This window comes from Prosopis cineraria, unplaced genomic scaffold, assembly GCF_029017545.1.
Source record: "Prosopis cineraria cultivar Desert tree isolate PC_DT_omini unplaced genomic scaffold, ASM2901754v1 PC6, whole genome shotgun sequence".
Lineage (NCBI taxonomy): Eukaryota > Viridiplantae > Streptophyta > Magnoliopsida > Fabales > Fabaceae > Prosopis > Prosopis cineraria.
Window position 1 is genome coordinate 9,535,972 of NW_026555337.1, and position 144,179 is coordinate 9,680,150.

General features: G+C 31.5%; 12 protein-coding genes and 1 pseudogene across 27 annotated transcripts; 4 read left to right on the plus strand and 9 right to left on the minus strand.

Annotated features, from left to right (window-relative positions):
* Nucleotides 1-2,658: 2,658 nt before the first annotated feature.
* LOC129313827 (putative pectinesterase 52) lies at nucleotides 2,659-4,123 on the minus strand. Its single transcript, XM_054957239.1, has 5 exons — nucleotides 3,972-4,123; nucleotides 3,732-3,891; nucleotides 3,364-3,585; nucleotides 3,010-3,260; nucleotides 2,659-2,875 (listed from the first exon to the last, which is right to left on the minus strand). Exons 1-5 carry the CDS (start codon nucleotides 4,121-4,123, stop codon nucleotides 2,854-2,856), a joined length of 807 nt encoding a protein of 268 aa, XP_054813214.1. The 3' UTR covers nucleotides 2,659-2,853.
* Nucleotides 4,124-6,009: 1,886 nt separating this feature from the next.
* On the plus strand, nucleotides 6,010-12,545 carry LOC129314368 (protein trichome birefringence-like 31). 3 transcript variants are annotated; one of them, XM_054957797.1, is made up of 6 exons: nucleotides 6,010-6,495; nucleotides 7,325-7,496; nucleotides 7,579-7,778; nucleotides 7,866-8,012; nucleotides 8,802-9,159; nucleotides 12,018-12,545. In XM_054957797.1, exons 1-5 carry the CDS (start codon nucleotides 6,119-6,121, stop codon nucleotides 9,157-9,159), a joined length of 1,254 nt encoding a protein of 417 aa, XP_054813772.1. In that variant the 5' UTR covers nucleotides 6,010-6,118; the 3' UTR covers nucleotides 12,018-12,545. The 3 variants fall into 3 exon arrangements, with proteins under 3 accessions (XP_054813772.1, XP_054813771.1, XP_054813770.1); XM_054957796.1 differs by having other exon boundaries at nucleotides 12,073-12,543; XM_054957795.1 differs by lacking the exon at nucleotides 12,018-12,545 and having other exon boundaries at nucleotides 8,802-9,242.
* A 14,464-nt stretch (nucleotides 12,546-27,009) lies between these two features.
* Nucleotides 27,010-30,489, minus strand: LOC129312516 (UBP1-associated protein 2C). 3 transcript variants are annotated; one of them, XM_054955161.1, is made up of 2 exons: nucleotides 29,072-30,489; nucleotides 27,010-27,227 (listed from the first exon to the last, which is right to left on the minus strand). In XM_054955161.1, the coding sequence occupies exon 1, from the start codon at nucleotides 30,393-30,395 to the stop codon at nucleotides 29,073-29,075; it is 1,323 nt and encodes a 440-aa protein (XP_054811136.1). In that variant the 5' UTR covers nucleotides 30,396-30,489; the 3' UTR covers nucleotides 27,010-27,227; nucleotide 29,072. The 3 variants fall into 3 exon arrangements, with proteins under 3 accessions (XP_054811136.1, XP_054811135.1, XP_054811134.1); XM_054955160.1 differs by having other exon boundaries at nucleotides 27,010-27,468; XM_054955159.1 differs by having other exon boundaries at nucleotides 27,010-27,492.
* Nucleotides 30,490-39,833: 9,344 nt separating this feature from the next.
* Nucleotides 39,834-44,682, plus strand: LOC129314355 (uncharacterized). 7 transcript variants are annotated; one of them, XM_054957777.1, is made up of 7 exons: nucleotides 39,834-39,939; nucleotides 40,024-40,067; nucleotides 40,520-40,949; nucleotides 41,034-41,086; nucleotides 41,371-41,408; nucleotides 42,279-42,888; nucleotides 43,634-43,963. In XM_054957777.1, the coding sequence occupies exons 5-7, from the start codon at nucleotides 41,383-41,385 to the stop codon at nucleotides 43,811-43,813; spliced, it is 816 nt and encodes a 271-aa protein (XP_054813752.1). In that variant the 5' UTR covers nucleotides 39,834-39,939; nucleotides 40,024-40,067; nucleotides 40,520-40,949; nucleotides 41,034-41,086; nucleotides 41,371-41,382; the 3' UTR covers nucleotides 43,814-43,963. The 7 variants fall into 7 exon arrangements, with proteins under 7 accessions (XP_054813752.1, XP_054813751.1, XP_054813750.1 ...); XM_054957776.1 differs by adding an exon at nucleotides 44,661-44,682 and having other exon boundaries at nucleotides 39,839-40,067; nucleotides 43,634-43,847; XM_054957775.1 differs by having other exon boundaries at nucleotides 39,839-40,067; nucleotides 43,634-43,847; nucleotides 43,943-44,059.
* LOC129314354 (protein DJ-1 homolog B-like) lies at nucleotides 43,783-48,299 on the minus strand. 2 transcript variants are annotated; one of them, XM_054957772.1, is made up of 8 exons: nucleotides 48,232-48,299; nucleotides 47,933-48,133; nucleotides 47,624-47,773; nucleotides 45,798-45,980; nucleotides 45,370-45,450; nucleotides 45,006-45,206; nucleotides 44,780-44,920; nucleotides 43,783-44,239 (listed from the first exon to the last, which is right to left on the minus strand). In XM_054957772.1, the coding sequence occupies exons 1-8, from the start codon at nucleotides 48,250-48,252 to the stop codon at nucleotides 44,033-44,035; spliced, it is 1,185 nt and encodes a 394-aa protein (XP_054813747.1). In that variant the 5' UTR covers nucleotides 48,253-48,299; the 3' UTR covers nucleotides 43,783-44,032. The 2 variants fall into 2 exon arrangements, with proteins under 2 accessions (XP_054813747.1, XP_054813748.1); XM_054957773.1 differs by lacking the exon at nucleotides 47,933-48,133 and having other exon boundaries at nucleotides 48,232-48,282.
* A 10,299-nt stretch (nucleotides 48,300-58,598) lies between these two features.
* LOC129314692 (probable beta-1,3-galactosyltransferase 14) lies at nucleotides 58,599-63,357 on the plus strand (annotated as a pseudogene).
* An 18,622-nt stretch (nucleotides 63,358-81,979) lies between these two features.
* On the plus strand, nucleotides 81,980-86,347 carry LOC129314434 (TPR repeat-containing thioredoxin TTL1-like). Of its 2 annotated transcripts, XM_054957876.1 has the most exons (8): nucleotides 81,980-82,149; nucleotides 82,370-83,370; nucleotides 84,014-84,209; nucleotides 84,307-84,491; nucleotides 84,582-84,915; nucleotides 85,011-85,215; nucleotides 85,298-85,404; nucleotides 85,521-86,347. In XM_054957876.1, the coding sequence occupies exons 2-8, from the start codon at nucleotides 82,472-82,474 to the stop codon at nucleotides 85,671-85,673; spliced, it is 2,079 nt and encodes a 692-aa protein (XP_054813851.1). In that variant the 5' UTR covers nucleotides 81,980-82,149; nucleotides 82,370-82,471; the 3' UTR covers nucleotides 85,674-86,347. The 2 variants fall into 2 exon arrangements, with proteins under 2 accessions (XP_054813851.1, XP_054813850.1); XM_054957875.1 differs by having other exon boundaries at nucleotides 81,980-83,370.
* A 3,814-nt stretch (nucleotides 86,348-90,161) lies between these two features.
* Nucleotides 90,162-94,675, minus strand: LOC129313787 (ubiquitin-conjugating enzyme E2 36). Its single transcript, XM_054957175.1, has 8 exons — nucleotides 94,518-94,675; nucleotides 94,105-94,132; nucleotides 93,727-93,813; nucleotides 92,022-92,080; nucleotides 91,232-91,273; nucleotides 91,078-91,151; nucleotides 90,529-90,626; nucleotides 90,162-90,426 (listed from the first exon to the last, which is right to left on the minus strand). The coding sequence occupies exons 1-8, from the start codon at nucleotides 94,551-94,553 to the stop codon at nucleotides 90,389-90,391; spliced, it is 462 nt and encodes a 153-aa protein (XP_054813150.1). The 5' UTR covers nucleotides 94,554-94,675; the 3' UTR covers nucleotides 90,162-90,388.
* Nucleotides 94,676-104,834: 10,159 nt separating this feature from the next.
* On the minus strand, nucleotides 104,835-106,273 carry LOC129312738 (olee1-like protein). Its single transcript, XM_054955425.1, has 2 exons — nucleotides 106,040-106,273; nucleotides 104,835-105,279 (listed from the first exon to the last, which is right to left on the minus strand). Exons 1-2 carry the CDS (start codon nucleotides 106,203-106,205, stop codon nucleotides 104,945-104,947), a joined length of 501 nt encoding a protein of 166 aa, XP_054811400.1. The 5' UTR covers nucleotides 106,206-106,273; the 3' UTR covers nucleotides 104,835-104,944.
* Nucleotides 106,274-107,041: 768 nt separating this feature from the next.
* LOC129313323 (14-3-3-like protein D) lies at nucleotides 107,042-114,657 on the minus strand. 4 transcript variants are annotated; one of them, XM_054956282.1, is made up of 7 exons: nucleotides 114,478-114,657; nucleotides 110,387-110,693; nucleotides 110,212-110,299; nucleotides 108,219-108,328; nucleotides 107,989-108,137; nucleotides 107,345-107,389; nucleotides 107,042-107,252 (listed from the first exon to the last, which is right to left on the minus strand). In XM_054956282.1, exons 1-6 carry the CDS (start codon nucleotides 114,551-114,553, stop codon nucleotides 107,367-107,369), a joined length of 753 nt encoding a protein of 250 aa, XP_054812257.1. In that variant the 5' UTR covers nucleotides 114,554-114,657; the 3' UTR covers nucleotides 107,042-107,252; nucleotides 107,345-107,366. The 4 variants fall into 4 exon arrangements, with proteins under 4 accessions (XP_054812257.1, XP_054812258.1, XP_054812260.1 ...); XM_054956283.1 differs by having other exon boundaries at nucleotides 107,341-107,389; XM_054956285.1 differs by having other exon boundaries at nucleotides 107,341-107,389; nucleotides 107,995-108,137; nucleotides 114,478-114,655.
* On the minus strand, nucleotides 110,941-114,471 carry LOC129313322 (pentatricopeptide repeat-containing protein At3g49710). The gene has a single exon (XM_054956281.1). It carries the CDS (start codon nucleotides 113,605-113,607, stop codon nucleotides 111,442-111,444), a length of 2,166 nt encoding a protein of 721 aa, XP_054812256.1. The 5' UTR covers nucleotides 113,608-114,471; the 3' UTR covers nucleotides 110,941-111,441.
* A 5,134-nt stretch (nucleotides 114,658-119,791) lies between the features above and the next one.
* Nucleotides 119,792-125,426, minus strand: LOC129312478 (dol-P-Man:Man(6)GlcNAc(2)-PP-Dol alpha-1,2-mannosyltransferase). The gene is made up of 10 exons (XM_054955116.1): nucleotides 124,879-125,426; nucleotides 124,420-124,507; nucleotides 124,143-124,302; nucleotides 123,671-123,888; nucleotides 123,266-123,561; nucleotides 121,987-122,101; nucleotides 121,764-121,902; nucleotides 120,927-121,123; nucleotides 120,756-120,845; nucleotides 119,792-120,142 (listed from the first exon to the last, which is right to left on the minus strand). Exons 1-10 carry the CDS (start codon nucleotides 125,340-125,342, stop codon nucleotides 120,014-120,016), a joined length of 1,896 nt encoding a protein of 631 aa, XP_054811091.1. The 5' UTR covers nucleotides 125,343-125,426; the 3' UTR covers nucleotides 119,792-120,013.
* A 511-nt stretch (nucleotides 125,427-125,937) lies between these two features.
* LOC129313078 (phosphoenolpyruvate carboxylase-like) lies at nucleotides 125,938-142,829 on the minus strand. Its single transcript, XM_054955925.1, is given in 10 exon segments — nucleotides 125,938-126,802; nucleotides 127,711-128,097; nucleotides 129,204-130,202; nucleotides 130,298-130,452; nucleotides 130,619-130,712; nucleotides 131,125-131,228; nucleotides 131,672-131,894; nucleotides 132,410-132,491; nucleotides 140,055-140,446; nucleotides 142,662-142,829. Coding segments are annotated over 10 exon segments (2,904 nt in total). The 3' UTR covers nucleotides 125,938-126,502.
* Nucleotides 142,830-144,179: the final 1,350 nt, after the last annotated feature.

A 144,179-nucleotide genomic window follows, 5' to 3' on the forward strand; every position in this document is an offset into this window, starting at 1 on the left:
AGAGAAAACAGTGAGATTCTGCACTGAAGAAATGGTGGCCATGTCATGCTTCATACCTGCTATTACATAATAATCATAATGCATCACCCTTAAACCTAACCCCCTTTTCCTTCACCCCCCACATAAAAAAACCTCAAGAACCCAAGGGAAAATAGATGGCCAAAGAGATAGATAAATAATAAATTTTTCATGATTCACCTATTAGCAAAATAAAATAGAGCCTTAAGCACATACAATCCCTTTCATTGATGAACCTCCCCTATTTATACTCACATAAGTAATAAACCTATTTTCTAGAGGCAAATCCACATAATCTTAGAACTGTTAGAAAGCATAATTCAACACTGATTTTAATTTAAACAAAACAAATAAAGGCAAAATAATTTTTTAATTTCACAACAATGCCGAATTAAGTTTAATGAAAATAAAAATCAAATCCACAACAAGGACATGAATCACGAGTAAACAACAAATGTATCTTTCTTCCTTGTATACCTCCTCCATGCGAAAGTTCACCTCTGCTCAATTTTCTTAAACAAATAAGAAAAAAAAAGAGTATATATCTTGTAACTTGTACTAAATTGAAAAAACTTACAACCTTCTCTGAATAACAACAAATCTCCTTGAGTTTTATTGAAAAATTGTTAGATAGATTGCAATAAAAGAACACCACAAAACAGAAAAGGTTTGGCAACGCCGTATATAAAACATAACATATCGACGTTGTTAGATAGATGATATACTCTTACCATATCCTACAGGAGTCATTATATCTGATCTGATTCTATCCACCTTTCCTTTTCCATTCTAAAGATTGTGTATAAAGCATAACATAAACTAAAAGAAGAAGAAGAAGAAGAAGAAGAAGGATTTGCAGCAATAATCCTATACAAGAAAAATTGTTAGATAGATTGCTTCTGGTAGTAAGCAACGCCGGATTTGGAAATACGCATGTCGACACCGGCGAAACGGCTCTTTCCCAGTGGGAGTATGGGTTCGAAGGCTTTGAAGCGGAGAATCTCTGGCTGCACGAGTTCACTCGGATAGCGATTGGTCATGATGAGTCCACAGTCGCGCTCACGGCGACGGCGATCTTCGTACTGCCGAAACATTGAATTTGTTCAATTGCCGGCGCCCGAGCCATTTTGTGCTTTTTCGTCGTCTCCCCTAAAACCCTAGCAATTGCCACGCGACGAGGAGAGGAAGCAATGCCTGTTGTCGATGCCCCTGAACTGAATCAATTCCAAGTTACCGTTACCAGGATCGAATCAGCTTTCTCTCGAGCAGGATATTTTGAGGTTGCGTAAAGGGGTAGGCTTAAGGGGTCGCGTGAAAATAACAATAACAAGAAGATTTATTTCCATACGATTTTACGGGAATATTTTAATTTAATATTTGAGAGAAAAAATAAAATAAAAATATAAAGATTTAAAAATATTTTATTTATTTTTATAACATACTTTACTTTAATATACTCATAATTATAATTTATTTTTATAATAAAAAATTTAAGTAAGTTAAATTTACCGAGAACATAATTTATTATCCTATATAAATTAAAATTGAAATAATAATTTATTTTATTTAAAATTTATTTTTTATGTATATTAAATATATAAATAATAATTTATTTGTAATTAGAAAGTGTTGTTCTAGACAGTAGGAACGGCCACTTGCCAACGTCTTCTTGACCGAAGCTTACTGCCGCTACACTTGAGTTCTCTTCTTTTTTTTTTTTTTAAATAAACATGAAGAGAAATTTTAAAATCATGTGAGAAATAAACTTTTGATTCCCCACAATAAATATTTTTAGATCCATCACTTTCCACCTCATATAAATTAAAATTTAAATATCAACTTTTATTTTACAATGTGTTATCCTTAGACAAATACTATTATTTTTAAATTTATTACCTCTTGAAATTTAAAATATAATTATCTTATTCTCTTTTGATATTTTTTTTTATATGTGTACAACAATAAACCATGTACTATTTTATAATTTGTTATTAGCTTTGCATTCTATTCTATACTTTATTATCTTATATATATACACACACATACAAAATACAAATAATAAAATACACACGGCTATTTCAAGGCAACAAATCATAGGCCTCATACTGTGCTTATCATTTTTCTATGGATTTCATATTTACCCCCTTTTTTTTACATGAATCTCATACTTTTTTTTCCATAAATTATAATGTGGCTCACGTGTTTAGTGATATATGATGTAACATTGGGTAGGATAAAATTATTTTCCTCTCAAAAAAAATATTATTCATGAAAATATAATATTTATAATCATAATTAAGTCTCATCGGGTCAATGGAAATTTCTAAAAGAAGTAATTTTTCAATTATAAATACGAAATAGGAATTTTCCATTTGTAACCTAAATCGAATAGATTTTTGCGGTTTATTTTACATTGAAAAATTAAATAAAAATGTTTAATATTGATAAATTAATTTATCAATATTTGTAATTCTTTATTACAAAAACAGCGGACTTAACAAAAAAATACAAGGGGGAAAAAAAGAAAAGCCACCCGTAACAGTATATAGTATAAATCAATTTTATTTTTGGATATCATGTTTTGACTCTTTTGACATTTACTTCCAAATGATGCATACGATTAGAAGGCAGAGAGGCTGCGCAGCATAGGAAAAGCCAATGTCCTGATTGGTGTAGCACAAAGGGCTATTACAAAAGAACATAAATTACAATGCCGAAAAAACTAGCTAGGTAGGGCATGGTAAATTCGCAAGCCACTGATCTTGGTTCACGAATGATGACAACGAAAACTGCTTTAGCTGCGAAGTAGATAGTTTCGTCTCCCACTGCACGCGCCTATTTAAACTCGCCCCTGGTCCTGTACAACCAACTTCAGCGTACATCAAATTTTTCCTGCATTATTTTGTTCTCTAACTAATTAATACTCAACATAGATTTTATGAAAAAAGTTAATAATTATTGAAATGCGTGAAAGAAGTTAATTAAACTGACTCTTGTCCTGCATGACTCCAAGCATCCCATCCTAGAGGATCAACCACTGAATCCAAATATGTTTCATGAAATATGACTCTGGAGTATGGACCATAGGCTCTTCCCAACATAACTGGACCACTTCCAACAACCCTACCTCCCTTGAATACAAATCCACTTGTCTCCTCTTTTGATTCTCTCCCTTGCGCTGTTATATAACCCAAAGCCACTTGAGCCTTTGACGTGCTTAATGACGCATTCACATAACAATTCTACACCAAATACGAAGTCTATCGTTAACTCAAAGCAGAACATACATATGGATTATAAAAAAAAATGAATTTGTTGAGTCATTAATCTGTTATTTCTGTGCACCTCGTAATAGGACTGGCCGTTGCCGAAAATGAAGTCCACTGCACCCTCGATATAACAATTCTTAAAGTAATGACGACCCTGTACATCCCAGAGTGTATCTTGAAAACCCAAGAAGCCACAATCGATAAAAGCAGATTTGTCTCCATATATTCTTGCTGCTAGTGCTGGTTGTATGATTCGGCTTCCTCTAATGTATGATGCTGTTGATAGATCCCACGAGTTCTACACCAACAAATAGATATAATGTTTGTTTTGACCATCTTATTTATCATACATGCTTGACATTTCTTCGAAGACAACGGTAAAAATCATAAGGAATTAAAGTTTGAGTCATAGAATTACTATATTGTTTTTTGCAGTGACCTGACCTCGAAGTTGATGCCGGCGACAACAACACTGTTGGGAACAGAGGAGAACGTGGCGCTGGAATCTGTTTGCTGGTGGCCATTGTACGTAATTGTTGTAACGGCTCTGCCTTCCCCTTCTAAGAAGATACATGGTTTTTCATAAGGAACCTCGACCTTCTCTCTGCACGTAAGAAGAATGAATAATCACTCATTCCTTTTAACATGAAATTAAATTTGCCTGGGTATAATAACATAACATACATGTATTTGCCTGGGTATATGTGGATTTTAACCCAGCGATCATTGTTGGTGTTTATGGAATCAATTGCTGCTTGAACTGTTTTGAATTGACCATTTGACTGACCAACGGTAATGGTATAGGCAATCTCCTTCCCACTGCAGTCACTTGCCATGCTGTTACCAACCAAAAATGATGGACGGATTATGAATCCAAATAAAGGGAAGACGATTAGTTGAGGAAGTAGTTTCATTGGATCAGTTTAAGATCACAAACAAAGGTGGAAGATGAATTGATCATTTTTTGAGATTTTATACCTGAATAGCCCCGTTGCAAAATTACTATGTATAATTTCAATGATTTTAATGCATTAATTGTATTACAACAATATTCCACATGTCAACGTTACCTCATCTTTATGCTAACTAATTACGCTTTCATCTTATTAAGACCGAATCTCAATGGGAGAGAATGTAGGGAAGAGCTATATTTAGGAGGATGGAACACTTTAATTACGCTCAGTTTTAGAGCATATAATTTTTTAATCGTTTTGACTAGGAAAAAATAATTTAAAAAGAGTTTTGACTTCTGGAGCAGATTTTTTTTATTGATAGATTTACCGTTTATGCTAGTTATTCTCATATTTTGAATCAAAAGAATTATTTATGCATTTTCTTCCTTGTAATCATTTAGCCACTCTTTATTAAGCTTATTCATTTATTAATAAGTTACATCAAGAATCAGTCTAGTCTCTTCAATTTTTGATACGTGGTAATTTTTTTATGCATCATTGATCTTTTCGTGGTGTTTCTTTCTTTTGATCATATTATGAACTTCCACACCACCGATTAACATCTTCCCATTTTTCATTTGCAAGACTAGTTTATGCAAATTTATAGAACTCTCCTCCATCATATTTTTAAGACAATTAATTAAAGTGTCAAAGTGGCCATATAATTCTTTCTGTTGATAACAATTGTTCCTATCATATATTTTTATTTTCTTTTATTTTTATTTTTTTAACTTGATAAAAAATTCTAAATGTTAAACATGTTACCAGTTAATTAAACATATTTTGAAATTAATAACTAAAGTTTATATTTAAATATCCAATTTTTTTGTTTACATGTTTTTAAAATTTTTCGTAAATCTTGAAAAGTTATATATAAATGATAAAATAAAGAAAGATAAAACTTAATTTTGAATCTCGTTAAACTGTTAATAAATGTAATTGATTACTAAATTTAATTATAATAAATAAGATTTCATATTGAGGAATACTAAATTAGTAAACAAGTAATATCAAAATTTATATATACAAATCACATTTTATTATATCTATAAAACAATAACCTTATTCAGTTGTTACAAGTGGCATTATAATTTTATGACAAGTACTATTTTTAATTGTTAGCAAAATATTTGACATCATATTTTTTACTTAATTTTATATATAATATAAAATTTTAATTTTCAATTTTTTACTAATTAATTAAATTACAATTTAGAATTAATAATTGAATTTCCTATTTATGTAAATAAACTTTTCATTTAGGTATTTCTAAGTTTTTGTATAAATCTTAAATAATTATATTGGATTAATGAAATAAAAATTATATAATTTAATCCAACATTTTTTATATTTTATTTAATCATGTAAATTTTTAAAAATTATAATGCAAAAATAGCTAAAAATACAAATTATAAAAATATGTATTTAATCTTTATCATTAATTTAGAGAAATTTTTAATTGAAAAATCAAAATGGGTTTGATGGTCTTGATTTGTTACTAAAAAAAAAAAGTACATAATAAAATTAAAATATCTCAATAATATAAATTAAAGAATTATAAAAAAAAAATTGAAGGCAAATAGTTCAAAGTGAATATGAGTTCTTGGATTTAATTTTTCCAATCTGAATGAATAGTCCCAACGTTACTTAATCCATAATTTTTCTGCTCCTCGCAATTAACCAAACCACATCCTACCAACTGTTTGTTGAAAATTCTGAAAGTACTTCAAACCCAAGCAATCTTCCACTTCAAACACCACCAGAAACAAAACAAACAAACAAACAAAACAAGAACATTTCTCCAACAACAAAACAATTCACAATTACACAAATCTACGATCCCTGCATTTGTCCTTCAATAACCATCCTCTCATTTCAATGCATTCTTTCAAGTCTCTTTCTGATAGAAAGATCCAGACCCTCTTTCCAATAGTTCTGTCTTCTATCATAGTTCTAGCAAGTGTGAGATTAGTCCTGGACATCTTCAAGAGCAATCAGAGCAATATTTTGAGGATCTATGGGAAGCTTAAGGGGGAGAACAATAGAGTACACATCGTAGTTTCGCCCGAGGATCGCCTCTTGGAGGGATGTAATGTGTTTGAAGGGAAATGGGTGTGGGAAAATGAGTCATACCCTCTTTATCAAGAACACAGCTGCCCTTACTTGGTGAAGCAGACTACTTGCCTCAAGAATGGGAGGCCTGATTCTTTCTATCAGAATTGGAGATGGCAGCCCCATGGATGCAATCTCCCAAGGTAACTAACTCCAAAAGATGAACACGAGTAATACATACAGACACTGTGACATGACAGAACTTGAAATGATGGGTTTGTGTGTAACTTGATGGGTTAGTATTGTGGTCAGGTTGTATGTAGCTAAATTAGTTTACCTATCTAGCTATGTTGAGAGTGGTTGTGTTTTGTAGAATTTGGATGCTTTGAAGTTTAGAATGCTTGAAGTTGGTGAAGTTATATGCAAAGTATTAGTGCTCTCCGTTTATCTTTCTCTACATATACCCAATATATATATATATATAATGCAAAGTACTAGCTTCACCTACTTCAAATGCTCAACTTTTAGATGGATATACTCTTACCATATAAGGGTACAGGAGTCACTATATTTGATCTGATTCAATCCACCTTTCCTTTTCCATTCTAAAGATTGTGCATAAAAACATAATATAAACTACAAAAGAAGGACTTGCAGCAGTAACCTTTATAAGAAATTGGCATAGCTTGATGGCTATTTTTGGCATTAATGGTAACGGTATGCTCAAAGTGCTCTATGAAAGAATCGAAAGTTAATATTAAGGCATCCTATCTCCTCTTATCAATGAGCTAACAGGACCCTTTTCTGAAGGGTCTAAGCTTTGTAGCATTATAAACGATCTTTTAAGAACTTAGCCAAGAAAGCTCAAGCACATTGATTTTTCAGTTGTGCAAAGACAAAGCTCTTGAATCAAAACCAGGGTGATGAAATTTTTATGAAGCAAACAGTGTGATTTCATTGTGTGAACTATCTATGACAAATTTGAAACAGAACATGCAGAGTCAGAGTGTAAACTCTGTTTTTTGACCTCAGATTTGACCCATTGAAGCTGTTGGACATGTTGAGGGGAAAGAGAATGATGTTCATAGGAGACTCACTACAAAGAGGCCAGTTTGAATCAATGGTGTGTTTGGTACAATCTGTGATTCCCGAAGGCAAGAAATCCCTCCACAGAATTCCACCCATGAAGATCTTCAAGGCTGAGGTATGTACCAATCTCGCTAGTCCCTCTGCTCTTTATCACTATGCCTTTAGAATATTCTTAAAACTTGTGTGCATCCTGACAGGAGTACAATGCATCAATAGAATACTACTGGGCTCCCTTCATAGTAGAGTCAATTTCAGATCATGCAACAAATCACACTGTTCATAAGCGCATGGTTAGACTGGACTACATAGCCAAACACGGCAAGCATTGGCAAGGTGTTGACATTCTGGTTTTTGAGAGTTATGTTTGGTGGATGCACAAGCCTTTGATCAATGCCACGTTAGTGATAGCTTCATTCAAATCATCTTCTTTTTCTGTTTCGTTTTGATTTGTATAAAGTTTGAAGAATGTATTGGGTTGGATCAGATACGGGTCTCCGGACCACGTGAAAGAGTACAATGTGACCACAGCATACAGATTGGCTTTGAAGACTTGGGCAGACTGGCTTGAGTCAAACATCAAACCCCTCACTCAGAAGGTCTTCTTTATGACAATGTCTCCTACTCATCTCTGGTGAGTTACCCCTTTACCTTTTCAAATATAGAAAATCGCATTGAAGGATCACTGGAGCAAGGTAATTGTAAAATAGGACTAAAGTACTATAAATTTATTCTAAAATCCCTGATATCACATCTGAAAATAAGCTTCGATAAGAAAAGACGAAAATAACTGTACTTATCATTTTTTCACTGCAGTGCTTATTATTTCCCACACATGCTTGTTAAATTATTGTTGTTACTTGTCATTTTTTACATACATGCTTATAAAAACAATACAATTGACATTTTCTACGACCATACTTGTGTCAACATTACACTTCTTATTTCCCACACTCGTGCCGATTAAAAACATTACAGTTACCTGTCATCTTTCATATGCATACTTATCAAAACTATATACTCATTATTGTTTTACTACTATGCTAATTAGAACATTACACTTGGTATTTCTCACATTCTTATAATCACTTGTTATTTTACATATGAATGCTTGTCAAAACGATATTTCTACCTGCTAAAGTTCGAAGAGTTATTTTTGTCTTTTCTCCTTCAGTCTTATTGTCAGATCTGAGGTCAGGGACTTCAGAGTAAATTCTGTTTTGGTCACTTTTTGTAATCAACGTGCTCCAGTGGTCATTCAATGCTATTTGCCTTTTCAAATTTCGCAAGAAGTGTGTGTGTGTGAAGGAGAGGGGGGAAAACAGAGAGATAGACTAGTGTAATTTTTCTTATTTTTTCTAGATTTAATGATTTGCACTGTCACGTTCCAAGTCTCAAATTAACCTTTGATTTTCATGTTCAGGAGTTGGGAATGGAAGCCAGGAAGTGATGAGAATTGCTTCAACGAATCATACCCAATACAAGATCCTTCATATTGGGGCACTGGATCAAACCTGGAGATCATGATGATACTGCATGAAGCGATAAAGGAGCTGAAAATAGATGTGACCTTGTTGAACATCACTCAGTTATCAGAGTACAGAAAAGATGCCCACACCACTGTTTATGGGGAACGAAAGGGCAAGCTCCTCACCAAAGAACAGAGAGCTAACCCTAAATCTTTTGCTGATTGCATCCATTGGTGCCTTCCTGGTGTCCCTGATACATGGAATCAAATCCTTTATGCCTATCTCTTGAAGAGATTTCAGAACTTTACCTAAGTACGAGCTACTTTGCTTATTTCGATTTATCCAACCCATATTATTTCAATTAATGGAAAAATTTTGGAGCTCTTTTCTTTTCATTTTATTTCTAACAACAAAAAATTTAGATGAGTTAGATCTAGATACTCATTAAAGTCAAAGGAGACATCATGGTTCAAAAGTGCTTAGATATATTTAAAGTTACCTAACAACAAGATCCGTATATTAATAACTATATGCAACTGAAATTGGTATTTAAACTTTAGTTGGCAAAAATTAAGGGAAATCAAATAATTTAAAAAAGAGTACTATTCAACTTGAGAATAGAAACATTACCATCAAATCATCTTCATATGCAAAATCATATTAACAAGCTTGATCTTTGGAACTATTAAATGACAAAGTAATTGATTCCTAATTACATAAAAGCTATCTGATTGCAATTAGAATAGATCCCACCATTTATGCTTGGCATCCTTACGCAGGGGCCATGCTAAATCAGAAGATGTTTTGAATCAATTCAGTGGAGAAGTTTCTGATGCTACTTGATTGTCCTCCTTGTTAGTATCTTTGAACCATGTTCCTAACTCTTCATACCCCTTGCTAGCATCTTCTTTGTACCAAAAGAATTTAGGATTCTTTTCTGATGAAGGAAAATAATTAGTCAACAAAGGCATGCATATATAGCAGTTCTTCGACCTTCCTAAAACACATACGTGATTTCTTGAATTACCTTACATTAAAAATATGGGCAACTATGATACAATATAGTGTAGTCATAGAATGAACTTTATTATTCAATTTAAGTTTAATTTTATATAATTCAAAATTAAACCACACAGTCTCTCTAATAATTAAACACAAACAATTGAATTGCTTAGTCCTAAAAGCACAGTTCACAAGCTAAATCATATTTAGTGGCTTCCTAGAGGATATACAAACTTACTGTAAATTGCATTTGTAAAGCCACCCCCTTCAGCTCAAAACTTGTAAGAAGCATGGTTTCCAACAATCATCATCATCAATCTTCAATCAATCTTATATCTAAAAGTTGGATACTGATAAATAGTACAGAAGCAATGATATTCCCATTTTATAATTTGCTTTTTCTGTCAATATAACTTTGTGTTTTCTTCTGTTAGTGGGTCCCGTTGTCATCATTTTTTCCTAAGCAAATAAGATGATTATTGCATATTTCAATTATAATACTTTTCAACACATCAGTGGGTTTCATGGCATTTTTTTAATACTATTTTTCCAAAATTTTTCCTTCCATGCTTTTGTATTTCACTATCATTTTTGGTTCCACGTAACTTTCATTATGATAGTTTTTTTAAGATAGCACAACTTGAAGCACAATCTTATAAGTTGAAATTGGATACCAAAGAAATAGAAATGTAGTAAAATATTGTCTTAAATTCCTGATGCATTGCACGGAGGGTTAACTCTAGCTGCAAGAAAAATTTGGATTCATCACAAAAGGGACCAAGATCTTAATGATACGGCACACAAGTTAAACATGGGATACACATAAATGAAGAGAATGAATAAGCACCTTGATTGATCCTCCTTGGAGTTCATGAGGAAGAGAATTGACTTCTTCATCATCTATAAATACCCAGGTTTCTTCAAGCTCCTCATCATCTGTCAAATGAATCTCTTCCATCTTGGACTCCATTAAAGTGGTCAGGTCTGCATCTGGACAAGAAAAAGCTAGATAAGATTGGGGACAATGAAATATATGTTGATATCATCAATCAAGATTCACTTCTAATATGCTTCATTTCTGCAGATAACTGCAGAGAACCCATGAAATCAAGACGAAAACCTTGACTGAAAATGCAGAACTCATTGTGGTCGGGAAAAGAAACACAAGTGACTAACTACTTTGAGAATGCAAACTATTTCAAATATTTTACCTATCTACAGGAAAATACTTGCAGCATAATAAAGTGCATTTCTGTTTAATATTTTGCAAAAATCACCTATGTAGTGATGGAGTTAAGTTTCTCTCCAAGTCTTTTAGTCTTATCGTATCCAAGTACACGCAATATTACTTTGCGCACAGAATACTAATATTTTGCATAGAATTTGTGAAAACAACCTTGAAGTTTGAGCCTCTAAAGCTTGTAAATGATTCTATGCATTTGTGTATACTATGAGAACATAACACCAAAGCGTACCTAAAGAGAAGCTGAACTTGTAGGAACACTAACTTACTAGTAAAATTGACTCGAGACTTTTCCAATCCTATGTTTACAATAAAATGACAATCGATCCAGGATTTTAAGCAACTGACAAGGTAAGAACCACTTGACCTGAAAACTTATACAATATTAACGGGGAATATCCAAATCAGGTTCATATAAGACCAGATAGGTACTAAAATGTTTATTGCAATACTAGACAGGCAAAAAAAAATTGACATCGTCACATAAAACCTATGGTTCTCATGTTTCTCCATAGCTAAAGTGAGATTATAAATTTGATATGGCATGCATTGGCTTTGACTGTGGCTGACAAGGGAGCTCACTTGATGGGGGATGGCATGATAATATAAATTGACATTTCTTTCATTTTTGTAAACTTACCTGTACCTGGTGAGAAACATATCATAGCATTATTCCAAGCAGAATTCATCTCTCCACGTTTGATTTCAGAAAAGTTATTCAAAGGCACCAAATATTCAGGCTCCAAAGTCTCTCCTTCTGAACAATTTATTAAACCAGCCATTGTAAGAAATGAAATATTATGTACATATCAGAATTATGATAAAAGTAGAAGATACCAACCATTTGATTCCACTGATTGTCTGCTACCACATGAAACAAGTCCAGCTAAATTGATCCCATCTGATTCTGTTGTTGATTTTGCAGATGGGTTTTCATAAACTAAGGAGATTTTAGAACATAATGGTGCTTTCTGTGGCAGATTGTCTGAAGATTCTGCAGAACTAGAAAGACATTCACCACCGGTTGTGATGTTATCATCAATAATTTGCCCTTCTACTGAGGAGGACTGAGAGTTCACATCTACAATTGGAGTTTCGTCTGAAATATCATCCATACTAGCATAAGAATCACAGCTATAAAACATCTCACTGGTCACTGTGGAGGCATCCAGTTGTTCTATATCACTAGAAGACAAATCATCAAACACTTGAGGGGCTGTATCATTTTCTCGGACAAATGCACATGAGTCTTGTTCTAGTTCTACGCCATATGAGTATTCCACTTTTCCAGCCAAAGCTTTGCATTCAGATAATGTCAAATTCAGTTGCTCAATGTTGAATTTCAGACCATTTTGTTCATTGCTCACATGCAAGTTATCTTCAAACAAACTAGAAGTTTCTCTTGAGTTGTCCCCATTGCCTTCTTCCTCCTTGTCATCATCACTAACATTTGCATGAACTTGTTGATTTTTGGCGTGATAATTAATGGTGGAGCTTTCCTCAGTTGTTAATTCTTGTTTGATAGAGTCTATCATCAAATGAAGTAGCTCCTGAATATTAGAATAGATTCTTTTTCCACTTTCCCAGACCTTGATTCCAGCATATTTAATGTCACCACCAACAAAACAATACAAACAAATTAGTAGAAACAACTTCAATATCATTACTATGCAACTGCTATGTGACTGTGAAATTAAAGTACGTAGAGCAGTCAAAGATATGTTGAACTTTAGGTGTGATTTAACATCCCAATCATAGATTACAAAAGTTTAACATAGTCACATCTAACTGCACTCACATATAACCAGCTTAATTAACAAGTTAAATCATTAAACACTGAATTCACTCAAGCATGCATGCATGCATGCATATATACATACATACATGAAATTCAAGTGGTTTGACACTTGAGTTTGGGTCAAGTATTAGACGCTTTGCTTTGGTGGAATAGCTATCATACTGGTGTCTAGTGAAGTTTGAGTAATAATGTCATAAATCATAAATGACATGTCTCATAAAAAGTGTGTAATAATGAAGACATGTCTCGTAAAGTGTATATATGTTCATGTAAATGACATGTCTTGTAAAAAGTGTGAGATAATGTCACACATCTGGTAAAGTGTGTGAAAATAACATGCCTTGTAAGCAATGTGTAGTATTAAAAATCTGATAGAGGCTCAAATTAGTTGTAAGACACAAAACTTGTTCTTCGTTTTTTTGTTCCTAACAGCTAGAGTTATTATGTGAAGAATGAAAAAGGACCTCTTCTATGATATCTTCCACATCTTTGGCCACTTCTTCAACTTTCTGGTAAACATGTTTCAACCATATTTTCTTCCTTCGCTAAAAATACATGCCCACAATTGAGGACTCTAACAAATTCTCGCTAATGGTTTGCAATTACAACGTAACTGTTAAAAATTATAGTTGTCACTTGTCAAACATAGGTTTAATTTGGTATCATTTTTTTCAATAGAAAAAAAGGACTAAACCTAAACAGTATTATTCACTAGTAAGCAAAACGAGGGAATGAGACTCCCATAACATCTTGAAACATCAAAGACATCCTAGGAGGAAACTCAATCATTATTATGCAACTATCAACTTCATTAATGCTCCTAATTATATCTAAAAAAAATTAATATAGTAACGTCTAACTTGACTCACATAACCCACTAAATCTACAAATTAGATCATTTAACACTGATTAAACATTCAATCAAACAGATAATTTTACCTACACAAATAAGTATTTAATTTACTATCTATTCTCCTTTAGTTGATGTCGTCTAATATCTCTTCTAAAAGCTTGTTCGTATTGACCTACATGTGTTATTAAGAATATATAACTCTTAATCTCTTAATTTTTTTTAATTAATTATTCCTCTTGTGAATTTGAATTAGAACAACTCAATAATTTTATTGAGTTAAAAAATTATAGAGATTGCATTGTTTTACATCAAAGTTCAGTCAAATCGAATAAATAATTGAAAGAAAAATTTCAAGAACTAAATATATAATTCATTTTCTTAAATAGAAAATTTGATAGCTTATCTAAAAGAGAATAGCAGAAAGTTCATACCAAAAAAAGAACAGTGATGATTAAGAAAGAATGAAGAAACACATCCGTCTTCTGCCTCTTTAGAAAGTTCATCAAATTTCTAATAAGCATTTTTCATCCACATCACATCCTTTAGTTTTTTGAAATCCATGTCGGGCAGCTAGTCTTGCAATTAAATAATGAGATCGATGTTGATTTAACTAAATGGGATTAATTTATTAGCATCATCAATCTTGTATAAATTCAAGAGACTACACTAGAATACCAAAAATGTAAGATTAAGTATTGGCAGAATTAAAATTTTGAATTCACGATAGAAGAAAAATTACTTGAAAATAATTCCTTTTTGTTGCTAATAATTTAGATGAATTGAATTTTAAAAACTCACCAAAATGAAGAGGATACTAAAACTTACCTCCATAGAGCGAAAATGCTTGAACTCAAATTGACAATACTTTGGCAGAGAATGAAAGACGGTGACTAAAATATATAGTTGATAAGATGTTTAAATAAACAATGTTTTCAATATTCCAAAAGAGATATTCTCTCTAGTCCACTGTCCTTATATTTACCAAAACAAAATAGACACTTGATTGAATTTTGGGATAGATACTGGATTTTAGGACTAATATGGTTTTTAAAACTATTGTCATTTTTTATTTTATTAATTATATTGATAAATTTAAATTCGGGATATCACGTGTCATTTAAGTATTCTTTTTCATAACTATCCCATGAAAAACTAATATGTTCTAATTATTTTAAAAGTAAAATGACAGTAAACAAAAATTATAAATATTTCTCTTAAATTCTTTGTTTGATTAAGAAATTTTACCAAATTTTTTTACAGATAATAATTTGTGTAAAATTTTAATCTATTTTAAATGTTTATTTTTTAGTATCTCCGAATATTGTATTTTGTCATGCTACTTTGATTAGAACGGATTAAAAATTAAAAAAAAAAGTTGAAGAGACGAGATGAAATTGAAAAATAAAAAATAAATTTCTTATAATTAATGTGTACTTTTATGGGAAAATCTAATTAAGATACAGCCTCCTCTCCTTAAAATTTTCTTGCAAAAATTTTAAAAAAAAATTAGGGGAAAGGTCAGGAAAAAAATCAAGAAATGTTTGGATCACATAATTTAAAAAAACAAATATGTGCTCAAAAATTGATTTTTTTTTTGGTAAAATATATTTTTAGATCTCTAAGTCTAAAAGAATAAAAACTTCATCCTCAGGTTATCTCTTTTTTAATGTAGGTTCTAATTAGAGAATAGAGATAGTTTTTTCGAAGACATTTTTTTTTCCAACTATTCAACACATATGAACTACACTGTCATCTCTATTTCATTAACTAGGATTGTTAATTTTTTTAATAAAATACCCTTTTATTTTTATCAAGAATAATCTAATTAGGATTGTTAATTTTTTTAATAAAATACCCTTTTATTTTTATCAAGAATAATCAATCCTTTTTCTTTATTTGCCTGCAAGATCCGTGATTTGCAATATTTCAAATTGTTTGAGATTAATATCTTCTTTGATTTACTAAAAAAGAAAAAAGAAATCTTCTTTCAAATATTTTTTTGAAGGTTAAATCTCTTTGATAGTAAATAAAAGAACAAACCCACGAAATATACTCTGCATATATGAACCATCTTCCTCAATACTTATATAACAATATAGCCTTTACATTATTAAAAATATATCTCATTCAATGGTTACAAGTGGCCTTTTTAATTTGTGACAAATAACATTCTAAAGTAATTACAACTGCTATTGTCGTTTTTTTTTTTTTTTCGGGGCCAACATCACATATTATTCTATAGAAATAGTTCACCGTACAAAAACAACTAACAAAGCCAGCAAAAGGAATTAAAGGCAAACAAGAATAAAAAAAAACCAGATCAGCCAACCTCAATAACAAAGGAAGAAGGCTCATCAGAGTGTTAAGACATTCCACAGGCAGGATTTTAACCAAGAGAGATTGATTATAGCAGATAAAGCTTTAAAACCCCATGCCTCCATCATCCTTTAGAATAATGTATCAGGAATAGTATGTCGAAAAATATGGTGATGTTTATTATTTCACTTATTAATTTATTAATATTACTTGTAAATTATATCTGTTTGTCAGACAAGCAATAATATTAATTAATTTACTAATTTTACTTGTTAATTTACTAACATTTGCTTTAAATTATAAGATTCATTAGTAATTTACAACTAATTTTAGTAAATTATAAAACATGTCAATAATTTACATTAATGTTAACAAATTAACAAGTGAAGTTAGCAATTTAACAACCGATGTCACTATTTATGATTGAACAACTAATGTCAAATATTATATAATTATTAATATGTAAACTCATGTAATTCACAACTTATATTAGTATATTAACAAGTGAAATAAAAAAATTAACAAGTTAACAACTAGTGATTTTGCATAATAAATTAAGGGTACATTAGTCTTTTCACAGTTAAAATTATTTTCACTTTCATCTCTTAAACTGAACTAAAATTACAAAATTTTAAAAACCTATTAATAATTATGTCACATCCCTTATCCTTATTTGAAATTCTCCCTTTCTAATTTCCTTTCAATAATTATAGTTGTAGCAACTATAATAATAATAATATTTTTTGGGTAAATTATATTTTTAGATCTTTGAGATTAAAAGAATCTAGCATGGAAAATTAAAAGTAAAAACTTCATTATCCGGTTATCTCTTTTTTAACGTAGCTTTATGATATTTAGAATCTAGGATCAGTTGGTAAAATTTAAATACTGTTTACACCTAATTAGAGATAATTTTTTGAAGACATTTTTTCATTTATATGAATTTAAATTTAAACCAAAAATCTTATATTTATGTGATTATTACTCTTCTAACTATTCAACACATAAGGACTTCCCTGTCATCCATATTTCATTATGACAGTTAAAAAATTGATAAAATATCTTTTTATTTTATCAAAAATAATAAAATCAATGGTCCTTTTTAATGCATGAAAAATATCATTGAATAAAATAAAATATATCACATAAATAATGAGAACATATTTTAATTTAGGTAATTATTTGGATTTTTCTTTATTTGCCCGCAAGATCCATCATTTGCAATATTTCAAATTGTTTGATTTCAAACTGTTTAAGATTAAAGAAATCTTCTTTCAATAATTTGTTCTAAAGTTAAATCTCTTTGATAGTAAAGATAACAACAAACAAGAAAAAGCAAACAAAACCAAAAAAGTTAGTCAATCTGAAAAATAAAAGAAAAGAAAAGAAAAGAAAACATATTAACAAAGGCAGATGAAAATAAAAACTTCATCTACAGTGTCATCTTTGTTTGTTTTTTAGGCTTGTCAAAATTTCTTTGGATGAATTACGTTTTTATTCTTTAAAAAAAATATTCAAATCATTGATTTTTTATACTTGAAAACTTCATTGAATCAAATAAAATATATTATATGACAAGATAATTCTTTTGATCAACTGGGAGGAAAATTTCATATACGGTAGTTATTTGGATTTTTCTTTATTTTTCAATAAATCCATGTTTTGCGATATTTCAAATTTTATTTTAAACTTATTTTTATATTGTATGTTATCATCTTATTTCAATTTTTATTTAATAATTTTTTTCTTTTCAATAATAAAAAATATATAAGTTGTTTTTCATTTTTTATATTTATTTTTTAATTTTATTCTATTTCTATTTGTCGCACCCGAAAAAATGCGACGCGGACGGCGCGCGAGCGGAGGTCCCGGCCTTCGCGGCGGGAACCGGATCGAACGAGGAGTCACCACCAAGATTTTGAGGTAAATCTCGGGAAACCGGTTAATGGAAGATAAGGGTGGTCTGCGAAATCAGAGAACAGGTTCGGGAGTCGGTTGAGTGTGGGAAAGCTGTTAGGCACCCCACAACACCCGTTCGTCAGAACGGTTACCTGAAGTTTGTTGCGCTCTATTAATATAGTTTTATAATTATTTTAATTATCCCTTTTATATTCATGTGTTTGATATAAAAATGATAAGAATTAAGTAAGAAATGTTTATTTATTTATAAGGGAGGACGTACTTGACTCAGAATCTGACTCTGAGGCCTACGTACCCTGTGATGGGGATCAAAGTCCACGTAGTTCGGGCTCAAAAATTTGTTGGTGAAAATATTTTTGAAGAGAAATTAATTAGAAATAATTCACTATTTTACAAATAAAACAATTTCTGAAATTTTGATATGTGTGTTTTAAATTACAAAAGGTAATTTAATTTTAATTATTTTCTTTATTTTTGAATTTTTTTTAAAAAAAGGAAAGGATTTAAAATTATTTTTCTTTATGTTTTATGATTGAGCATTTTAATCACAGTACCTGCAGAACCTTATTGATTCATGCAGTAATGCAATTGCTCTAAATATCTGCGGAGATTCTGAAATCTCACACGATAAATGAGTTTGGCAATTTAATTTATTTATTTATATTCTTATGTACATTTTAAGTGTTAATAATAATTTTTTTAACATGTAGATACATGTTTTTAAAGAATTTTAATCATCATACCTGCAAAAGCCTTATTGACTTATGCGGTAATATGATTATCCTAAATATCTATAGAGATTCTAAAATCTCACACGATAAAGGAATTAAATTTAAACACGTCTTTAATTTAATTAATATAATATTTAATTTATATATATATTTTAAAAACTTAATTGTTATATCTGCAGAGTCTTACTGACTCACACGATAATACGATGATCTCAGAAGCCTACGGAGATTTCAAAAATCTCACATGACTAAAAGATATAATCAGTAAATATGGTTACAAGTTAAATGCATTAATTTGATTAATTAATTTTTAAATTGTGTATTATATGATTATAAAAAAAATGAGAATCACTATATCCGTGAGGACTCATTATCCCACACGATAATGTGATTAATTTAAGTCCTTACGAAGATTCTTAAAATCTCACATGGAACCTAAATGGGTTATTTAGATTATAAAAAGATAGTTTTAACGGTTGGTCATTGAAACCATTGATTATGCATATGAATTAGATCTCTATACCTGCGAAATCTTATTGATTTACACGGTATGAGACCACTTTAAATGTTTACAGAAATTCTTAAAATCTCACACGACAAGTAAATGATTAGAGATGAAATTTTCTCTTATTCATTTCATTTTTAAAACTGGGTAAGAATCGAATTCTCTCCCTTCTGCCTTTTATAAAATAGGCTTGTCATAATAAATGAAATTGTACATGTAATCGTGATGGAGAATGCCATATGATATGAGTGTAGCAATATTAATGACAAGTAAAGGACCTTAGCACTAATGGAGATAAGGAAATAATGCTCATACATGTTAATATACACACTTAAAGACCTTGCTTAATAATTACACTAATTCTCTATTTGAAGTGAAATTGTGCCTAATAATCAAATTTAGCTTAACTATGATAGGAAGCAAAAATTAATTTCTTTATTTTTCTTTTTCAAGCTCTCTTTTCTTAAAAAAAAATATGACAATTGCAATGAAATCATTTGAGAACTAAAAAAAATGTGTGGGACAGGTATTTAAACATGAAAAATAAATTTGAATCGAACGTGTGCCTTTCAAATTCAAAAGCAAGAAAGCAAGGCAAATCATACGCATAACATTCTGTTCACTCAATAATAAACCAGCGATCATTAAGAGGAAGAAGAAAGATGACTATACCGAATGACGTATTCCCCTCCTCTCTTCGTTTCTTCTTTCTCTCGGCCTTTGCTTTCTTTTCGGTGTTTTTCCGTTGCCTCTGCTTTCTTGTTCAGCTTTGAGTTCTCTCCCTCAAGTTTCAGCCTCTGTTTTTTTTTTTGCCAGAAACACTCCTCGCCTCTTCTCGGTTTCCCTCCTTTTCTCTGGTCAGAACAGCCCCTTCTCCCTCAGCCTCTATTTCACGTCTTTCGGTCTCTCCCTTTCTCTGTTTTCACGCTCTTATTTCTCCTTCTCGATCACTCTTCTCTTCTCTTCTCCTTCGGTTTTTCGTGCTCTATTTTCTGTTTCTTCTGTCTGTCTGTTTCTCTCTCTTTTTTCAGTCCAGAAAAAACCCGTCCCGCCTCTATTTCACGCTCGATCTTATATAGGGGATGGAAGAGGTGAATTCCTACTTTCCTGCTCCGCTTCTTCCTTTCTACTGCGTTCTTCTCTGTGCACCCGCGTCTCTGCTCTATTTTTCTTTCTTTTTTTGTCTGTGTTGTTCTGTCTCTATTTCTTCTCATTTTTCTGTGCTGTCCCATCTTCTTTCTCTGTTGTGCCGTCTTCAGCGTGCGTGCATGTGTCCTTGGTTCTGTTTTTTTTGCTAGCCGACGGCATATGCGTACGTGTTCCGGTTGCTTGCTGTTTTTCTGCTTTGTTTTGCTTCTTCTGTGCCCAGCCGAAAGCGTACGTGCGTGTGTGTTCTCTTTTCTATGTTGCATGTGTATGCTCTGCACTTGCTGTTTTTTTTTCTTGCATGCGTGCTTGTTTATGTGTCTCTGTGCCCGCATTTAGTCTCTCATCTTTGCTGTTTCTGCATCTCTGTTTCTGTTACAAAGCCGAAAGAGCTGTGTGTGTGTGTACGGCAGTCTATTTCTTTTCTCATTTCCTCTCTCCAGCCTACCAACATGTACGTCTTGCTATCCCTTCTTCTTTTTTTTTTTTTAACTTGAAGAATTAGATTAAAAGGAAGAAGAAAGAAAAGAGAAAAAGAAATTAATTTTGAGTTAAATCAAAATATTTCCCTCTCTTTTTTTTTAAAAAAAAACAGATTAAAGAGAAAAAGAAAAAGATAACAAAAATTAACTCTCAAAAGTTGATTCTTGAATATTTTGAATGATTGTGATAATTTGGAAGAGATTTTCTTTTCAAGATTTAACCCTTTTTTTTTATTTTGTTAAATTATCATTATTATTATTTTTTGAAAATATAATCTTAAAAAGGGATTAAATTTCATTTTTATATTTTTTATATTTTTTTGATTTTTTATTATTAAAATTTTAAAAAAAATGCTCGGACAAAATACGGTGTTCACACTATTATATCAACCTGAGCATCGAATGTTGTGATTCTCCAATATAAATATATAATAGGATTTTTTAAAACTTTTGTATATCAGAAATTTTTCATAATTTTTTCTTCTAGAAAAATACAACAATAAAATCACATATAATATATTAAGAAAATATTTTCCCTTTATTAGATGAATGTGGGCATAAAACAATGGATTAATATAATAATGGATGACAGTCCCAAGGCAATTGTTCAAGAAAATGATATAACACCTCAAGTGTTTGATGATTTGTCTCATAGTGATATAGAACAACCAAATGCCTCCTCATTTTACAGTTGTGATTCTTATGCATAGGCCATTATGAGTTATATTTCTGATGAAACTTCAATTATAGATACGAATCCTCACTTCTTCTCAATAGAAGGAAAAGTTATCGATGATAATATTACAACCAGCGATCGGTAGTTTTCTAATTCCATAGAATCTTCAAATAGTCTGTTAAAGAAAGTTTCATTATGTTCTAAAAGCTCCTTGGTTTATCAAAACCCACCTACAAAATCAACAATGGAATCACATGGGATCAATTTAGCTGGTGTTGCTATGAGTGGTTATGATAGCTCTATAGTATCCCAACAATTTCTAAATCTTCCTAAAAGCTTTCCAAAATGATTCGACATTAATGAAAAAATAAATGGAATTAGAGTTGAATCGATTTATAGATAAGTGAATTGGAGGACTTCGGGTTAATGGGGCATGAACAAGAGGTTCTAGGATGTATGTGGTACATTAGTATGATGTTGAGATGAATTCTTCTCAACTTCTAAAGTTTTCTCTCATTTTTTTACTTTATAAATCATTTAGACGGCAAAATAAATCCTTAAAGTCTTTATATTTTTTTTTTATCTTGCAAGCTTGAATATTTGAATGCCATGTTTTCATGATATTAAATTTAGAATGAGAGTAATTGAAAAACTCTTTAATATGGTGTTATCTTTTAAAATATTTTTTTAATAAAAAATTAATCTGCTCAAAAAAAATAAAAAATTAATCAATTTAATAATAATTTTTAAAACAAATATAATTCATAATTTAATCATCAATAATTCAATAAATTTAATTGTAATTAATATATTAAATATCTAAGTTAGTAGATTAGTTATCTCCAAATATGTGGATATCAACCATCTTCCTTAATACTATTTATGTAACAATATAGCTTTAGCATTTATAAAAAATCTCATTCAATGGTTACAAGTGGCCTTTTTAATTTGTGGCAAATAACATTCTAAAATAATTACAACTATTATTGTCCTATTTGTATTTACTCTTTTATTTGTTTGAAATTATAAATTGACAATCTTTTACAAATTAACTTGAACATATTTTTTTCTCAATTATTCAATTTTATATAATTTTTGTCAATTATAATTTACAAATCTAGTTTGTTTAGATTAAAAGGCAGTAAAAATTGACTACAATTTTATGATAATTTCATTTATTTATTTTATAAAAATACTCCATTATTTAATTATTTTTAAATTTGATCAAATCTTGCATCTCACATTTTTAAAACTTTTTTTTTTAATTGAGCATAGTTATAACACTTTTCGAAACACACTCAGACATTAAATATAAATAACTCTATCAACAAAAATTTAAACCTTGTTCATCACATCATAAAAGGATTAATTCTTTCTGCTAAATTTATTTAAAATATTTTCTCTAATCTACCACATAAAACAATGACAGACCCAAAATAGGGGCCAAAATTTACACTTCAAATAAATATTAATATTTTTTAAAATAATACAACTTCTAATATTTTTAAAATACATTAAAAATAATATTTATTAACAATTCATTATTTTTATTTAAAGTTGTTATATACGGACAAGTATATGGGTAAAATGAATTTACGGGAGAGGAGTGAAATTTTGCTTAAAGACAAAAATGTTTTTTTCAGGGTGGGGGTGGCGACAATTGAAAATTTTGAGACTGCTAATTGAAAATTTTCAAGGCGTGCTTCATAATTTTTTTCTTTTTAATGGGAGCAATTGCCCCTTTTACTTTTGAATGGGAGCAATTGCCCCACTTTCATGTGAGCAAACCTGTCCGCATAGGATTATTTTCAAAAATTATTCCAAATAATTTCTTAAAATGTTCAAAAACAAATCAGATTTTATTTATTTTCAAAAATTTAAACATTATAAATTATAATTATAAATATGTATAAAATACATTTTTTCTAAAATTAATAAATAAATAATTTTTTCATAAAATGAACTGAAACAGAAGACCCAAATTCTTGTATGCTAGTACTAACGTTGGCAAGGCACAATTGCATAAAATCATAAATACAGCAAATAATTATAGGTTGCCCATTATCATAGCCTCGATCAGAGTTTTTTTTTTCCCCCCTAAAAAACCAGGAGAAAAAGAGAAACTAAGGGGAGCAAAAGTAGTTTGGTGTCAGCTCTATTAGGCCATTTTACAATCGATCCAAGAAAAATATTAGTACGTTGACTGAATCTTCGCAACAGCGAAGGGATAAGAAAGGACAGACCATGTACAGAAGTCACATTTTCCACTTGTGCCCTGAGGCCTTCTCTGATGAAAACAACACAAGAAGCTAATAATAGTAACAGCAATGCTGTAGTATTGTTTGGTTCAGACTCAACGAGACCACCACTGAAACTTCCTCTTCATCTTCAATTCAATGTGATGGTAGTCTCAATCTCAAACTTCAACCGGGGCTCCTCCCCAGTAGTTTTCACAGCCCATACGACGAGGAAAGGAGCATTTTACCAAATGGAAAAACAATCATGAGGGTCAAGATATTATTCTCAATGTGATTCCAAGAGACAAAAGGGCACCCACTTGAAATTCCAGCATATATGAGAATCCAAGAAGACATTCTTTAACGTTAGGATAAAAGAAAAACCGAACATCATGTCGGAGCAAGTTATCATTCACGAATGTGAATCACATCCTAGGCTATCCTTCAACCACCCCATATAAACCAGATATCCTCCCTGATAACTATACCACTACAAGCTCACCAGAGACAAGTATATCTGTTCAATTTGAACCATGGTTAAGAATGTAAAACAAGCACCATAGATCAACCGTCACATGCAAATTTCACCACACGGAAAAGTCACGCCCAATGGTCAATGCAAAGATAACTGCAGACAGTAAAACCATCGCTTGGTTTGTACATCCCATTATTACTGACATTCAGCGATTGCAACAGAGGTTTATTACTTGATTAGATACCAGTTAGACAACACCAAACCCACCAAATTAGCAGCTCAGATAAATCGTAGCACCTTTAATGTATAGAATTAAAAAAATAGAAAAGCAACTTCCTTCTGTATATAAATTCCTTTGACAGACAACCTTCTGACATAACTCATTTAAACTTCTGTATGACCCTGTGTTAAAGAGAATGTCGGGCAAATATACTGTTGGAAGCAGGCAGATCAGACAGGTAACCGAATATAAAGAAAATGCAATACAGGACAGTATCCTCCAGGGTAGAAAGAGAAAACAGAATAAAGGACAGTATCCTCCTGGATAGAACCACCCACACTTGAGATCACTCCACAGGTTCAACCAAATGTAGCAATTTCCTCTCAACAATGTATGGAAAAAGAAACAAAGAGTAGAAGGCATGATGGAGAATTCATCAATTAACAGACACACAAAAATTAGGCTCTTGAGTTTCCAGATAATTTAAAATACTTCATTAGATCAGACCAGCAAGAAATAACCATTTGAGTAAGTCAGGTGGATCTCACTTGCAAAATTATCTGACTAGTACTCTGATGTGTAAGTAGGATAATTAGAATTAATTAGGCTACCGTTGCCCATTGGTCAGTCAATTCTGTCAAGTCCTATGTTTTCCTATAAAAGGGGCATCCCTGTACCAGACTCCCGTACGTGGAATAATATTCAGGTACTATTTATTAAACTCTCCCCTTTACCCTCAATTTCTCTCGTTTCTCTTCTATTCTTCTCTATTCTCCCCTGTTCTACAGCATCTGCCTTGGCACAACATTTTCTGGACCATGTGTACAAGTTACATGGAACTCCAGTCGAGATTATTAGTGATAGAAACCCCCTCCTTATCAGTAATTTTTGGAGGGAATTTTCAAGGGTTTTGGGTGTTGGACAGCAGCTTACTTCCTCTTATCATCCGCAAACGGATGGGCAATCAAAAGTGCTCAATCACTGTTTGGAAAATTATTTGAAGCGCATGTGCTGGGAAAAACCTAAGGAGCGGCATAAATGGCTTTCTTTGGTAGAGTGATGGCATAACACATCCTATCACAGTTCTACAAAAACTACTCATTATGAATTGCTGTATGGAAAGGCTCCTCCTATGCATATTCCCTATTTGCCTAGAGATGTGGCTGTAGAAGCTACGGACAGAGCATTTTCAGCAAGAGAAGAGGCTTTAGCAATGGCAAAATACCACCTCAATAGGGCTGTGAACAGAATGAAGCAAAAAGCTGATTTGCACAGTAAGGGATAGAGAGATTGAGGTAGGACAGCGGGTATTTCTCAAATTGCAACCTTATCATCAAATTTCTGCAGCATCAAGGAGCTCTCACAAAATTAACTCCAAGGTATTTTGGCCCTTGTAGAATCTGTAAAAAGATAGGGTTCACTCCACTTTTCATGTCTCTTTGCTCAAATCATGCTCTGATCCTTCAGCAAAGCAGCAGCATCCCCCTCTTGATTGGCCAGAACCTCCTTGGATTCCAGAAAAAATATTGAATAATTGAGTGGGTAGGAAAAAGGGCAGGATCATTACAGAGGTACTTGTGCAGTGGAATGGTCTTCTGGATGAAGAAGCAAGCTGGATTTCCTTGTTTCAGTCGCAAGAGCAACACCCTACTTTTGTCATTCCTAACCCTTGAGGTCAAGGGCTCTTAAGGGGGTATTGATGTGTAAGTAGGATAATTAGAATTAAGTAGGCTACCACTAGTCGGTTAGTTCTGTTAAGTCCTATGTTTTCCTATATAAGGGCGATCCTTGTACCTGACCCTTGTGTGTGGAATAATATTCAGAGTACTATTCATTAAACTCTCCCCTTTACCCTCAATTTCTCTCGTTTCTCTTCTATTCTACTCTGTTCTACACAACATACGCTTGTCTACATCTCACCAGTTCAGTCTTATTGCCTACCTATCTTAATATACCAAGCTCACCTATAGAATCCCTGCTACGCTGTGCGATCATCAGGCAGTAGAAAATTTCAAACTGAGTATAAAACAACATGCCAAGGCATAAGAATATACATACTCCAAAGTCCAATAATGAGCTATGAGCCACATTTTAGGAAAGAAGGTTTAACAGGGAAAAAGAACTTTACAAGCCAACAAGGATGGATAAGAACGATTGATGGGGATTCAATTCAGCGGAATGCTCAGGGAGCAATTAAATTAGATGGTACGTGTAGGAATAGTTCATTGGTGAAAACCAACAGCACTAGTCAGTACTCAGTATTAAAATAGAATAACCACCTGCCAAACAGCAAGGAGTTGACAACGCATCCATACAACACAACCCTAATACATCACATCAGGGAAACTATACTCATCCTCTTAAGCATACCTCCAGTTCAAGTAAACAACCAAAATAGAGATGCGAAGGCCAACCTAGCACATCACTATAGATGGCCAAATAAACTATAAAACAAGATCACAGTTTACTTACTAGGAGAGAATACACTTTAGAAATACAAAAAATCCTTTAACAGCTTACAAAGCTTCAATGTATCTTTGATTTCATGACATAAAACATTGACCAAAGAAAATTTGCCAGGCAAACTGAAATTATTATCATCAATCCTTGATGTTATTATGGTTACATAATGGCTAAGATGTGTACAACGGAAGTCCTTACATGAGAACATCATTAAGTCACCAGTACATAACTCCAAATTAGAAAATAACCATAGCCTAGAAAACTGAAACAACCTTAATGTTGAAAAACTTGTATTCCAAGCATCAAAAAGCAGCTGTAATTAAAATAGGAAGTCATGAACATTAATGAAAACATGTCAAAAACACATTCCCCATTCAAAACTTCAAATTACAAGACTAATCTAACTCAGTAGCTTTGACTAACTAAACTCATTAATCATAGCCTAAAAAAGAAGCAGATGAAGACAAGCGGCTGTAAATGGACAGGCTAATACATTCATTACACCAGAAGCACACAGTCTGCAATCACGTAATCACCAGAACCACATAAAGCATCTGCGCCAATAAGTGATGAGACACCTGAATCAAATACCCATGCAACTCAATCCATCATTCCACAACCATCAATCAAAGCAAATTAATTTTAAAAAGCAATAGCACAAAAGAAATAAATAGATAATTGGTTAACCCTTCAGCAGGACAGTACAAAAAATACGTCATGCTACAGAATCTCACCATCAACATCTTAACGTCCCAGCCAATATCAAGCAATCAACAGAGATTGGGCATTCATGAAAAAGATGCATAAACAACATAACTAATGAAACAAACAAAAAAACAAAACATAACGAGTAGCAGGCACTTAGTTCTGGATGAGTCCAACATTCACTCACTTTCCACATATAAGCAACGGCATGAAACATGCAAAGGATGAGATTTGTTAGAAACACTAACAATTACAAGGAGAACAAAAACAAAAGTCGCTGGGTTAAATCACCTTCCCTCTTTGTCAAAACAAAAACCCCGTCTCAAAAACAAATGATAACAATTAAAATATAAACCCCAACAAATGAGTAAACCAAGAATTGAAATATATTCATCCTTCTGGACACTCAACTCGCGTATGATACCACATATGAAGACAGTGCCACACATCTACTCCCAAATACTCAAATGCTGATAATGACATAAGTCCGCGTAAATAATTCACCTCTGAACATAACAGAAATGGAGAATATCCTGCAATAGAATCACAATAGCATACCACCTAAATTTTTAAATTCTTAATTGAATAGTAGCATGTCTGTTTATGGAACTGTTGAACCAATGCATTGCCAAATTTAAACATTTTTGTAATGAAAGATCTCAATCCTTTTCACTCAAAAAATCTGAAACATTCACGCCTTTAGAAGAGACATAACAAGTTGTCAGTATTTAAGATCTAAAGCCATATCCACGACCGTGAAGGGACTAAGAAGAATCATATTGACATGTTTACACTTAGTTCCATTAGGCTTGAATATTGTAGCTTAGAAAACACCTAAAAAGGGGGGGACTCTGACTCACATAGGCTCAAGCGCATTAAGTACCAGAATTACATACACATTCCACACAAGACCAAACATCACCAGAATGCAGACGTAGCCGTAATGGCAAGAAATGAATGAATCCATCGCCATGACAAATGGGGCTTAATTACCACTTCTTAAATCGAGAAATACAATGAAAAAGGAAAAATAGTATAACAAACATAAGCTTCACAAGGCAAACATTGACAACCACCCAGCACTTCAAGAAAAAGAAACAAAACACAACAAATCAGCTTTCATCAACCCGACATTGATTATTCATGAAACAGAATCAATAACAATGCAAAAGCCGAAATAAGATTGCATAGCAAGTCCTGTAAGGAGAAATTCAATACTCAATTTAATGAACACAAAGCAAAGCAAAGCAATCCATCATGCCGTAAGGACGGGAAGGAAGTAACACTCACCTCTGTATGAAAACTTAGAGAAATTACCCAGAGGCATGTCTATAACAAATCTTCTAGCAAGTAATTTAACATTAGTGATTCAACACTGGCAAACGTCCAAAAAGAACACAGACATTCACCCAACACGGCTAGCAATTGCAAATCCAGCCAACAAAAGATTACCTTAGTAGTAAGGAGGCACATTCGGATACATAGCACCAGGTGGAACCCTAGGTACAGGTGAGGCTCCTGTAGGTTGGTGATGCTGATTTGGGTACCCGGATGATAAACCGTAAGGTCCACTATCTTGGTAGCCACCGGTTGGCATTCCTACTGAAGTTGGCAATCTATACAAAGAACCAGCCGAACCACCAAGTCCACCAGCACCCAATCCACCACTACCTCCACCCAAACCAGCACCCCCAACACCCCCCAATGCACCGTAGCCAGTCGAACCAGGACCACCGTAACCACCATAAGGACCGCCTAGCCCAGAACTATACCCGCCAGTACCTCCTAGAGAAGATGGCGCCTGATTACCGGCCGAAGACAACCCTGTGCCACCCACAGATGAGTTCAGAGGATGATTCCCCATCGGAGGCTGACCAGGAAGCCCACTCCCAAAACCCCCATATGATGCCATGCCAACAGGGCCACCGTACTGACCCGACAGCGACCCTGGCATGGAAGACGGTGGAGCCAAACCCATTCCATCACCATGAGCATTCCCTGGACCTTGAATTCCATCAGGTCCCATCGGCCCAGTACCACCTCGCTTCCCTTGCTTCCCATCGGTTATCGCTAACTTGCAATTCAACTGCCTTCCCTCCACCATCTTCACCGGATCAACAAGTGCCGCTTGCGCGCCCTCTGGCGTCTTGTACACGAAAAGAGCAAAACCCTTCGACTTACCAGTCTGCTTATCAAATCCTAACGGCCCCTCCTCAATCTCTCCATAAAGTGAGAAGTGAGCCAACAATTTATCGGCCGGTAGATCGGACGGCACATTCGCGACATATATCTTCCGCATCGCTATGTCGGCAGCATTGGTATTTGATCCCGTATTCCCGGCCGCTGCAAGCTGCGTCACGGTAACGCGACCATCTATCCTCTTGCTGGGCTCCTTCAGCGCAAGCAAAGCGCCATCAACGTGCTTGAAGGTGACAAACCCATAGCCCTTAGACTTCCCGGTGGCCTTATCAAGAATCACAATGGCTTCTTCAAGCTCGCCATAGGTGGAAAAGAGGGAGCGGAGGCCATCAGTAGTGGTCTCCCACCCAAGACCACGGATAAACAGCTTGCGCTGGGTGACGTCAGGGTCTGCGATAGACCGCACGGCGTCGAGGACGTCAGCGTGGCGAACGACGGCTTCCTGGAGAACATCGATGAGCTGCTCCGGGCTGAAGCGCTCAATGATTTTGCGTGCGTCGGAAGGAGTGAGGTTTAAATCGGAATCGGGAGGGACGACGCCGTTGTCATCGAGCTTTCGCTTCTTGGTGGGATCCATGGAAACAGACGAGAAAGTCGAGGCCGTATAGCCAAAACCCTAACCCTAACACTAGAAGGGCAACTGAGAGCTGTGAAGCAAGCCAAGAATCAAAAAGTCGGAGGCTATCGTTATCTTATATGAGGCTGAAATAAAAAAACGATTTATTTATTTATTATTTATGCGCGTGATGGATATCGGGGCCGGAATGAAAGGCTTCCGTAACGTTTTAGGCCTCTTTTTGTAGTTTTTGACGTGAAATTAAAAAGAAAAATTAATAGGAAAAGGATGGGGGGAGGCTTGACAGCATCACATGATAAATTGAGATATGAAAAAAACTTGCATATTTAAACTTATATATTTAAAAAATTTGTATTTAATTAAATTAAGATATATAAATTTTTTATAAATTATTTTTTAAAATAAATTTTTGTTATTAGTTAAAGTAATATATTAAGATTCACATTTGATTTAATATAAGTATATTAAAAATATAAGGCTAAATTTATACTCTCTTCGTTAAAAAATGTAAAGCATTTTTAATTGAATTTCACTCCCAATAAAGTTGTTAATTATTTTTGAATTAATTTTATTTTTTTTATATTTATCCTTATTTAACAAGATATTTCATCCTAAAAAAATATAAAGTGATATTTTCAGTAGGAGCACTTTTAGAAAAAAGATAATGATTACATCTTTAAAGATTAAAAGTGACTTACATTTTTAATATTTATTCTCTCAAAAAATACCTACAAGGTATTTTTTAACAAAGGGAGTAAGTCAGTTTGGTAAAAGTTCATTTAGCAAAAGTCAATTGTTGTAACGTAATTTATTTTTAGATACATTTTTTTAAAATTCATTTTAACAAACTAAAAGTTGTTTGAATTAATAAAAATTTATATTTTTGAAATGTACTTTTGGATATATAATGACTAAAAAGGACATTGATTTATGATAATTTATAATTTATATTGTACAAATATAATATATTAGAAATGTTTAAAAATGTCATAGAAATTCCAATAGCATAAAATGTAAGATGTTAAGTAATAAGAATAAAAAATATATAATTTCATATTCAAAAAAATTATGTAATAAGTAGTTCAATATTCATTAATATTGAATGGTTACATTGTTAACGGTTCGATCTATAATATACAATTTAATCTCTGGTAGAATATTCGAACTATTAATTTTAAAAAATTAAAATTTATGGGTATTAATTTGAAATCAAGATAAATTATAGGACTTCAAATACTAAATTTTCTTACACAAACTCTATAATAATTTTTCTATCTTTCTTCTTCAAGCAGAGAATTATAATATCTTATCTCTCCAGTAAAGAAGTAAAATTTGGTTAAAAGAAGAAAAGAAGATCAAGACAATAAAGGAGTGACAAAGGAGACATAAAGGAGAGACAAAGGCAATGAAGCTCAAGAGGCTAACAAAACAAGAAACCAAACTCAGGAAGGAAGAATTGGAGGGACTCAAGTTCGATTTGTGACTAGACGATGATGGAGACATGGAGGAGAGACAACGAAGAGAAGGAGGAGCGAGATGAGAGAGCATGAGTAGTAAGAGATGGGAGTGACGAAAAACACTAGCCTCGGGTGCACACAACAAGAATGAAAATAATGGAGGGTATTATGGTTAAATGCAAAAGTAGATACCAATCATTAATACTCTACTAATCACATTCACATCCAAAAAGCTACCTAATGGAACTTTGAAAAATTCACATTTCACCCTATCCCAAAAGTTCTTTACAGAAGTCCTTGTGATTTGATAAATTAATCGCAAACAATATTTTACATTTCAAAAGGAAAAAAGTACTTTTGAGATGTTAAATATGGAGTTTTCAAATGCATTCTAAGTCTTACCCAATTGATAATGATAACCAAGGATCATTTGGTAATTGAATATATAAGTTCATTATATTTATCATATTTCTTGCCTGGATAGTGCATATGTACTATATATTGTATTTTGAGATTATAGAGTATTATCGATTAAAAATGAAGATAGCTTTATTCTATCATAATTTTTTATTATATGTTTATGCTACATGGTATTCTTCTTGTACATTTAAAAGTTTTTCGTTATCAAAATAATTCCAAAAAAAAAAACTTGCCCGTTTAGATAGTAGGAGGGGGGTACAGGCAAGATAACAAGACACACATACCCGTGTATAGAAAAAATGTATAAAATAATAGGATCCACGCAAGGACATTGGAACTGATTGTCACTTAGATTGGAATATTAATCAATGGCTGACTTTCTGGTTCTTTTTTTTTTTTTTTTGTTTTGGTGACAAGAAAGATATTTCATTCAAACCAGCTACAATGGCCGACTTTCTGGTTGGATCGATATTGTACTAATAAGAGTTCTGGTTGTATATCTAATTTACCCTTTTTACATTTTGGATACAATCTGGTATTTAAAATCGGGAGACTCCATCTCCAGTTACACAATCACATTGATGTTCTGACGTTTTTGATTTCTCAATCCGTGTAAATTCTTAATTTCTACAGTTTCCTTTGGGTCACAGGTTGCTAGCTAAATCCTTCACATATACTCTACACTTTGTTAAACGACATTGAATGGCACCCTGACAATTGCAAGTTTTGCAATTTGACATAAGTGTCATTTTTTATCATTTTATTCCCGTCATGAAAGTAAAAAAAATTATTCATTTATAAAATTACCATTTTCTATCTTTTTTTTTTGTTTACTTTTGTTTCATTACTCACATCAAATTCAAGCGCCCTACATTAACAAAACAAATGCCAAAGATAATACGATCACAAGTATTACTCTGTGCATTGATAAAGATATCTCATTAGGAATAATGGGAGGTGGGTCTAGCAAAAGGAATGTTCTTTCGCAATAGATTTAATCAACATTTAAATTTTTATTTAAAGACGTGCTTACATTTAATGTTTCAAATATAGTCTTTAAGAAGATACTTATAAATAATTAAAAAAATACAATCAAGTCTATAACTTATATATAAATTAAAGAATTAACTTAAAACTAATTAATTAATGTTTATAAAATTTTAAAATCACTCTTAATAATGTTTTAGGGAGATGACATTAAAAAATGTGAAAAAATTAATGAATTAAACTTAAAGAAAAACTAAAAAATTTGAAATGATGAGAGTTCAGATTAGTCAAATCGAACATGAATAGTACCCCAAATTTCATAGCACACCAAACAATGGAATAAAAAAAAAATGTTTGCTTCTCTCTCCCATTAGCCCTTACCAAAAGAGTACTTCTAAGTAACTTTGGAATAATTTTAAAAAGTTAAAAAATTTGATAAACAGTTTTAAAAAATTACTCGTAACTGATTTTCATAATCTCAAAAAATCAAAAAGTATTAAACGCAGCTACAATACAAAACCCACAGCAACAACCTCAATCTCGCATACAAATAACATAAGTGCGTGCATATGCAGTTTTTTTTTTTTTTACAACACACACACACACACACAATTGTGCATACGAATCACAAATCATTACAGACTCCTAAACCTTAGTAAACGTAACAGATCAAATAAAACTGAGCCCCATTCTATCACTCTAAGTCATATGCTTCCTCAAGCTCAATCCCAACATCGTAAAAGAAGAACCCATCTTCGTTCGACTTTGATCAATTCATTATATATATAACCCTTCTTCTTCTTCTTCTTCTCACAACATCACACAACCTATATATATGATGCATAGATATACACAAGTATACATATCGGGTAAAATACAAAGCATAACATCATACACAGCAAATTCTAACATGTTGTGAAATACACGGTACATAAACATATCACATGAGTTGCGAATATCCAATAAATTGCGAGTATATATATACTTTTTTAAAGTATCGATGTTACATAGTTAACAATACCCTGGAGGCAATCTGAACAGTGGAGAAGCAAACACCGAACGTCTTTACAAAACGAAGCATCTCGTTACCTGTCTTCTTCTTCTTCATCTCCTTATCTTCATCAGTATTATATTTCTGAGATGCCTTTAAGATGGGCTCTTTCAGGTTTTCGATAGGCATCTCGGAAAAAACCAGGTTTTCGTAATCACCTATCTTCTTCTTGGATTCCATTATGATCAGATCCATGCATGACCACCGATATGGTTTTTACGGTTTGTTTAATTTTTTTGGTGACAAACTGATCAGCCCAGAAAAGCTGCTTCTCTCCATATATTTGCGATAGGGCTGATTATTCTTCAAGAAGCAAGCTAGCCAGGTCAACACATGTATTATTATTTTTTAATATTGTTGAATTATTTGGCATTCTGGATCATTATCCATGGTTGAATAGGTCATTGTGTTTAGTTAAAACTGAAAATTTTGAACTACATATGCATATATAATATTTATATAAGAGCTGACGTTGAATGATCTAAGTGCATAATGGTTTCTTAGTGATTAAGGAGTCTAAAATATATATATATATATATATATATCAACCAAATTGCTTTCATGAGATCATGCTGGTGAGTTATAATAATGCGAATAAATTCAGATATTATCCAGCCTCCTACTAGGAAATATACTAAGTATATATTTGCAAGAAGCATGTTTTTACGCTGTTTTAAATCAATTTTCAATATGGAAAAATATCGTTCAGGAACCATTAAAACAATTCAATTAATATTGAATAAGGACCGAAATATTATGAAATATCTCTGTAGAATCAGGGGACTTATTTAAAAATAATTTTATATGGAAAAAGATTATAATATTTTTATTTTTTTAAACTTATCAATTAGTGAATGGATTCTTGTTAACGAAGAAAAAAATTCATGATAAAAATAAAATACACTTGGGCCAAAAAAACCCGTGCTCAAAATGAAAAAGATTACTTATTAATTAATAAATAACTACTTGTTAAAATATGATATCTACTTGTTCCTTCCCACAACCATGTTTTTTATATTATAAAATTAGTTGATTAGTGAATGATTTGTTATTAAATATGAATGGATATTTATTAATTAATGAATAACTATTTGTCAATTGGAAAAGAAAAGTAGGAGTGCTACAATCTTTTCACATTTAAAATTATTTTTAAATGAATCTCATAGTCCTATAATGATATTTTAAAATTTTTTAGTTTTTGTTTGATAATAGATACTATTAGTAGTCATTGAATGATATTTTTTCCCTTCAATATTTCCCTCTTTTTATTATAATTATTTTTTACATACATTAATGTTGGTGAGAAAAAATATATTTTTAAAAATATAAATATTTAATAGAGACAAATTAAATTGATAACTTATGAAATTTTTAGACATATAAATTAATAAATTTTAAGTTTTTTAAATTTTAATAAAATATAGTAAAAATAATTTATAAATATGATGGAATAACACATTACTTAGTCACAAGAGGAGACCACTTTATATCACAAATCGTATGACATTGACGATGAACCATGAAACAGCAAGAAAATTGTACAACTACAAGTTACAAAAAACGATTTTATTACAGAGAAACCAAGTTAACCTGAACTGTAACCACAGCAGCAAACGTGACACACAAAATGAAAAATGAGCGAAACTGAAGAAATATTCAAACGTAACATTAAAATTACTGTTCCTCAGTCTCATTGGCCCACCTGAATGCTGGAGAAACAAACAAAGAAGCAGGACTTTTTACTCATGTTCTCCACAAGCTTCTGGACTTTTTCCCTCTCTTCTTCAGGTTCAATATCAACGTTGGAAAACAAGAACCCGTCTTTGACTTTTAACTCATCATCATCCTTCTTCTTCTTCTTGTTCTCATCGTCATGGAACAACTTACTCGACCCAATCTCAACATTAGAGAAACAAACCCAGAATGTCTTTCTGTGACGAAGCTTCTTGCCGTTCTTTAATTTCTTCTTCTTCTTCTTCCCCTCCTCTTTCCCTCCATCTTCATCGTTATAGACCGGTGAATATTCCTTTACAGGCTCTTTCTGGTGTATGATCTTTTCTTCGGACGGAAGTAGGCTGTAACCCATCTTGTCCTTGGATTCCATGATGAGATCGATCCACCAACTATGTGGCCTTTTCTGGTTGTTTTGATGTAAATCTTGGCCTAGAAAATTGCCTCTTTATATATATATATATATATATATATATCAGAGATAGGGTTGATTTCCTCAACAAGTCAATACGCCAACATAGTTGAACACTGATTTTACGCGTATAATTATTTCTGAGTTAATAAAATTTTTAGTCTCTTAAATTTATCTAAATTACCAATATAGTTTTTGAAACTTATATATATATATATATATTCAAGTTCACATTTTTATTTGATTTCATTGGGCTAGCAAACTTGTTTGCAATTTGTGAAAAGGTTGATATTCTTAGTTACATAACATGGGTGTAAAAAATTTTGTCTTGAAACCATATAATTAATGTAGGGTTCGCTTTAGGCGATGAGCAAACTCGTTTTTGTAATAATTGATCCTTTTGGATGTCCTTTCATTGAACCAGGAGGAAAAAAAAAGGGTTAATTGTAATTAAATCTTAAAAATTAAATTAATAACCGAGAGAATGTGAAGATATACCAAAATTTTATTATATCCTTTTTTTTTTCCGTATTGAAGCGGCTTAGTGCAATAGCGCGTGAGAGCCTTCTGATTTGACATCAGGATTATATTGAAAAAAAAAAATCAATCAAGGATTATTAAATAAAATTTATATCAATCAATGTTCATTTGTTATTAAAATTAAAATCGATACTTATTAATTTAAGTTAACCTTTTATCAATAAGTATCTATTCAAATTTTAACAATAATTTATTTTAAATTAACAATAATTTATTAAAGTTTTTTTATTTGAACTCTGACAACAATTAATCATTGGCTGATATAATTTTTTTTAATGGTCTTTTATTATTATTTCCCCTTATATTAACTATGGGGAGAATGATAGATAGGTTTTAATGGACCAATTAATTTAAATTAAATTTCAAGTGTTAAATTTTAAAAATTTATAAGTTTGGCTCTTAATTTTGTAATTTTGTTGTGATAAATTTGTAATTTATGTTTTAAATTTTTACAAAAAAATAGATTTATTTATTCTTCAACTATCTTAAAATTTGAAAAATAAGTTATAAATTCATCATAATAAGATTACAAAATTAAGAGTCAAACTTATAAATTTCTGGAGTTTAACACTTAAAACTTAATTTAAATTAATTGATCTTTTTAAGACCTAACTCTCATTCTCCCATTAACTATGGGAAAATGAGTTTTATTTTTTAATTATTTTTTAAAAATAAAGTTATCAATGCTACGTTTTTTAAAAATTTAAACTTAAATTATACTTTTAAAATTTAAATTGTATTTTTAAAATTTATGATATTGCAACAATAATAAATAATTTTATCTTGTTAGATAGAGTTGACTACGTTTTTAAAATGTATGATATTATATTAATATATTTTACATTCATATTTTTTTTCAAATTAACTATAATTTTTATCTTGATGGATTTTATTTTTAATTTAGGTAGGCATTACCAATTTTAAAATAAAAAATTATTCTTTATATTTTTAACATATACAGAGTTACAAATTGATTGTTTTTTTTAAAGAAAAATGACTTCATTAAATTTTTTCCCCACCCCCCCTCACATCACTGGACTTTGGTGGATTAATGTTCCGTGCATCGTATAGGCTAAAAATCTAGTTTATAATGAAAAAGAACAGGCGCTGAATCTCATCAAGTTCAGCGTACCTAGAGTAGTTACTTGGTGATTAAGGCGCTGAAAATTGAACAAAATAAATTATATGCATCAAGTTCATGTGTAGTTGATATTCTTATTTATAATTCTTATATTTGATGGCAGAAAAATCCCTAAAATAAGTAAATAACAATGACGTCCTGTGAAATATAATAATTCTTTTTAAATTCATTGGAACGTTTCTAATATTAATGTCTTTTGTAAAATAATTATAATAACTCTAATTTAAAATATTAATGATTGCTTTTGTTTAAGTAATAACTATTTTTTTTCTGATAATGATTAAAGTGCAAATATTATAAATACCAGTAAAGTATAATAACTCTAATTTAAAATATTAATGATTGCTCTACAAATTTTTTAATTAGTAAAGTGCAAGTATTATAAATATCAATAACTATTTTAATTTAAGTTATAATTATTTTTCTTCTGATAATAATTAAAATAAAATAAGTAATTTCTCTCTATAAATTTTTTAATCACTAAAGTTTAAATATTGTAAATATTAGTGACTATTTTAGTTTGAATAATGACTAAATTAAAACAAGAAAATATGCTAGTCCTTTGAAGATATTCAATAAAATTAAAACAATACATGCTCTCTTTGGTCCTATTACTAGGATAGAAAGAGAAAATTTTATTATCTTATTTATAAAACACCTCGTTAAGTTATCACAATTTTTTTCAGTTATTCTTTGTTAAATGTTGGAAAAAGAAAATATATCGTTAAAGTATATATATATATATTTGATAAGAGTAAAGTTAAAAAATATTATTTTTTTATAAAATTAATGAGTTTTTAAATTTTTTTATTTATATAAAATACGTTAAAAATGATTTATAAATTAAATTAAAAAATAGAAGATTAGCATGGTTCACACAAAAAATATGTAAAGCAACAATATCAATTTTATTTGATGGAACCTGTTTGTTGGTATACACATAGACCATAGACTACCTTAAGATTTTGGGAGAATTTTAAATGAGAATTAGGGATGTGATTTAATTATTAATAAGTTTTAAAATTTTTTAACATTTCAATTCAAGAAATAAAAGTGTAAATACTTTTAATTTTAAAAAATTAAAGTATCTTTCACCTTTTATGTAAAATTGTTAATTGTTAGTTTTCTTACTTTACTTATTAATTTACCAATATCACTTATAAATTACATCCGTATCCGTATGTCAAGCAAGTAATAACATTAATTATTAATTTACTAATATCAGTTATAAATTACAAGACATGTTAGTACTTTATAAATGATGTTAGTAAATTAATAAGTAAAGTAAGTAATTTAACAATTAATATTACTGTTTATAATTGAACAATTGATGTTAAATTTATATAACTAGTGGCATGTTAACTTCTGTAATTTGCAACTCATGTTATTGAATTAATAAATAAAATAAAAAAATAATAATTAATAATTTTGTATAATAACTGGCCAAAAAAAATAAAATTTTAAATTTTTTTAAAATTTATTAATAATTGCATTACATTCCTGATTGTTATTTAAAATTGTCCCGAGCATTTTCGCTCCGGACTTGCATCTTCCATCTTCGCTGACCCGAGAGGTAGCAACTACGACGAGGGCATTTGGGTCATTTTATTTTTATCTTTCTTTCTTAGGTCGTACCAGGTCTTGCTTTCTAGGGGATTTTAACTAGCAATATCTCCTTTGTAATCTCAGACTAAAGGGGAAAAAAAACGTAAAACGAAAACGAGTAAAGTGAGAGAGGGTGAAGGGCCGCTTCCCATTCATTAGCAAAATGTAGATTAGGTGCCGTTTGAGAAGCAGACATCCGGGTTCAGCTTCACCCTCTTCTCTGTCTTTTTTTTTTTTTTCGGGGCCTGAGCTTCAACTTCATTTGCTAATTGCTTCCTTTACAGTTTTCGGGGTCTCCCACTTTTCTAATGCTCGCCTTCAATTCATTGTAAGCTCTTTCTCTGTCTCTTGTCTATTGGTGCTCTGTGTTTGTCTGTGCTCGAGTTAACCCAATTCGTCTCTTCTGCTGTGCTTCTCATGTTTGAACTTGAACGTTGCAGTTATAATAGTATTTTTGGTTTGGTGAATTTAGTGACAGTATGTGCCTTAACGCTGTTTCATCTTCAGAAGTTCTCTTAGTTTCAAATGGGCGCTGTTAGGGTCGATTCAACTGTAGTTTATTAGTCTGAATGGTTGATTTGCCCTATATTTCTCAGCATGGTATAGTGTTGTAGAGTCACTAGGGAGGTGAAATTTGGCTGTTTAATTTTTCAGCTTGACATTAGTAGTTGATTATATATCCAAATGCATAGAAACAGATGCATCAGCTTGCTGTCTATTGTGTGTTTCACAATTTATCTCATAATTTTTTTTTTTTTTTTTTGCATATAATCCTGTCAGAGGAATGTCTTCTTTACTCTCTTCCTTGAATCATACGTCAAACATTGATTCAAGGCCACTTTTGAGCAATGTGGTGGAATTCACTCATTATCCTCCAAGCCCACCAAAAGTGCATCATCAAATATCTGTGGCGAAGATTGTGACTCCCAAATTAGATTTTATTTGTTCATCTCAAAGGGTTTGCCCTGGGGAACTGCTTATTGCCGCTTATGATGGGGAGACATCTGGTGCTGGTGAGTATAATCAGTCAAAAGTCAGCGTTGGTTCATCTGAAAGGACAATATTGAACATTGGGAATGAAGTTGTTGGTTGTAGCGACTCTGTAGAAACTCTGGATAGCAAAATGCTTAGGGAGAGAATTCGACGGACAAAATAGGACTAGCTAACAAGGGAAAAGTGCCTTGGAACAAAGGGAGGAAGCACACCGCAGGTATTTAGAAATTACAAATGAATGTACATTGATGCTTGTTTTGGCTGGTTAATTGTGAACCACTGATATTACACATTAATGCAGAGACCCGGGAGCGAATCAAGCAAAGAACACTGGAGGCATTGAGAGACCCTAAGGTGAAGTCATGTAAGAATGATTGCAGTTTTTGGAACATGCCCTATCTTATAAATGTTGATAACAGCCTTACTAGTGCATGACAATTCTCTTAATTTTTTTTATTCTTGAACACTATAATGATTATCATTTTGATGTGTCAGATGACCTATGGTAACATTTTTCATCCCAAACAAAACAGATGAAGAAAAGAAAAAACATAAATGTTTTCTGCACTTTCTAATTCCTTTCTCTTGATTCATCAAGTAATTGGTATCATTTTTCCCCTATCTTGACACGTTTTCAGGTTCGGAACAAGATGTCTGAACATCCTCGCTCTCATAGGTAAAGATGCCTGTTATGTGTTGCATCTAATCATTTGTCTGTCTGCCTGCTTAAAGAAGAAAATAATCTCATACTGTAGAAAGATGTGTGCTTTATAATAGGTGAAGAAAAGATAAAAAAATAAGTGATTACATTGAACGTATAATGTTGGGCATCCATCATCTAGAAACAGTAAAGAGGAGGAGAATTACTACTTCAGCATTCAATACGGAAAAGAATGGGAAGTAGAAAGATATTGGGGATTGACTTTGGAGTTTGGACTAATATGTGAAAGTTGTATGTGTTCAGAAACATGCTGAAATAACATAGGCAATAAGCTTGCAAAATTGACGTTTCACTCTTCATTAGGTAGCTTACAAAAGCCGATGCAACTTGTTCAGATTAACAGTCTATTTAGTATTTTGCCAATTAACTCTGGGTTTGTTGGTTTTTGCCACTTGTCTGAATTGGAGTAATATGTGGCCTCATTTGTCAAACAATCTGCTTTTACCCTTTAAAGGATACATAGTGAGGATAGTAAATATAGCTTTTGATTTCTATCCTTGATAGTATCTTCTTATATCACATTTAATTTGTGTCTGCAAAATTTATTAGTTGTTAGATTTTTAGAGCCCTTTAAATAATGAAAACATTAAATTTTTAAAAGGAAAATTTATCTTAATATAATGTTTGAGCTCAATAGAAATCTTTTAATTGTTCTCAGTGCACCTGAAAGCCACTGGCATAATGAGTCTAAACTTAGCCTAATGGAATTTTGCACTTTATTGGCTTAGTTTTTTGACATGGATCTTAGGCTGAGCTTTAGCATGATGCGTAGTTTAATGCAGTCCATAACCGCATATTTCTCAATATCTATCAACCTCCCTGCAGTGATCAAATCAAGGCAAAAATAAGTTCTTCACTTAGATATGTTTGGCAAAAGCGCTTGAAATCAAAGAGATTGAAGGAGCAGTTTCTCCTTTCATGGGCACAAAGCATAGCAAATGGAGCTCGGAAAGGAGGAAGTGATGAAGAAGAGCTAGATTGGGATAGCTATGATAAGATAAAACAACAATTGCAGCACCATCAACTGCTATGGGATAAGCAAAAAGGAAAAGGAAAGCAGATTGCCATTGCTGGAGCAAAGAAATTCATGGAGTCATGGGCTACAACCATAGCCACAGCAGCTAAAAGGGGAGGGAAAGGTGAGCAAGAATTAGACTGGGATAGCTATGAAAAGATAGAACAGGAAATGGCTCTCCAGTATCAGCTTCAGCAATCTGCTGAAAAGGCAAAAGCAAATGAAATGGCAAGGATAAGAGCTGAGAGAGCAGCGCAGATAAGAGCAATAAAAAAGATGATGCTCACACAAAAGAAAAGAGAGCATGACGAGAGGGCTAAGGCTCCATGGAATATAAACGCTCAGTCACATGGAAAAGCAAAAGAAGTCAAAGGTGACTTAGAGGTTCCAGTAGATTTTACGCTTAACTCGAAACTAAAGGTAGGGCTTCAAATTTCCTCATTCATAGGCTATGTACACACAGGAGCACACACAAGAAACTTTGTAAAGGTAATTGAAAACTAGAATAACATGCTCATATGAAATATATATGGAAAAATGAACTTAGTAGTGGATTGTGTTGTTTATCTGTAAAGAATCGGACTTCTTCCTCGTACAAAAAGAAAAGGGGAAATTGATAGAAGTTCTTTATGTTTGTATGAGTTAAAAAAGAGAAAGTTCGGTAACTTGATTCCTATGTCATTTAGGAACTCTTATGTTCTCAATTAACATATCCTAAATATAGAACTGTTATATTGTGATAGTAAGGCTTGAAAAGAGAGGAAGAGATGCTGAGTAAATGGGTATTTATCTCGTGAATATGCACTGGTGGATGTGCTTGTTATATTTAAGTGAGGAAATTTTAGAAGAGCATCTCACATGTTTGTTGTGAGATTTTCCATTAGAGTTATGGCACATAAAATTCATTTGAAGGAATTGTTGTGATGGTTAGTTGGAGAAATTTTCTACATGACCTTATCACCCACATCTAAAGAATGCTACCTGTATTTGTCAAAGTTGTCATTTTTAAAGTCTGGTATATAATGCTCACAACTGCCTATTAATTAAGTAGAGCTATACCATGTATTCATTCATTTGAACGGATCCCTTGACCCTGTTGTTCTATGTTTGTAATGTGCCTCATTACTTCTACATTCTAACGATGCTGTGTTTGTCTTGTCTTTAGTTTTGCATAAGGGAGAGCACTAATGATCAAGAACATAGGGAAGGAAATGTTCTGAATTCCATTTTTCCAAACTCTAAGAAATTGGATCTGGAGCTCATCAAGAAGGAAAAAATGCGGAAGGAAATTTCGCTTGCAGATCAGATCCAAGCTGCTAGGAACAAGAAGGGCAAAATTCATTAAGGGTCTTCTATACCCAGATTATTCTACATGAGAGGTGAGATACATATTATATTTTGTATTTTGAAGATGACAATTAATAACTTTAAGTAGGACTCACAAATCTTTATTCATCTACCACTCCACATGAAGAGGGACTTCTCCATTTTGACTCGTTATTGGTACACAAGGCAAGAAAGTAAAAGTTAGCCATAGAGCTAACCAAAATGTTGAAACACAAGACTAATGCGATGTAAAACCCATGGACTTTGCAAGCTCAAGCCCTGACTCGCGTCCAAATAGCTTTTCCACAATAGTTAGTGCAAACTCCAAGGCTGTCCCTGGCCCTCTGCTGGTAATAAGGTTGCCATCAACTACAACCCTCTTTTCAACTTCACCCTGCTCTGATAACTTGTTGCTCAGGCCAGGAAAAGCCGTTGCTTTTTTGCCCTGCGTAAGAACCAAATATACAAGTTTGTTTTATTCGACAATAACACAAAACATTTAATTGTTAGAATGTTAAAGTGTAGATGGAGTTGAGTTAATGTAAGAAGTCTCGTATTAGATAAAAGTAAATTTAATAATTAATATATAATAAAGCAAAATAACTTATAAACTCAAGTTTTGTGGTTGAGTTAAAATGCAACGTTCCTTTCTTACTCTTTGCCTGCTTGCTATTTATTTTCTATAGTCTCTTCTATACGTTAATTTTAATCCTCCACTTGACAAATCATAATAAATCAATAATTGTCATTTTACCAAGATTTTCCATCAAAGTTAATCATATTATAAGTAGCTTCAGTTAATTAACGATTCGGTAAAAGTTATGCTCATAGTGATAAGAAGTTTTTTTTTTTTTTTGATACAATAGAGGGCAAGGCCTGGCAAAATAAATTGAAGAAGAGGGAATTGTGATTCCAGCATCTCACACAGTTCATAAGGCCCCTTAAATGAGATAGTGATAATAAGTTGATCCAGAAACGGACACACCTTGAGCAAGCCATGGGGCTCCAAAACTAAAGCCGGGGATGCACAAATTGCTCCATAATATTTGTTTGATTCTCTTTGCTTCTGAAGCAAGCTCACCAAGGTTTCTGAGTTTGCAAAAGCTTGAGCACCACCAGATCCACCCTGGAAGGTTCCCAAAAAAAAAAAAAATCAACCCAACTTCTAATGGCTGGCTAATAATCAGGTGCAAGTAAAGAAGGGCACTTACTGGCAACACTATAAGGTCATAAGATTGTTTTGCTGCCTCATCAAGGAGTAAATCTGCCTGTAATTTTACTCTATGAGAAGCTACAATGTCTAGTTTATCCTCAACAGAAGCAACTGTAACATTTACTTCAGCTCTTCGCAAAAAATCAATTATCATCACGGCTTCCATTTCTTCAGTGCCATTAGCAATGGGTACAAGAACCTAATTAAAGACAGTGGAAATTCAAGAACGTACAATATAATCAGTAGACACAAATCCAGCAAAAAGAATTCAAAATAAAACAGTCCTCCTTGGGTAATTAGTGAAGGTATGACCAGTTTGCAATGCTGATTGAATGCACGAAATCTCAAGGCCCAAACCTCACCTTTGGTGGATGATCAAATGTCCATTTTGTTGGGTTTAACTCAGTAAAAGTATATTCAGCACCGTGATTTGAACGCATGACCTGAAGTTGTCGTCACATAAAACCCATGAGAAAGACAATAAATTAATTAAACAACATAGTTGAAGAAAATGATGACAACATAAATATGAAAATATATCTTAAGCATTTTGGGTTAATCACGCCAATAAACCACAGCCAGTTAATTGGATTGATATAAGCCAAGTATACTTCATTCTTAAAACTAAAAAAAAGGGATAGTTCCATTTCCAATACATATATATATATATACATATATATATATATACATATATATATATTTTTGGGTATAAGGAGTTAATGACAGTATGATTTTTCATGTTTTTCTGTGAATGATAATCAGTAAAATTAGATTGTAAAGGACTGTTCACCAGTGGTCCAGCAATTTGACGAGCCTTTTGTTTTCCATATAACTGCTCAAGCAGTGCAATGGCGAACTCCATAGAAGTGCCAGGGCCACCACAAGTAACAAGTCTGCCATCCACCTGCACTCTTGATTCAACCGCGTCTGCATAAGCTGCCAGTTTTTCCATGAATGAAGGATAACCTGTTGCCTTTCAAATCACCACACGCACATCCATCAGTGGTATTAGGTAAAGTGGCTTAGATTGTTGGAAATAATATTATCACCGGCTGCTGATAACGACCAAAATTGTTAGAATATTTAAGCATAAGTAAACTTGAATTAATATAAAATTAAGCTTTATAATTAATATATAATATAGTGGAAGAACACTTTTTAAATTGAGATATGCTGTCATTCATCCCTTATATTGTCCGTTTGTTCTCTCTCCATTTGTAAGTGAGTACTGTTCGTAGTTTTGTGATAGAAATTGCTAATTTTGCGATAGGTATACAAGTATTTCCCAATTTATATGAGACTAAAGCGATCATCTAATTTTATATAAAATTTTAGTTTATTTTTTTAATTTTATAAAATATTTTTTAATCTTAATTATAATAATATTAGTTTTAAATGATTATATTTTTTTTGTCAATTATTTTTATTTTAAAAAATTAAATCTAATATGTCAACATGTAAAAGTATTGTTAATATTTAAAAGTTTAATATAAAAAAAATTATTAATGAAATTAATGCCGGCAAGCTACCGACCATATTGGTAAAAGACTCAAGATACTAGAGCAAAAATAAAAAAAAAAATGATGATGATGATGATGTTAGAATTAAATAACTGAAAAAATGCTTTATAAAATTAAAATAAAATCTCATGCAAAATTAAAAAATTAAGTATGTACTTTAGTTTTTATTAAAAAAAGTAATCTCTTTGTTTAATAATATAAGTTATTTTTAACCGAATTTCATCTTAATAAAACAGTTACTTACTTTTCTATTAATTTTATTTTTTCATATTTACCCATATTAAATGCCTCATAATAAATATAAAGTCATTATTAATAGAGATATTTTTAAAAAAATGATAATAATTATAACTTAAAAGACTAAAAATATTTTATATTTTTAAACATCAAACTCTTTAAAAAAATCTATATTTTTAAACGGAAAAAGTAATGATTTTTTTATTAGAATATTGATGTCCAGTGCCTGTTCCGTAATAATAAAGCGGTAAAGCTCTTCTATTAAGCATTTGCTATGTTGCATTTACAACTTCTATGGGATCTCCACACCTCTTGAGGGGGATTGGGATCCTTGACAAGTAAGGGATACCCTCGGTAGACACCAAAAAGAGAAGCAATGGATTTTCTAACCCACCAAGAAAATGGCCTTCAATCACTTTAAGAAGCAAATACCAAGTAACCCTTGGCTTGGTTTGATCACGGAGAAAAGTAAGAAATTAAAGCCGAGAGGTTGGAAACTGTTTTTTATTTTATTATTTTAAAAATTGATATTTTATAAAATATATATTAAAAAAAACAAGTAATTTCATATTTTTTGGTATTCTTTAAAATAATAATTTTAAAATACTTAAAAGATAGTTTTTGTTTTTTATTCTCCATAACAATATTTAATTTTTTTTAAAAAAATATTTTTAAAAGCACATTATTAAACATATTTTTTTATTTTAAAAAATAAAAAATTATTCTCAAAATAACAAGCCTATAAATTTTCGAAAGTAATAATTTTTTACTATTTTTTAATTTCTCTCCTAATTAAGCTATTATCTTTAACTGTTGTCATATATAGGACAAAAATGCGGAACAGAGAGCTAACTTATACCTTGAGTCCCGTGAGCAAGCCCCACGGTCCAAGCACCGCGGCGGGGGCGGCACAAGCCGCCTCGTAAAGCCGTCCATCTGCAGCGTGCTTCTTCACCAAGCTTTCTAGACCTCCACAGTCTCTCAGATTATCTACCCCCGGTAGCCCTCCCTTAGTTTGGGGGAAAAATAAAAGATGAGTCAGTATGAAATCAATTAAGGAGTAACCACCAATGAAGGCTCAAGTACAAGAGAGAGTAAGGATATAAGCTGTCAAAGCTCCAATGAGACAGCTTTGTATGCTTGCAGAACGAGAGAGAGAAGCCTATACAGGCAGAACAATGAGGTGGAAGACGTTATTAGCAACATCAGAAACCAAAGCATCAGCGATGATCTTGATGCCGATCATGGCTTCAGCAAGAAGCTGTTTCCCGACAGTAGCAACGGTAACATCAGCTCCGGATCGTCGCAGAACGTCGATGGTGATGATAGCCTCTATAGGCTCAGTGCCATCGGCAATGGGGACCAAAACCTTACAGTTTATTTAGCATCATTAGAAAAAAAAGACTTGTCAATTCAAGCAGATAGCACAGTTTCAGATGGAGAAGATAGCATCAACTGGTTGCTTACCTTGGGGCCAGTGCAAGCCATGACTGAGGTACTGAGGAGAATTTGCTTCAAGTTGCAGCTAGCACTTACCTCTCAGACCTCACCTATGCTCTTGTGCTTTTATAGTTGCTTTGCCCGGTTGAGTCATACATCCTCTTTTTAATTTTTTTAATATCAGACAAATTTTTAAAATTTTTATTCTTAATATAAAGTAAAAATGGAATAATTAATTATTTTATTAATTTTAATCGTGGTTTATTTATTATGGTTTAGATTCATAGATAAAAAAATGTTTTTGTTAAATCTTGTATACAACAATTTAAGATGGTTATTAATTATAAAAGATATACTTTCTCCATTCTAAATTATGAGACACTTTTAGATAGAAATTCACATATCAATAAATCTTATTAAATATACTTTATAACTTTATCTTTTCAAAATAAAAATATAAATTTTTAAAAATGTCCATCATTTAATATATTAAAAAAGGAATGGATGAAAATTAATTATAAAAGAGAGAAAGGGTGAGATTAAAATTGATACATTTAATGAAACTTTAATCTACCCAAAGTGTCTTATATTTTGAGACAGAAATTTTTTTTTAAAAGGTCCTATAATTTAGGACAAAGGGAGTACAACTAAAAAGTAACATAATTTTCAACAATTTTAAAGATATATATAACTATTACTTCTTAATAAACACAAAATTAGTTAAATTTATCTTATATTAATGACCGAATTAAATATATATTCTCTGTTTAATATTAAAAGATATTTTTATATATGTAAAGTGTTATGTAAAAAAATGTAAAGTCTTTTAGATCTTTCAAAGTGTATAATAATTTTTTAAAAAAATCTTAATATTAAACGAAGAGAGTAATATATTTCACACGATTACCGTCCCAGAAATTTTAGTATTTAAAACATGGGGGCAATACACACATATTTTATAGAACATTATAACTATTATTATCAAATATCGAGAGTTATTTATATAAGTCTACATATAAAATTAAAATCCCCACTACCTATAATGCAGGTGCGTCACAAATCAAACCCCATAAATTTAAAATGATTTTTAATCTTAGTCACCTTAATCATTTTTGTTAAAAAGGGTGTACTAATGTCTTTTCGGGGATATCGGATAAAATTGAAATAATATAGAAAAAATTAGCATGGTTTGGTTTCTATATGTAAGGACGACATGCACAAGTCGAATAAAAAAAGGCGTAGTAATATCCAAATTAATAGTCAAACCAAGCTAAAAGTCTTGACATCTTTTGGCCATGTGCGCTGGTAAAGTATTGCTTACTTTTCATACATACACACATTAAAGTAAAATTTATTTTAATACATGTTTGAAAATACACTCATCTTCGTCAAGACATGGTCTGATGATCGGTGAAAATAGCACAAGTTCACAAGTTCGATTTTAAGTCTTATGAATGCAAAACAAAATATATTTAAAAATGTTATTTTTAATTTAGACTTGATAATATTTAAATATAATTTAATATAATAATTATACTAAAAAAATTTAACGTGAGAATAGTGTATTTTTAAAAGTTTTAAACCACTCATTTTCAACATATTTACAAACATAGCTTATACAAATATTAACACTTTCGCTTGACCTTGGAAAACTTATAAACCAACCCCTTTTTTTCAATTGAATCCAAAATATATTAGATTTTCAATCATCCATGAATATATCTTTAATTTATCAATACACACACATACACAAAATAAAATAAAATCAATAACAAATTCTACTAGTATGTATTACTCATTCTGTTTAAAAATATAATACACTTTTTGAGGAGTTAAACATGTAAAAATGCAAAATATTTTTACTATTTTAAAGTGTTATTATTTTTTTTTTGAAAAATGCCCTTAATAAATAACTAGTCAACCATTTATCTTTAAGTGAGATATTTATTAAATAATGATGAATATAAAAAATAGTACAAGCTAAGTTTAAAGACAATTAATTGATTTATTGAAAAGTAAAATTTAATTAAAAATGTTTTATATTTTTAATGAAGGAAGTGTTAGCATTATTAATTTTTCAAACTCCATACGAGAAATTGCGTTTAAGTCAAGCAAATCAAGGCTTAAAACAATACATTTTTCATTGAATTCTTTGAATCTAAAATAACCTATGCGTATTATTTATGGATAAAATATTTACTATTTATTTTATACTGTATCAATACATGGAGAAACTTTCAGGCTAGTTGCAGTTCAACAGTACTTGGTTGAAGTTATTTGGAGTCATATGGTAAAGGAAAATTATTAAATATTCCAAAAGTGTCATGTAATGTGTGCTATGCTATTAAGATGAGGAGAAACAATTTAAACGAAATAGATTAACTAGATGAGTGGACAAAATCACGTGGGAAGAGAGAATATTTATGAAGAATTGATGAATTGAACATTTACATTACGTCCAATGTGCATGAAAAACACATACTCTCCCCATCCCTATATATAAAATATTTTTTAAAAATTTATTTTATCTTTAAATATAAAAGGTGTTAATAAAATTTTTGAGTAATTATACAATTTTACTCTTATCTTAAAAAATAAAATAAAATATTAATTATATGTTTTATCTACTACTATTATAATATTAATTATAATATTATTAAAGATAAAATTAAAAAATTATTATATTTTTATGTGAGTTTAATTAAATAACAAATTTTTATTAACATGTGAGATTTAATTAAAAATATTTTATATATAAAGATAGAAGGAGTAATTTCGAACTTGACATGCCAGTGTCAACCTAACAACCAGCTAACCCCATTTATACTGTGCATTTCATTGGGCGAGAAACATATAAGGAGGGTCTAACAGGCCAAATAATAATATAAAAGAAATATTTCATATGAAACTTGAATTCTTAATTTCATTTAAAAAAACTCTTTTTGATCAGTGTTATAAAATATTTTTAATCAAATTACACCTTCAATAAATTAGTTAATTATCTTTAAAATTATATTTTTTTATATTTATATTTATTTAATAGGGCATTCCAATTAGAAAATCTTATTGAAAATACCTCTTAATTAAGAGTTTTTTTAAAAAATTATTAATTACATATTAAAAACTAAAAATATATTATACTTTTGAGCACAGTGTTGTTAAAAAATATCGTACAATATTAAAAAAATGCATATCATACTTAACCTAACTACTATTGGCAATACTTATCGAGTAAATGTTTTGAATTCAAATTTTGTAAGCAGAAAAAAATTATACGAAGCCTGAGAGAACTTTACACCAATGTGGTTTGACTAGTCAATTTAATCATGTAAATGAAAAATATTTTTGAAGACCGAAAATAAAATTTGAATATTTAATAATTAAATCGTTTGACCTGCTTCATAATTAAATTACTTGTATATCTATAGGAAAAGTTGTGTACATAACACGAGGGATATAAATAGATGAAAATAAATACTAAGAAAATGAGTCCATATATAGTTCTATTGCTTTATTCTATCCTATCCCTTTATAGTTAAATTCATGACTTCAAAGTATCCAATTTATTTAATAACTTAATTTAATTCCAATTTTGGCACTTTCTTTTCACACAAAAAAATATTGTCATTCTTCAATTTTATTTAGTTTTAATTTAGTCTTAAGGCTTTATTATTAAAATGAAATAAAGAATAAAGATAAAGTTTCAAATAAAATTAAATAAACGAAGGTATATAATTCGGTCGAATTTTTTTAATAAAATAAAATCATTCCGAAGCTCGTAGTAATAGTAGAAAATAGTCCTTGGCAGTGTGGTCGTGTCGCAAGAGGAGGAGGCACCCAACGTGCAACACAGATCCCTGAAGACTTCGTAAAATCAGACGCACGCCAAAAGGCCGACAATGTCATTTTTTCGCGCGAGTATTCACGTTGGGAGTTCACAAGCCAAGGGCACTGGACAGCAGCGGCGGAGACAGGAGACCAGCTGGGAAAAAAAAAAATTCAGGTGAGGACCTTTGATCAAATATTTGTGACCTTTGATCCCAAAAAAAAAAAAAAAAAGAATCTCAAAATTTTTGAAATTTTACTGAAAGCCCCATACGGAATTGAAATTACATTTGTGATGAAAATGATAAAATTACCCTCATTTAAATGAACAATATATAATATAGGAATAAACTCACTTGATTTCATTTCAAGTATTGATTTCATGATAAGACGTCTGATTTATTCCCATACTGTATATTGTTCATTTATTTATGAAATATTGTCTATTTCTCTACTTCACTTGTTTATGGCTCTTGGAATGAAATCAAGTGAAAATAATACTATAAACAAGTGAAGTAGGAAAACGGACAATATTCTGTAAATAAATAAATAATATATAATATAGAAACGAACAAATCGTTTATGTTGTTCATTTAAATGACGGTAATTTTATCATTTCTGTCACAAATTTAAAATAAATTCCATGCAAGGCCCTTCAGAAAAATTTCAAAAATATTGAGGTCCTCTTTTTTATTATGTTGGGTCAAGAGTCTTCACCTAAAATTTTTCCTTATAAAAACCTTAAGACATTAAATAAATTCTCTTTCAATTCTATAATAATCTTTTATGCATGTCTAACTGTTTCAATAGTTTGAAAATATAATTATCATAAGATTTATTTATTTTTAATAAAATAATTTTATAATTGCTCTTAAAGTATTGATATTATTTAATTTTGCTTTTATTTTATATTTAATGAAAGAATTATTACTAACGAATTTTGTTAAACATTACAATAAAAGTTCCAAGATTTTAATATATATTATAAAATTATTTATCCAAAATTTAAGAGGTTATGGCTATGATATGTTATTCTAGAAAAAAATTAATTTTTTTCATAATAATTAAGCTATTGAGATTTATTATATAAATTATTTTTACTATGATATATTTAAATTTTATCAACATCAAGAATTCATGAGTCATGACAATTGAGTATTATTATTGTATTGATATATTTATTTATTACAAATATCAATTGAAAAAAATTAAATAATACATTTAATAAAGCAAGTAATATAGATTTTTAGACTGAATATATATATATATATATATATATAATTGTATATAAATATACTCTATATGTTAAAATATTTATGTTATGTCAGTACTATATATAAATTTAATTTTCTTATACAATTATCATATATGCTTTATTATTTCGGTACTCTGCTTAACAGGATCATTCAGATTGAGTCAAAACAAAATTTTTCTCCCCAAAAACTCTATCATCAATATTGCTACATTTGTAAAATTCAAATTAATTTTTTTTAATTAAACTAGTATGACCCCATTACCAAATTGAGGATTTAAATTTGATAAGTAGTTTAAGTATATTCAATTAGTGTTTCAATTATAATTATTAAAATATATTTCTCTTCAAAAATTTAAAGCAATTTTATGACTAAATCACTCTTTATTTATGTTGTCCCTTCACAAAATTTGGGATTTGATATTTTATAAATATTACATAATAAAATCTTGATAGCCATGTGATTGCAATTAAATTAAATAATTATTAATATTAAGATACTCATTAAATAAGTGGGTGGATGAAATCAAAAGGCTACATAGACATTGACATTTGACAGTGATGCATCTAATTTGGACAAGTTTTCAAGGCGAATAAACATTTTCCTGTAAATGCTTTCACAAATTATTGAACCAACGTGTAAAAGCTGGGCAAGAACCAAATGTTCCGTTTTTATGCATCCGGATCGATTTAGCATTTAAGAATGAACTTGTTCCCAGTCGAGGAATGTTTGTTTAGTGTAAAAATTTTCAAGTAAACAATTAAAGTTGCCTTTGTTGATCTACTCTTAACTTCAAGTTCGAAATAATCATGAGGTTAATCAAAACATTATACAATTTTAAACAAAAAGAGTTTCAAGTTTTCACAATTTAAAATATTACAGTTAACTTTCACTGTCTACAAATTAAAGTTAAAAACATATATAAAAGTATGAGATTATAAAGAAGTCTGCAGTTGCAAAGTAATTGAAAATAACAAAACTATATCAAAAACAGAGGTGGGTTGTGGCTCAATACAAACGTGTTGAGGCTTGTTACCTCCTCAATGCATGGCATAAAATTTAATAACAGAGCTATCACATGACAATTTTTGGGACAAACTTTTAATGAGCTACATTTCTCCGTTTGATGTTCAATAGAGACAATCTAAATATTTATAGAAAGCTTTCTCCTAATTTTAACTAATGGCATTGATTTCACAACCAAATCATTTTTAAATTAAAAATTAGACACCCATTACAAAATTAACTGATTTTCCACGATAAACCGTGCCCAAGTCACAATTTAAGTGCCCAAAATTTATACCAACATTTAGACCACACTCAAAGGATGTACAACACACCACCGCCAATCAATAATATATAAATCAACCTTTTAATCACAAAACATGAGGGGGAGAAAAATTCTCATAAATCAACAAAATAATCATTATAATCAATCAATTACACAACTCCTTACTTGTACTAATATTTTAACCATAACTAAACTTCACAATTACATAACATATAGCCCAGGGCACAAAATACACAATTCAGTCATATTCTCATAATAATACAAGCAGTTAAAATAAATCACATGTAAACCTAGTTGGTAGTTAACAAATCAAAATACACATAATTAAACTATAAGGTCTACTAGTAGGATTTACACAAAATCTTGTACCTTCGATCATTTTCTCTAATCTTGGTCCAATGAGCTACTCCTTGAAATATTGAAGAATGAAAGGTGAGTACAACTACTCAGTAACCAAGATCAATCTAGCCTATGTAATTGCATATCAATTAATTATAGATGCAAATGACAACTATAATCATTTTGCCAACAAGTTAGATTTCCAAAAGTTTGTCCCGACAGTAAAACTAACAATCATGTGGCACAGAGTAGTATTTATTTTTTCATAACACGTACAAACACATATACATGCAGGGTAGCAATAATAACAACTATGTGCCCTATAAAAGTAACGCCGAACTATAATAATAACCACATGGCTTGAAATATGAAATGCTTGATCAGTACCAATCTTATACCCCCTTGATACCTTTGACATAAAACTAATGGCTATTTAATGGCTATGTCCAGAATTCGGACTAATCAAGCCTTCTACTCAGAAGAAGTAGCCTGACCAAGGCTATCTCACTCACTTACAATCTATAATTTTCATTGATACTAATAATCATGGGGTGTCATAACCCTAATATAGCCCTCTCATGAACTAGTGGAGATTAGTTAGATTTGAGTTTCTTAAAGAATAAGTGGGATAGTCCCTAATCAACTAAGGGATAGTGGCCACCTCCTAGTTCCAATGGTCGATGTTAAACTAGTTTTTGATTCCAACAATAAACCGCCACTACCATGTGAATTTAATAAATCTACTTCTCTTTCTATAGAAGAACTCCTGCCATAAATGATTATGCCATGCACATCAAGTCATCAACATATAGCATGCGAACTCGCATCATTTCTAGCATGCAAATTTATTTTCATCACAATATGCTCAACACTTACAACATAGTACACAACCTACATAATCCCATCCTCAAATCTCTTCTTTTGTTATGCGTAAACATAATAAATTATCATTTTTTGTCATCTCATTAACATAAATTCAAACACATCAAAACTTGCCAATATTTACACCAAATATAAATTTACAAATATTTGCTAAGTTTCAAATCCTTTTCTTTAACATATAATCAATTAATATACGAGAGTATAAACCAAATTCTCTTAGTTAACTCAAACTTTTTAAAAGTCAAAAGTTTACCCTTCAAAACACAAACTTCTAAAGTTTTTCAAGCTTGAATAGTGTCAAATTGATTAATCTGCAATTCAACCACAAGGATAGTCATCAATATTCTTATTTAAATGATTTCTAACACTCTATCTCATCATTCCCAACTCACTAAAATCACCAACTCACTTTTGAACGTACCTATTTGGTTTATTATTTTTCTCTAATTTATATTGTCATTGATAAACCATTAAACCATCAATAATGGCTATTAAATGCTCTCAACAACCCTTATTATGACCCAAATTTGGCCATTAATGACCTCTAACCACCAATAGTGTATAAAACTATTATTATTGAGTTTAAATAGCCTAAACCGCTCTCATTAACTTTATTTTAGTTAATGAGTTTAGACCAAAAATTCATATGGATTGAAAATTATTTTTTTTATTCAAACCTTAATTTAAATCCTTATGAAAATGAAAGAGAAATGGGGAAAAGGAGTCTAGAAGCCTTACCTTACGTGTAGGATGGCTTGAAATTGCTCCTCAACCTTCAAATTGCAAACCCTAGTAGAGCAAATCCTCAGTCCTTCATCTCTATTTATTTCTTTCCCACTCTATCACAATCTTATTTCTATAGATTTTTGACCATGTGGGGATGTGCACGCACCATGTGTTGGACTCATGGCACAAAGAGGTCTCTCCTTTATGAATGGTCACTTTTGCACCACGGCATATGTGCTGCATGCCGTGGCATGTGGCACAAAAACTCCTTCTTTATATTTTAGGGTTGAAACCACAATCAAAATTATTTGTTAGATCCCTCTGACCATACATCACATCAATACATTTAATTATCCATAATTAGGCTTAATTAATTCGATTTAAATTTCTAGGATGTTACATTTAATAAATTAAAAGAAAACAACAAATTAATTTTATTTACAAAAATATAATTACTTCCTTCTATTTGTATATTCTCTTGAAAAATATTGGAGCAAAACTCGTTAACAATTTCACTTCTTTGGTTGAAAAAGGTATCTCCTGTCTTTTCTCTTTTTTTCTTTGACAATCTTAGCGTACTCACTCCTTTATTCCTTCAACATATTCTTCTAGGCTTCCCTCACAATTTTATCTTCCTATAAATTTTCTTAAATTAATATCATTTTCTCTTTCTTGCCTACCTAAGAATCCTGCTTAAAACTCATGTAAAGACCTTAAACTTCCCTTTCCCTGGTTCTCTACCCTTCACTATTTTGTACTCTAACTAAACGGATCAAATGGCATAAATACACTAACCAACCTACTATGTTCAAAATAGGAGGAGAAACATGACTCAAAGAATCTTAGAGCAATGAGATTATTTAAATAGATGAGGCAGATATACTTACTAATGGGAAGAACACGTTTCCGATGTTATACCCTGAGATGGTGACTCCAATGTCGCCTTTAAATGCACTACCAGTGTCGCTTGAACAATTCTCCACTTCACTGACGCCAACCGCTTCTAACTTTGCTGCATCTTTTGTCGTCGAAAAGGATATACTTAAGGATTCAATGATATACAATTGTGCGAACGATAGTCATTTGGTTTAGGGTCTCCCTTTTTTTTTTTTTTTTTTTTTTTCACAAGGGCGATCTAGTCATTTAGAGGGACAAATTAATGCCACCGAAGGACCTCATATCAGAATCTCTCCCAAGTCCTTTTGAGCAAACTGCATTCTGGTGGAGTCTCTTTTTAGCAATTTTCCCAAAATATTATTGGGACAAAAATCAATTTTTTGTAAATGATTAAAATTCTACTCAATCTATTCCCAAGTGTATGACCTATATTTTTATCCTATTTATAAGATTTCAATTTCTTTTGTCTGCATCATTAATTATTTTTTCTTCAAACTATCCCTATTTATTACATTAATTTTTTCATTACAAAACACAGTACCATACTAACTTAATGGGAGGGGTATTCAGAGAAAACCATTACAGAAATTTTGATATATTAATCGCGAATTAACATCTTAACTTATTTTTCAAATATTTGTGAATTAGGACACGAAGGAGTGATAAATTAAGAAACTAATCTAAAATTTTGTAAAATTATAATGTTATATTATCAATAAGTCATGCATAATATAATTTATTTTAGACCCCATACAAAACAGAGACTCCCATTCTAGCCAACCCATGGTGAATTGGCACAGTGGAGCATATTTTCGCTTGCAAATCACGCCTCTCATGATTCATATAGTGGAGTCAAAGATCATACCATTTAAAGGTTTTAGACCTTATTTTATGGATCAAACATAAATAAATGAACTCGATGTCGGCAAATAATTTTCATCTTCCTTGTTTGGTTGGTTTTTTTTTTTTTTTTGCTCAAGTTTGAATTTTGTTTTTGTGAGGTTCATACGTCCTAGTATTCTACCTAAGATCTTTCATGCAGCCCATTAAGGTCCATCAGACTCGAACTATAAAATAATGGGCCATGTGGCCCAGGATGAAAGAGGATCCAAGGCCCATTTAACTAACTGTCAATAACGGATATTGGAACTTTCTAGTTCATCAATTCCTTAACGCCAACGCAAATTCTTCCTTCCTTGTCTCTTTCAGTTCAGTAGCTTCACTTCACATGTGCCATGTATCAAATCTCCCGTTGGCACCTCTCGCTCATCCTCATCGCCTCATAGACCCTGGTCCTCTTCTGGGGCTCATATGAGTCATGCCTTTCTCCCCCAAGTCCTTCCATGGCCGTACACCTCATTTGGCGCCTCGTAGATCCGCGCTTCTTCTAATCTCGTCCCTCTTCATCGCCGTCTCAGGTTTTGTTTTTGGAATCACCGCCTTTCTAAGGCCAATTAAGGGGTATAAATGCTTGGATAGCCACCCCAGATCGATTCGAGTGGTTTGGGAAGACGGTGGTGGAGGCGCCGGCGGTGTCAGCGATGGGAATGGTGGGCCTGGAAGTAGACGTAAAGTTATGGGGTTTGTGGGCATCCAGACTGGGTTCGGATCTGCAGGTAGGCGTCAAGCGTTGAGGAAGACTTGGATGCCTCCGGATCGGCAAGGGCTCGAACGGTATAATATCGATCCTTCTTCGAGTTGGAATTTCATATTTTTCCTGTTGTATTCGGATCTCACCATAAATACACTCCTCTTAGCCGAGGGGTTTTAAGCAAAATGGATTTTGTGAATCTTACAAAAATAACTTTTTCCTCTTTTTAAATTTCTCCTTTTTCATGGTCTTAGCAAATGTCATTGGTTGCATGTTATTTGAAAATTTCACTCGTTCTATGTTCTTTTCTGTATTATATGTCCTAATATAGAGTCTATTCAGCATCTAGATATTGTACCACGCAGTGCGCGCGTATATGGCTTGTAAAGTGGATTTGTTTGTTCTGTTAGCGAATCTTATTGTTAAACTGTTAGTATGCACAACTGCTGTACCATTTCCCTACTTTCTTTTCTTTTTGGGGGATGAGGGGTTGAATTTGATGTGATATTGTGTGATTCATCGAATTTTAACTCCTGCATGTGCACAGTTGTGCTTTTTGCTTAAATGGGCTTGTTTGTGGCTTGGATGTTTTAATGGTATCTACACTCAGCAGACAGTATGCATGTAGCGTTAAAGTGCACTGAGTATTATGGTGTGGTTTGGATGTTTTGATGGAATCTACGCTTGAAAAACTGTCAATTCGTTTTTTTGTCCTCAGTAGCCCGGTAGCGAGCTTATCTTGAACTTTTCAGCTTAGAAAGTCTCCAGCAAGCTTGGGCTGACAAAAGCTAATGTTCACTTTCTTCTGTGAAATAGAAAGTTTATCAGTTAGTTTACACGGATTTATTAATAGGCTATTGGTTGCAGTTTGGAGGAAGCCACTGGCTTAGCTTTTAGGTTTATCATCGGTAGAACAAATGACAAATCGAAGATGTTAGAACTACAGAGGGAAGTAGCAGAATATGATGATTTCATTCAACTGGATTTTGAAGAGGAGTACAGTAAGCTTCCATACAAAACGTTAGTGTTTGTAATATTTGGATGAATGTCTTTCATGCCTGTAGGAAGTTGCTAAGTTGCTTTTTTTTTTTTTTTTTTTTGCAGTTTAGCTTTCTTCAAAGCTGCGTATGCACTCTTTAAAGCTGATTTTTATGTCAAAGCTGATGATGATATATATTTGAGGCCAGGTGATTAGATTTTACAAGGCTTGTCTTCAATGCATCTAAGAACTTTCTCTGAAGTTTGGCCTTTTCTCCTGATAATTTTTTTTTTTGGTCAATTTCAATTTATTGCCAGATCGTCTTTCATTACTAATTGCGAAAGAGCGAAATCACCCTCAGACTTACATAGGATGCATGAAAAAGGGCCCTGTTATCAAGGACCCAAAACTCAAATGGTTAGTTCTGTTCTCACTATATCTTTATGTTGTAAAAAACGCTTATAGTTCACATGTTTTTGCGTGCAACTGCGCTTACCATGACATGGGATAAGTATATTGAACTCTCCATTGTAGCTCGATGATGCTGATTGCTTAGAAAGAAGCATGGATTACAAATATTGATTACTACAATACTATTAAGAGATTTAATACTTCTTGTCATTAACTACCTCGATATTCATCGTTTGTCAACTGTCTTATCCTGGTCACAACCTTTTACAAAGAACTATATAAACTTTTAAGGCATTGCAGCTTATCAACTGTGCTATATATATTGCCACTTCACTACAGTGACATTAGGGGTTTCAATCATGAACAGCGCTCTCGCTTATCTTGGGCTTTATTTTACTGATAAAATCTTGCAGGCATGAGCCTTTATCTTATTTGCTTGGAACTGAGTACTTTCTTCATTCATATGGACCTATATATGCTCTTTCTGCTGATGTTGTTGCTAGCTTGGTTGCTCTAAAGAATGACAGGTAAGTTTAACTGTCTTCACAACTTGATCCTTTAGCAACTTTACCTACTTCAGTAGTATTATGATTCATAAAATATGAATGATCAATTATAGTATGCTTTTTAAGCGAATTTATTGTCGGAAGTAACACTTGATGCTCTCATGATGTTTGGGCATGCCAACTTCGGTAATTTTTGTACTGATCCACCATGTGAACCATCTGCTATCAGCTATTCTCAAGTTAATATCTATAACATATATATGAGTTGGAAGAGATAACCCTGTTGTCTCTTGGTCCTTAATTATGATTATAATTTGAATTTGTATAGAGCGTTATGCTATATAATTGCTTTATTCTCCTCACATCGCTCCCATCAATTTATCATTGATAAGCAGATTTATTTCTTTCTATTTTTTTTTCATATTAAATTTTATACTCTCTAAGGACTAGTTTTATGAGGTCTCTCAATACAAAGGGCTGAGGCTGATGTAGACATTATGTAATACCTTCCCCCTTATTGATATTATCATGAGGTTAATCAGTTTTCTAATCTAAATCACAGTTTCCGGATGTTCAGCAATGAGGATGTTACTATTGGAGCATGGATGCTCGCAATGAACGTGAAGCATGAAATAATAAGGAGCTGTGTGCTTCAGACTGTACGCCCACATTCATTGCTGTGTTGGATATTCCAAAGTGTTCAGGTTGGTTTTTCTCCTCCCACAAAAATGTTATTGAATCTGGTTCAAGGAGTTTGTGCTGTAGACATGTGATATTAATATGTAGAGTTGGGAATAAGGGCAAGGCTTCGAGGGCTGAGCTTGGAGGTCTTGCTTAAATAAGGGTTTAGGCTTAAAAAATTTGTGATTTTTTGGAAAATTTGGCTTTTAGGCCCAACCTTGAAAAAAGGGCTCGCCCTCAAGCAACCTTCCAAGCCCTGTTTCCCAAAAGATCGATAATTTTTTAAATATTATGTTGTCAAAATAATTCATATTGGTTCTTTTGTCATTTATTTTACCAAGATATTGAATATTAATTTCTTAAACATGATTACTTTATAAGGTTTATTTTTTAGTTTTGATTAATGTTTTACTCTATGATACACAAGTGTTTGTATTTATTGGATTTGATAAAGTTGATCTAGGTTAAAAAATTTTATCTTCATTTTAAAACTTGATTAAGATTTCATATTTGTATATGCATTTATTTATTTTATTAATTTTTTTAAAAAATAAAATGGGCTTATAGGTTTGGGCTTGAGCCCCTCAAATAAAAGCCAAGCTTTAGAAATCAACCATTTTTTGAAGAACTGTGCCTAGCCCTTATGTGTCTACCCCAACTTAACTGATGGACTTCTTGGCTGTTGTTTCTGAGTTCTAACAGATAAAGACTCCAACTTTTTCAGTTGTTTCAGGGCATCTTTCTTTATCATGTAAACCAAAACTTTCTTAGGAGTTTCATGTAAGCTAGAAAGCATGGTTGACAGAGAACAAAGACATGTTATTTTTTACCTTGACTCAGACAAAGACATGAGCCAAGAAACAGCTATGGATACCATGATATAACAAAATTTGAAGTGTTCTTAGCTTAAAATTTCTTGACATGTCACAGGAAACAGATATGGACACAAAAATACGGCAAACTTAAACGTGGTAAATTTATGTTATGCCTAATTCAAAAGTGAGCATGTGTTAATAATAGGTAGGCCGCTTCTAAAGTTCGTAGGTGCAAAAGAAAATGGTCCATGTTTTTTTATAATGATCTGGCATGGCGTTGAGACTTGAAATATGTTTTCGCCATGTGCATTTGTTTTTCTCTGGCTGATGTGATTTTAAATGCATATTAATTCCATGTGTGATATTCTTTTACTTGCTGTATTTAGTGATTTTGTGTTGTGACATGTAGTGAAAACCAAAGGAAAAGAAAATTATTAAAATCTGGGTACTTTTTTTCCCTGTAGGGCTGTGTAATCCAGAACAGAAAATGTTGGAACTCCATCAGAAGGAGAGCTGCTCGAAGAGCCCAACTCTGGTACCTGATGAATAGCATCTGTACATGTACTTACAAGATTGAAAGTAAGCTTAGATGGTACTTAAAGAGCCCAGATCTGCTACCATGATCATCATTTTCCGTCCATTGATTTTTTTTTCCCCTTGCTTCTGGAGAAGGAAGATAATTGATGTATTCTTTTTCAATTTTTCTTGCTTCTCTCATGTCCTTTTTTCCCCTTATTTTTGGAGGGAAATGGTTGATATGGGAGATGGGAGTTCTAAAAGGAAGATTTTGTTTGTTGAGCATAGAAAATAGATGGACTGACAGTGGCAACAGATTATCTGATCATCCATTTGTTTCCACTAATTTTGTTTCCATTTGAATATCATTCTTTTTTTACAGATATATATTATTTACTTTGTGACATACTTTCAATGAGATGGAGTTAATATTGGCCTTTAGTTCTAAGTAAAGAGGTTGTGGGCTTTGGTCAATGCTTTAATTGTATTTGAGGGTTTGTTGGATGCTCAATTTCTCCACTTCATGAATGGTTAAGGACCCTTCAATTAGTTGGACTATTGTTTTTTGGTCCTCTTATGGATTATGCTTTTAATTCTCTAATTTTATATAAAATTTTATTTTTAATTTTTAATTTTATAAAACGTTTTTTTGAGTCTTCTAACCTAACACCGTCAGTTAAAAATAATTATTCTTCATATCAATTCTATTAATATTTAAAAAGATAAAATTAATATGTCAATATTTAAAAATATTTTATTAATATTTAAAAATTTAATATGATTTTTTGTTGTTGATAAAACTAACAGTGAACAAAAAAATTAAAAATATATTTTATAAAATTAAAGAATTAAGGTGAAATATTTTATGAAGATAAAAGACTCGATGTATGTTCTTGTTTTATTTTTTTTAATTAAAAATGTGTGTCGTTTGCGGTAGAGCTGTGCAAAAGTCTTACAGTCCTGTCTGGTTCAGTCTAACCCGAGATGGTCTCAATCTTGTTTGGTCTGTATAGTCACTGGTCCTTCAGGACCAAAAAGACTAAAAAGATCAGACTATTTTTTCGGGTTGGACTGGACAAGAGACTAGGCATCCGGACCACTTGGTCCAGTCCAGTCCTATTAATTTTTTTATTATAATTATAATTAATTTATTTTTGACAAATGTTTAAAGTGTAATTGATGCTAAGGAGATGATTGTATAAAGATTTATTAAGTTTGTTTCTAAATTGTTATTGTAATATAGTGTTGTTGAATTTTGTTGAGTACTGTTTTCGTTAAAGTTATAAATTTAAATAATTTAGACTATAACAGAAATATTTTTTTTCTTATTGTTAGAAATTATTATGGATTTATTATTATTATAAGTGTTTTTACTATCTTAATTGAGTTTATTATGTTGGAATGGATTATTGCCTCTCATAGAATAAAAAGAGGAAAAAAAAGCTAAGTGAGTACTGGACTGACAGGACCAGTCTCCCAATCCTATGGACCAAGTCCGGTCCTGTTAATCTTCGGGTTATCACTGGACAAGACTGGACTACGGGTTGCCTAATTCAGTCTTTTTCATGAAAGAGACCGGATTTCGGGTTAGGGTGAAGTCCAGTACCGTCCTGTCTTTTGTGCAGCCCTAGTTTGCGGTAAGCTTTTCTAATCCGCAAAGGCCACTGAAGGCAGATAATGATGTCTGAGGAACTAAGTGTGGGCTCATTTTGGCCAATATATAAATTTAAATTGGGAGTCTTTAATACTTCTTTGTATAAATTTATAAGATATTTTTAAAGGAGATTTAACATCTTAAAACATAAAACATGTTAAAAAAATAAAATTTTATTTATGATATTTTTTTAACATTATTTTTATTGTAAAATATGTTTAATGAGCTTTATTGGTATAAGTAATTTTATACAAAAGTGTCTTATAAATGGGGACATAGAAAGTATAAGACAAATTTAAATAATGCCACATTTATTAAAAAATGATAGTTATATCATTAAAATTGTTTAAAAAATGTAACCTTTTAATTTTGTTCTTCTTTAAAATTAATAACTATAACATCTAGTTAAAAAATTAATAACCATAATAAATTTATATATGATAATTCAAACCATAATAAATAGGGAGAATCGCTCTCAAGAGAATTATTTATAGATAAAAAATAATAATAAGTCACCATTTGAGAATAAAAAAGGTCAATGTTACTATTTTAACAGTAAATAATTTCATATTAATCATTTTCTATGAATAATTCTCCTAGGATGACTTTGAATATAATTCATCCTAATAAATAAGGGATAAAATTAGGGGGAAAGCTTTCAAAATTTACCTTATTTTAAGGATTGGAGGGATTAATTCTTTAAAAATTTTTACTACTTATGTATTATAAACTCTTGTTTTGTTATTGTTGATTTTTTATTTTTATTTAAAAAAAAAAAGATTAGAGGGAGTAGTTTATCGTGTTGTAGATTTCCGGAATGCTTAAAAGCCATGGGCCATTGTGCATAATGGACCCATCATATCATCAATCATCCAATGAGCCCCATTCACTTTGCTCAATCCAAATCTAGATAAGATAATTATGCAATATATATATTGCAAAAATGAAGTGCGGGTATTAAGACCCTTGATTGTAAAGGTAAAAAATCATGCACGTTACATTTTTTGTGACTTTTTACTTAAGCTTAAATATTCTAGTTTCATACATGTCGCAATTATCTTGTTTAGTAGCAAATTGTCTAATGTTCAATATTATCAACTAATCCAAATTTGAATTAAATTGTGATGAGAAAAAAATTTTATAACATGATATTTTTCCCCCTCAGTTCCAATTATCTTTCACAGCAATAGATGATTTCACGAACGACCAACGTAACATCAAGTGTCGTTACCTGGCATGATAATGAATTCTTTTTCATCTTTGTTTTCCACATACCAAAAACTTGATCAAATTATGAATATATGATTTCAATTTGAAATTATTTAAAATCTCATAAAAGTATATTTATGAAAAATGAAAGTTCTAAGACAAAATGATAGGCATTAGAAATAAGACCTTTGTGAATGTTACTTGTCATCCTTTGCATCTTATTTCCAGTGATAAAAATGCTCCTAAATAAGAGACATCATCTTTGTCGTTTTTTTCATTTATTCAAGCATAGTCAAAGTCTAAATAATACTGCTTTTCACTGATATTTTTTAAAATAAATAGATACCCAAACACAGTAAACGTGACTAATATAAAATATATTGATATAAAAGTCTGCCCATAATATTTTGATTGATGGGAAAGAATTCGATTTCGTTTAAATAATGTTAAGGATTTGGATACTATGGATGAAAGCAAATAAAATTATAAAAACGACTCCCAATCAAATTTGTTAATACTTACATTTGATTTAATAGTACCCAATATCAAATGATTATATAAAAATTTGCAAGAAGTGCGCCAAACAATTTATAAGTTGTGAACGACAAAACTTATTTTGGGCTTCGTATAAATGTTCCATGATTCTAGTCTTATGTACACTTCAATTACAAAAAGAAAAAAGAATATATTAAAAAAAAGTAAAACCAAATTCTTATTATTACTTTTCACCACACGACCTTTAAAAATTAAAAGTGATGTTTTGATGATCTCTTCTCTTCTGTTTTTGCCACATTGCATCACAATAGACTTACACGGAATGGAATAAAGTCGTAATCTTTGATGTTGGGAACGCAAATGATGATGAGTATGAAACTTATCTTGCACATTAATAAAATATTTACATTAACAGTAATGTTTAATCTTATATCATTATCAGTTATACTTTTTTAAAAAATAAAAAAATAATAATTATATTTTAAAAGATTAAAATATTTTATATATTTTTTAATATTTAATTTTTTAAATAATATTTTATATTTTTAAATAAAGAAAGTAACACTCTAAAATTTTTTACAAATTGAGCAATGGAATTGAAAAAAAAAAAAAAAGAAGAAGAAGGTGGCTGTAGATAAAAAGTTAGAAAGGTGGAAGCAATGATTAAAAAAGTGGTGGCTTAGTTTGACAAATGATGTATCATTTATCACAATCACTTCTAAGGAATCTCACTCACTTTATCAAAGCTTCATTGTCGTTGTTGTTACAGTGAATTCCTTGTTATACGGAATTTGAAGAACAAGTTGCTATATTTTATGAAAAATGTAGTTTATCAAAATTTATATATCAAAATTTGTCCCTATCAAAATATTTTTTTATTTTAATTTCTAAAAGTTAACTATCAATAAAAATAAAAAATAGAATATAAAATATACATACTATTGATAAAATAAAAAAATAGAATATTCAAATCAAATTTATATTGAATTATACATGTTATAAATTATGACGATAATTAGTGATATTCTTGAAAGACTGCTTCATTTTTCTTTATTTTCTATTTCTTCCTCCTTTCAACTTAAACATGGATACAATCTCTGAAAATTCAGTTCATTGAATTAAATCAAATAAATGATGAAGGAATGTATAAAAATGTCAAACATCATGTAATTTTTGAAAAATAATGACACATTTGTAGGCACATGTGATATGTAAGAGATCATTGACTTTTGCTAATTGGCATGGATTATAAGCAGTGACACTGGTAACGTAAAGCAAGGCAAATTGCCCAAGAATATGGCTTAAATGTATTATAATCTAAAAATGATTGGATCTAGTGAAAAAAAAAAGTCAAAATGTTAATTTTAAACATGTTTATTCAATGAAATCAAGATATGTAGATTTTAATGTGTTAGTAATGTTAATAACATGAATTTTTTATATAAATAATTTAGGATTAATGAATATCTTAGATCCTAAATTATTGTATGAATAGTATCATAAATCTTGAATTTTTGAAATGTGTAAAAATTCTTATTAATTTTTAAATTTCAAGCACTTGAAACCTTATTGTTAATTTAGAGAAAACGATGGTTATTTTTATAGTCATGAGGCCTAATTGCATGTTGATGTAGTCTTGACCTTTAAAATTAATGACTGTTTTCTATAACTTAACGATGGGATTTCAAGTACTCAAAATGTAAAAATTGAGGTGAGTTTTTACACGTCTTAAAAGTTTAGGGTTTATAATACTTTTCACGCAATAGTTTATAGCTTACAAGGCTCATTAACTGAATAATCTATAAAATATATACATATTTTGATTTAATTGAAAATAATCATCTTACGTATATGAGGTTAAGTATATAAGTTTTTTTCAAAATTTCATTAGAAGAGCCATACCATGTAAACTTGATTATGCTGGAATGAAAATCTACCTATGGTGATTCTAAATACTCAATCAATTAATATTATAAGATACTTTTTAACATAATCACACTTCTAATAAATTAATTAATTATCTTTAAAATCAAACACTCTTTTAATATTTATCTTTATTTTATTGGGCATCTTAACTAAAAAACTTTAATAATTACATCCCATAATTAAAAATATTTTTTAAAAAATATCATTAATTACATCTTAAAAAACCCAACACACCTTTTATTTTTTAATATATCTCACACTAGAATGTGTGTGTATATACTAATATATTATAATGGAGGGAGTAGTAAATATTTAATATTTGTTGACAAAAAGAAAAGAAAAGGAGGAGAGGAGAGTGCGGCGAGGTTGATGCGTGGACAAGGACAAATTAAGAAGCGGACAGAAATCATAAACATTTGATTCAGCATGCATCTTATTCAATGGAATGTTTCATCATAAACTGTTGAACTTACGAATTCGGCATCATCATATACACTCCGTCTGTTAAAAATATAAAACATTAATTAATTTTTACTTTTTAATAAAATAATTATTTATTTTTAAATTAATTTTATCTTTTTATATTTATCTCTATAATAAATATAAAGTCATTATCAATAAGGATACTTTAAAAAAAAGTCAATAATTATATTTTCAAAGACTAAAAATATCTTACATTTTTTAATATTTAACTTCTTAAAAAATGTGTTATATTTTTTAATAGAAGAAGTGTGTGTGTGTGTATATATTTTAGGCCAAAATTTGGCCGGATTTTAAACCCATATTTTCTTTAGTATATGAAGATGTTAGGAATGGTTAAGTGTGCATGAAACACAAATAATAAATAATAATAGTTTTTATAATAAAATTCTAATTTTTATATTAAAATAAAAGAAAAACACTTTCTCCAATCCTTATTATTTGACATTTTAAACTACTTTACTAAAATTAAGAAATGAATGTTAACTCAATAAATACTGTGCTTTAAAATGAAAAACATCCAACCTTGCCCCTGTTAAAAATAAGAAGAGAGATACATAATATATATATACATGAACTATAACATTAAAGCTATAACAGGGGTAAGATAAAATTAGAAAATGATAATAAATAATTCTTTATATGTTTTATATTAAGGATAAAAAAAATTCTAAAATATGTCTTATAATGAGGAGTAAATATCAGTTAATAATTAATAAGCAAAACGCACAATAAAGATTAGATAAACTAGAATGAAATAAAAAAAATACTTTTATTGTCTAGCCAAGTGACAGGAGATCAGAAATGTGTGGAGCAGAAAATGGAAAACAAAATTTTTCCAAAGGCAAAATGATTATGGCTCCCTTTTTTTTTCCTGCTGGAGAAAAGAACTTATGAATTATAACCAGTTATCATTTTCAATTACAGTGATTATCGTACTTCACCCACTATATCCAATTCCATCATTCCAATGATCACAAGTGTACAGTATTATGATGGAACAATAGAGAGAACCTGTTTTTTTTTTTCTGAATTTAATATTACTTATTAATTTGAATTTCAGTAACTTGAATATTTTTATTTTTTATGCATTTAATTTAATAAGACACCGAACGAGTCTTGTGAACGAAAAGGATTGGGAGTACAAAACATACACAAATTATAATTGGATTAATTATCTAACAAGTCTCCCGGTGGTTAAGCTAGACACTTCATACATATACTAAAAATCAAAACAATTATTGTACGCTAATTACAAACAAAAACAACGTTTGAGTAGTTTGCACGAAATCTTATGTTAAACCACCACTGTAATTGTAAATGTACCCAACAACATTACATACAGGACTTATATTATTGAAACACACTACCAACGACCCTCCAAACATGTTTATTTGGCATCTCAATTATTTGAGCCTTATAATTTGTTGCTTCCCTCAGTTTCACTTAATTATTTGTTTCATGCATATTAGTACTCAAGTTGGTGGACCCAAAATTTGAAGTGTATGTATATGTTTTTTTTTTATTGCTTGCGTCCGTGTTATTCTAAGCTTGCCTCACATCTAAGCAAGAAGACTTAACGAAGACTCCAACTAATTCAGATCAAGTATTTGTAAAATCCTTTGGAATGGCGGGCTCTACCATCAAGTTTTAATGCTACATTATTACGGGGTTCAAATTCGAAACCATTAATTAAATTGAAACAACTTTTTGAGATATATATATTTGTTAAAGCGTTAAAATAAATATTGTCAAATATTAAGGGCAACTAATACAATACTAAGATCCTTTTTATTTAGAAAATGATGGGCATGGACAGTGTATTTAGAGAGAAATAAAAGGAGAATATATAATTAAAGGAAACACAAAACCTAATATTAATTATTAAATATGTTGTTCTCATAGATAATTCCAGTCTTATGTGTTATTGTTTTCGGCCAAATGTACTCTACACTTTCTCTTTTTAAATCCAAAAGCATTTATAAATACACATACTCCCTCTGTTATAAATTATGTATATGTATCTGCTCATGCACTCATGTTTATAAATATATCACTAGATTCTCAATTATCCTTTTGGATGACTATGTGAGTGTACGTGTAACCATCAAATGACGTTTCAATTTATAAATATACCGCACTGGTAAATTTTAGTCTTCGTGCATGGTAACTCTCCTAGGTGGCTTAACTTGGAAGTACTTAAGTTTAAATGTTAGTATTGAAAATTGTTAGATTATTTAAGTTTGAATAGCCTTGAGTTAATTGGGAAGTTCGGCCCATATTGAATAAAATTAAATTTAATAACTAATAGACAATGAAGAAGAATGACTCGTGAACTTAAAATTTTGACATTTTAAATTAGGATGTGATGTTATTATACTATTCTTACCCATTTATTTTCTCTTTTGTTTTTGAGATCTTTTGATGAGAGCTATTAATTAAAAAGCATGCTAGATACACTAATGATGAGTTACTTCTGTTCTTATAAGAATATATAAAGAACCATAAGAATTAGTATAAATCATTATGCGATATAAAATTTATAAGAAATTGCATAATTATTCACAAGTTATATATAACGAGGTTCATCTGATATTTTATGCTATAAATGTTTGCTTGTAAACAGGATTAAATTAGCTTTTGCTTCTATAGTCTTGGTGATATGCGAATTTTTTGAGGTAAATGTGGCAGCTTGGAGCACATATTAAATAAATTAAATGAAATAAATAGACGACATGCATAAAAGTGTCAAAGATCATAGAAATATTATATATATATATATATAAATGTCTAGGCTACTTAAATAACTTGTTCAAATATTTGCTCGTATAATTTGTGCCTGTTACCTATATCTTCCAAATGCAATCATTCTAAGAAATTAACAAAAAGTAGTGCCCTCTCTGTTTAAAACTATAAAGTATTTTTTAAGGAGTTGAATGTTCAAAAATGTAAAATATATTTAATCTTTTGTGATATAATCATTATTTTTTTTAAAGTATCCCTATTGATGATGACTTTATATTTATTATAGGGTATTTAATAAAGATAAATATAAAAAGATAAGGTTAGTTAGGTAGTAGGTAACTATTTTATTGAGGAGTGAGATTCGATTAAAAAAATCTTACATTTTTAAACGAAGAAAATAATTAATGACACAGGAGAGAAAAGTTGGGGGGGGAGAAAAGTGGAGGAAAAACATTTTTCCCTGCTTGGCTATGAAGAGAAGAGTGAGGGGAGAAAAGAAGTGAGAGAAAAATAACACATGAGACCTACATATTTTTATCTCTAACTTTTCTCTCCAGATATAAGAGTATTTTTAGAGAGAAAATCTCATTTTCAAATTTACTCATCAATTTTTTCATTGTTGTCCTTTGTTTCCCTTTATTTTTATCATAATATTTATAGTGTAGTTATATTTTGATCATGAACTTTTATTAAACAAGTAGTATATTTGATTTTTGGACTAATTAAATAAATACTAATTCTAAATTTTCAGTTAAGTACTTTATATTTAGTTATAGTTTCAAATTTTAAAATTATTATATATTTAATAATTTAATAAATAAAATTTTAAACTGGATAAAATAATTTTTTGTCAATATTGAATAAAATAATTTTTAATAATATTTTTGTTCATTCAATAATGTATAATAATTTTTATTATATATAATATATTAAAATATTAAATTTTATTATATAAATATTTTTATAGATAATAATGTTATTGTTGTTTGTATAAAATTAATAATTTTTCTTTCTTTCTAATTTTCTCTCTCAGCCAAGTATAATGAAAGAAAATTGCATTTCTTTCATTTTTTCTCCCCTTCATTTTTTTCCACAAGCCAAACACAGCTGTAAATTCTATTATGTGAAAGACAGGTTAACGGCTAGTACTAATTAACATCAATTATTGTAATCAGTAACTTGGTTCCAAAAAGCAAGGCAAATTACCCAAGAACATAGCTTAATTACGTAATTACTCACAAAAATTAAAAAATAAATAAAAAAGAGCGAGTTTAACGAGGTTCACGCATGGACAAAATAAGAAGTCGACATGAATAATCATAGACTTTTGATTCAATCTAATATCACAACACTAAGTTGAATAATTCATAAAGTTGACTTCATTCATCTTTTTCATTATTTCTTTTTTGGCATGGAAACTTTATGTTGGTGGAGGCGTTGGGACTTATCAGAACCAAAACAATTTCCATACAAATATAGCATCACCATGTATAATTACCAATTCTTGCATATATATTATTTAGCAACCACGGTTAGGTTTAGCGGGAAGAGCTGATCTCTGACAATGTGATTAGCTAGTATTTAAATTTTTGAAGTTATCCACATTTAATGTCTGACATTATTCTAAACAAAATTACATCTAATAAAAAGACACGTGTACTGAACTAACATGGTTGGGTTGGGTCCAGCAAAAAAAAAAAATCTCATAATATAAAAAGTTAATATTTGAATTTTCGCTAATAAAAATGTCAATATTTAGTATTTAATTGTATTTTGAATAGAATTACCTCTAAAATAAAAGAACACTTGTGAACATTGAAATTAATTATTATATATTACTTATTAGTAAAGTTTTCACATATCAACAATAAAATTCAAATTCACGCTCTTCTGGTTAAGTTTTGTGTCGAATTGTTTTCAAAATGTTTAGTTTTCATTCAATCCTTTTATTCAATATATCTTTGTCTAGGCATTGACTAAGATCAAGTGTAGTTTGTGTTCTTACCTGTTGACAATATAATATAAATATCCCTTTTAGCTGTTGTCTTCTCTCAACCACTATAATTAATTATTAAAAAGGAAAAGGCATGATAAACATTGTTGTGTTTTAGTGAGACAGAATTTGTGATCACTCTTAATCATGACATTGCTCTTCCACCAAACTTGATCAGCCGGAATGAATTCATTTAAGAGTAAAAGAAACCCTAAGACAAACCCTAAAACAGGGACCAATCAAATAAGGCTATGCTATATATATATATATATATATATATATATTGGAGGGTGGTTGGGGAGAATCAATTGGCAAGCAATCCTAGGTTCAAGGTTAATTTGTTTTAAGGATTTTAATTATTTTTTTATATAGCAGACATTATAATTGAAAGCATGTACGTATTGTTAGTGCCTTTTCTGATTAAGTGATTATATAAATTTCTGATTAAGGAAATGGGCTCCAACATAGCCGTCCCATTTTCATTCAAGATAAAAATTTTATTATTTTAGTCATAAAGTTACTTTCTAAATAAATTAGGGTTAAATGATAATTTTACTCTTGAATTATAGGTCTAGGAACGTATGGGATCTTTAATTTATTTTTGGTGTAATATTTTCCTTTGACATTTTTTTTAAAAAATACAATGCCACCTCTATATTTAATAACAATTTATAATAACATTTAGTTGACTAAAAAATTACAGGAAAAGACATCAAAAATTACAAGCATTACAAATAAGTATCATATAAAAAATTATTATTAGTTGTTTCTTTTATGTAATTTTTTACATCATTTTCTGTAATTTTTGAAATCACTGTCCTTAATTTTTTTTCAACTAATAGTTGAAGTTAATATTTGTACTATTTTCAAACGTTGAAGGAAAACACTATACCAAAAATAAATTTAAGGTTTAGACACTCCTATACCTATATTTTAAGTGTAAAATTTTGACTCCATAAATTAAATATATTTAATCAAGAAAAACTATTTCCTTAATAATGGGTGTTGGAGTGACGAATCATCTCTATCACACAGATAATTTTTTCCTAAACATGTTTTAACATAGCAAAAATGGAATTTAGTAAACTCAAGTTATGTACTATACATATTTTATTGTAATGAGATCTAACATCTAAGCAAATTTTATGTTTCTTGAATTCCATCTGGTATATTTATTCATTTTTTAAATTATTTTCATGGTCTACTACTATACAACCACTCTTACATACCAAACACGGGACAGAGAAAAGGCGCTAAGGACCCATTGACTATATATTGTTTTGGCAATCCCCTTAATTAATTAATAATGTTAGTAATTTATATGTTATATAATTATATACTTTTTATCATAAATAAAAATTTAGGTGAGTTGAGTTTTAGAAGCTCACTAAAGTCAGAGCATGCCTCCAGGCTCAAAAGCACTTACAAAAGTACATACTTATATATTATCTTTTGTCTAAAATATGAGACCTTTTTAATTACTTCATAAATTTTAAAAAATTAATTAAAAATAGTTTGTATCAATAAAATGGTAAAAATATATATTACTATTTTTTTAAATACTATCCGATCCAATTAAAATTAATCCGTCTTGATTACTTTAATTTATTTTTTATATAATTCTCCATACAATACAAACTAATATAATAATATTTGTGTGAAAGAAGAATTTAATACTGTAAACTTTTAGCGAACAGTCCTACGTTGGTGATAAGATGGAGAATAATACAAAATTATAAGAATCTTACTTATTTATAAATTGTGAATAATGGGGTTTATTTAAAACTTACAGCATGCAAAGCTCACAATATTATATTATATATTTTGAGGGAATCGTGTATCATAGAACTTTGACAATGAAGCAACAAATGATTGGAGTTATTTGTTCATAGAGTAAGAGAAAGGTTCATCTTTATGAATTTAACACGATGCAAATGCCCAAATATGGATGCTTTCTGTAATTTTGGACATTGTGCGATGAACCTTCCTTAAAGCTCATATCATGTACCCTCTTATTTTGGCGTGGTGAGAAAGAAAGAGACTGCTTTTATTTTATCTCTTTTTTTAACCCTCGTAGCTGAGCTACATTCTCACTAAGGCCTTTTAAAGATTAAATACCATACTTTATTCATTAACTATAGAATCTAAGCGCATTTGAGTTGTGGAGCTTATCTACATGTACGTCACGGACCAAACCAAAAGGGAATTAAATAACTATAATGCCCTTCGCTAATTTAATTTGCTACTTACATGTGAGAGTAAAATTAATGCCTCATAATTAATAACCATTCCGCCGTTTTTAAATATGAGTAAATTTTAACCAACTCACACATAGCTTAAGAAAATTGGTTAATCCTCATCTTTGAACTTGAATGCTTGGACTAAAATGCCCTTGTAATTAATATATAAAGTACATATAACTATCTCATTAGTGGTTAAATCATTAATTTTGTTTGAAAATAAAATAAACTTCTTATTTTACATCTATTTAAATAAAAATATTTTAAATTTACATTACATTTTCTTTTATATGTTAATGAGTTTAAATAGGAATAATATTGAAAAAAATGTAACCATTAATACTACATTAAGTGCTTTATATTTAGGACAAGCAAATTCTTTTTAAAAGTATCCTATAATAAGGATTGAATGAAGTACATTTTTCTATAATCTAATGATACTATCCATTTATGAGGCATAATTTAAAAAAATATAGTAATAAACACTTGTTGAAATTTATAATTTTGCTTACAAAAAATAATAATGAAACAAATGGTAGTTTTTTTATGATAAAAACAAAGAGAGTATGTAATTTTAAGATGAATTTAAATACGTTATAAAAAATATAATGCATTTTTGGATTATATGTTAAAAATATAAGATATTTAAAATTTTTCAATATGTAATTAATAAATTTTTTCTAAAAATATCTTTAACATATATATATCACTCAATATTTAAACTTTAAGTAAAACACCTTATTAAATAGAGATAAACATAAAAAGATAGTACTTCTTATGTCTCAAATTATAAGATATTTTTAGATAAAATCTCACATATTAATAACTCTCATTAAATAAACTTAACAACTTTATTTTTTTAAAATAAAAATGTAAACTTTTAAAAATACCCTTCATTTAATAACATTAAATCCACATCTAATTAGTATTAAATATATAGAGAGAAAAGGTAATATTAAAATAATTTTGTTTAATAAAACTTTAATCTTTTTAAAGTGTTTTTTATTTTGAGGTAACAAATCTCCTTTAAAAGTATTTTATAATTCAGGATGGAAGTAACATTAGTTTATAGTTAACAAACTTATTGAGGATATGATTCAGGTAGTATGTTTGAATGGGGGAAGGGAATAATAGATATGAAATTTTTTTATTTTAATATTTGTAAAAATTGAGAATTAAAATATTTAATAATCAATGCACCGAGTCATATACCAGTAGTGTTACACGTGAAGCGTTCTATGAATGGCATATGGTGCTTAGGGCAAAGAAGTTAAGAATCATGAAACTGGTGTGGCAATATAATAAGAGAAATTAATTATGTCATGACAACACCAATAATAATCAATTAATGAGCTAAACCAATGAATATACCAATTGCAAAGCTGAAGCAACCACACGTGAATACGTGCATGTGAGGTAAAGAATAATGGGATTCAAAGCTAAGAAAATTAGCCTGGACGCTTGGACCAAGCACTTCAAGTCTTCAATCTAAAGAATTGGTAAACTAACCTGGTCCTCTTGTATTTTTTTTTCTCTTAAAGAACATAAACTAAATTCGCTTGTAATTACTAATTTGGGCATCTGAAACGTCAAATTTATGGCTTATCTTGAATTTCATGGAATTCGATGAATAATTTTAATTGAAGTAACATGACATGGGTTCTCTTCCAATATGTGAAGTAAGATTGAGAGACTTTGGTGAAACATGCATATACTACTTTCTCCATATATAATATACTTTTTGAATTAAAAGCCTTTTATGGTTCAGAACATAAGGCATAAGATAGTTTTTATAATTATTTTTTTAACTATGCACATCCTTCATTCATTATTCTTTTAAAAAAATAATATATTAAAATTTCAATTGTCATTATTACGGGATTTATATAAGATATTTAATAAGAGGATGATTAAAAAAATGTATTTTTTGGGAAACTAAGGTTTCACATATTTTTTCGAAGTCGTGAAATAATTATTAATATTTTATACTGTAATCTAAGAAGAGAATATTATTAATGAGTTAGATTTGAGTATTTTTAAAACTAATTGAAGTTGAGTCTTCTAAAAATATAGTATATTCTTTACTCTATTCAGTATAATAAGGAACTTTTAATTGAGTTATAATTTTTAATGAGTTAATTAATTATCATTAAAATTACAAACTATTTTTATGTTTATTTTTATTTAATAGAGTATCTCAAATAAATGAATTCTTTTTTATTGATAAAATAAAATTAACATTTTCTTTGTGCTATTCATTCCATCCCAAATTATAAGATAATATTAAAAGAATTTTATTGTTCTAGAATATAAGATAATTTAAAAAAAATATTTTATTAATAATATTTTTTAATATTATCCATTAAGTAGAGAGAAAATTTAAATAATATTATAGCGTAATGATTAAATATATAAAAACATTCTTATAAGTTTATACTTTTATTTTAAAAAAATTTATGGAGTGTCATTATTATATGTTATTAATATATATAAGGCTGACATTACTCCTCCAAACTTTGAATCACATGCACATAACATTTTTAATTTTTAAAATTTTATAATGAATCCCTCTCAACTCTTATATTTATGAAGATAACTTTATATGATTAATTTTATATATTAATTATCTACATGTAACTTAAAATTTAGGGAGTTATTTGCATATCAATCAAAGTTTAAGAGTTTAAATGTACACAAAAAAAATTTAAGAGAATATATAATTGATAGGTAGGGGTTATTTGCATAAACTTATAAGTTCAAGGGGTTTGTCACTAAGTTTTAAATGTTGATAAGGTCATTTGCATATAGTTCAAAGTTTAGGGCATTTGCATAATTTAACCAATACATAATAATATTTTAAATTATTTTATAATTTAAGATCGACAAAAGTAATTAAAAATTATCTCAGAAATTCTGATTGGGTGATGGCACGTGTAAAGGCCCCCGGTCTGACAGGGTAATTATGTGGAAATAGAAGGGCTGAAGAAAATGATGAATAATTGGGTGTTGGGTGATGGCACGTGTGAAATGGGGGCAAAGCTACTATGATGGAGCGGAAACAGGGAATGCTTGCCGATCCGAGTGGAGGGAGAGGATCGCCTGGTCATCATTCATTCCCGGCTTCTCCTGGCATGATTGTGGTCACGTCACGTCACCATCATCGTAACGGAGACACCCTGGGGAGACGTGGAAATTGGGATCACCATACTAACGCCGTCAACTCATTTGCTTAGCTGGACGGCACTGTCACTCCTGGGGACGCACTGGATGGACAAGCTGGCTCGCCACTCTCTCTTCCTCCAGCACATGGCCAGCTGCTCCTGTCTTGCCAATAGAATAAATATTTTTAATTAATTTTTATTTTTATTTTAAAAATATACATAAAAATATAATTTCAATCAATTTATATGTAGTTTCGTCCTATCAAAAAAAAAAAATTGTAGTTTTGTACTTTTAGAATGTTGTTTATATTCTTTTTATACTTTTTTCATTAAAAAATATAAGATATTTTTTGAGAGTTAAATATTAAAAAATATAAAATATTTTTAAATTTTAAAGGTGTAATCAATATTTTTTTTAAGTGTCCCTATTGAAAAAATTATTCTATATATATTTTAGGGTGCTTAGAGAGATAAATATAAAAAAATAGAGTAAATTTAAAAATAAGTAAATTTAATTAAAAATATTTTATATTTTTAAATGGAGGCAGTATATAATTTCATAAAGAATTTTCTTTCACCATATCATGTTAAAAATATAAGGAATTTTGGGAATTTTGAAGGTAAAATTAATAAGACTCTTTTAAAAATATTCTTAATTAAGTGGTATAATTAATATTTTTTTTAAATTGAGACACCCATTAAATACATGTAAAGATGAAAAGAGTGTATAATTGTAAAGGCAATTAAATCACTCATTGGAGGTGTTATTAAGTTAAAAATGTCTTATAATATTAAATGGAGTATTAACTATGTCTTAGATTTATTTAATTTACAATTGGCATCTATTTTACCTCAAGAATATTATTTAACAATATATATATATATATATATATTTTATAATAAATTGTAAAATTTATAATATACAAATAAGATGACACATCTCACCAATTTGGTAAAATATGTGATTGTTTTCTCACTTTCTTTCACATTTGATATTTATTTTTTAAAAAATCTGACCCTTAGTTTTCTTTTTAGATTTTAACTACAGAGTTCATTTCATATATAAATATAACATTGCAACTTAATTTTGTGTTTGGTTTTATGTTAAAAATTACTAAAATTTAATGATGTAAATGATTCATTTTTATATGACGATCTTATAAGTATTAAGTACTATTGCTAACTAGTTTATATTCAACTTTTTAAAGGGTGTGACCTTTCTAATATGATTTTGTAGGAGTTCGTTTTTCTCATCTGCAAAGAAGGGTAGAAAAAGAGTTACTACAAATCCAAATTATTAAATTGAATTTTAATGGTTTAGATTTAATAATTTTTAAAAGTACATATTTAATTTAAATGATTTAGATTTGCAGTTCATAAATAGTGGAATGCAGAAGTAGTGAAGAAAAACACACATTGATTTTACAAGCCTCAAGAATTTACTTAAAGGGTTCAACATTAATTTTTATATTGACATTGGTATTCTTAATTTATATTGCTTTAATTGTAGAAACTGTTTTTTTTTAATACCAAAATGATTGGGACAAAAAAAAAAATTTAAGGCTAGCCCATTATTTTAATCATTTTATTTATCTTTGACTTTATTTTTATATGAATATCTAATTTAATCATATTGGAGTATTGCCAAGCATGATTCTAATAAATACAAACACATATTTTTGGGAGTCAAAAAGTTCATCAGACAAAGTCTTGCCCGCTGAAATCAAATTTAACAGTTGAATCCAAAATATATAGACCAAGTAACTATATGCAACAGAAGAAAAGGCACATCATGCTTTCGCCCATTTCTCACATAGCCCAACCGTTGGAAGGAGAAATGTGATCTATTCTATAAATCGAAAGTCAAGTGTTACATTCCAATATTAATAAAACAATTCTAGGCTTGGTCAGTTCTAAGAGCATTAGAGTTGCAACAAAATGCTTAAGCACTCCTCGCGGATGGGAAATTGGATGATGGGTCAAACTCAGACGCAGATGATTTGATGAACAATGATGGAACAACAACTTGTGAAGGCATAATTCATGCTGAAGAGGGAAATTGGATGATAACCAGTTTCACCAAGTTTCTTGATTACTATCCTAATACAATGGTAGGTTTCATTAGAAGTCTTATTTTGTATTGGAATGTTAGAGCTTTAAAAAGTGAACATTTTCACTGACTTTCTTAAAATTTCAACAATGATTTAAAATGAGTTCTTCCATAATCATCTCCTTTACAATACAATCATGAAGATAAGAGATATTATTATTCACCATTAAATTGTCACTTTTGAACATACTTATAGAAAAACTAATAGATGTGTTGATTAGTTTGTCTATTTAGCTTCTCACAATATTTTTGATTCCGAAATTTTCTATGAATCATCTTTAGAGTGTAAAATTTGTTAAATTATGACATGACTTGATTATGTTGTTCATTGCACGGATTTTTCCATAACCTTCAACTCCCAAAAAAAAAAAAAAAAAGCTCAAGGACGTCCGTATCTCTGAATTGGTCATTGCACCGATTTCTTCTCTGCTCGCTCACTATTACTTTCCCTTGATAGATGGCAAACTACAGGGGCAAGATTTACAAGTCTAAGTGACAAAAGTTTACACATAGTTCAAAAGCAATAACATTGAAGATATGTACGTACTTAGTACCCATACATTTGGGCTTCCTTGATTTGAATCCGGGTGTTACAAGAAGACAGTTAAAATTCTTACAAATAAATTAATTCGATTTCATATAATTTTTTTTCATAAAACATACAAAAAGTTTAGGCGAGTAAAAAAAAAAAAGTAAAGTAAAACCTTTAACTTTTTGTTTTTAGAATGTAAAAATTATTCAAATTAAAAGATTAACAAGTTTCCTTATGTTAAATAAAGTTATGAAGGATACCGGGCTAGAGAAAGTAACAGAAGTGAGAATGAGAGGCTTTACTTTGGCTTCAAGAATTATTAAGAGGGAGATTCTCACACGAAGACTCAAACGGAACTGGATGAATAAAAAAACAACAAACAAAGAGAAATGTAATCATCATTTATAAAGATGGACCAGAAGAAGAAGAAGATTACAGAAGAGGAAGTCATATTCAAAAAGAAAAGCCAAAGTTAATAAAAACCAAATCAAACCAGGCAACAAAACCATTATGACAAGTGAGAAAATATAAAATTGATCACTAGAAAGAGAAAGCGAAGAGCGTATAGAGAGATAAGTGAAACCTGTCTCGTGAAGAAGCAGGTAAAGGAGAGGAGGAAAAGAAAATAAAAGCCTTCTCTTTTCCTTCTTTCCTCTCCTTCTCGTTCCCTTTCTCTCCGTTTCTCTGTGTAAATTCCACTATTTCTCTCTCTCTCTCAACAATACATTGTTTTTTGGTTTCTCTTTCTCGATTGGAATTTCAAGTTTCAACACCCACATTCATTCTTTGCTTCCTTCTTTTATATCACGAGATCCCCATCCCTATCTCTCTTTCTTTTGCCTTCTTCTCATGTCTTCCTCGAAGCTTGTAGTTGTAGTTTTATGTTTCTCTGTTCGTGCTTCTTGTAGGATACCGTCTTGTAGTTCCATTATCAAGCTTTTGTGAAACTTAAGATTAAGAAGAGAGATAGAGGATTTGAGACCCACCCTCCGTGTTAGATTCGCGGGAAAATGTCGCATTCTGGGAAGCCCATTTCCGAGCTAGGACTCGATGCTCTGAACGACCGATTCCACGGTTCCTTAAGCTGTGAACCTAACAAGCCGGATTTTCGAGAACTCGACTTGGGCTCGCCGGTTTCGCCACTGCGGACTCGTCACAGTCACAGTGTGCCCACTGCTACCAGTAGTAGTTCGAGTTCATCTGGATCGATCTCTGGACGAAACGGGTACAAACCGGTCACAAAGCGATCCGATTATGATCCGAATAACCACTCAGGCGAGCTCTCCGGCTCCGGCGAGAACAGCCCGACCGCCGCAGGGAATGCCAGGAACTTAAAAGTTTCCCAAGCAAGATCAGATTTCATGACGACCCAATCGTTAATATACTCGGGTCAAGGCTCAGCCGTGAATTCGCCGCCGCCGAATTTTCTTCCTACAGGCAACATCTGTCCGTCCGGCAAGATTCTGAAGACCGCCGCGGCGGTCAGTCGGAGCTCCAGAACGGACGTTTTGGGTTCTGGGATAGGAAATTACGGCCATGGAAGCATAATGCGGGGCGGTGCGACTTCCAAAGGCATTGCAGGAGGGATGACCGGTTCAGCGAATGCGAGGGCGAGCGGTGGTGGTGCTCTCACTGACTCAGTTAAGCGAGCGGTGGTGACTGTGGATCCAGAAGAGGTGAAGAGAGCAGGGAACGAGCAGTACAAGAGAGGTCACTTCGCTGAGGCTCTGAGTCTATACGATCGAGCAATTGCATTATCCCCTGCTAACGCAGCCTACCGGGCCAACCGTGCAGCCGCATTGACGGGCTTGGGACGGTTGGCTGAGGCTGTGAGGGAGTGTGAGGAGGCTGTGAAGTTAGATCCCAATTATGGGAGGGCACAACTGCGTTTGGCTTCTCTTTTTCTACGGTGCGCTTGGCCTTCATCATTTTCCTCCCTTTTTCGAATTGTCTTTGGGTATTGTCTTGCTTTCAAGAGTATTAGATACGTAAACTTGTGGAATGAATCCTGTCATGTGACACAGATCAATTTCATGAGTTATTTTCTGCTTATCGTCGTCTTCCTTTTTGGAAGTAGTGAATTTGGTTGGCTTGTTCCTTTTTTCCCCCCTCCCGCTTCTTCATCTGATTTTGGTTGAAGCTGCAATTTGAGTTATCTCTGATCTCAAGAAGTCATTGAGTGTTTAGGTTTCATGAACGTGTAATCCTCGTTTTGTCTGTTTGTGTTAGGGGTTTTGATTGAATTTTCTGTTTTCTGCTCTTTTGCATTGGTTTTAATTTAAAATCCAAATTTCTTTGTCAGTTCTATTTGTTTGAAAGCTTTCTGCATTGATGGCATTGCAAAGGATTGTTTTGAATGATACTAGATTGTATGAGGATTCCTTCGCTGAATTATCTTCTACTAGACTACTGCTGAAACATGATTTAACTACGAGTACTACAATTTATCTCAGTATTTTGGATTCAGTGCTGTGTCCAGTGTAAGGTGTCCGCTTAAGTGTGGGCAGAGTTGTGGATAAGGAAGTTGAATGACCCCTTGTTTGTTGTCACAGGCTAGGACAAGTTGAGAACGCCAGGAAACATCTCTCCTGTCCTGGGCTGCCACCTGATCCTTCTGAGTTGCAGAAATTGCAATTAGTGGAGAAGCATATTGGGAAATGTACTGATTCCCGGAAGATAGGTGATTGGAAAAGTGTACTCACGGAAATTGATGCTGCCATTTCTTCTGGAGCAGACTCTTCTCCTGAGGTAAAATAATTCCTTTGTCATATCTGACATAGAATATATTATTGACGTATAGATTGAGAAAAAATGGTTGAACTGTGGTTGACAATCAAATTTACAGCTCTTTATGTGTAGAGCTGAGGCCCTTTTGAAACTCCACCGAGTTGATGATGCTGAATCAAGTCTATTAAACAATCCCAAATTGGAACCACATACTAACTCCTCTTCACAAGCAAGATTTTTTGGGATCCTTTCTGAAGCTTACTCCTTCTTTGTGAGAGCTCAGATTGAGATGGCTCTGGGAAGGTGAATTCAAAATCTGTCAGCTTCATCAGAAATCTGAGATGGAGAAGGTTTTTGTTGGAGAGTGTGTATGAATGATGGATTTGTTTGCAGGTTTGAGAATGCAGTTACAGCTGCTGAGAAAGCTGGTCAGATTGATCCCCGAAACATTGAAGTTGCTGTTTTGCTAAAAAATGTAAGGATGGTGGCGAGAGCTCGAGTGCACGGCAATGATCTTTTCAAATCTGAAAGGTTCACTGAAGCTTGCTCAGCATATGGGGAAGGTTTGAGGCTGGACCCTTCAAACTCTGTCCTCTACTGCAATAGAGCAGCCTGCTGGTTTAAGCTTGGGCAATGGGAACAATCAATTGAAGATTGCAATCAAGCTTTACATTTCCAACCTAATTACACAAAAGCCCTTCTACGCAGAGCTGCATCTAATAGCAAGGTATTTATATATATTTTTTTTAAAGAAAAAAATTGCCATACAATTTGTTGCCATATTCATGGGGAGCTCATGTCACCTATTGCTGTATATTGCAGTTAGAAAGGTGGGCAGAGGCTGTCAAAGATTATGAGATCTTGCGGAGAGATCTTCCAGATGACAGTGAAGTAGCTGAAGCTTTGTTTCATGCAGTGTTGGCATTAAAGAAATCTCTTGGAGAGGAAGTGCATGATTTGAAATTTGGTGGTGAGGTGGAAGGAGTATCAGGACTTGAGCAATTTAGAGCAGCAATAGCATTACCAGGTAACTGATATTTTGAAGGCTATCTTCAATAATCAGTCGGCTCTATATTTCTGCGAAATGAGATTGACCCTAGGCTTTATAGGTGTTTCTGTGGTCCATTTTGAAATTTCATCTAACCCACAATGCAAGCAAATCTCACCTTTTATGGGTACATTATGTGGCCGCTATCCTTCTATTAACTTCCTCAAGGTACTTCGCAGATTAATTTTTATCTTCTTGATCCCCAAATATTGAAATGAAGGTTAAAGGAGAGAATCATTGGAGTTTTCTTAATATTGCTTGCAATTTTTTGTGTTTGATTAAAGGTGGATATTCAAGAATACCCAACAGTTGCAACAGCTGAAAGCATTAGAATTGTGCCAACATTCAAGATCTACAAGAATGGCTGTCGTGTGAAGGAAATTGTATGCCCTAGTCGCGACATGTTGGAACACTCTGTGAGGCATTACAGCTCTTAAGAATTCATGACCTGCACTGCTCCTCTGCTGTATCTTGTGCAATTTCTCTTGCTGTTCAAACCTCTAGTTGAGGTTAAACTCTCAAGTTATTCCATTTCTTGTGTCATTCCAGTTTCTTGATCCCGTTACCACCATAAACTGATCAGCTGATACTTATGACCCAGCGAGAACAGAACCACAAATAATAAATCTCATTAGCAGCCAATGCCAGCGGAACCCAGAAATCGTCTAGTTCCCTTTACAGTTTTTATTTATTCATTCATTCCTCATTGTTCTCCGGCTCCGTCTTCTCCCTTCTCCCTTTGTCAGTTTTCTATCTTCTTTCCAGTTCATCCAGGTGAGCTAGTATTGTGTCCCCTTGTTTCATTATGATTAAAAACAAAAGAAAGGGGAGGATTTTACATGTTTGTACATTTGATTTAATCGGCAGTTCAATTACCATCTAGTTAGATAGATAGTCAAATATAAAGAGGAGAGAGGAGGGGTTCTGTTGGTAGAGGGGGATCTGTACATGTATATATGTAATGATACATGCCAACGAAATATTGGTAGCCTTTGAGGGAGATTGAATGAGTGATGGGTGGGAAGCTCCTGAAATGAGGATGAATATGTTGTTATTATTATCATTTTTCTATCTTTAGCCACGTAATCAATAAAATTTCCCTTTTCTTTTTCTTGCTGTGGTGTCTTACGTTTTTGTGACTACTCAATAACCATACAGCGATGACAAATCTGAATTCTCTACATTCATTAAAGTAATTGCATGTACTATATTTAGATAGAGATAGCTAAAAAAGGGTGGCAGCGTGTATAGAAGAGCAGTGGATTTCATACAGTCATTTTCTTTTTTGTCACATTGTATAGTTGTAGATGATTCAATTTGATCTCACACCCCTATCTCTCTCTCTACCCCCCAACTGCATCTTGTGCAGTTACCAGTACCACAGAGGATGGAACTTGAATTCATTTTTCTTTTTTATAAACTATAGTTTACATAGGATAAGGCTGACATGGTCTTTGGGATTGAGTAGGTGGATATGTTATTTAAGTTGAACTGTGTTCCAAGTGCAGTGTTTGACCGCAAAGGCAAGCTACATGTGTTTTTAAGTGAAGGTTTAGTTATTGAAGGTGGTTGATGTGATAGAAACTCTTTCATCTTTTAGTGCTGTGTCTGCCTGTGTCCTTCATAGAGAGAGAGAGAGAGAGTTGGACCACTACATAATTCATGCTATTTTATGTAGGCTTGTCTAATAGCCAATGGTAAGAGACGATGCTTGACAACAATACAAGAAACCGTACCTAGTCAAGTTAGTGCGAGTTGGAGGGATTTTCAATATCTTAGTAAATAGCTGGAAGTTCGAATCTCAATTTTTATGTGTGTGGCAAACTAGCTGAAAGGAGTCTACCTTTTGTCTTAATACTTGGAGATTAGTCTCTATTGTTGGTGCCATGGCCGTATACACCTTGTGTTCCAGCCAACAAAAAGAAAAAGAAAAATTGCAAGTAATTGTGAGAGAGGAAGTGGGGTTGTGATCACATGTGGGCATTTAAGATGTTGCCCTCCCTTTTGAAATGGGGACTCATTTTTCATTAGTCGGTTCTGGGCCTGCGGCTCTTGTACTTGCCTTTGATGTTGGGTCATTGGGAACAAGTTTTAGGTAGATCTGATTTCTTTTGAAGTTAAGCAGATCAAGGGCTGGTTTTTTAAAAAAATTGGAAAAAATGATTTTAGTTCATTAAATGTGATGAAGTTGACTTATTTGATTGGGTTAAATTTAAATATTGTTTGGCTCAACTGGAGTTGATATAGCTATTTAACTAATTTCAGTTGATTAAGGACCTATTTTATTTTGATCATTGAAAAGAAAAGAAATGAAATAAATTGATGGAGAATAAAGTAGATTAAAATAAAATTATGTAGTGATAGAGATGTGAAAAATATAAGGTTAAGAATTGATACCTTTGTTCACATTCATTTTCATGTCCATCCTTTTATCATTCAATGACTCTCATCTCTTCATAAATTCAAAATTTTATTTTAGTTCATTTTATTTTTTATTAACCAGTTTCATTCTTCCTCATTTCTTTCCGGTCACGACTTAAAATATTAATTATATTAATCCATATATCTATATATCTTAAAACTTTAATAAATTTCATTGTTGACAATTTGTTTGTAGTGGTGTTTCTTCTTGAGCTTTGAACTTCCTATGATGTGTGTGGTCTAATCTAATTATTTATACATATCAGATTTATATTTGAGGGCATGAGACTTCTTTCTAACTTATAAAATTGTTTTTGGGCATAAAGTGATGCTTAAGAAAAAGTGTTTGGTCACATCCAAGGACTTTGATGCTGTGGAGAAGCCCCACAGTGTAAAGCAAAATCATTGGAGACAAAGTAACAGAAAAGGACTACCTCTTCGAAGAATCTTGAAGGCTGCTTCTTATTTGGCAAAATGATAGAAAATATAAATGTCAAAATAAATAAAAATAAAAAAAATATTACTTTTAATCTTTATAATTTACTCGCAATTTATTATTGATCATTGAACTTTTTTTTTAATATTTTAAGTCTTTATATTTTTATTTTTAAGTGTTTTAAGTTCATCTAAAGTTTTTATTGTTTTGGAGGGTCTAAAACATTGAAAAACATAAACGTAGAAACTTAAAATATAAAAAAAAAAATGTAGAGATTAACAGCAAAATGTAAGTAAAATATGGATTAAAAGTTATTTCCTTGAAAAAAATTGGTTACTGTATCAGCAGTATGGTGTACGACATCACTGTGGTAGGTCGTTTTGACCCCGAAACAGGAAATATAGAACTCGTGGCTGATATTTAGTTTCACTTGTGTGCAAGCAACTTCTCCCAGTTAAATACAGTTTGTTGTAATTCGATTGTAATTAATAGTTGAGATCTAAATTAGTGTTGTATGTCTGGTTCAAGTGAGAAAATTGTACCAGCTTAATTAAAAGTATCAAATTCAAGCCTTGAAATGCAACAATTTCAGTAGTAAAGCCTATGTCTAAAAGAGTCATATTCTGACTCAATCTAGATTAGTCTAGGCACTCATTATCCTATATTGCCGACTAATTTGAATTAGATTCAACTCAAGCTCTAACATGAAGGGACTGTTTTTGCATTTTGTTTCAATCCACAAAATTTGAATACAAATTCTTACCAGAGGATGCCATGAATCGAATCAAGTGGAAGTGAATTTTGCTTTGTAAGGTCCGGATTCAGGACGTGAGTTTCAATCTATTTCCCAGTCTTATTTTTTAAAATTCAAAATTTTCAATGAAAAATTAGTACATGTAATATTAATATCAATGTAATAAGAAATAGAGAGAAAAATAAATCATAATGTTGGTGGCAGGGTACATCCAAATGCTTTGTCACGGCATTGAATTGATGTTACAACTTATCTCCAGTTTTGACGTTTGGCAACAAAAACGACAGGTCGTGACTTGTGAGGAAGAGCTTGGAGCTTTGGACAGTAAGTTAAGCATGAAGAGGTCCATCATGAACGTACTGGGACTGCAATTTCGCTCTCTTGTCCCCACGTTTTTCTAATTCTTGGTTTTTTCGTTGCTTTCAGCCTAACTGTTTTTTCTCCATTAACTTCCAATCCTTTCCGTTCTGTTCATTTCATGCCCGGTCCTAGTCGGATATCACTATTTAATTACTTTAACACTACCCAAAAAAAAAAAAAAGGTAAAGAAGCTTCTGTTGATATCAGAACCTTATCCTGTCCATATTCTTGTCTCACGGTTCATTCTCGTGGCCATTTACATTTACTATAGCTTCATGTTGCTCGTTCTTCAATTTTGGTTCTCTAAATTTAAGGATGAATTGAAACCGTCAATTTAAACGAGAAACCATGGAAAGAGAAACACCTTATTGTAATGTTTGGTAGGATAGGAAAACGTTTCCTAGAAAGAAAATGGTAAATGCATTTCTCTCTCTTTTTTTTCTTTTCCTTTCTCTAGATACAATCTCTATTTTCTTCTTCGTTTTGTTTTTTGGGGAAAAAAACACTTTACTGCACTGGAACATATACTATGCTCACTTATCTCCTAATTCGTCTCTTACTATACATGGTAGTCTCATTAAGCATCTCAACCAAGGCCTTAGAATACTCCAAACAAGTTCAGAACCCCAAAAAGAATCTTAGTGACACCATACAATTAAATAAAATGCAGCGAATCTAGAGAATGAATACCGCGCGCGCGCGCACAGCAACTGGCGCGCTATCAAGATCTATAACGTGAGGTACAGTAGGATATGTCATCCAGAACGTGTAAACTTGTCAGAATTGGGGTCATTGGGTAATTTCAACCCGACAATACACATACATCACACAGCAAGAATTCATGGGAAAAGAAGAAACTCAATAGAAAAATTTCTTTTTTTATTTTCCACAATTTTCACTCTATGATTTTCAGGATTCAAAATCAGTAATTACTTGGCAGTTGCAGATGGTTCATGAGACAGATAAATGGCTATCATATATATATATTCATACAAGATCCGAGATACTGCTTCCAGGAGAGGAAAAGAAAAAACAGAAAACTTCAATCTATGAGGAACAATAACTCCAAATGTTCAGACTCCAATTCCTCCAAATTTCCATTTGAAATTGACAATTAATACTAATAGCATACATTTTTTGAACCATGGTTATTTTTTGGGCCAAAAGTTTCCATCACGGCATTAGGCACCACTAGCATATAATCGGGTCCACTCTTTTGCTGCAGATTACAAAGCAACATTGTCAATGAGACAAGACACATTTATAATGTTATGACATCATTTTACAAGGGATTTTGCACAATCATAGGCAGAAAATATACCTGTTTCAACAGCCTCGGCTTCATTTGTTTTCCAATGCTTAGCAATGTTCTCAGAAAGTGGGTCGTCGGGGTTTGGTGCACTCAGAAGTGCTTGGATGCTAGAAAATAACGCCAAAAAACTTTAGTATCAGTTCATAAACTTCTTTTTGTTGAAGAGACGGTTACTTTAATACTTTCTATCAGCTTGCTCACATCATTTTCTTCACTTTCTTAACTGGGAGAGGGATGCTTTAATGGCCAAAACTAACATCCACTAACACAGAAGTTGAGCCAGAATTTAACATCTAAGTCATTCACTCATTCCGTTTTAATTTTTCTTTGTTTCACACTAAAACAATTTTGAGCAAGTACAGGGACTTCTATATTTAAACAAACAAAATGAAATACTTCCAAATTGGCAGTGCGATCACACAAAATGTAGTTGAAGAAAACTGTCCCTTTGTACATATCAATGTACTTGAAATAGGAAAATGACATGATTGTACCTATATGAATATTCACCCCATTATTTTCAGGGAATAAGTAGGTTGAGATTGAAATTCATGATACCTCAAAAGCACAGTGCGTATCTGAAGAGCCGGACTCCACTTGTCTTTCAGAATATCCAGACATATCCTCCCAAGCTGACATTAAAACTCAAATTTGTAAGAAAAGGATCACCACTGGAGAAGAAGAATGAGAAAGTAGATAAAATATAACGCACCTTATCAATGTTTGGATGATATATTTTTGTCAGAAACCTAACCTGTGAAAAGAAGCAATGTACACTTTGATCAAGAAACAATAGAAAACATGATGTCTCGTGTGTGTACTATACTTTTTGGGCCAATGCTACATGTATACCATTTAAATCCACGAAAGATTCAATAGCTAAAGGCCCCAGGAGAAAACAGCAGAATCACGCACGGTTGTGGTAGAACAAACACAATGATTTTATTATAACACTCCTTCACAAGGAAAGGGAAAAGACCCAAGAGAGCCACATAGAACATTTCAAACAACAATCAGATGGAAAGAAATGCTGGAGGCACACCATTTTTAAATCCCTCAAATTAGCAATGGCCTAATCATGCTTGTTCAAATGATTGTTCTAAATTCAAAATAAATCTTCAAACTTCAAGGCTCAAGCAATCCCAGACCAAAGCAAAGTTAAATATCAAAACACTTCAACCTATGAGTAAATAGCTAAATTCAAAGGAAATGGAGCAGACGTCATATTCAAAAAGAGTCACAAAGTCATGTATTTCAGTTCCAACAAAGGGAGGCAAGCAAGAAATTAAGACTGCACTAGAAGACAATTCGTTAGATTGCATATCTTTGGGGCCGAATCTCATGACGTTCAGAAAATAATACAACAAATCAAAGTCATCAATTGACTTAAACCACATATAGTCAAAACTATTTGATAGCATCACTTCTTCAAGAATCAGACAAGATACACTACAAACAAATACAAAGAATAGAAATAATTACAAAATTATTAGATGAAATACCTTAGGGGCAGCCATTGGATATTCCTCTGGTAAAAACAGTTCTAACTTAAAAACCCCTCCTAGCAATACAAACAAAAAATACAAAATATTAGTCAAACAAAAATTTCAAAGTGTGGAGAGAAAGGTCACCAGATTAATGGAGACAGTTGTAAACATATGTCAGATCAATAAACTAACAATCCACCATATTAAAACGATAAAATACAGACTTCCCATTCTTGCACATAAGAATCAACAAAGATCCAAGATCTAGTCCTTAATAAATGCCTTCCTTGCTCACACATAGCATTGCAAGTCCTCAGACAACAGCCAGATAGATGATTCATTAGAAAAAGAACCAACAAATCAGATTCAGCATCCAGCCATTCCAAGAAATTATCCTCCCTCCCTCAGCAGACTCAACAGACAGACCCTTGTTTTGTGGACTTGCCCCCTTTTCTCAATAGCACCTTAAAACTTCAAAATCTTATAACAATAATCAAGCATCACGATGCAGCCAATGAGCAGATAGAATAACAGTCATCAGATCCCACTGAATAAAATGTTCTAAACCTCGCAACAAGTGAATCACAGAGAGAAAGCAAGGCATATTAACTGCTAAAAATTCACGATCTCATGCCTGATCAGAATCCCTGTTGTAATCCCCTTTTTTATCATATTAGCTGCATGACCATATTGCATTTCTGACGAGAGATAAATTTTTGTTTAAAAAATATCATCATTCCTTCCATGCATGGTCAGAATACCACACCAAGTACTTAGGAGTACTAAATGGCTTTCAAAAAGAACAAATAATGAAAAGAGTAAAATATCAGATCACAGATCTCATGCTGAAAACAAGAGAGTAGTAAAGGCCAACCATTGATTCAAAGTAATTTCTTAATTTCATACTTTCCCCTCCTCATTTTCAACTCAATTAATGTAGTATTTTGAGGCCAAAAAGAAGTATTGTAATCATTAACTTCCAAAGACAACTTCTGTCACAAATATAGAGCAGTTAAAGAAGTTAAAACTGAATGCAAGCAGCATATCAAAAAATTCAGATGAAGTAAAATAGCTTGCTAAATAACACTAGGAGGACTGCCTAGACACATAAATGACTTTAAACGAAATTTCATCATCAGAAAATGTCTCAGAATAATCAATTTTAAAGATATTTAAGAGGTATAGTTTAAATATACAGTGCACAAATTACAATATTAAGCCTATCATGCACCTTGTGATAAACCATATATAACTATCATAATGCATGAGAATGCCCCCTAATAAAAATTGATCATCTGAGAATTAAGAGATTAAGAATTAAGAAATGTGAGGAAAATAACAACAGCAGAATAGATTTCTCGCAAACAAAAAGGTAACAATGCTGTAACAAGATACTAAAGTTGATCTATATATAAAAAAATGCCTAAGAAGTGAAGCACTTGGATACAAGTAAATGAGATAAGGCAGCTCTTCCAAGAAGACATCCTATGGTGGTTGTCAAATATAATTTGATATTCCAATATCCACCTCACCACTCAATCACATGTGCAACAAAACCAACAGCAAAAACCGCACATGCAACTAAGCAAGGTTTAATAAAATGGAAATTTCACAGCAAGAATAGAAAGTAGGATTTTGCCAGGATCATTCCTTAACAAGATTTGATCATATAACATAAATGCTTATAGTGCAGTGCATATATATAGGAATATAATACTACCTTCATAAGGTGACTGTGTTGGGCCAAGGATCATCACGTTGAAATATCTCATATTGTCTTCTGAAGGTGAAGCGCTAATTCCTGGCGCTGCACAAGCAAGCCCCATGATAAAAAATTGAATCCATACCTAACACAAACTTGGCAAGAGGAATAAAAGAAAGAAGAATAGGCAGCCCTTGCATATATATATATATATATATATATTGTGCAAACACATCAAGATGATTTTTTATTTTACAAATATTAGTCTAGCTGAAATTCATATCACTAAATAAATTCCACAAAAAGGCCCTCTACAACTAGAGCGAGAAGCACTTCAGTAGGGGATATTCATACTTCATTGGTAGATACGAATATGAACTAAGAATAGGCAATCACCTGGCTCACTGAGAAGACGCTGAGTTTCCTGTTGAAATCAACCAAAAAGAATGAATGACCAAAGAATCCAAACGGAACAAACCCAAATAAAACTCAACTCAGCGAAGGAGATCAAAACAATAAAGAAGGGGCAGAATAACCGATTAAGCGTATAACCTTTTCTTTCTCTCACTATCAGTAAATTGAAGCCATATTTTGACATAAAACCAAACTATGCTGAAATTCACCTTAAATTAACTACGCAGTTCTTCTTTCAATTAGGTTGTTCAGCCTTATGAAATTCACAAATCAACAGAACCCGAAACCACCACAAGGTTTCGAATTACCATTTCAATTCATTCCTTTTTCCCATCAATCAAACGAACCGATCAGAGAAATGTAAATGGGATCTCGACAAGAAAATCGATACGAACCTTGATGATTCTTCGAGGGAGATTACTGTTGGCCATGATTCAGGTCGATTGCAAATCACGCAATAGGGTTTTGAGGGAGAGGGATGGGGAGGCCTTTCTCTCACTAAGACGAGGGAAGACGGATCGAGGGTTCGATTGGCAAAAAGAAACTTCTTAATTGTTTTCCAAAACCAACCATTTTTATACTCTAAAATAATATCTAAGGAAATTACTTTTATGACATTGAAGACCGGTCTCACATTTTTTTTTTAAATTTTTTTGCATCAATTAATATGAGATATTAAATCACTATATTTTGTCTTACTTTAAAAAAATGTATTACTTTAGTTTTTTTTATAGTTTAAAATAATTGTCATTCTATAATTATAATAAAATATTAATTATTTTGAATGCTCAAGGCAAAAAGGGTATTTTGATTAGACCTCTTGAAATTTTGTTATAATTTATACGATTTAATTTTTTTTTCTTAATTTGTAGATATGACAATAGAAGTACATAAGATCGATTATCTTAGCCCAAATCGCATTCCGCTTGAAGCTGATTACTCCTACTTCTCAGAATCAATTATAACTGTTAGGACATTTATTATTTGTGAAACTTTCAAATCTGCCAAATATACCCCTTCCCTTGTGTGGCTTGTGACTAAATCCATGTACCCATCATTCTTTGATCTTACCCACATCCTCACAAGAATGTGTCTGCGTCTTCTTCCTCTAGCGGCTGCTAGCATCAAAGTGTGACCTCCCTCTTTGCTACATTGTGAACATGGTTCAGATCTCTTACGCCCTCCTCCTCAACCTATAACCTCTTCTTCCTCGGTATGTGATATGTGACTTCATCTTCCTCAATCTAGTCTGTTAAGGTGTGTCTTCAATAGAAAATGCAAAAAGAGAGGTGGCTTGATGGGATAATGGGAGCCAAGGTGTTGGCTGAGAGAAGGACGATGCTCCTCTTCTTTTTGGGGGATGCTTTGCTTTTCTTTTTATATAGATTAAATTATTTATGGTATATTATAATATAATCTAATTTAAATTTATACTGTTAATCAATATATGTGCGTGTTAAATAATTTTATAGATCTGAAAAGTGCCAGTATTATATTTTTGTTAAATAAATAAAAATAAATTTAATGATATTATAAGAAATTTTATCAATAGTTATCCTAAAACTCATGTCCTTGATTGTAATTTAAACATATTAAATTAATTTTGATTAAAATTATTCAAACATCTTAATTTTTTTAAAAAATTAATTTCAAAAAATATCTTCCAAAAACCATCACGTTATAATATAATTAATTATAATTAAAATTTATTCCATTCATCAATTTTTTTTAACAATCAATTATATTGAAATCCAGACACACTTGTTGTCTTCTATATATACATATATAATAGGAAAAAAAAATTAGCATATATGTATAGTTGATATGTGTCTCTTTCTATGGAGGACAAGTGTCCCTACTTATAGATAATAAGTCTCTTATTTTATTTCATCCTGCCATTAACTCTTATTATTTTTCTTAATTATCTCTCCCATTATCTTCATTTTTATTATTGTAACTTTCAATAATTATATCATTATAAAATTTTAAAATTTAATTTTAAAAATTTTATTATGGACAACGTTTTCTCATTTTAATTGAATTTAAATGAAAAATTTTATGAAGTTTTTTAAAAAATTTTAAAATATCTTGTATTGTGGAGATTATACATAAATTCTACTTTTTCTGTTAAAAAATGTAAAACATTTTTTTAAAAATTGAATGATAAAAAATATAAAGTATTTTTAGTCTTTTAAGATATAATCATTATTTTTTTTAAGGTGCTCCTATCGATAATGACTTTATATTTATTATAGGATATTTAATAAAAATAAATATAAAAAGATATGAATAGTTTAAAAGTAGGTAACTACTTTCTTGTGGGTAAGATTTGGTTAACAACGCCTTACATTTTTGAATGAAAGGAGTATGTATCTTTTTTATCTCTAAAAATCTCTTCATCATCCCATTTTAAAATTTAGACAATGAATTTTAAATAAATTTTATTGGAAATTTTACTTTTTTAATTTCTCATTTAATTTTTAAAAAATTAATTTGACAATGATACGTCAATTTGGTGTATCTTCATTATCTCCTTTTTCTAATTCATGCTAAACTCAATAACTGTACAATATTTTTTGGAGTGTGAAAATAATCACATTTACAAAAATCCTATCATGAATATTTACTTTGTTTAATATTAATAGTGAATAAAATGTCATATATAATTATTTAGCATCATAATTTCCTCTTCATTGATTTACTATGATGTTTGATTTTTTAAACGTTGTGTTTTAAAATTTTTTCAATGATTTTTTTGTTCTCATGGTTTATTTGCATATTATTATTTATTTATCATTCTCCCAATTACCCCTCTGGATTTTATGTTTATATAATATACATTTAAATTTTATTTGTCTTTCAAAAGTGTAAATAAATTATTCACATTTTAAAATTTTGCTGCCCTTATAATATCATGGCAAATCTTAAATTTTTATCACATTTTAAATTGTAACTTCATACCTATCAAACTAAAGTTAAGATTTTGATTTCAAATAACTATGGTACCTTCCTAACTTCTTATTTTGAATTTTGAATTTAAATTTTAAAATCAATTAATTAAAAAAAATCCATGCTTCATTTCTTCCAAAAACCCAAACATCTCTCTCCCATCTCACTACAATTATATCTTTGTTTTAAATATTACCATAACTTCCCAACTTTTTATTCACAATTTTAAATTTTAATTTTAAAAAGTTTGAGCATCATAACTTCCTACCCCAAAAATCTCTCATGTTGTCATCCTCTCTTGTCTTGATAAATTTTGTGATACTTCTGGGCAGACAGTTAAGAAGACCAAAATAAAGGTGTGTTCTCTAATTCTATGCATTTTTCTAGAGAGCTTGGTCTTAGTAGAAGAATGGGTATCGGTTTGACTCATGATTTAGGCAAAACTTAAGTATTCCCCTTGTACACAAAAGGGCCTCTTACCTTTTGTTTGCCTCGATTCTGGAAAAAGCTCAAAAGCAACTTCCAAGTTGGAAAGGTATATTTTCTGGGTATGGCTGGTAGAACTAATCTGATTAAAGTAGATTTATTTGCTCTCCCTTCTTATTACATGTAGACTATGATCCTCTCAAAAAGGTTGTTAGATGAGTTAGAGAAGTTGAATCAAAAATTCTTTTTAGGGAGAATAGTGATACCAAGAAGATTCATCTTGTGTCTTGGGAAGTTATTGCCAGAGACAAGAGAGAAGGTGGATTAGGTATTAAATCGTTGAGGAGGCAAAATGAAGCTTTTGTTATGAAGGTGTGTTGGAACCTGGTTTGTAAAAGGGGATACTCTTTGGGTGAAAAACTCTTCTTTCATTTGGAAGGGGATTTTTGAAGTTTGGAGGACATTCAAGGAGGGCTTGGGAAAAAGGCGGGAAATGATCACTCTACAAGCTTTTGGTTTGATAATTGGTCTATATCGAATGTCCCCTTTATTGAACTTGTTTTAGGCAAAGAAGGACTCATTGACAAGAATGAGAGAATTTCTATCTATGTTAACTGTTAAGATCAATAGGATTTACAAAAACTCAATCTTTGGTTACAACCTAATATGATGAATTATCTAACTCATGCCCACCTACCCTATGAGCAAAGAGGAAATGATAAACACTTTTGAATGAATGTTTTACTATTAAATTTGCAGATTCTTTTCTTTTTGCAGGTATATGATGAAGTGTAGATAGTATATGCAAGATGATTTGGAGATGGTTGGTGTAGAGAAGATAAAATTTGTGGCTCTATGTTTAAGGACAAGCACATACATATGAGTGAAGGCAAAAAAGGGGACTTATAATAGATCATAATTGCCCTTTTGATTGTGATACTCTTAAAGATTCAATACATCTTATCCTTCATTGTCCAAATGCTAATGAAAGGTGGAGAGCTATTGTTTGAGAGGATTTCTAGAATTCCTTTGTTACTCTTATTGGTATGGAGTGGGTGAAATAGAACCTCAATCATGAGGTGGCTAAAAGGTACATGAATAAAGTTAGTTGGCCTATTCTCTTTGGGTACTTTTGTTGGGACATATGGGTTCATAGATGTAAACATTCTTTTAATGAAGAGAATGCCCATAATTGTCATATGGTCAGTCAAGCTTCTTCAGAGTTTGCTTTGACTTATATCTCATTAGTTGTGCTCCCTTCTTGTCCTGAGCGTAAATAATCTAAGGGAGGGACTAGAACTCGGAATAATGCTATTTCCCTTGAAGTTGATGGATAAGTGCTTTCTAATGGTAATAGTGGTTGTGGGGGAAATATCATGGATAAGATGGCCTTTGGATTAAAGGATTCAATTGTGAACTTATTATATCCCTCCTATGATTGCGGAATTGCTTGCTATCATTAATGGCCTTAATCTTTGCCAGGCAAACAACTTGTGCATTGTTGATATTTACCGTGGCTGTATCAAGGATATCATGTTGATCACTAAAGGATGTGATGATTCTCATCTTTTAAGGACATCGTTAATGATGCTTGTTTTATTGTTTAGTGTATCATAAGGACTAGAGTTTAGCTATTCACCATATTTATAGAAGCTCCAACCTTTCTATTAATTATTTAGCTAGGATGTCTCACAAATTAGCTTTGCATCTTGATCATCCTCTACCTTTTTCTCAAGAGGCGGCGGATGATGAAAGTGTCTAAAGTGGACCTATTATTTAGATGTAATATCTTATGAGTATTGAATGCATTCTTCAATCAAAACAAATCTCTCCATGTATTAATCATGAACACTTCAATGTAATTTGTTTAAATTTTTATGTTTATTTTTAATTTCTAATTCATAATAGTTGTGGGTGAAAAATGGGAAATTGTATAGGTGGCATGATGTACCCTTGATATGATGATATCTAAGGACAAGATCAACCTTCTTCCTTTGTCAGTATGAAGGTTCTATACCTTCGGGCTTCCAATTCTTTCAAGGCTCTTACGAAATACGCTTATAGCATGACTAGGCTTGGACATGAACGGAATGATCTCTTCTCTGTCTGAAAAACCAACCATTTGGTAACAATATTCTTTTTTCCTTTTTCCTTTTTTTTTGTAGAAATCTGGAAACATTCTTTTATTATACATATTTCTTCTCCTTTCTCTTCCCTCTCATTCTGGACCTTCAACCTTAACAAAGGATCACTAGCTCTCGCTTAGGTTTTCTTCAATCGAGTTTGTTAGTTAATGCCTTGTACTATTATATTTTGTGTGTTTCTAATCATGGTACTCAATTCATGTCTCTTTCTCCTATTTCCTTTTCCACGTGTCTTGTATGTTTTTATTTTCCCCCCTCTTTTCTTGCCTTTTGGAATAATTTTCTTTTGTTTCCATCTATCATTATCCAGGATGCCTATTGCAAGAGCTTGAGAAATTGCTGGTAGAAATAGAGGTTGAAGATTAGTTCTGATTTTGATGTTGAGAAAATAGTGTTGAGGATTGAAGTTTGTGCAGCCGAACAAGGTAATTTTAGATGGATTGAAGCCTACATTTAACAAATTTCAATTAAATAATAAAAAATATTTATATATTATATTTATTTCAATTAAACAATAAAAAATTATCTATTCTAATAGTCATTTTTATTTATTTTGGTTTTAGCAAACAGTGTCAAGCTCAAAGATTCAGGTAAAGTGAAAGCACACCAAATGTTCATGCTTACGAGATGTAAACAAATGTGGAATTTTCCAAGAATGAGAATTTCATCAAATATAGAGTCAAGGGTATAAATTTTATTATGAAAGTTTAATGTATGATTCATAATGTTTTTTCTTTTACTAACTATAATTCATAACTAACAAATATAATTGAAGCATCTCTATTTTCTTAAACATTGAAAAATGAAAAGCTACTTACAGTTTTTGCCCTTTAAATAATTTTTAAATTTGGTCGATCTGGTAAAAGATCAATTTATACTTGAAATATCAAGTTTTTTCACTACTTCAACTAGCTCCAAAGATCTTAGAATTATTTGGAAATCTTAAGTTTGTATATCATTTAATTTTTCATGCAATTAAGTATACAAAGATTAATAGATGCGATCATCTGTCTGAAATGTTTCTATTGTAATTCATCTAACGATTCACCATGCTATAGTTTTCTAGAAATCCATGCTTATGTAGCTGATAATTTCAAGGTTTACGCGAAAAGCTCTATATAGTCTATTGTTAAACTGGTGTTAGCGTATAGCTTTGTTTTAAGATAAGGGTATATATAAGACTTTTTAATTTAGATCAACTTATTAGATGCATATTTTGTTCTTTAATTTATACTTAAAAAATTGAGAAAACTAAAAAAAAAACATACTTTTTGATCCCTACACTTTGCTTGTGTTTTGTAATAGGTCCTTGTACTTTTTTCGATATTTTAAGTCCCTTCAGTTTTATTTTTTGATATTTTAGATCCCTAAATGAATAAAATAAACAAATTGAACAAAATGTAAAGACCTTGAATGAACGTAAAATATCAAAAAATAAAAATGTAGGGACTCAAAATACAAAAAAAGTATAGAGATTGATACAAAATATAAGCAAAGTGTGTGAATCGAAATATATATTTTCCCAAACTAGAAAGATCTCTCAAATGAGAAAGATGTATACTTTAGTTTTCATATCATTATTTAATTAAACTAATTAATTTAGCATTGTAGTTAAATTTTTTTAAAAAAATTTAATTTATTTGTTTTGCTAAAATAATTTGATTTTTTTAAAAATAAAAATTTCAAAGTTAATTATACTTAATAAATACCACTACCATAATTCAATTAAGAATTATAAAAATATCCTTGTATCTCAAAGGTACATATATGTTTTTACTTAGGTAAAATAATGTTAATAATGTTAATTGCATGGGTGACATACTAGTTTATATTAATAAATATTATTTTATTATTTATAGTCATCCTTCTATTGAAAACAGTCATATCTCTTATTATTTTATTATTTTATTATATATAATTATCCTTTTATTGAAAACAGTCATATCTCTTAGTGAATACTCCAACTTTAGTTATTCATAGGTTATTTTGACAACCCTTTACAAGAATGTCCTAACTTTATATGACTTGACTTGACCTAATTTTTCGTGGTTTTTCATGACCTTGTGTTAACAAAATTATCCATAGGTTCCAAAAGATTGTTTGTTGTAAATTTTATTTTTTTTATATTAACGTTGATGATCTCAGGGATTATTTGATTGATGTATTTTAAGAATAAAAAATTTACATTTTACAAATAATAAAATTAACATTGAAATTTTCTAAGTTACGATTCTTTTCTAAAATGCTTCTCGGTTTTAAATTATATATCGTTATTAAATAGCTCAAATCGTTGTGAAAATCTAATGATAATAAACTATAATACCTTTGACTTTGTATTTTAAATTTGACCCTATTTTACATTGACTTATTAATGAATTGTAAATATACAAAAGTAGTTAATATTTTATTGCAATTCTAAAGATATAGCCATCATTTCAAACCCACCTAAAAGTTTTTTTCAATATGATGATTTATTTGAGATGGAGGGACTATTAGTTTACAATATTAGTTTTTCGAGAACTTGTTATTTATTTTCCAAAATTTACGAAAACGTTTTTAGTTTATAATATATTGAAATTATGAGTGATAATATTGATAAGCATAGTTTTACAATTTGTAGCTTTTACAATTTCACAGGAACTTCAATTTTGGAGATCTTCATATATCTTTAATAAGTCTTATGCCTTCTTTAGTTTTATTTTTCTTCCCTTATAAATAATATGATCAAGGATTTGAGATTATGATAAATATAAGGGTAAATAATTTTTTTTAAACTTCGTGTTCAATAACATTACAAATCTAGAACTCATTTAATGAGTAAATTATTTCTTAAATTTTTGGAAATAGTTTAATCTGACACTGTCATTAATAAAAGTTAATTTTTAACATAATTGATCAAAAAAGGACTAAAAATTTTTTGGTCCTTTTTCACAATTTTCTGGATCCTTATTTGTAATTGTGGGGTCCTTTAATGTAATTTTTTAACACTTTTTTATAATTTTAGTATTTTATCATTTTATAGTCAACAAATAATTAAAATTAACTTTGTTATTGACAAAAGCTGGATTGCATTGATTTCAAAAATTAAAAAAATAATTTATATAATAAATAAGTTTAAGATTTACGGTGCTATTTGACATAAAGTTTAGGAGTGATTTGTTCATGTATCCAAAATATAATTGACATTATGTTAAAAAAAATATAACTTTCACTGTGACGTAAGAAATAAATAAATGAGAGAATCAATAATTATAAAGAGAGGAAAGGTCTTTTATCAATTTTAATCTTTTGAAGTTATAAATCTGCAAGGTTTTAAAATATTTTAAAAATAAAAAACATTAATTTGGACTTCTTAATATAATTGAAATTCTTCAGTTTCTTTTGTTTTTTGTTTTTTGGCTTTAAAACATAACGCTATCAAATCATTTTGATTTCTCCAAAAAGACTGTGAGATTACAATTAAGTTGCATAGATCCATTAAATATGCAATCAAATTAGCTTATATTAATTACGATTTAAAATTGACAAAGGTGTATGTATATAATTATATAATTATATATTATATATTAAAAAATAGTAAACATATGATGAAAATATGATATCACTTTTTTAGGTGGGGCAAATATGTGGTCTCACTTGCATCCTCATAAATGGGTCTCTCTCTCACACACACACACAATGCTAGTTATGAGATCAGGTGTGTTGTTATCATTGTTGTGTATTCTTCATCACACACACACACACACACAATGCTAGTTGTGAGATCAGGTGTGTTGTTGTCATTGTTGTGTATTCTTCATTCTTGGACCTGTTACCTCAATGATCAAGACTGAAGAATTTAATTGCATTTTTTTGGTGAATTTGCATTGCCTTTTAATGTCAAGAACATTGAGTTAACTAAAACTGAAAACTAATTAAAATAAAATGTAGAACTTTCCAATTCTAATGAATAATCAATAGGGAAAAGGGATGTGGATATAATTATGGAACAATTTTAAAGTGAATTGACACGATTATAATTATTGATGTCTGCAGAGGTTAGCATTATCAATATTTTTTGTGGAATGAATCTTTTCCTTTTGAATGCTGATATTCACAGTCATCTACTTCATTATCTTTTTATGTTTTTCTTTTGAAAAAAGAGCCATTACATTGATTCACTCTTTTTTTATACACCATTATTTAGTACTCCCTTCATTTTAAATTATAAGACACATTTAGATAAAATCTCACATACCAATAAAACTCATTAAATACACTTTACAATTTTACCTTTTCAAGACAAAAATATGAACTTTTAAAAATGCCCTTTATTTAATGCTCAATCAATGAAAGAATATTAAAGAGAGAGAGTATATGAGAAGGGTAATATTAAAAAAAATATTATTAATAAAACTTTATTTTTTATCAAAGTATCTTATATTTTATAAGGTTAAGTCTTTATTAAAAGTGTCTTATAATTTAAGATGGAGGAAGTATTTCATATTATTGGGTAGTATTTAAATATTGTCAAATGTAATTAGGAATAGCTTTCCTAACATGATTTTTTCCCACCCACAAGAATTTTTTTTTGGCCAAAAAAACACAAGAATTAAACCTTTGACATTATAACTTAATAGAAATTGAGTCTCTTCCATTCAATCCAACTATTATTTATTTAATTTTGAAGTTTGATGTAGTTTCATGTGTGTCTAGCTTATTGATTTATTTATTTTTATTCACGTGTCATTCCATATTGCAATTACAGAATTCAGAGAAAGAAAAGAAAGAGGAGAAAAAGTAAAAAATAGTCACACACAAAAATTTAAAATAAAAACTTTAAAGAATCTTCACAAATTTTTCTTCAACTTTTTGTGATTTTAATTGATTTTATTTTTATGGAACAAAATTAACAAATACTTCACTTTTAATTCTATCTCATGTGAATTCTATTCTCTACTGTCTCTTAGAGAACAAATAGTTATTGTTATTAAAATTCTTTTAGTATTCATTGCTGAAACACAAACTATGTTGGTTTTTAAAATTAAATGACCATAGCCATTTGTTAGAGACAAGTCAAGAGGGGACAAGGGTTTCAATTGTCCTTTAAAAAAATCAGAATTTTTACTTGTAAAAAATATTAAAAATTAATTTTGCACCCCTCCTTTCATGTTTTATTTTCAATTTAACCCTTCCGTTCATTAACCACAGCTATATCATAAGCATGAGAGGCTCATGGTGACAATCATTTATTGAATATGGCAAACTCATTGGCAAAATAAATTACCAACTCACATTCCAATTAATTAATAACCTCTCCAAACTCAATCATCAACCTTAATGTTGAATATATCATATTCTTTAACCATGAGGGCACATCGAGGGTCGTATTCTTTGGACATGAACCCCAAGGGTCTGACGAAACGAGTTGAAAATGATAAGACATTCGTGTTTATCAGCGTAACTCTATCACCCTTAGCAGCCACTGTCTCAGTACAACTTGGGTGAGTAGTCTGATCAGTTGATATCTCACAATAATTATTCTCATGATTGTCATTCATTGGAATAGTGTATACGCCATTTTGATCCGTTAATCCAGTGTTGGTATATGTCATGTTGCCTTCTTCTGATGTTTTGCATTGCAAAATCACCTTAACGCCTGCATAAATGTGTATATAAAACAAAGTGTCATTAATTGCATGCCATAGATTCTCTTGGCAGAGTTAGGTCCCAAGGTCATGAGAACTTGGGTAGACATTTTAATTCAAATAATATAGAAATATTTATTTATTAGAGGTGCAACATGAGAACTTCTCAAAAAGTTATCCCATCCCAATACTATCCTCATCCAAGTATGTTTAATTGTGAAGTTTGATAGGATCTGGTATATTTGTATTGGTATGATCGCGCCCAAATATTTATTTATTATTTATCATCAAAATCTAAACCCATATCATTTTGAGATGTGAGATTGTTCTTGATTTTAGACAAATTGAACTAAATCTTGATTGATAGTTTATTTTAACATTTTTTATAATAATATCATTAAAATCATTTGTAAAGAATATCATTTAGTTTTATAAGAATATCATTAAAATCATTTAGTTTGAGAAGACAGATTAATTAATTAAGGTGTACTTTGAACACCATTAAAGAAAATAAAAGAGAGAGATGTCATCTAGAACTTTTTATGATCATGATGAAATTAGGGATGGTTACTCCTATATCACACCAAATATGAGAAATGAATCATATTTTTTTTTTTTTACCCATAAGTATTACTTTATTGGAGACAATCTTGTTTGAGACATGTTAAGCATTCAAATATTAATTTATCATGTTGTGAGGGATTAGTTCCTTTTAAATAAATCATATTATTTACAATTATGTACATTGAAAATTTTTGTCAGGAATGCTACCTTTCAAAGGAATGCTAGATCTGGTCTCTTGTTGGAAGCGACATGGGTCGCAATAAATCCTTCCTTGAATATTGTAAGTGCCATTATCACCATGAGCAAACTCTAAAAGGGCTGAGAAGCAAAGGGTTGAAACAATGAGAGTGACCAAAGAAGATGGCTTTCCCATTTTGGTTCTTTAGGTTAAAATGTTTCAGCCCTTCGCAGCTGATACACAAGGATCATTCTCATCCTTAAATAGAGTTGAAGCAAACAAAGAGGTTTGATTGATGTTCAGTTTTTATCTCCCTCATATGGTAAATATAGGGTTAACTATCTTTGAGGGGATAGGGAGTGGTTTGTATTTGATCAATTTTCCTTCACATTTTGTTTGACGTGCAGCTTATCTTCCCTCAAACGAGAAGAATCCCAAATTTAGAGGTCTTTATTTTCTATATTCAGTTAACTAAGGGAAAACACAACTACAAATCAAACAAATTATTTTTTTTTTTTGGGTTGAGAATATGTAAAAATAAGTTGTCAAAATTCCGTTCGCGTTTCTATCACATTTCAACTGGTAACAAAAACTTCAATCCCTGTTAGGTTGGACAAAAATGGAGAGGATGGATAATTCTAATGAATTCAATTTAATTTAAAATATATATATAAGTTGAGTTATAAAAAATTTTAATATAGAGAAGATATAAATTAAAATATTAAAAAAATAATTAAACTATCTTAATCCCACTTCTCCAATGCAGCTTTTTAGGAACTGGCCACCTCCATGAACTCTCGGACTTTGATTAAGTTAAATTGTCTTTTTACCAACAAAAAAGGTGCATTGGATTAGATGATTAGGTTCTTAGGCTTAAGTTCCTTCTTTTTCATCAGTTTAAACTAAAACCGTGGCCTTGAAACATCAAATCCCTACCAATTGAGTGGGGACACACATGCTTATAGCCTCATAGGAAGAGACAAACTTTCAAAGTTAATTGAAAAAATATAAGAGAGATGTTAAACCAAATCTGTAAGTCAAAGTAGAATCATGCATAACAATCCGGTGTTACTTGTTCGAGAAACAATTAAAAAAGTGGCCAACAATAGCTGAAAACAAACAGAAAGAAAAGAAAATGATGAGAAAAGGGAAAAATAAATGAAGAGGATTTCAATCCAATGCTTTTATTAAGACTAAAACCAAAGTCGACGAAGTTGCACCATCCATATAAGGGCTTCTTCACTGCATTGAAGAAAAAATACGTTGGTGTGAGAAAAATTCACTTGTTAGTTAACCTATCATTATCATATAGTTATGAAAGAAGACTGACCCACCTAATCTTGCCCTGCACCACCGCTAACTTTCCACCTTATGGCCTCCTGTGTCACAAACAAGCATAACAATAACCTCTCTGTACTAATTGGTGAGGGAAAATTTTCAGAACGTGCTTTGAATGTTACAGGTTATCAGAGTTGAGTCTAGTCTCTGTATTAACCTCTCTAAAATTGGGGTTACAAATGGAACCCCTGGAAGTTCATGTTTCAGGAATGTCATCATTTTTCCCCTCCAACTACATGTGGCCCCTGTTTATTGCATGGGGTTTAAGTTATGGACCACATTGTTCATGATTTATGAATGGTGTAGCTTTTTATATATTATATAGACACACAGACACACACTGATGATTTTTCTTCAAGTTGGTAATGGAACTTGGATTTGGCCTAGTTAGGATCATTGGACCAGGAAATCTTTATTATCTTGAAGTTTATACTTTTTATCTTGAAATTTGAAAAGCTCTTCTTCAAGATTATTCTTTAGTCTCAAGTTCATGCATTTGACAGAGTTACTTGTCCTCTGTTTTTGCGTTATTTTCTCTTTCTCATCAATTAAATTCTTTTTCTATAAAAAAATAATGTAAATCATAGAAATGTTGCTTCATGAAAATGCAGATTGCATGACAAAAGAATGGAGATTGTACCATCACCTTCTTGCACATCAGAAGTCCATAAATCACAGTTCTCTCTCAACAGTTGCAAAATCATTCTACTATCCTTGTACAATTCCTCATCATGGGCATCCAGCTCTGTACACGCATCATCAAAAGCTTGCCTTGCAAGATTGCAAGCCCTGAAAAATAAGAAGTATGAGGAGAAAGATTTTCCCTATTAATCCTTCATACTGGTAAATTCAAACAATATTTCTGCATACCTTTCAGGCGAATTCATTATCTCATAATAAAACACCGAGAAATTTAGAGCCAGACCCAACCGAATGGGATGTGTAGCAGATAACTCGGCCTCAGCAGAGCTAGCTGCCGTCTGCAAAAAATTAAACATCCAAAGTTATATCGTCCAGAGCTTGAATTTGTGAGAAATATTATCTAACAATAAGAATAACTTGTAAGACCATGGTGTACAACAACAACAACAACAACAACAACCAACCTTATCCCATTAGGGGGGGTTAACTACATGGATTGTATGATGCTATTGTAATCTATCATATACCAAGCTTTTAAAAATATTGTTAACTAAGAGATCTAAGTCAACATTTTTAAAAGTGTTCTCTTTAGCCTTCCTCTACCCCTCTTAATAGAGCTTAAAGTTATTCATTTCACTCTCCTCACTGGTGTTTCCTGTGATCTTCTTCATGCATGTCCAAACCATCTTAAGTGATTTTTGACCATTTTGTAAATGTTGTAAGACCATGGTGTAAGAGCATAAAAAAAAGCCACACAAGTCTTAATGTAAAATTCAAGGCCCTAATACAGCTGATCACGATTATAAGTAACAATAGTACATAGACTTTGAACATATAAAATTCTGACAGGAAAAGAAATATATCATTCACAGAGAAGATATACTTTGAATTTTCAACATAAGGCTGTTTAGTATGAATTTGAGGAATCTTTTCCCCTAAGGAAACATAAAAGTTTTTGTTCCTTTATTTATTTTTTATTGATTATCTGGATTCATTTCCAATTATATGACCTTAAGATTAAGGTCAACTTTATTGAATTTGTTCAAGAAGTAGGAGGATACTAACTATCCGTTGATTAAAAATTTGACAATAGTGCCTTCCAGATTACACAACTGTACTCCAAAAAAGTCATTTTGAGAGAACATAGAAAAGGGCGAAATTTAGCATCTATACCCCAAATTATTCAGGCTAAACATGCTAAAGTCACCACTAGCAAATAATAAAAGACACATGAGACCAGGGCCCGGAACTTGTGGCGTAGTCAAGCTAAAGGAGTCAGCAAACTTATAAATCTTGTCATATCCTGGAGCTGAAACTAGATCATTAATGAAAAAAAAAAAAATAAAGGAACAAATACTTTTACGTTTCCTGAAGGGGAAAAGATTCCTCAAATTCATGCTACCGGTGCAGGAAAAACCCCCAGGGGGAGTGGGGGAAGAGAGAGAAAAGAAATGACAAAATCTTCTTCAATACATCCCCGGAGGTGTCATATTAATCAGTCAACTTGTTAGAAAAATCTGGTCATAGAATGGAAGTGAATGATTCTCGAGGATCTAATGAAGGGCATTGCTGGACAGAGGAAAAAAAGAAAAGTAAGTTGGAACCGGCCACAACAAATGCTCATGAAACACAAGAAGAAAAAAATGGAGAATTCCCTTTTTTCCTTTTATCACAATTTTACCACCCGTTTAGTCTTATTAGAGTTGAGAAAATGGATGGACACAAATTCTGAGGAAAATTCAAGCCCCATACTGACTAGAAATGAGCCTCTTGAGGCTAGCTCAGGTGGTATAAGTGGAGTGAGATGTGAATTGAGGTCAAGAGTTTGAATATTCCCAATGTATAAATAAAAAAATGGGAATGACATGACAGCACAAAAACATTTCATGAGATTGTTGATCAACAGATCCTATTAAAATATATATCATGAAGATGTTCACCTTAAAGAACGTTGAGTAGAAACGTTGTATGGGTTACAATTAAACAGAACCATCCTTCACAGAGTACTATAGAGTCAAGAAAGGTGACCTTTTACTGGTTTCAATTAATAAACATCACCTAAACTTTGTGCAAACAGAAGTAATACATACTGAGCATAGCAACAGCAGCGAGGAAGATCCATTCATAACATAGTAGAGCACACACATTTTACAAAGAGCTGATCCTTGTCATATTGAAAAAGATATCTAAAAATAATGCCAAAAATTTAAAGGTTGAGTACCTGATATGCCTTGAGTGACTGATCTGCTGCATCTTTCTTCTCATCACCAGATCTGAACTCTGCCAAATACCGATAGTAATCTCCTTTCCTGCACCAAATCCAAAAGTCAAAATCAGTGAAACAATGTATTGTAATTAAAAATTCAAAGGCAACAGCATGAGAAAACAAAGCATACATCTTATAGTAGAACACAGATGATTCTGCAACATTAGTGGATGGGATAAGATGCTCATCCAGTAGTATCATAATGTCACTGCAAATGTTGGAAATCTCTGACTCCACTTTGCACATGTAATCCCTGATAAGCTTTGCACTCTGCTCATTCCCCTTTGATTCCTCATTCTGCGCTAATGATGACAAGATCCTCCATGACGTCCTCCTGGCTCCAACTACATTTTTGTACCCAACAGAGAATAAGTTTCTCTCTTCCACACTCAACTCAACGTCCAGCTTGGCCACTTTTTTCATGGTATCTACCACTTCTGCACACACCAACGTGCCTAGATCACTTCAGCATCTAACAGTTTTCAATCAAGAAGCCAAGCAAAAGCATATTTAATTCAATCCAACAAACCTGTAAAGTATTCACTGCTACATACCCACAACGATAAAACTGCTTCATTTTTCCTTTTCCAGCATTAGTTGTAAGAGTGTTTTGAGTTTTAGTGCCATATAGTTTGGCAATTAGTATCTTTTTTCGATAATATTTGATTGAAGAACAAGGACTAGTTGCAAAAAAAAAATATTGTGATTTTATCCATGTTAATGAAATATTCAATTAAGGAACAAGGATGAACAATGTCATTTTGATAATAATGAGAGATGAATTGTGAATTTGTGCATAGAAGGCTAATTTGTTGTGTCCTCTCAAAGACAGATTGACACCGTACTAGCATTAAAAACAAGTCAATCGTACTTGGTTTGACCTCTTGCACTTTTTCTGATGTCATGGGATTGTTAACCCCAGTTTTCCATAGGATTTGCAGTCAATATTGGGATGCATCTTCCATTTTGACGAGACAGATAACAGATTTAGTGGAGGCTGTGCATCCACTTGAATTCTGTTTAGCATGTAATACATACTTTCAGATCAGTTCTGACATAAGGTAGATTTCTCAATTATGCCTATGTCCTGCTGGGGTTTAAGCATACAGCCAAGAGCTTATGTTCACTCAGAAGTAGCATTCTTTGTTCTAGTGGCAACAAGGAAAAGAAAAGCATTTTTGGTTATCACCAATAATCACCACAAGAACACAATCCTTCTGTGAAGCAATGAAACCTGTAAGCATCTCTAACAGTGATTTCTCTATGGGTAACAGCAGAAATACTTTTGATGGCGTTGTGGCAATCACCACAAATTCTCAAATTCTTCACAACAAGTATTGGGGTCCCTTCTCTGGTTGCAATCAGCCCAAATGCAACTGCCAGCTTCTCGCTATGATGCATCAACCTTCTTTCTTTCTCTTCTACCCCGTTCTCTTCATCTTTCACCAATGCCCATTTCACATCTGGCACATATCCTGCTCTCTTTATCTTCTTTAACATCTCAGCCAAATACTCATGAATCTCCCTTATCTTCGGATGTGAGGTGTCCTCAGCCACAAACACATGCATCCTCTTATCCAGCTCAATCCAACTACAACCTGGTGTCTTTTTCACACCTCTAGCCCGCATCAACCTTTTAATACTTGCAGCCTCTTCCCATCTGCCTGCACTAGCATACATATTTGAAAGCATGACATATGGAGTAGCATGACAAGGGTCAAGAAGGAGGAATTGATTGGCTGCTTTTACCGCCAATTCCATGTTGCCATGCTTTCTACAGGCACCTAGTAAAGTACCCCATTCAATGGAACCAGGATTAAATGGCATTGTCTCCATAATCCTCTCAGCTTCACTGAGTTTTCCAGCTCGTCCTAGAAGATCTATCATGCAGGAAAAATGCTCTGCTTCTGGCTCAATACCAAACTTTTCTTTCATCATATTAAAATATTTTTTACCTTCCTCAACTTTTCCAGTGTGTGCACATGCAGAAAGAATGGATATGAAGGTTATGCTAGTAGGGGCAAAATTCTTTTGCAGCATCAGTTCAAAAAGATGCAGTGATTCTACCTCAACACCGTGTTGTGCATAACCTGCTATCATTGAATTTAGTGATACTGCATTATGTTCTGGCATCCTATCAAATAACCTTCTTGCGTCTAGAAGATTCCCACATTTAGAGTACATTGCAACAAGAGCATTATTGACTGAAATACGATTAGAAGGGATGTCAGATTTTATTGACAATGCATGAATCTGTTTTCCCTGAGAAGGGCATGATAAATTAGAGCATGCACTTATTGCACAGACAAAACTGCAGTCATCTGGGCGAAAACCAACACGCTGCATCTGCCGGAAGCAAGCAAGAGCATCTTCAGACAAGTTCTCATTCAGGGAAAATCCAGAAATCATTGTGTTCCAGAGAACTAAATCTGGAGCAAGAATTTCTTCAAAAACTTTCCTGCAATCTAACATGCCTCCCCCACACTTAGAGTAGAAATCAATTAATCCACTCCCAACATGAGCATTCTGATGAAACCCACTCTTGATTAACTTGGCATGAAACTGATGCCCTCCTAATGAATCCTCCAAACATGTAAAGGCAGTCAAAACACTTGCTATAGTGAACATGTCAACGCTCAATCCTAGGCGAATCATATCCTGAAGCAGAGCCAGTGCTTTGTGTCCTTCCCGGTGCTGCCCAAATGCCACAATCATTGAATTCCAAGAAACCTCATCTCTGATTTCACCCATTCCATAAAACAACCGCTTTGCATCATCTAAAAATCCATTCTTACTATAATATGTGACAAGCACATTGTTAACAGAAGTATAAGAATCAAAGGCGCTCAATATTGCAAAGGAATGTAACTGCTTAATCAAATTAATATCATTGCTAGAAGCTGTAATGACAGCAGAGAGGGTGAATCCATCCAAGTCAAGTCCCATATGCCGCATACCCTCAAATAAGCAAAATGCAGGCTCTGTGTCACCACGATTGGCATAAGCAGAAATGAGAGTGTTATAAGACACAAGATCAGGCTGGGGGATTTGATCAAACAAGTGGTGGGCAATATGAACATGGGATTCTTTGGCATATGCTGAGATGATAGCATTGAAAGAGAAGACATTGGGGTGAAGAGTGCAATCAAAAACGTGGCGAGCAGAGCAGAGTTTACCACATTTGGAGTAAAGGTGAATGAAATGGTTGGAGATATATGTTGAAGATGGAAAGAGGGACTTGATGTATTGGGCATGGAGAGACTTGCCGATTGAAAGCTGTCTCTCTACAATGCACGTCTTCAAAAGGTTGCAAAAGTTTTGAAAAGTTAATGTCCATGATACTTGATTCATCTAATTAGGGGGCGCACCATCAACTAATTGTACTACGTTGTTCCAAACTTAAAATGATATTCCGAAGCTTCTCTTTTGACACTTCGTTGTAGAACTTGCAGCACTGTGGAGCGATGCTCATCAAGGTTGGGAGCACCGGAATCCACCACATGCTTCAAGAAATTATAACTTGTCAGATTAGTTATAACACAGAAGACCAGCTTCTAAAGTGATCTTTTGTGCAAAGATAACTAAAAGCAAGGAAGTAGAAATAAGTTTTATTTGAATATTAAAAAGATGTAACCTGTGGAAGGACAGCTGCCAAAATCAGAAACAAGAAATAGGAAGGTTTTAACAGTTACTGAACTTGTCAGGAAAAAAAAAAAAATTCATTTAGACCCCCACACTGATTAAACCACTTCAGTTGTTCTTTCTCAGGCGAGGGAATACTTCTTTCCCGGTAATTTTCAATCCCTTTCTAAGGCCTGATTAAAACGTTAATACGTAAAATTTAAATGTAATATTTAATACAATACATTGGTCCTATAATAAAAAGTGCAAAACACCTCCAAGTTGAATGAGACCGTTTCCGAACTTTTCCAGAGTACATGACGGGAGTTAATCCAAGGGATAAAATATAGTTGCTTCTTCTTCTTCTTGTTTTTTTTTTTTTTTTGGTTTAGCTTATTCGCAGCAAATATTGGCAAATAAGAGATGGAAAAAAAAATTACATAATTTAGCAGCAAAGGATAAAACATTATAACAGCAAACTTCACTTAATAGAAAAAACATCAAGCGAGAAGATAAAGTAACAACCAAGAATTCAATTCAAAAGTGGAAAGAACGATAAGAATGAAAATCTAACATGCGAAGGAGGAGATGGAGACAGACCATCATATCGCTCGGTTTGTTCGGATAACTTGGCGATGAAGAATAAGTTGTCACGGTCGTCGGAGGAAGAAGCCATGGCTGATCTGAGCCGAACTCTCTCTCTAGAGAGTGCAGTGAGAGAGGAAGTAAGACACAAGAAGAAGGAACGGAGAGAGCGAAGGCACCATTTAAGAATTTATAAGCAGGCGAAAACCGTGCAGGAGCAGTTGTGGAACTGTAAGAGTATTAAATAAAAAATTAAAACAAAATAGAGATACATGTAAATGTAATTCGGAAAACAATAATAATTAAATTTATAATTATAATTATATTATATTATAATTTACCTGAATTTCGTATCTTTTTTAATTTTCTCTATCACATTGAGACGATTTTCTTTTTTCAAATTTAAATATCTTTATGAATTAGCAAAAGAAGATTTTTGTAGTTATATAGTATCTTTTTAAATATTCTATATATTTTTTTATATTGACACCAACATATCCAATATATATATAATATTGAATATTGAATTTATTCTTAACAAGATTACAACACAACATTCATGAATTATGAATATGAACAGTATCATTTCAATTTAATTTTAAAATACTGATTTTGTTGGATTATAATTATATCAGTCTTCACATTTATATATCCAAAATACGTCTGTATTTATAAAATCCTTAATTTAATCCTCCATAAACATCATCTTTACTCCGAGAAAGTTTATATAATTTGCTTGATTTACTTTGTATTTTATGGGAAGTTATTATTATTTTTTAAATAAATATATTATTTTTAATGTGAAAGCCAAAAAGACCAATATACCCATCCATCCATTCAATATAAAAAAACATCTGATTAATTAATGAAATTAATATGGGTATAACAGAAAAATTAAAAAAAATTGCTACTACGGAAGTGTAGAACTAGACTGATTGGTATTGTAAAGTTACTTCCCTAATTATGAGAGAAATGTGATGTTTAATTTTTTTTAAAAATTCACAAGGATCAAATTTAGGAAGTATTTATCCCTAATCCTAAAATCTAAGAAAAGGGCCCAAACTGGATTATTTAAAATTCAAATTACAAAAATTTACTGGTGTTTGTTCAAACATATAAAAATTCGAAGTCCTTGAAAACAAATAGTTTTTTTATTTGATCCTTGTGAATAACTTTTCCTAACGTCCAAAAATGGTAAAGACTTTTTGGTGCACTGAACAAGTGGTTTTACTTCCAAAGGAAAAATAATTTTTACTTCCAGCAGTTAATAAATATTGACTTTAGTTATTAATTGACTTAAAAATAATATGAAAATTATTTAAAAACTAAAAAATTAAAATAAAAGATTCAAAAAATACATACAAATATCTAAAAAATTACAGAAAATAATTCAAAAAGTTTTTGTGTCATTTTGTATAATTCTTTGATATTTTTTCTATCATCTTCTTATCAACTAACCATCAAAGTGAACATTTATTAATAACAGAAGTTAGATTACATCATTTTCAAAAGTGAAGAAAACAATAAATGAGTTTATAATCTATGATATTATTGGACTTAAAGTTTAGAGGGTGATTTGCTTATTTACCCAATATAAATTATGCTATTTACAATTACATATTCTAATGTTCATTGATAATGAGATTTGGATATTTTATTTTGGATATAAAAATATTCATAACTATTTATCAATGATGGTGTAGTGAATTTAAAAAAAAATTCTCATACATAGTTATTAGCATTTTTCATATTGTGATATGAATGAGAGTAGAAGATATATTAATTTAGAAGTGTGAATCTCTTTGCATGCCAATCTAAAAAGATTAGTACCAAAATTTGATCACAAAATATTTGTGCAACGGGAAAAATGATGAAAGGAAGGGGAAAAAAAAAAGGAGAGCAAGCAATCTAATATCTATATGTAAAAATTATTAACGATTTATTCAAAAGCAAAAGTGATGCCCTAAATGACATTCAAGTTATCAAGTAATTAAGTGCTGCATTATCAAAATAGTCCAAATGATAGATTCAATAAAAGAAAGAAGAAGACTATTTAAAGACTTGATGATTGTTAGGAAATTCGCTATTAAAAAATTAAAATATACAAATAGTCATGGATGCTAATTAATCTTGACTCTTTGTGTTGATTGTTTTCATTTAAGGTCTCCGACTCCATGCAATAGATCTTGAATTTAACTCTTTTACCTTGTGTTGGATTAAAGGCACGCTTAGAGTTTTATTAGATGAAATGACTTTTAATTACTCGGTGACACTTGGCATGCCACCTAAGACTTAACTTTACCTTATCAGCCATGCAAATTTTGGCAGCCTGGTTAGATAACTTTTAAAAATATATTCAAATTATATTTAAAATGTGTTTTTATCAAATTCAATAAATAATTAAATTTTTTAAATATACTTTTTGATAGATATAAATTAAAATTTAAACGTGCACTTAAATGTCACATTGAATGCTATTTTAAAATCATATTGGACTCCACATTTGTTCGTTACAAACATAAAACCCAGCAAACCTCATTAAAAAAATTGATCAAGTCTCATATTTTAATGCAAAGGATTAGTTTTGTTTGTTTCAAGTTTTATTCAAAAAATATATTAAGACTCTTAAATTGTCAAGTGCAATATTACTAGTTTCCTCTTCTTCTTCTTTTAAACACAAATTTCTAATATTTAGTACCATTTTTGTCAAATTTAAGTATTATCAGTTTAATCGAAAGTAATTCTTTGTCATGATTTTTTTATCAACAAAGGTTTAATCACTCACATCAATCAAACAGTCTCTATTCAATCCAATCATAACTTGTTGGTTAGATATTTTTTTTAAAATTAAATTTAATCAGCTTTTCTCCGTCAGGAACCAATCCAACCCTGTAGGGCCGACCCTTAAAGGGCTCGGGCCTAAAAGGGCCAACCTTTTTAGACCTGAGTTTCCTTTAAGACCCTAATATTTGAAGTTCAGTCTTTGATATAACGGCTTAGAGTCGACCCTACGGGCTTTAGGTCCTTTTAACTATTTTTATTTTTTTAAAATTTTTTAATCAAACAAAAAATTACTTCATTATAATATAATATCCAATCAAGAAAGGTTAAAAAAAACTAACTAAATAACATCTAAATGAACTAAAAATACAAATAAAATAATAGCACTGCAATAAGCAATGGATCGACTAAGTCGACAAACATCCAATCAAAATTAGAAGAGTAAATGTTGAATTTAATGAATCATTATCATGGATCTAGATGAATTAGGGAATTGAAGGTTGTATTTTTTTAAAAAAAATAGCAGTCAAGGATTTCTGTATGAAATTTATATTAATTAAGAATCAATTGTTGTCAAAACCTGAATGAAAAATAAGCTACAATGAACTATTGTTAATTTAAAATGAGTTGTTATTAAAACTTAAATGAATACTTATTGATAAAGAATAATCTGAATTCACAAGTATCTACTTGGATTTTGACAACAAGTGATCCTTAACTAATATAATTTTTTATTGGTGATTCTTCATTGCTATTTTTTTTTGCCTTCCATCCTCAATAAATATGGGCTGATATGTGATGTGGAGTAAGATTTAGTTTATTTTTTGTTCAAATCTAAAAAGAGCAAAAATTATGAGAATTAATTAAAAAAATATGCATATGCGGGCTTAAACAAGCCGGCTCTGTGAGGGCCGACCCATTTAAGCCCTAGATTAAACGAGCTTAAACGGGTTAGCTCGTTTAAGCCCAATTTATCATTTTGGAGTCTTATTTATAAGCTTGGCCCTATTGTTGTATAGGCTTAAATGGGCTAGTCTGACGGGCTCGGCCCGTTTTTTCAACTCTATGGATAATGACATTTTGTTTCTTCCCCATTTTTTTGCCCAACGTTTCTTTCTCATTTTAACCAAACAAATAATTTTCATAGAATTAGTGTATGTTTGGATTGAAAAATTTACTATTGAGGTTGAAAAAAGTTAGTAAATATAATGTGATTTATATTTGAATATTCTTTTTTTTAGAAGTCATTTAGATAAATTAAAATTTATTTAGATAATTTTATTTAAAAGCCAGTTGAGATGTTTAATAAAAAAATAAGCATAAATTTTTTTGTATATTTTTTGACTAATTAATAACTAAAAAATATTAAACTTAAAATTACAACTAATAGGTGAAAAATCTTAAATATTCAAGATAGAAGAGAAGAGAGAGACAACATAAGCCAATAGATCAATATAGAAGTCAATGTGAATGCAAAAGCCAGAAATCTTGGCTTTGGTGAAGAAGCTCATTTAAAACCTAATTGAAGTTGAAATTTTTTAATAATCCAAATAAGTTTTTTAATGGCAAAAATAAGTATGATTTTTTTTATATTTTTTCACTAATTAATAACTACAAAATATTAAACTTAAAATTACATTTAATAAATGAAAAATCTTAAATATTCAAAATCGAAGAGAAGAGAAAGAAAGTATAAATCAACGAATTAATGCAGAAGCCAACGTGAATATAAAAGTCAGAAATCCTGACTTTGGTGAAAAAACTCACTCAAAACCTAATTGAAGTTGATTTTTTTTTTTTTATAATCCAAACAAATTTTTTAAAGTTTTCTCATCTTAATCTCAATTAATTCATCCTATTTTAGGTTATAAAGTAATCCAAACATGCTTTTAGATCGCTATTTTGTGACGCTATCACATACATAGAATATCATGATTTCCTTATAGGAACAATCATTTTGCAAAATAATTCTGGAGACTTTATATGTTAAGGTGCGTCATACTTTATGATAAGGCATGGATTGGCTCTCAAGATTCTTTCAAAAAGAGCAAAAGAAAAAGTGTCAAAGAAAAGCTTAAAAGCATTTTTGTACACCCTGTCATTATCATTATTTGGTGAAAGAGAATAATGAAGCAACGCTGGTAAATGATGCTTTCAATAATTAAGATCACTATAATGTTTGCTGTAGATTAGTATAAATTACATTATTTATGATTTATAAATAATCTAATATTTTTACTCTCAAACAGTGTAATTTATTGGACATTTTATAAATAATATTGAGAGAAAATTTTCTTTTCCCCCCTCAATTTTTCCAACAAAACAATTTTCCTTCCTCTCATCCCTTTTTGTTCCAAATCAAAATTTGAATTTCTATTTAAAAAATATTAACATTTAATACCTAACTGTATGATGATTAAAATTGCCTCTAATAAAAAGACATTGTTTGCAAATATTAAAAAACAAAAAGAAGCAGATTTTACTGCTTCGAAAAGAAAAACAAAAATCAAGGGTACAAATTCAATTTTTGATGAAACTATAAGATTGATTTGTTAGAAATCTGGGCAAAGACTATAACTAGAGTGTTTGTTAACAGATCAGGTAACTCCAAAAAAGCTAGCCGTCTCAAACAACAGGAGTTTTTCAAGTACTGGGCTATCCATTTTCATCTGCTCATGCTTGAATGGTTACAGGCCTAATAGTTCTACAAAAGAACCAATCCAAAGCTGTAATCCACCAAATTACAAGGCATATTCAATCCCCAAATCATTTAGGGTATTCTTCTTAGTAGCTTATACATGCCAAAAACATTCCTGTCTTGCCACAGGTAAGGGATAAAGAAGGATCGATACTTGGCTGGTGAAAGCTCCCGGTCCAGATATGGCAATGCAGCAATAGGCTGAAACACATACAGATAACAATGCTCACTCGTTTAAAATGAAAAAAAGAGGGAAAAATCACAAATGAGGACCTTTGAATATCACAAATAACCAACTAGGACCACGAAATTATGAAAATAAATTTTAGGACCATAATCCTTTTTTGCAGTTTTAAAATAATACTTTGACTAAAATGCCCTTGTCTGAAATGCAAACTAAAAATTCACTAGTACTAAAATCACTTTAATTGAGTTGAAAATTTAGTTGAAGGGGGTTATAAAATCACTTTATTTGAATTGAAAAAGTTTTTACTCTCAAGCTTACACTTGGCCGAATTAAGATTCGCTAGTCTTGAAATCACTTTGATGGGGTTATAAATTTAGTTGAAAGGAGTAATGAAATTACTTTACTTGAGTTGGAAAATTTTTTACCCCCAAAGATGCAAACTTGGTCACCAAAGAGGGATAATTTAGTCATTTTTAATACTACAAAAAAGACTGTAGCCCTAAAATTCAATTTCATAATTTTGTGGTCTTGATTGGTTATTTTCAATCTTCAAAGGTCGTAGTGATTTTCCAAAAAAAAAAAAAAAAAGTTTTGGAAGACATGAAAAACTTGAAGAACGGCTTTTACCTCCCATGTCGACAAGTCGCTTCCAAGAGTCAGGTATGGTCTCTTTAGCTGCAGCTCGACGAGAAAAGTACAAACATCGATGTCACGAAGCTGCCGATAAATGGAAGTCAGGTTCCTTCTCAAAAATGAAGATTAAGGTACAAACGACATGAACAGTTAGAGTGTACATACGTATTGTTCATCGGATGCAATGTTTTTATTGTTAAAATATGGTGCTGCTGCTGCAGTCCCACCATTGGTAGAATTAAATGGGAAGGGAAGGAGACCTCTGAACCCATCATCAATCCACCGAACTTGGCCCACAAAATCAGGGACGAAAAATGATGAAGGAAAACGATGCCATTCACTTCCAACACAAAGTACAGAACCTGTAACATAATGGGACAAATCATATATGATTCAGATGTTTGGGTCTCATACTTTATATATTTGCCCATTGAAAGTGGTTACTGTCTATTTCTTTTTAGCAGTGTGGCATATTGCCAAAGCAATCCAAAGTTAGAGCACCCTTCAACAAGCACTCTGACAAACAAGCTTTTGATTGATAGTGAACGTCTAGTTTTGTCCAGAAGATAATGGCAAAATTGTGTGAAGTTGGAAGTGACAAATAAATAGGGACAACATTTTGGAACAGGAAATATGATTTGTGCGAAAGAGGCATGTTTTATGCCACAAGCACAAGGAACAGGTTCATGAAGTGTAAATATTATCCTGCAAACTGAAGATATCCTTTAAAACTAAGGCGGGTGATGATTTTCATTTCATTAACACAATTTATACGTCATTTGCATTCAGATTCCAGACATGTTAAATTAGACGACCAGAGAGTCTGAGTATAAGTTCTCTTCTAAATAAATCCTTACAAAGGCATAAAGAAAGCTTTTGAATTTATATCAGACAAACAAGAATTTTAATTTAATCATGACTCTACTTAAACAAAATATTACTTCTGAATATACCAGCATGCACAAACAAAGGAAACAAATTTACCAAAAGATTGATCCTTACCCATTTCTACATCATCATGATGCTCTAAAATCTTGTAAACCTCCATAGGGGCAGAATAACCATGAATAAGAGAAAATGTACGGGCATGAGAGAAACATAATATGAGGCTAAGAATGACTGGTCTCAGAAATTTGGCTATCTGCATGTTAAGCAACAAGAGTTAGCAAGAGTACTTTTGCTGTCAGCTACACTCGAAGGAAGGGATCAGGAAATGACAATCCACCTTCACTAAAATAAAATTACTGTCTGGATTATATTTGTCACGGAAGAGATCAGGAAAGCTCTCAATGACAGCTGAAGCAGCAACACAAATAAGTGTATATATTGGATAAAGAAACCTGCACATAAAAATTTCGACTATTATTGTTAGCGTATGTATAAATTCTATATTTGCCTTCATATCCCACTGATTGAATAAGCTAAGGGAACAGAACCAAGTGAGAAAATCATTTGCAGCTTTGTTTATCTGAAAGGTCCAAAAGCATCTCAATAATTTTTTTTTTGGCTAAAACCAAGGTTAATTAAATTGGGAGAGATTGGCGCCCTGAGCAGGACTCATACTCGTGAAGGAGTTGACATCTAGGGGAAAACTAATATTCCTTAATGACCAGCTCGTGCAGATGCATTAATGGTATATACTGGGAAAAGAATCAGACTTCTGTCAATTTCAAATAAAATAAAGAGTCAAATATTGAACTTCTTTGATCAAGTTCATCCAAATACCAAATTTACTCCCTTAGCTGCTCAATGCACATCAGAAAACTTACACAGATATTTTGCTAGACCACGTTCATTGTGACTTTTAAGGAAAAATGTTCAGACTTGTACCAGTTGTAAATAAGATAACAGGGTCAGACAGTGAAGATACCATTCAATAACTTGGCGATGCCCATGAAATACGAAGATCAAATTCTTCCATCTACCAAATTTCTTCCCTCAGCAGCTCTATGCATATAATAGGAAAACTTACAAAGATATTTTGCAAAACTAAGTTCACTCTCTGACTTCAAAGAAAAATTGTCCAGACTTGTGGCCATTTCAAATAAAAAAACAAGGATCACATAGTAAAGATCTAGTTCAATAACTTGGAGATGCCCATGAACTACAAAGCTCAAGTTCTTCCATATACCAAATATCTTCCCTTAGCTGCTGCATATACGAAAACTTGCAATTGCTTATATGGTACTAAGTTCATTCCAACACTCAATCAAGTCCACCGTTGACTATAAGCATCTATAAGAATTCACTAAGGAATTCATACACTTAGAAAGAACCAAACCATCTGAATCCTACACTAGAATAGAGTACTATTTAAGACTACCAAAACTAGATGGACTAACTGGTATTAGCCAAAAATAATGAAACAGAAAGATTAACATCCATTTCAATCTCATTATACAGTATACCAGGTGCATGTTAGTGTATTTGAATTTTAAGTCTCAAATAACCTTGAGTGAATAAATTGTAAAGACAGTCAAGATCAGGTCAAAATCTTGCCAAACCTTTCTTCTTTATGTGGCTGCAACGACATAAACCCCAGCCAAATATATATAGGAGATACTGTAATCAGCAGGTCCGGTGCGTATTTCTTCTTTGCAATTGGCAAAAGTCCCAAGAACAGCATAGCAAGAACAAAACCAAAGTTGAAATTGTTAAATCCATTCCTTAGATAATATAAAGGCCCCTCGGTCCCATATAAATGACTTTCACCACCTCCAGCGACATTATATATCAACAGATTCAAAACAGAAGAAGTCCATCTTCCATAATAGTAGGAGTCAATAAGTACCGATGATGCCTGGAAAAAAATTACATTATGTTAACCATGCATATGTTAACAACACAATATAAAGAAGATAACATCATATACATCATTTGATGGCAATCAAATTATTAGGTTAACTTACAAGAAGAATAATTGAGGTCACAGCCCCAGCAATAAATGCTTGCTTGAATTTTCTCAATAAAGAGGAAAGTGTCACCGGAAGGAAAGCCAAGATTGAGAATGGCCAGCCAAGTATCACACCAGTAGCAGAAACAGCAACTGCTGCAGCAGGTTTATCAAGAAGGAATAACCCTGATGCAAGAGAGATAGCGTACATCGAGAATGAGCTTGGCAAGAAACCTGAAAATGACAAGCAATTGACACAAGATGGATGTTAGCCAAAATTTGCCAGCATTCTGACTTTGGAAACCTTCTGATGATTCTTCAATACATAAAATCAGATCAAGATTTGTTCATTTTCCAGATTTTTTTGTTCCTGAAAAAGAATGCATGTCTGAAGGTGGGGCTATCATCAAAGACTACTCATGATGATGAAAGAACAAAGGCATAGAAGATACTGAAGTTTTATCTAATGTAATAAAAACTTCACTTACTTGTGCTAGCAAAGAAACAGCCGCTGGTTAAGCACAGCATTGCAAGTGTATATGAAGCAAGCCGTTTTCCATATTTTCTTGAAAGAGCTACTACTAGTACGGTTTCTGTGATAACAGAGAGAAGCCCAAGAAAGAGTCTTACAGCATAGAATACTCTCACCTATGATACAAAAAGACATTGGTAAAAGGCGTATATAACGAGGAGCACAATACTTTCCCCTAAATCATGAGCAGAACAAAGTCGGTAGTAAATCGTTATGATCAGCCTGAATCTTACCTTTTCTTCACCAAATATCCAGGAAGCTGGTCGACCCACTATTTCATGAAGTAAAAGGTACAAATACGATCGAAGAGCAAACTGTGAACTGTAAGAGGAATAAATTAATGGTCAACAGGATTGTAAACATAAGACCGAAGCTAAAAAGATCCTATTCCGAGTTATTAACCAGCACACATTCTTATGATCCAATTCTCTTTTATTTGCTTATTTTGGCAAGTTACAGACTCTGTCAAGTCGGGGCTCAATTAAAATAACATTTTTTTCCTTGGATTCCTCTGTTTCCAACAACTAGCCACACCCATTAAAACGCCACTAAAATATAAATTACAGCCTATTCAATCGCACATTGGCCTTGCAGTTTCTAAAGCAACTAGAATATAACCCACTATTTACTTCGCTATGGACCAACATCAAGAGAGAGAGAGAGAGAGAGAGAGAGAGAGAGAGAGAGAGTGCCTGTATTCCCAGGTCTGAAACCCAGATTTGTAAAGCAGATAATGAAGGGGTTCCCAGTAATTGAAGACCTCATCGCAGTCGTGGATAATGTTAGAGGAGGCACTCATGTACCTCAGCATCCCCAGAGCAAAAAGGGGTAAGAACCATCCCAACCCTTTGTCAACCTCTTTGTCGCCGTCTGATTTCTGGGGTTTATCAAGCTTCGTGTACGGAGATGCAGACGACGACGACGGGTCGGAAGGTTGAGGGCGTCTCTGCCTCGGTGCAAGGGACATCATGCCTTTTCGCGATATCAAATTCGAAAGTCTCTTCTTCTTTAGCGGTGTCGCTGCTTGAGTCAGTCTATTGGTGGTTATAAGCTGAAACGATTTTCTACATTCGAACTTTGCTAAGCAGTCTTCATTTTCATTTCCTTCCTTCCAAGGCAATGTCAGATTCCACCCCTCTTGTTTCCGTACTCTCATTCCCTTTTTTTCCCCCCTTCCATTGGCTTTTGCCTTTTTTTTTTTTTAAATTGGAAAACAATTTTTAAGCCTTTAAATTCATTTCATATCTTTTAATTGATAAATTTATCAATTTTTTTATGGAATTGTTAAAATTTCTCTTTAAAACAAAATCATTATCTTCTCAGTTTAATCTTTTAAAGTAAAGCTTAGATATATTTTTTTATTTTTTAAAATCAAATATCATTCTAGTAGTTGTGAGCTATAACATTAAAGACAGCTACAAGCTAAGAAAAAAACACAATTTACATGAAAAAAAATAACAATAACATCAACTACTACTATATTGAAAGATAATTTAGACCATATTTTTAAAAATAAAAGAGCAAATTGCTCCTCAATCATAAATTCAAGAGTTGAAACTTAAACTCATTTTTATTGTAATATTCCTCTTCAATTCTTAAAAATAGTATAATCTAATTTTTATTATTAACAAAAATTAACTTTGACAATTAGTTAGCCAAAAATGATTCTTTATTATAATTTTCTATTTTTTTTGGTATTTTCTATCATTTCTTAATTAATTAATGGTCAAAGTTATTTTTTGTTGATGATAGAAGGTCAAATTGGACCAAAAATAAATTTAGAACTTCAGACACTCTTGAACCTATAATTTAAAAGCTAATTTTTCATTTAATCATATTTTTAAAGAAACAAATTAAAATACTTATCTATGGAAATATATATGTAACATTAAATTAATCTATAGCAAGCCGTAGTTTGCAAGTCAATAATCCAACTTTTTCCTCAAATTAATGAGATCCACCAAATTTAAGTAGTTCAAATTACAAAAGAACAGGGTTGTTTTCAGAAACAAAAATCATTAAATTATTGCTCAGAATTTATTTATAATAAATTTTCCTCCAAGCATCGTGCTGAATATGTGTCTATCATAACCTCAAAGGATACTAAATCCAAAGCATGTAACAGGAAAATAAAAAGTCCCGTTTGGTTGGAATGAAGGAAAGGTAAAGTCTTTCAAATGTATGACAATAAAAATATAAACTTCTTCTGGCCGCAATGCTCAGAAGAACTTGGCTTCTAAGTTCTACAGAAACAGAAATACCAGAAAGGGGGGCAAGTAGCCATTTTTGAAGAAGAAGAAAGAAAAACTGAAGAAGTTAACCAGTGTTCTGCATGCCAGCAGCAATACCCTTCATAGTGAGAATAAGGGTATCTTCCATACCAGGAGCAAATTCACTTGTAGGGTTCAGTGCAACAAGCTCATCTGCAGCTTTACTAACCTGATCTGTTGAGTCTTTTGAGATCCGAGGACGCTCCTTCTTTGTATAGTTTGGGTCTCTCACTCTTTTCAATGTGTAAGCTTGGCAAACATTAAGGGTTGTAATGTATGAATCTCGCAATCTCAATCTTTGCTTCAAGTATGGATCTCCTTCTAAGATTTCCTTGTGTCCAGCCACCTACCATCACACCAAAACTAGAGTAAATCTCACAACTTAAAGAATTGATATTATTACAAAAGTTCATAAAAGTCTAATTTTAGGGCTCCTAAGAATTAGGACAGACGGCTTGAATTATAGCTCAAAGGATATCTATGAAAGTGTTTATAAATTAGGTAAAAGAGCAAATTTGCTCATAAACTATAGGTCCAATGTTTAGGACCTTAAACTCCATTTTAGTGCAATGTTATCTTTTAACTTTTAAAAATAATGTAATTTAATTCTTATTGTTAACAAAAATTAACTTTGAATGTTAGTTAATCAAAAAAATAATATAAAAATTATAAAAAAAGAAAGGACCAAGAAATTACAGAAAAAGATCAAGAAAATTTCTTGGTCCTTTTTTGAAATTTTGTAATTTTATTGGACCAAGTGCTGATTGCATTTTTTTTAAAAGTTAAATAAAAATATTATATAAAAAAATGAGTTTAGAGTTCTCAATGCTCCTAAATTTATAATTTATAAGGATAATTTGTTCATTTACTCTTGATAAAATAAGAGGCCTCAAGACGCATAGAACTTACAAAAAAAAAACTTGTAAATTATTCACAAATATAGAGTTCTCATCATATTATTCTTCATATTGTTAGGAAAATTTGAACCTATAGTAAAACATAATCCACATTTTTATCAACCAGACTGACATTTATTTAGTTAATGAGTGAGAGTAGTGTTACCTAAGGGAGAAGTTTGAAAAATAAATTAAAAACTTAAAAAAATGGTGGACAGAGATTTACACAAATCAAATAGCACTAAGAGAGAGTGCTTATGTCCTTATAGGGCATGATTTCAATCCACTCCTTTATCATATCAATTGGATCAATCTTTGTTTAACACAAGCTAGCTATAAGGAAGTAGTGTTTTGTTACCTGAAGGAGGAGTTTCTTGGTATCTTCATACTTGGCCCTCAACTGGTCACCAAAAGGCCAGAGTTCAGGAGAGACAAGAAGCTTATCATAGAGAGCAGCGATGCCAGGATCTCCCTTGGCGAATACCATCTCAACCAAATCAATGGTGACTCTGAAGAAAGGCCATTGATTGTACATCTCTTGCAGCATCTTCAGATTCCTTATGTCTTTGCCTATCACTTGCTTGAATGCCTCCCCAAAGCCCAGCCACACTGGCAGATGAAACCTTGTTTGAGTCCACGCAAAGATCCATGGGATCGCCCTCAGTGATTCTATTCCCCCACTTGGCTTTCTCTTTGCCGGTCTGCTTCCTATGTTCATTCTTCCATACTCCAACTCTGGTGTTGCCTATATATATAGTTATCACACAAATTCAAACCTTACAATGTTATGACAATAATTGAGGAGTAAATCACATGGATCTCTTTTGAATTAATTATATAAATCTACCACTTATAAAGTAATGTGGTAATAAGAGTGAGTTGGACAGCCAAGTATAATGGTTAATTAAGGTTGACATCTTTTTCATGAAAACATATACAAGTCTCTTATAAATATAAAATGAAAAGTAATTACTTGTATTTCTTTGTTAAAATCAAAATTAAGCAATCTTCTTAAAAATAAACATAAATAGCACAAATTTATTTCAAAAGTTTTGCTGAAATTTTGAAGGTCTCCCTTTTATTGAAAGAGGCATTTTTTGTATATTTTAAAAATATTAGAGAAATACGTCTAATAATTTAATCTCAAGGGCTATATGTATAATTTAAATTTTATTTGCAGAGAAATTTGTACAATTTTTATGTAAATATATAACAAATAAAAATTATATATTTACTTTGAAGGTAAATAAAATTTTTATAATTTTAGTAAAATAAAAAACAGGTAACTTACTCTGTGATAAAACAATAATGAGATCATAAAATTTTTAATATCTCAAGTTTGTCTTAATTATTCTGTTCATTAAAAAAAGTCAAACATTTTTAACCAAATCTGACTTTCAATAAAATAGTTACTTGTATTTAAATTAGTATCATCTTTTTATATTTATCCTTATTTAACAAGGCATTTCATTTTAAAATAAATATAAAGTAATTTTTTTTATCATGAGTACTTTTGAAAAAAATACAACGAGTATATCTTGAAATATTAAACATATCTTAAATTTTTTAATATTTATTTTTTAAAAAAATACTTTTATTTTTGAACAGAGAAAATATTAATTTAGTTTTGAAGATTTTTTTTTTTCATTAGATTCCTAAAATTTTAAAATCATACCCAATTAATCCTTTTGATTTAAAGGGAAAATAATAAGGACTAATCGCACATGATTATAAAATTGTAGAGACTTAATTAATAAAAATTAAACTTAAACAATGAAATCGATGTGTGAAGAAAATTCGAGGGACAAAAATTTATTTTTCATAAAACAACAATTCATTAGGTTCGCTTACCAGGCGAAAATACTCAACGAAACCCTTTTCTTTGAACACAATAGAACGGTATTCCTCAGCCGCAATGGCGGCCATCTGATCCATCAGAGCTCGCCATTCAGGTTTTGGGGAAATCGGAGGACGCATTCCGTGTTCTAACGTAGCCGCCGTGTAACGCTGAAGCGTTCTAAAGCACAAATTCTGCTCTCCGAACGATTGCTCTATAACTTCTCCCTGCACCGTCACGCGAAGCGACCCATGAATCGTGTCCGGTGGCTGAGACAATATAGCCAGATGCGTCGGCCCACCGCCACGCCCGACGGTGCCTCCACGGCCGTGGAACATAGTCAGCTTGATCCCATATTGCTTCGCCACCTTTATAAGTTCTTCTTGAGCCTTATATAGCTGCCACGCTGCAGTAAACCTTCCGGCGTCTTTGCCGGAATCTGAATATCCGATCATGACTTCTTGCTTCCCCTTGATTCGGTTTCTGTACCAGTCTAACGAGAACAAGCGAGCTAGTGCTGCCGGAGCAGCTTCCCAATCTGCAAGCTTTTCGAACAACGGGACGACTCTTAATGGATGCTTCACGTGGAATTCTTTCAGCAGAAGCTCCACCTCGAGGACGTCGGACGGCGCGGTGGCCATGGATATGATGTAGGCGCCGAAGCTTCCTGGAGGTAGCTCTGCTAGGACATGAAATGTGTCCACAACATCCTTAACTTCTTCGGTTTGAGGAAGGTCTGGTCCCAGCAATGGACGCTTGCCACTTAACTCTGATAGAAGCCATTCTTGTCTTTTTTCTTCGGACCATTCATGGTAGGATCCGATTCCAAGGTGTTTAGTAATGGCGTCCATAACATCACTGTGACGATCAGATTCTTGTCTGATATCAAGCCTCACCATTGACAGTCCAAAGGTGGAGATCTGCCTCAGGAAATCAAGAAGACTCCCATCTGCTATAGCTCTATCACCACAATCACATAGTGATCTGTAACAGAGTTCCAGAGGTTGCATGAACTGCAGAGAAGTTTAAGTTTTGTTAAAACACATATCAGAAAGTTCTGAAGCTGCATGAACATAATGAAATGACACGCGCGCGCACGCACAAATACCTCCTGAACTGCGGTGAAAGCTAATTCCTCTGGAATGTCAGAGTGGCCTTGAGCAAGCAAATGGCGAGAACGCTCACGGGTATGATAAAGTCTGTCCCTTACGTTGCCAAGTATCACACGATATGGTTCATTTAGGGGAACTCTTTTCCAGAACTCTGAATTATGAAATTATATCCATATGAATATCACACAAGTGAAGAAACCAACCCTAGTTACTTCATTCTCTTGAACACGCACGTAACAAGTTTGTTTTTCCATTATTGTGATCTATATGTACAAACCTATGTGGAGTTTCTTTTGTGTGTGTGTGTGTGTGTGTACCTTTATAGTGTTTTGCAACATCATCATTCTTGGCAGATCTGTGAATTTCATGTGCACGAAAACGCAGCTCCTCGTTGCAGCGCCACATTGACAGCTGAAGAGAAAAACCCAAGAAGAGAATTTAGCAGGAGATTGAATGCCATAGTAATTAATAAAAATCATCAAAAGCAGTCACTTGAATAGAGTTTGAGTTTGAGTCTCATGAATGAGAAAAAAATAGACACGGCAAGCCTTTTGGCTTGAATTAGTAAAAACTACTGCAATGTTTGACAGGCAGAATTTTTTTTTTTTAAAAGGAAATGAAATGTTTGACAGGCAGAGAAGTTTTTTTTAAAAGGAAATGAGAAATGTCTCTCTCTCTCTCTCTCTCTCTCTTAAATATATTTTCTATTTTTGTTTTAGAAAACATTTTTCCACATACTAAACATAGCTTGGTGTGATTTCTTGAAAATGAAGACCTTGATATGAAAAAGAAAGCTCTGCTACTAGTTGAAGATCATATATACCTAAAACATAAGATCCTCTATTTGGGAATAATACAAATTTGCAGCCATCATTCTAGCCAATAAGCAAACATCTCTAGTCACTTCAGGAGTAACCCTTGGATTGCCTGCATCATCATTTCAACACACAGGTTATGTAGATACATATAACATGGTCTTCAGCTTTAAAGCAACATATAATGAAAAATGCTTTGTATTCTCTTTATTCTTTCAGTGAAATCTCTCTGGTTTTGTATATACTTCACTCAAAATCTCTCCATTGGGGAACACAGGTGTTTTAGTGAAAACTGTTTAAGCCGAATCATTTTGTTCTATTGAAAATCGGATATGGAACTATATATATATATAGCCTGAATTAACTTTAAAATACCTCACTGTTATATATATAGCCCAGAGACAAAATGACAGCTTTGTTAATTAAGCTCAACCTTCACAGTTCACCACCTAATCCAAAAATGATCATTTTGAGCATTCATAGGATCTTTGTTTAACACTCGAAAGACAATTTATGATGAGAAGTTATAATGAGAAAGTTATATATATAATATACCATCACGATCACCACCCATCCAAGACGAGAACTGAATAAGAGGAGCGTCATAAGGAACACGCTGGTTAATGCCAATGTTGTTCAAAGCTGTATCAACTCTTCGCAGAAAACTAGGAACACCCATCCAGATTGTCTCATAAAAGTAGCTCATTCCTGCTCTCATCTCATCTTGTGGTGTTGGAGGCGTCCTCCTTATTTCATCTGTTCTGAACGCAGCTTGAATCTGCATACATACATACATCCAACTCATTTAATGTAACCAAACTTACAAAATTTACATTAAAATTTTCCCTCTCTTCATTTTCTGCAGAAAGCTATACAATGTTTATACTGTCATACATAGCTTCTGTGCAGATATCAACTTCAAATTTGGTAGAACATGACCGAAAAACAAGTCAATATTCAATATGTCTAATATATAAGATATACAATACATATAGTAAGTATTATAATGACAGGCTATACATAATGTGACTGATTAGAATTCATGTAATGTGTGACATCCTGCATAATATACTCCAATCACCGGACTTAGGGCATTTGGGTGGTGGAAAAAACGTGAATATATTTCATGTATACAACACTAATTTGAAGCTTTTATTTTATTAGGGGTAAGCAATGTTTGGTGGCCTCATTTTCTTTTCAAGAAAAATGCTTTTTTTTTTTTGCATACCAAATATTGTCTAGGTGTTTTTATGGGACTGATAGGAAAATTGTCAAATTGGGAAAAGACCTTACCTCCCTCTGTAAGGCTTCATCAAGCTCGTGCTTATCATCAGGAGCATCTGCTGCGTAAAATTGAGTTAAGCAATTCCTTATCCTGCAAAGCATGCAAGAGATCAAAACTTGAACGCTCAACTAGCTTTCATAAATTTGCACCGCATTTTCCAAATTATATAAATTTTTTGGCCGTCCAAATTATATAAATGAAATAGGATTTGGATCATGTGATGAAATGCAAAATTAATAAATTATAGAGTATATCACTTAAATGGGGTGTGTGTACTATGTAGAAAAGAGAGATTAAGTTAAAATAGATTATATATACACTTCGTATTAATCAAAGATAAATTATTGTAGTTTGGTTTATTTCTTATTAATCCAAATAATCATGCACGTCTCATTTATTTGAATAATATTTGAAATGATATTTGGATAGTCCAAATCCCATTATTTTATATACCACGAAGGTGGGACTCGTGTGTGCTTAGTCCCAAAGATTCGATGTGTTTACGTGTATCAAGGTATATTGATTTAGATAAGGCCCCTCAATGCCTCTCCTGAGTAAACTTAGGCCACTTTAGGATCCTCAACTCCTTAACACTTCAACCCACAGATTTCTAACGCTATGACATAGGTTCACACTCATGAATCGTTGGTCAAATTCGTTTTGATACACAGGTTCCTCAGCGAGGTAAGTGCAAAGCATACTTAAATCTCATTATAACAGAAGTAAGATATTAAATCATCAAGCTTTTAGGAGAGAGGAGAGTTTTGAGAGACATAATTAGAAAACATACTAGGATTTTATTTTATGGAACTTATTCTCCCTTACAAATTGGATGAAGCCTCCTTTTATAGACAAAGGGAGGAGGATCAGGACAATGTCTTTATGATGATAAGAGGACAAACTGATTTCACATGCCTATGTTACTTTAAATAGATGCAACTTAAAGTAAAAGTAAAAGCAAATGATATGATTAAAGCAAACAAATTTGTCCAAAAGTCAAAAGTAACTTTTGACAAAGTTTATTACATGAAAAACTTGACTCTAATAAAAGGAGAAGTTACTAAAGTAAAGTTGATCATGACTGAGGATGAGACATCAATTATCACAGGCTCTTGTGGATCCATTCTTGATCTAATTTCAAATTGAACCGACATTTTTCTTCCTTTCAATGCCACTTGGTATAGGAGATTTTAAAGATAATCATGGCCTCATCAAAATCTTGATCTATATATTGAGAAGGTCCAAGAGTTAGTGTGTCTTTTAGCTTTAGAAATAGTTAGTAGGTTTGAGTCTCTATTTAGTTTGGGTCCTGGGTGTTTAGTGGAAATGATGGAGGAGTGGATTAGGATGCTCTATCATATGATTTCATTCATGTGCAGTATCATTGTTGAAAAGTAAGACTTGTAAGCCATTTTAGAAATTTATATTGGATAGTTGGTGATGGATCACTAGGAAGGATGGGTTGATGAGGAATAGGCCTAAGTGATGTGGATCTAAGATTGAAATCTACTGTCGGAGAGTTATTCATCTCACATAAAAATTTTTTTAATTCATATAAAGTTGAATTTTCATGTGATGGCCAGTTATGTGTGGTTTTCCATAAACAAGCTTGATTAGCAACATAAAAGTTTCCCTGACTATTAAGATGGTAGGGATGATGTTCATACAAGGGTTTTTTCCATAGCCTATCTAATTCAATAACCTTATAAAGTTCTTGATGCCATATAGGTATTGGAGAAAACTAATCAAGAAGTTTCCAAGGGTTGGAACCTTCATTTGCAAAGTCATATAGGTAATGGAATATTTTTAAGAGGGAAAAAGCTAAGCCACAGACATATAGAGTAGATAAGGACCAGATATACCATATAAGTTTATTTGGTATATGCCCTCTAATGAAAGGTATGGCCAGGTAAGGAGCTTGAATATCAAAGAACTTAAGCTGTGGCTATATTTAGGCTTTTTGAAGAATAAGGTAAAGCCAAAAGAATAGACTTCTTTTGGCAAGCTTTTGGACTTCAAGGATAGTAGTTGGATTATGGCTTGGAGGAAAAACTAGTCTGCTAGGCATGGTAAGAATACAGAGAGGGTGGATATGTTTGGGTGAAGACGTTAGAAGATTAATTCTTTATAAGGCTTGGCAAGATAATCTACAATGGTGTTATCATTTCCTATGATATGTCAGACTGTGAATTTATAGTGAGAAAACTAGTTCTTCCACTGAAGAAGTTGAGCTTCAGAAAGAATCTTCTTATTCTGATTAAGGATCTTTAGGACGACGTGTTGTCCATTTCTACCAAAAAGTGGTAAGGATTGAGATGAAAGCTGAATTTTTCAATACTACATTTTATAGCTAGGACTTCCTTATAGGCAATGTGGTAGTACTTTTTAAAGGATTTGAATTCTTCATTAGCATAACCACAATAATGTCTTTTCCCATTTAGTTCTTCAATAAGTAATGTTCCCTTATAATTATCGCTTGCATCAATCTACAAAATATGCTATCCTTTATCAGGAATCTAAATTAGAGGAGGATGCTAACAAATTTGCTTTAAGTGTTGAACAGCTTTTATCTATCTTGGACCCTCAGGTAGTAGTTTTTTCAATAGTAATCTGGACAGTTGGCTGGTATGATAAGACACTTAAGGAACAAAGTCTCTTATATAATTGATTATACCCAAGAACTATTGAATTTGAGTTCTCGATAAGTTTTCATCAGCGAAATATAGTAATTCCTCAGCAATATTTGAGCTGGGTTGATATTGTTCATTTTAGATAATCATTCCTAATAATTATGTCTGGGATACACTAATATGATCTTTCGAGCTAATAACATGATCCTATACTGTTGAATAATCTTGTAGAACTAGGTGAAGAGGTCCTTATGTTATCGCTTAGTTTCTGAAAATAATAGCATATCATCAATATAGACTAAAGTACTACTGATAATGGGCTCAAATATTTAAATCATGGCCTTTTAAAATAATGATAGAGTAGTTTTAAGCCTAAAAGGCATTACTCTCCATTGGTATTAAGCATTTGGAATATAGAAGTTTGTCTTGTAACTATCTGCAGAATCTATCCCCAGTTACTAGAATCCTGCTTTGTGATTAAATTTTAAAAATACCTTAGACTGCTTAAGATGGACCAATTGAGTATTAATCTTAGGCAGATGGAATTTGTCATCTTGTAAAAAGGTATTAAGAGGCTTATAATCAATTACCAACCTTTTTTTTCCTCTATACTTTTTGGATCTTTTTTCAACATAAAAAGTTTGGCATGCCTAATCTGACTTTGTTGGTTCAATAAGACCTTGTCTGAGCAAAGCTACATATTCTTTCTTGGCTAGAGCAAGCTCTTTTGGATTCATCCTTAGATGGGATGCCTTTGTAGGGTTGATGTCTTCATTCTTTTTAAAAGAAAGTTTAATAAATAAACTCCTATTTTTTCATAAAGGAGATGATGCTGAAATTGATCATGACTCTCACAGCAAAATTTAAAAAGTTGATCTCTGATAAATTCATAGCTTAGAGGAGCTTTTTAAATTTCCATTATACTTGAAATGTCAGTGTATTCTTTGAAACATTGTTTAAACTAAATACCTCTAGGGAGTATTTATAGGTTCTTAGTTTCTTGATATATATATATATATATATATCAAAACAACCAAGTATATCTTTTGCTAGGAGATGACTTCCAAGAATCTTTATCCATTATGTACATCTCAAAAAGAATCATATACTAATTTTTCTTTTGGTAATAAGATCCGTCTTGAGGAGTTTACCATCAACAGTAATAAAGTACTCATTGTGAGAGACCTATTCTTCTTTAAGAAGAATATGAGGTTTCATGATAATTTTGTAGGAACCAATATCCATAAAGGCGATGACAGAGGTAGGGATATCATATTTAGAAGGTAATATTTAAATTTTGACATTAAGATGTGAAATTTTTAGAGGACAAGGTGATTAGTTAAGGTTAATAAGGCCCATTGGTGTTAGGTTTAATGAAGATGGACTAAGACTTTCAATTGGTCTAGGCCCAATAGTGCAAAGAGGTAGATATTGAGGTGAATACAGTTCATCATCTGAGCTTTCATTAGATATAGGAAGAATATATTGAGCATCTTCATCTTGTTTTAATTATTCTTTAAGGATAGATTCAACATCTTGGTCATCAGTAAGGGGAACAACAATATTAAAGGACTGAAGTATAGCTTTGGCTTGCCTTTAAGCATAGACTTCAAAAATTATTATTGTTCATAAAGCTTATCCAGAGTGGACAAAACTAATTGATAAATTTTTCTAAGAGAAATTTCTGACACATCTCTCTATAATGCATTGATGGCTTTACTTAGCTCTAATTAGAGCTCATCTGGTAAAGAAGCAATGAATGTATGCCTGAGGTTGACATCATTAGCACCATTTAGCATGTAACATTTCTTAGGGATCTGTTGAAAATGCTTTTGTAGGTCTTTACGGTCTAATAAATTACATTTCATCTCAAACACTACTTCTATGGTCTATAAGATTAAAGTCACCAAGGAATTTTTTGTGGATTGCTTCAAGAAATGAAGAAGCATTAGTTGGAACTACCCACATCTTTTCATACTCACTAAGGCTCTAAAACCATTATCTCAAGTTTCCAGTCATTTTTTAAAGGAATTCTAATAGAACTTCTCTCATGGTTATACTTGGTCTAGTCATTTGCAAATCAATCCAAGTGCCAAACTCATGAATTCTTTCTCTCTACCTATGTGGAGGTAAGTCATCAAAAGTAAACCAAGGTTTAGAAGTAGGTTTGGAATTAGAACTATAAGTGGATGGTTCACTAAGGTTTTCCTCTATAATTTCTGATTCAATATTAGGAGGATCTTCCACAACTATTTTTGTTCAAGTTGCAGTCTAAGGCTAAGGTTAAGGTTGGACCATTGCAATTTTTGACAAATCAACTAAATGTTATTCTTCATTAGAGTATGTAAACTCTTTAGAAACTTTAAAAGAAATAACTAAGTCTGTATCTTCTTAGTTAAAAAGTAGCTTTTCATAGAGAAGCAATAGTTATTTGAGGGTTTGAGAGATCTTCAATCCTTTTGAGTCTTTTAGTTGTTAATGGTGGCTTTGGCTTTAAAGGTGAAGGAGGGGATGTCTTAATAGTTAAAAATTTCTATGGTACTTTAGTATAGGATGGCAAGGCTTGATAATCTTATAGTTTTGTATGAGGAGGTTTTTGGTGAAAGAGTGGATTTTCTTAGTATGATACAGGAATTTTTAATTTTTAGGATAGCTATTTCTGACTTTTCTGAGAATTAGGTAAGACATCTTAAACATCTTACTATAATCAATGTTAGTTCGGTAGGTTTGGTATATAGAGGTGTATGCAGTGTCTGGACATAGTTGGATCGTTAGGATGGGACTCATAGATAGTCCTAGATTGGTCTTGAGCTAAGTTTGCTTCTATTTACTATAGTTGTTTTCTAATCTTAGAAATTTCCTTTTTCTTTTTTGAAGAATTTAGGTCTAGAATAATTTTCATCTATAAATTCGTGAAGTTTTGTATCTAGTTTTTGTTCTTTTCTGCAAATACTTTCATGGAGATTATTGATTCAATCGTCTATTTAATTTACCTATAAAGACAAAGTATACGTTCTTGTTATTAGATGGTCTAGCTTGAAATCAATCTTATGTAAGACTCTGTCTAGACAAGTTTAAAAGTGCCTTGAGGAGTAACCACTGTTTCTGAAACAAAGGGTTTACTGGTCACCTTTGTTCTATCTGTTTTATGCTTAAAGGGAGAAAATTCCTCTTCATAGAGTCTTATCATAGTAATACAAGGCAAAAGATATGCTTGTGCAGGCGGAATGGTTAGAATCGTGGGTTCTAGTTTTATCATAATTTGTGGTTTCTCCAAGGGAGAAGATCTTCATGATCAAGTTCTTTGAGGAGTTTAAAGAGAGTACTCTTTTGTATAAGAGGATTAGGAGGTCCTACCTATCTTTTTCTTGTGGTGTGTTTAGGGCCATGATTATCATCATTATCCTTTGGAGTTGCATAGAGATCTAGGTCACTTAGGCTTCTTAGCTCTTCTCCTTCTGGAACCATATTCTTCATCATCATTATAATAATTCTAGAGGTAAAAATCACAGTTAGGGTCACATATTTCTAGGGCACAATCCCAAATGAAGTGACTATTGATATAAGAAACATAGACTGGCTTGATGTCCTTTATGAACCACTCAATCGGAGGATCCCTTTTATCCTCAATAAAAGCTAAGGCTATCGAGAGTATCCTTTTAGAGATCTAGTTTGGATTTGAGTCTTAGGACTTTTGAAAACTCATTTAACAGTACCATCTTGGAGTCTGTAAAGTGTAGGGAATTTTGTGGTATGGGCATCTTTTTAAATACCATAAAATTATTTTTTATAGTTGTTGATTCATTCCAATGGCATTATCTTGGCAAATTCTTCTATCGAAAGTTGTCTTGGGATTTGGATGATTGATGAGTCACTTAGGTTGTCTGCAACCATATACAAAGCATCTCTAGTTGCGTTAGGGAAGTTAAGATCAAAGGAATGATCTTGAAGCCAAAAAATCATCTAGTGGTAGAAAGAAGCTATGATGGCTTCTGATTGTTGTTTAGCTCTATGGATTTCGATCTGAACTTTTAGTCTTGTAGAAAGAGTTGGATCTATGAGCTTTATGTTGAAATCAGGGGCTATAGTGAGAACCATGCTTCCATTGCTGAAAGTAGTCAACATGGAACTAATTAAGGCATTGCTATATGACTTGAAAGTAGATTCTAATAACGTGAGTTTAGTTATTACTGCCATACCCTTCCTCCCATTAAGGGTTAAGATAAGATATTTCAATATGAAGGTGAGTATAACCTTAATTGATCTAAATGTCAATCAAGAGATATGCAACCTCGTGGGTAATATACTATTTAATAGTTGTGGTAGGGATGCAATATTGATTTAGATTAGATGTATGGATAACCTCTTTTGGCTGAGAGCAATGAGTTTGGATCAGGGATTCGATACTATGAGTAAAAGAGTTTCCTTTGTGATAAAGCTTGTCCAAGTTGAGGAAAGAAAGCTCTATAGCTAGAACACGGACATCCTTTGGTACTGTAGAGTATTCTATCATATTTTTTTTATTTTGTTGGATAGGGTTCTTTTTATAGAGGATGGGAGATTATCAAAGGAAAAATTTGAAGAAAGACGAATAGGGTCAAGAGAGGTAGAACTTTCTGGGATATCAGTCATATTTTCTAGATTCTCCTTACTCACTCTTCATCAATAATGACTTGCTTCTATCAATAAGATAGTGGCTCTAATACTATAGGGGCAGGACTCGTGCACGTCTAGTCAGTATGATATTGATAATATTTTATACTTTGGACTAATGCCAAACAAAATTTCTAAAATCCAATTAAAGAGAAATATTTAGACCATCTCTTCCTATTTCTCTCGTTCAAGATATTTCACATGAAGGAATTTATGTTACAGCCTATAAATAATATAAAATTTAAAATAAAAAATAATGTGCACCAAATCATATTTATCAAAATTGTATTAGAATATATATATATATATATAAATGATTGATCTACTAATATAATTTAGGGAAGAAATTATTAGAGTTGTGGAAACAAACCTAGCGTATTTTTGAAGTAAAGATCTACGAACAGATTGAGTGGGATGAGCAATGAGAACGAGATCAACAGTCTGGTTTTTGAGCTCGTGAAAGATTTCTTCAGGCGACTTCTTTATTTCGATGACAAGTCTCCGAAAAGTCTCTTCGATGTTAGATTCAGTGGTGGCATTGTTCTCATCAGAGAAATTGCCCTTCTTGAGCTTGTTCCTTCGCCGGTGAGCAATCTGGACTTCCTCCGCCAAGTTAGCTAGATTAAGCATGTTGGACAATGATTTGGCCACCACAATAGAGTCGCCAGCATCCAAACTTGTCACCAATTTTCCAAGCTCCTCTAGTTTTTGTGGCTCATGCTTTCCTTCGTATTCTGCTGAAAGCTCATACGCTTCTTTTACCTGTTACCAAACACCTCTAGCTTTAATTTCTTCTATCTCTTTTTGCACTATAAGTTATTTCAAGTGAGGGGAACAAAGAGTGTGATGATTTCTATTCCCTAGGGATTTGGATTTGTTGTTTGGATCCTTGATGATTAAAGGAAGGATTAATTTAGACTAATGTTTATATAGTACATTAATTGCATAGGTTGATTAAAACCAAGGTAGAGATAGGGGGACCAGCAATAGTCTAGCCCTCCTAACTTTTTAATGTTTTTCTAGTAAAATGCAAGGGTTACTTGTTTTCAACTTCCTAAGTTGGCACATTATAAAAACTTTAAGACACTAAATGGAAAACTCATTTTAATTCTATATATAATCTTGTACACATATATAATCCAATTGTTTTAATAGGTTAAAGACATAGTTGTGATATAATCTACTTATTTTGAACAAAATAATGCTACACTTGCTTTTAAAGCATGGATGCCATTTGATTTTGCATTCATTTTATATTTAATGAAAGAAAGTCAAGTAATGCAACAAAAATCTCAAGTATATTGAATGTTGTATGCTTAATATCTATTATAAAATCACTTACTCAAAAGTTAAAAGATTATGGTTAAAATATGTTCTTTTGAAAAAAAAATTACTTTTTTCTGCAATAACTAAGCTATTAAAATTTATTATATAAATAGTTTTTACTATGATTTACTTAGATAGAATTATCAATTGGAAAAATTAAATAATAAATTTAGTAGGCCAGTAATAGAGTTTTTTAGATTAAACAAAACTTTAGATCCCAATTATGCATTTAAATCATTCAATGCTAATGGGAAAGATGAAATCTTCACCAATTTAATGATAGCTTATATTGACAAAGAAATTGCTAAAATTTTTATCACACGTGATAATTAATTATTCTTATGCCATGAAAACTAATAAACAAACTTAAAAAATAAAAGCATATATTTATTTTTCTTATATATTTGTAAAATTGAATATAAATATATATGTTGAATTATTTATATTATATTAGTGATACACAAATGCACATTTAATTTTCCTTCAGTTATCATATATATTATCATCTTAGTTCCTTTAATAAGGCTCTGCCCTTAATTAAAATAGTTTTATTTGATCAAACTCCTTTTTTGGACCTTTCCAAATTAATTAAGGGCCAATGACAATAAAATTCTCAAAGAGGACATTTATGATAGTTATGCTCTTAATAAAAAATTTTAAAAAATAAATTACAAATTTTATAGTGGCAAATTCAGAAATTCACTCTAATGAGAAGTATAGTTTTTACTATATATACTAATTTACCTCACTTTAAAAAAATGAGGTAAATAGTAATAATGGTGGTGCTTTTGTAAATAAGCGTTAAATAAGTATATGGATTTGAATTGTTATAGATATAAGAATCTCATGTTAAAAACTGAGAGTTACATTTAAAATTTAAATATTTTATTTATAATTAGAATTTTTGAATTTTTGATTATTTAAATCAATATTTGCAAGCCATTTATATCATATGACATACTATAGGATGATGATCATATAAACATTAAAATCATAGTGAGAAAATATCTCTACTGGTAACAAACAAATCAGATTGGAGAAGAGAATAGTAAACAATGTAGATATTTTTATAGTTCAACACATAACATCATATATATTTGGTGATACTTTTAAATCTGTTGAGTGATCTAAATCCACTTAATCAATGAGTATCTTAATTATAATAATTAAATTTCATCAACATTTAAAAAATTATTAAAATATATTTTTCTAAAAAAATTCTAAACAATCATCATGATCACATCATCTTTCACGAATGTTGTCATCCAAAAATGTAAGATTTGATATTTTCTAAGTATCATATGACAAAGTCTTTAACAATCACTGTGCCACATGGAACGTAACACTTATTAAATGAATAAATTTGTGTCACTCACTTAATCCAAATACACTTATATAAAGTTACGTGCAATATTTGTTGGCAAAAAAAAAAAAAAAAGCTACATGTACTATTTTAAGAGCAAAGCATTAATTGTTACATGCATTAAAATTAAATCAAGGAAAAAAAAAATCATCACCCAATAACCATGGAAAGTTTGGAAACATAAAACTTTTCAGAAGAAGATCTGTATCATGCTTAATTAGAAAAAGCAACACAATGAATATTGTGAAGAATTAATTAATTTGAATCACAGTTTAGTGTTTAACGTACCGTTTGAGTGAGACGTTGGCCATGTAAATCATTGAGAATATGGAGGAATCTATCCAAAAGCAAAGCATCGTACTCAACGAGCTTATCATCCTCACTCACTTTTGCTGGAACCAATTGACGAAGCTGTGCATCAATGGATGCCATCTTCTCTAACGGTCGGCTCGCCATTAGTATCAAAGATTAATCCGGTTCGATCGGTTTTTCTCACAGTTCAATCTCAAGAATGACAAATTATAATGCTTTCAGGAAGGAAAAAATCTGCATGACCCCATATAGATTGAAAGGCCAATGAATGAAGAGGACCTGAATTAATAATAATGGAGGAAGAAGACGATCGAAAATGGAAAGAGAGAGAAGAGACTGGGATGAGATCCGAAGTGGGGTATCTTTATATAGAAAGTTGACATATTTATGGAAAAAAATAAAAACGAAATAATTGGAATCTCAATATATACTTAATTTATTTGACCCTTTGTACTGTTAATGTACCACGCAGTGATGATCTCTCTGTTTTTGAGGAGTTACTATTATTGTGGGATGGTGGAATAGAATATGCTTTCCATTTTCTAATGCTCTTCCTTTATTTTCGAGTCATCGGTTCTGAAAAAAAGACCCTATTGAAAATAATGACTTATATTAATTTAAAATTATTAATATTAATTATATTTTAAAATGACCGCAAAATACACTGATGTTAAGTTTGAACATAAGTTCGTTGGAATAGACGTCACTTATATATACCAGCCCCACAAGTTCTTTTCAAGTATATTTGAGGTTTATCCTCGTGTTAGTGACCTAACAAGCTTCACTCTTTATTGTTTTTGTACAAAAGAAACTAAGCAACTCTTTTATTTATTTTCAAATGATGCTTTTTAAATAAGCTAAAGAAGAATTTTTATTTAGTTATAAATTAAATAGGGTAAACTGTCGTTATATCTAACAGTTGGAAACCACAGCCACATCAGGTACACGTTTTGAATGACATGTTTCAACCAAATAATAATATATTCCAATACCAGCTCACATAAAAAAGAATACTATGAGTGAATGTTTTAGTATACATGAAAAAATGTATTCGAGAATGGAAATGGAGAATGAAAATAAGATCGATAGAGGTATATTTACCATTTTCTTTCTAGAAAATATATACAGTTCAATACCGATTAAACATTGATGCATAACTTTAACTCCACAAGTTTTCCCTTTTCAAATACATATGATAAACCCATTTCACCCACATCATTAATTAATGTATCTTCTTGTTTCTCAAAAGCCCATGACAATTTAGCTTTGCTTGCCTAATTCCGCAATTTACAGTCACGTAAGTTGAGGCCGCTATAAGATTTGGAAAAACAACATTAATCAGATGAGGATGAACATATAGTTTATCCTTGTCTGTCGACGGACACTAACAACATCCAAAATTTGCCTTCCAATTCCTTCTAAACCTCAATGTCTCTAATATAACCCTCAAAATTAAACGGTCAAAATCCTTCCTTAACCTATACCTATCTATCA

Bases quoted from the DNA above. Each gene is read 5' to 3' on its own strand.
- LOC129312478 (XM_054955116.1), bottom strand. From the start codon at position 125,342: ATGAGAGTACGGAAACAAGAGGGGTGGAATCTGACATTGCCTTGGAAG. The intron at 123,562-123,670 runs GTAAGTTAACCT...ATTTTTTTCCAG, and splicing joins TGACCTCAATTATTCTTCTT to GCATCATCGGTACTTATTGA. The intron at 121,903-121,986 runs GTGGATTGTCAT...CTTAACATGCAG, and splicing joins GTAATTTTATTTTAGTGAAG to ATAGCCAAATTTCTGAGACC.
- LOC129313787 (XM_054957175.1), bottom strand. From the start codon at position 94,553: ATGGCCAACAGTAATCTCCCTCGAAGAATCATCAAG. The intron at 91,152-91,231 runs GTGCGTTATATT...TTTTAATGTCAG, and splicing joins ATCATCCAAACATTGATAAG to CTTGGGAGGATATGTCTGGA. The intron at 90,627-91,077 runs GTATCATGAATT...GTTATTTTCTAG, and splicing joins ATACGCACTGTGCTTTTGAG to CATCCAAGCACTTCTGAGTG.
- LOC129314434 (XM_054957875.1), top strand. From the start codon at position 82,472: ATGTCGCATTCTGGGAAGCCCATTTCCGAGCTAGGACTCGATGCTCTG. The intron at 84,916-85,010 runs GTATTTATATAT...TGTATATTGCAG, and splicing joins GAGCTGCATCTAATAGCAAG to TTAGAAAGGTGGGCAGAGGC. The intron at 85,216-85,297 runs GTAACTGATATT...TAGGCTTTATAG, and splicing joins AGCAGCAATAGCATTACCAG to GTGTTTCTGTGGTCCATTTT.
- LOC129314354 (XM_054957772.1), bottom strand. From the start codon at position 48,252: ATGGCTTGCACTGGCCCCAAG. The intron at 48,134-48,231 runs GTAAGCAACCAG...ATAAACTGTAAG, and splicing joins TGGCTTGCACTGGCCCCAAG to GTTTTGGTCCCCATTGCCGA. The intron at 44,921-45,005 runs GTAAGTGCCCTT...GGAACCTTCCAG, and splicing joins ATGACCTTATAGTGTTGCCA to GGTGGATCTGGTGGTGCTCA.
- LOC129314368 (XM_054957797.1), top strand. From the start codon at position 6,119: ATGCATTCTTTCAAGTCTCTTTCTGATAGAAAGATCCAGACCCTCTTT. The intron at 7,779-7,865 runs GTTAGTGATAGC...GGGTTGGATCAG, and splicing joins AAGCCTTTGATCAATGCCAC to ATACGGGTCTCCGGACCACG. The intron at 8,013-8,801 runs GTGAGTTACCCC...TTTCATGTTCAG, and splicing joins ATGTCTCCTACTCATCTCTG to GAGTTGGGAATGGAAGCCAG.
- LOC129312738 (XM_054955425.1), bottom strand. From the start codon at position 106,205: ATGGGAAAGCCATCTTCTTTGGTCACTCTCATTGTTTCAACCCTTTGC. The intron at 105,280-106,039 runs GTAGCATTCCTG...ACATTTATGCAG, and splicing joins ATCTAGCATTCCTTTGAAAG to GCGTTAAGGTGATTTTGCAA.
- LOC129313827 (XM_054957239.1), bottom strand. From the start codon at position 4,123: ATGGCAAGTGACTGCAGTGGGAAGGAGATTGCCTATACCATTACCGTT. The intron at 3,586-3,731 runs GTCAGGTCACTG...TTGTTGGTGTAG, and splicing joins TCGCCGGCATCAACTTCGAG to AACTCGTGGGATCTATCAAC. The intron at 2,876-3,009 runs GTCAGTTTAATT...TTGGTTGTACAG, and splicing joins TGGAGTCATGCAGGACAAGA to GACCAGGGGCGAGTTTAAAT.
- LOC129314355 (XM_054957777.1), top strand. From the start codon at position 41,383: ATGTCTGAACATCCTCGCTCTCATAG. The intron at 41,409-42,278 runs GTAAAGATGCCT...ACCTCCCTGCAG, and splicing joins GAACATCCTCGCTCTCATAG to TGATCAAATCAAGGCAAAAA. The intron at 42,889-43,633 runs GTAGGGCTTCAA...TCTTGTCTTTAG, and splicing joins CGCTTAACTCGAAACTAAAG to TTTTGCATAAGGGAGAGCAC.
- LOC129312516 (XM_054955161.1), bottom strand. From the start codon at position 30,395: ATGGATCCCACCAAGAAGCGAAAGCTCGATGACAACGGCGTCGTCCCT.
- LOC129313323 (XM_054956282.1), bottom strand. From the start codon at position 114,553: ATGGCTTCTTCCTCCGACGACCGTGACAACTTATTCTTCATCGCCAAG. The intron at 110,694-114,477 runs GTCTGTCTCCAT...TGGTGTGTGCAG, and splicing joins ACAAACCGAGCGATATGATG to AAGTGGTAGATACCATGAAA. The intron at 107,390-107,988 runs GTACAATCTCCA...TTTGTGACACAG, and splicing joins TGATGTGCAAGAAGGTGATG to GAGGCCATAAGGTGGAAAGT.
- LOC129313322 (XM_054956281.1), bottom strand. From the start codon at position 113,607: ATGAATCAAGTATCATGGACATTAACTTTTCAAAACTTTTGCAACCTT.